The sequence below is a fragment of the Canis lupus genome, chromosome 3, assembly GCF_011100685.1.
Source record: "Canis lupus familiaris isolate Mischka breed German Shepherd chromosome 3, alternate assembly UU_Cfam_GSD_1.0, whole genome shotgun sequence".
In the NCBI taxonomy this organism is placed as follows: domain Eukaryota; kingdom Metazoa; phylum Chordata; class Mammalia; order Carnivora; family Canidae; genus Canis; species Canis lupus.
In genome coordinates, this window is record NC_049224.1 from 6,739,694 (window position 1) to 6,883,872 (window position 144,179).

The 144,179-nt window shown below is 35.1% G+C and overlaps 1 pseudogene; it reads left to right on the forward strand.

Annotated features, from left to right (window-relative positions):
* The first annotated feature begins 7,913 nt into the window (after positions 1-7,913).
* On the forward strand, positions 7,914-8,462 carry LOC100685719 (annotated as a pseudogene).
* The last annotated feature ends 135,717 nt before the right edge of the window (positions 8,463-144,179 follow it).

Genomic DNA, 144,179 nt, shown 5'->3' on the forward strand with positions numbered 1-144,179 from the left:
TCATGAAAGACACCAAATACCCCAACAATCCTGAGCAAAAAGACACCAAATAGCCCAACACCAAATAGCCCAACAATCCTGAGCAAAACTGAAGGCATCAAACTACCTGGTTTCAAAAATATGCTACAAAGCTATAACAATAAAATGGCATATTACTAACATAAAAAGAGGTACACATACCAATGGAACACAACAGAGATCCCAGAAATAAATTTATGCATTTATGGTCAACTGATCTTTGACTGACCTTCCAAGAATACATAATGGGGAAAGGACAGCATCTTCAATCCTGGGAAGACTGGACATCTATAGACTGAAATTGGACTCTTCTCACACTCTACACACAAATCAAGTAAAAATGGATTAAAGACATAACTATAAGACCAGACACCGAAAAAAAATACTAGAAAAAAAGATAGGGAAAAGTTTTTTCATATTCATATAGTCAATGAATTTTTGGATATGCCTCCAAAAGCACAGGTAACAGAAGCAAAACCAGACAAACAGGATCATGTCATTTTAAAAGGCTTCTGTACAGTAAAGGAAACAATCAACTTAGTGCAGAGACAATCCATGAAATGGGAGAAAATATTTGAAACCATACATCTGACAAGGGATTAATATCCAAAATCTACAAAAGAACTCAACCCAACAGCAAACAAACAAATAAACCAAATAAAAGCCAGGCAAAGGACCTGAATAGGCATTTCCCAAAAGAAGATATACAAACGTCCAACAGTTATATGAAAAATAGTTAACATCATAAATCATCAGGAAAATGCAAATCAAAACTACAGGGAGAAATCACCTTACATCTGTTAGAATCAAAAAGATAAGAAATAACAAGTGCTGATGAGGATGTGAAGAAACGGGAACCTTTGTGTACTGTTAGGAATGTCAATTGGTCCAGCTATTATGGACACAGTATGAAGATTGCTCAACAAATTAAAAATACAACTACTATATGATCCAATAATCTCACTTCTGGGTACATATCCTAAAGAAGGGAAATTATTTCTTCAAAGATGTATCTTCATTCCCATGTTCATCACCACATTACTCACAACAGCCAATATATGAAATCAACCTAATTGTCCATTGACAAATAAATGGATAAAGAACATATGGCATCTCTATGCAGTATGTTCAGCCATAAAAAAAGAAAAAAGAAGAAGTTCTGTCATTTGTGACAACAGCAATGAACATGGAGGACATAATGCCAAGTGGAATGAGCCAAGCACACAAAGTCAAATATTGAGTGATCTCACTGATACGTAGAATCTGAAAAAGTCAAACTCAATAGAATCAGAAATTGGAATGGGAATTGTCTGGGGTAGAGGTGGGGGAAATGAGAAGATTTTGGTCAAAGAGTTCAGACTTTGAGTTATTCAGGCTGAATAAATTTTGGAGAGGTAAAGTACATCATGGTATATACTTAATCACATTGTATTATATAACTGAAACTTGTTAAGAGAGTACATGTTAATTGTTCTCACCACACACAAAAATGAGGACCATGTGAGATGATGCATATGTTAATTAGCTTGATTGTGGTAACCAGTTTACAATATGTACATATATCACAACATCAAGTTGTGTGCTGTGAATATACGTAACTTTTATTTGTCAATTATATCTCAACAAAGATAGAAAAAGAAAAGTTAAAAAAAAAGAGAGAAACTCAGGTTTTATTACCTGACAAAGTGAGGTTGTACACATTGTTTTTGGTTTGTTATCTTTTTATTTTTTAAGAACTTTTCTAACTATTCTTTAGTTGTCTTTCCACATAAAGTTCAGAATTAGCTTATTCAGTAAAAAATAAATAAATAGCCTACTGGTATTTGGTATTTTAACTGGTACTGTATTACTTTATGAATGAACTTAAAAATAATTATACTAATTGTAATGTGTCTTCTTATTGAATATATCTTTCTTTTTTCAAGACATCTTTTGTGTTAGCAATACTGTTTAAAATCTGTTTCCTTTAAGTCTTACACATTTCACATTGTGCACATTCCTAGAAACATTTATTATGCTGATATTTTGAATTTGATAATTTCTTCCAGTATATTGTCTATGAAAATTATTCATTTACATCAATTGTTTTTGCAAATCTATGTCCTATAATATTCCTTTATATTTCTATTAGGTTTTTAGTTAATTCTCTTGGGTTTTCCAAGTATACAATTGCATCACCTGCAAATTTGATTGATTTATCTAGTTTATTTTTTCTAAGTTTTTTTTTTAAAGTGTGCTTAGTACCTAAATAAAATATTTCATAATAGCAATGAGAGTAAACCCTTGTCATTTTTTTTTACAGTAATACACATGCCTCCAAATGATTCTCTATCAAGCATAATGATGGCTTTGGGGCTGAGATTGATATATTTTATAAAGTAAAAAAAGTATCTGTAGAGCCATGGTTTGCTCATTGTTTTTATCCAAAATGTTAAATTTTAAGTTATTGTAGAAATGATCTGATTTTTTAAAAAATATTAGTGTTTTAAATTATACTAAAATTGACACATTCTTCAATTCTTGGAAAAAGTAACACCTATTTATGAAAATTACATTTTTAACAAGCTGTCAGTTTCTGTACATTAATATTACATTAGGAATTTTCACATAACCAACCATAAATAAAATTGCCCTATAATTTTCTTTTTTGATACAGTTATCATCAGGTATTTGTATCCAGATTATATTCATTTTTACAGGATTTAGAAATATTGCTTCTTTGTGAATGTTTAACTGTTTCGAGTAAGCTTTCAGTTGATACAGAAGCTCAATTTGCTACAATACTGTATTTTTTTTTTGTTTCCTAATTAATAGATGTTTACTGTAACTTAATTGGGAATTGGAATGCTTGAGCTTTTCAAAGTTCAAACCTATTTTTGAAAGCATGGAATTTATCTTTCCAAGTGGTATTATGAGAATATTCATGAGAACTCATTCCCGTTTTACACATATTGTAAGTTAATTACTAAAGAAGGGGATGGGAGAAAAATATGTATTCACTTACTAGTCATCATGATAAAGGAAGAGGGAGTTTAATGAACGATAACATAAAAGAAATTAGGTCTGAATTTCATCCCTAAAAACACTCAGTAGATAATTTTACAAGTTGTCCAATCAGTATGTTGAAAGTCAATTCATCATTAAAAATTTTTTTTGAGTTTTTTTCCTTCAAGTTCTAACCAATCAGAGCACATAATCTATGTCATGTATGTCCCCTCTAGTTCGGGAAAACAGGGAATTATTCACTTACTTCTCATGAGAAATCTATAGCATTTGTCACAGGCTGGCTAGCTCCTTTCACAGAGCTTTTGGATCAGCCTTCCCTCCATGGTTTGGCCAAAAAATGGGTATGTTTTCCAGTGACACATTTCAGAGAATTTGTATAGAATATTTTTAAGAACAGATCAAGATGAGAGAAACATCAAGCCATGCTCCATTTCTTTATCTTCAGTCTTTCTGCATATGAGGGAAATGTGTGGCTTCAATTTCAAAGATGTTCAGAGATTTGAGTAGTAACTCATTAGGTAGAAATTTTAATTTCTGGTTTGACACTCTATTTTACACAAAAATGATAAAAAAAAAAATAGGATACAGCACAAATTTTAATTCAAAAAGAGGGAAGTACTGGTTTCAATTAGCAAATTTAGAGGGTAAGTGAGTTTTATGATATTAAAAGAGACAGTGGATTATATGATTATACCCATGGATCTCAACTGTTTAATTTCCTGCTTACAATGTTTGCCATCTTCCACAATTTTGTCCATTTATTAGAAGCTGGACATTCAGGAACAAATTTTAACAAATAAACAAACAAAAACACTTTGTTTCATATATATACTATTGTTTTTTTACGTCACTGACAGGAACTTATTCTCCCATTAAATAAGACCATTGCACTCCGAACTAATGACAAGCAAACACAAACCCTTTAATATAAATATATATAAGTTTGACTTTTGGGCGTTGCAGGTAGCCCTTTTATAAGCAATTGACTAATATTTCCCTAGGCACCAATCTCAAATTGCTCAAGTGCTGGAGAATGCTATTGGATAGTGTGTCCTTACCCTGGAAATATATTAATTTCCTGAACATGATATGGCAAATACTAATTTGGGGGCTACAAGAGACTATTGGCACTCTATACAGATTTAACTCCTTCAAATATAATGTTTTTAAGAAAGCGATGAAAATAACTATATATTTTATAGGATGTAATGTTTATAAATCAGAATATACCGTACCTATTTCTGACTAAAGCATGCTTTACTAATGATGAAAGAGAACCTGTGTTCTGCGTCATTTTATGGAGCTGCTCTGGCCACACACATATCCAAGAATGAGAAAACACATGTGACTCACTGTGTCTTTTGGCAAGGAAGACAGTGACTATTTTACAGACATGGGGAATAGGATAACTCGGCCGGTAGAGCCATAATGACTGAACACTTAAGATTTTAGCAGGCAACTGATACCAATGAAAATACTATAGTCTTGCAAGAAGTTACTATGGCCGAGTTCAAAAAGGGTGTTGCCTGTGTTCTTCTCTAGGATTTTGATGGAATCTTGTCTCACATTTAGATCTTTCATCCATTTTGAGTTTATCTTTGTGTATGGTGCAAGAGAGTGGTCTAGTTTCATTCTTCTGCATGTGGATGTCCAATTTTCCCAGCACCATTTATTGAAGAGACTGTCTTTCTTCCAATGGATAGTCTTTCCTCCTTTATCGAATATTAGTTGCCCATAAAGTTCAGGGTCCACTTCTGGATTCTCTATTCTGTTCCACTGATCTATGTGTCTGTTTTTGTGCCAGTACCACACTGTCTTGATGACCACAGCTTTGTAGTACAACCTGAAATCTGGCATTGTGATGCCCCCAGATATGGTTTTCTTTTTTAAAATTCCCCTGGCTATTCGGGGTCTTTTCTGATTCCACACAAATCTTAAAATAATTTGTTCTAACTCTCTGAAGAAAGTCCATGGTATTTTGATAGGGATTGCATTAAACGTGTATATTGCCCTGGGTAACATTGACATTTTCACAATGTTAATTCTGCCAATCCATGAGCATGGAATATTTTTCCATCTCTTTGTGTCTTCCTCAATTTCTTTCAGAAGTGTTCTATAGTTTTGAGGGTATAGATCCTTTACATCTTTGGTGAGGTTTATTCCTAGGTATCTTATGCTTTTGGGTGCAATTGTAAATGGGATTGACTCCTTAATTTCTCTTTCTTCAGTCTCATTGTTAGTGTATAGAAATGCCACTGACTTCTGGGCATTGATTTCGGCCATAGTAACTTCTTGCAAGATACATCCACGAAGGCAAAAGAAACAAAAGCAAAAATGAACTATTGGGACTTCATCAAGATAAGAAGCTTTTGCACAGCAAAGGATACAGTCAACAAAACTCAAAGACAACCTACAGAATGGGAGAAGATATTTGCAAATGACATATCAGATAAAGGGCTAGTTTCCAAGATCTATAAAGAACTTATTAAACTCAACACCAAAGAAACAAACAATCCAATCATGAAATGGGCAAAAGACATGAACAGAAATCTCACAGAGGAAGACATAGACATGGCCAACATGCATATGAGAAAATGCTCTGCATCACTTGCCATCAGGGAAATACAAATCAAAACTACAATGAGATACCACCTCACACCAGTGAGATTGGGGAACATTAACAAGGCAGGAAACAACAAATGTTGGAGAGGATGCGGAGAAAAGGGAACCCTCTTACACTGTTGGTGGGAATGTGAACTGGTGCAGCCACTCTGGAAAACTGTGTGGAGGTTCCTCAAAGAGTTAAAAATATACCTGCCCTACGACCCAGCAATTGCACTGTTGGGGATTTACCCCAAAGATACAAATGCAATGAAACGCCGGGACACCTGCACCCCGATGTTTCTAGCAGCAATGGCCACTATAGCCAAACTGTGGAAGGAGCCTCGGTGTCCAACGAAAGATGAATGGATAAAGAAGATGTGGTTTATGTATACAATGGAATATTACTCAGCTATTAGAAAAGACAAATACCCACCATTTGCTTCAACGTGGATGGAACTGGAGGGTATTATGCTGAGTGAAGTAAGTCAGTCGGAGAAGGACAAACATTATATGTTCTCATTCATTTGGGGAATATAAATAATAGTGAAAGGGAATATAAGGGAAGGGAGAAGAAATGTGTGGGAAATATCAGAAAGGGAGACAGAACGTAAAGACTGCTAACTCTGGGAAACGAACTAGGGGTGGTAGAAGGGGAGGAGGGCGGGGGGTGGGAGTGAATGGGTGACGGGCACTGGGTATTATTCTGTATGTTAGTAAATTGAACACCAATAAAAAAAAAAAAAAAAAAAAAAAAAAAGAAAATACTATAGTCACAATGCACAGCAAGTACCTATATTGAAAATTTTGCGGATGACTGAGATTTAGATGGAGCTGTTCCCCAACTTATTCCATTTTTAAAAAAATCGATAGTTTTGTTGACTCTAACATGGGGGGATACAGCAGGATATATGGGATTATAGATCAGCATTTTGAATATTTCAAAACAATGAAGCAAGCAATATTCTTATACATTTTGGCATAAGGTAACCCATTCCACATATTTGTAAAGCACTCAGTATTACCAACCATCATCTCCATGGACATATTATCCAACCCAGAAAACGTCCTTAGAGTATATCGTGTAGGTGCAATTGCACATATTCATGAAAAAGTAAGCTTAAGAATATCAACACCAGCATTTTTTTTAACACCAGCATTTTTTTTTAAGAACAAAAGATTAGAAAACCCTACCTGTCATTTAGAAAAGTTGAATAAATTATGGTAATTGATAAAAGAGAATACTATCACGTAGCCAGCCCCGGGGTGGGGGTGGGGGTGGCAAGAGACAGCTCACTGGACAGCATTACAGGACACACTTTAGGATGTTTCATTAAACCAAAATAAAGAGGAGAAAACTGAGTGTAATAAAGCACCATATGTATGAAAATGACAAAATGTGATGGATATAGATAAATCCCTATATGAGTAGAGTATAGCCAGTCTGCAAGGAATCCCAAAGAGCTGTATTCAGGTCAGAGTAACTCAGAGACTGGGAAAGTAACTTGGAAGGAAGGGAGGAGGATGCAAGAAAGTGAGTAGAACACACCCTGGAGGGAACTGCCATTCTGGTGAGAATGGAGATAGTGGTCCTCTGGGTAAAGGCCCAGGGAGTCCATAGTCAAGCAATCTACTTTTTGTTTAAAAGATAGACATACATTTCATACAGCTTTAAATAAACATATGTTCAGACTGATTTCCTTCTCTTTTCAGCAAGATTGAGGTATAAATGTGAACTTTCAGCTCTCTTTTTTATTAAGAAGAAAAAAGGAAAATTATCCAGTTTTTCTTCAATGGTGTTCTTTACATCCACTGTGATGTTGTCCTTTCTCAATACCACAGAACAATACAGCGGCACCAGGTGTGGTACTTATTTACCAACAAAGTTAAGAAGAGAACTGGTTTATGGTTGACACTGACACTGGACTCATCCTGAGTGCTCAATAGGACAGAGTTAATGTCCTCTGATTATTCTTTTGTCTCTTCAAAGTTGTCTAGGTTGCTATTTAAAGAAAATTAGTTGCTCAAAGGTGATGCAACACACATCAGGATTAACAACAATAAATGCAATTTTCTAATGTTATTGAATTTGTTACTGGAGTGAGGAGGTGGTGCTCACCCCTGTGTTATGTGTGTGTAGTGAGAGAGCTAGTGAGTGAGTGAGTGAGTGAGTGAGTGTCTGTGTGTGTCGAGAGGGCTTAGTTTGTTGTCATTCTTGACTTGGCTCTCCCCTCCATCCCTCCCCTTTCCCCGCCATGCCTGCAGTGCTGCTCCCTGGACCATAAGAAATGAACGACAACAATGACATCGAGGTGGAGAGCTATGAAGTGCAACCAAGGTTTCCATCTGCCGCTGACACACATTCTCATCATAATGCACGACACAAAAATAGGGCATACACGGAAGACAGCCTTCACAGTGTGTGGGACCCCCACCCCATCACTCTGAGGACAGCAGGCACAGGCCCATATCCTAGACAGATCCACAGACTATATTCAATGTTTGCAAAGGAAAAAGCACACACACATCAGCAAGACATTGACGACCTCAAGGGGAAGAATGCTCCTCTGGAGCAGCGAGTCCATTCACTGGAAAAGGCAAGGTCAAGTGTCCAACTGCCAACCAACTACCCTTCCTTGGACAAAAGTGTCTATACCAACGCCAAGGGCAGCACCATCTCTGCCTTCGATGGAGGCTCAGACTCTAGTTTGGAGTGAAAGCCCAAAAATCCCCAAAGCAGCAAGAAGCTCCAGAGGGGATGTCAGCACAAACTCTCAGTCTCCTCCACTGTCTCATCTGACTTTCACTTCATGCTCAGAACCCTCAGAAATATTTAAGGGACTCTTTCTTTCCCCTCTTTCTCCCTTTTTATTTTTAATTTTACTTTTACATCAAGCTCTTGGCCAACAGTTCTCATTTTCCTTCCCCACATCTACCATTTTTAAAAAACGTTTGCCTTCACGGATTCCCTGTTACTGCCAGGGATTTTTAAACCCAAACACCCCAGCTTGACAGCTTTTTCTGTGGAGGACAGATGACTGGCTGGACCTCTGAGCATAGAGTGTCCTGACCACCCACCAGCTCCTCCCGCCCTGCAGGCACATGGCCACAGGAGGACTCTTGCCCCTTCCGTCTTTCCCTCCCAGGCCATCCTCACCTCTGTTTGACAGACTTTGTAAATCTGTAGACTGCTCTACTTTAAGAAGATGACTGGATTGAAGTAATCAGAATTAATCTCTTTTCTTTTTAATGATTTTTTTTTTTTTCTAAAAAGCCATTTATCACTCCTGTTGAAGGACCAGATCCTTCAAGAAGTTTGTCGTATAAAGACAGGTGGGGATAGATTTGCAGCACAGAGACTTTGGCCTGTTTCACTTGTTCTTCTCTCAGGCAGCTTTAGGAAGGGCTGCATGATATGTGTGGTATGTGTGGGGGACAGTAGGCAGTAGTAAAGTGGCAGCTTCCAGGGGTGGGGTGGTGGAGTGGGTGGGTGGGATAAGAAAGATGGATCGGGTAGGTAGAGGTTCTGTAATTGAGAGCCAGGAGTGAGGGAGGCTTTAATATATATTTCCTGCTACTGAAATTTGAATCGGAGTGATCTGTCCCTTTTTCTGATGACGTTGGTACTGCAAAGCCATGAATTCATAAAGTAATGATCATATCTTTAAAAAAATCATCACTAGTCATTGGTTCCTCTGATAAGATCGAGTGTTGGAAAGCCTCTCTTTTTCAAAAGTTGCTTCCTTGCCATGAAAAACTGATTGCATTACTGACTTAAACTTTGAAGTGGTATTTGCCTCTATTTATTTGTTTATTTTTAAAGATTTTCTTTATTTATTCATGATAGAGACACAGAGAGAGAGAGAGAGGCACAGACACAGGCAGAGGGAGAAGCAGGCTCCACGCAGGGAGCCTGACGTGGGACTCCATCCTGGGTCTCCAGGATCACACCCTGGGCCAAAGGCAGGCACCAAACAGCTGAGCCACCCGGGCTGCCCTATTTGCTTCTATTTAGAGGTGGATGGGTAGCTTGAATTCTCAGTATCTCACTCAGCAGTATTTTCTTCATTTGCTCCATGGATAGAGCATGAATCTTTTCATGGGCCACTTTTCTGTTGATCTCTACCTAATTCTTTCATCTATATCATCCATAGTTTTTTTTTTAAATCTTGGGAACAGCTAAAGGTAACACTTGTTGGATTGGCTGGACTGAATTTACCACCAGCATTCAGGGTGAGATGCTTAGGTTTGGCATACATGGCTTGACCTATTTTTGTGGATTTGGGTTCTAACAACAGCTTAGCTTTCAGATATTCCACACTATTATTTTGGTCCATGAGGTTTATGGGATGCTGCTGATGTTTCCCTATTCACTGCTGGGAGTAAGGATGGAAAAAGCATTTCTCTAGTTGTAGTCACTTGGTGTATCTTGGCGGAACACAGACGAAGACTTGGCTGGATGTTTGTTGTGGCAGGGTCAACACTCCCGCCTTTTGGAAATGGAGACTGGTTCTTGGACTACATATTGTGCTGTGATGTGATCTTTACAGGTTCCCCCGCCCTGCACTACCCCTTCCCCAGCAGCCTCTCTGGTGTCTCTAGACCAGGTAAAGACCTCTTAGGCCCAGGGCCAGTAAGGAAAGAGAATCATCATTGGTGGAACTCCAGATTAATCTCCCTTGCTGATTATATCAGGTCTAATTGGGTGCTTGAGGCACAACTCCCATTAAGTCCAGGAGAGGAATGGGCCTGCTAGGAATGCCTTCTGGTTCTGTTTTGGGTGTTGGGAAACACCTGGTCTTGGTCACCTTCTTCTTTTGATAAGAGGATGTAAGACACCTTGGTACTCTGTTCCTCTCATGCTGGGATCCCAAGCTAATTTTCTGTCTTCCTAAAAGTTTTCAGAGATCTCTTTTTGTTGTTCACTATTTCTAGGGTTTTTAGTTAGATTTAGCAGTGAGAAATGGGTATCTGTCACATTGTGCTGCACATGAGGTTTCAATAAGTGTTAAGCCACACAATAAGTTTCATGGTTTCTTTCTACGGATGATCCAGAGATTCCTCCCTTGAAATGTAATTGTATGGAGCATTAAAAATAAACTTCCAAAGATATTGGATATTATAGTGTTATTGACATTCCTTGTCTATAAAAGACCATATTCTAGGAAAGTCTGGAAATTCAAGGTTAGAGCTTGGTGAAGGTAAACAAAGATAAGTGTGGAACAGCCTGTCTGATTACTATCAAGAGAACAGCTATTGGGTTTCGTAACTCCCATAATTAAAATATACCTGTTTATCCTGAACCCCTAAGACAATTTCCTGATCAGGTGAATAGCATTGGCCTGAATATTATTTACATCACTATAAAGCCTGTATATTGTTGATCATATATAGGTGATCTTTTAACTTTTTTCTCTTAATTCTTTAAATATCATAACTTATTTCTTAATATTTAACTCAAGTTCTTAATCTCTTAATGAAAGAATAGTTCCATCTATCCATTTTTTCAAACAAGTAGACTACTCAATAAAGTAGGTAGTCAATTAATTACCAAAAGTGTTAATTTTATAATGAGCCCTGTTCACAGATCTCAAAGGAAATTATCCAGTATAAAAATAGGAGAAAGGTATGCTTTGTTTCAAAATGTTTATTTTTGAGGCAGCTGAAGACATTTTACTATTTTGCAAATGAGCCAGGGTTCTTTTTTTTTTTCATAGTCAGCTTTTCATCCTGTCATTTTTATCTACTTCAAGCAGAAGGTGCTAGTATTGTTTTACATAACACACCAGAAAGTTTAAGATAAATGTGATAGAGGAGGCTGACATAGATAGTTTCCAAAAGAAGAAACTATAAAGAGACTGGCTTCTGTGTGGAGTTACTGAAATAACAAAAGATACTAGGTGTGATAATAAAAAAATACTAAAACGTGTCTAGAAATTTTAGGATTTTTTTATATTTGAACCTAGACTATTATAAAACTGAATTGAGGAAACACCAATATTAAAAAAGAATTTTTAAAATAGCCCTACAAAATGGCCTAAATCAAATTTGACAAATTTCATCTTATTCTCTTCATAATTAAATAACTCAATGACTACAGAGTCTTATAGTCTCTATTTTCCTTTAACTTCCCTATTTTTAGACAGATTTAACCTGGCATGTTCCATCATCAGGACTAATTCTCTTCAAATGTTGAGCTCATAAGATTTCAGAAAAGGGGAAGTGAATTCATATTTAATGATCATCTACTATGTACCAAGAGATTGAACTCACCATTTTATATCTCCTACTCCTTTATTATTATTGTTCACGATTTATAGATGACGACAATGAGTTTCAGAGGTAAAACAATTACCCTTGGACCTCACAACTCAAAGTAGAGAATGAAAATCTAGTTCAATTTCCAAGACCATGCTTTTTCCATTAAACCATACTATTTTCTATTATATCTGATCCTCAGATAACATCATTTACTTTCTTGGTCCTCAACATTATTTTCTAGCCCTATTAACTGTTAAGGAATACACAGTTAAGTATTTGGGGGAATTCCCCTGTTTATAAGCATTGTATATTCATAATAGAGTCTAAGATTAGTACATAGTTGTTTTCCATTTAGTTATCCAGTTAACAGACATTTATTAAACACCTTTTAAATCATGTTGGGGATACAACAGAAAACACATATGAGCTCCAATCCTACCATATTTCATTATGTACTATCAAAGGTAAATTAATCAACAAATAATGATATTATTGAAGAAAAGCTCTAATTAAGAGATATAAGAAATGTTATTTGAGCACCAAGAAAAGAAAAAACTAATTATTAATTATCAGTATATGCATAAGATGTTATGGAGAAGATGACTCTTGGCTTGAGCTTTGAAAGATGAGTATGTACAGTATATAGGGAAAGGATGATCCAGGCAGAGGGGGAAACACAAGCAAAGTTACCAGAAACTAAATTACAGACGTATTCCAGATACAGAAAATGACTAGTTGCTCCTAGGGCTGGAAAAGCATGAGAGAATGTGAAAGGAGAGAAACTGGGAGATAAATCATGAACAGACTGTAAAAGGTTTCCTGTACCTGGTGAATTATGATGATTTTACATGAAGATTTTGAAGGATTTTAAGCAGAACAATATTATAATCATATGCACAGCTCACATATGTCTTATACATAGTAGCTCACATCCTAAGTGTGTTGATATCTGGATCATTGCAATGCAGTTGTTATACCTACAATGAGTTAGCAAATGTTTTCCTTTATGAAATAAATGAGTGAGGTGGTAAGATTATCCCTTTAAGTCTTCTTCTCTCATTCATATACTCAGATACTCTTTCTCACGTAGGAGAAAAAGAGATTAGATTTAACTAGGCGTTGCACATGACTAGCATTGTGTTTTATCAAATCAACATTATTATTTGGAATCCCAAACAATGTGTCTCCTACGCATATGACCAAAACATTATTGTGGAGAAAAAAAAAAAAAAGAAAGAAAGAAAAAGAAAGAAAGAAAGAAAGAAAGAAAGAAAGAAAGAAAGAAAGAAAGAAAGAAAGAAAGAATCAACCTAGTAAAATAGTGAAGATGTGAAATAATAAATTAAAGAAAACCAATGATTTTCATTGATAAATATGGTTCCCTATTCTGTTTATTTGTGCCCTAATTGTGAAGTCCTTCTCCCTCTCCAAGGCAACAAGTGGACCCAGTTCTTAAGAGCTCAAGCAGGAAAGAAAGTTGCCAAGCCCTTGGCAATTGCTACTGGAACAGCAAGTACCATTTGACACTAGTGTCATGGCACTACTTGTCTGTCACTCAAGGCCACAGAATAACCAGTCTCCATCTGTAGATTTACCTTGAATACCCTATATTGCCTGTATCCAGAATATGTATAAATTGTCCTTCCCGTGACTTCACTGTAAGACAATCCTCCCTACGATCAGTGGACAACCATTATGGATCTGAGACATTGCTCAGTTCCCTCATTTAACCACTTTAGATGAACACTGTGCTCCCATCGATTCTGTCTTCATTTTGGAATAAAAATAGAATCTTGGACTCATGTGAATGAACTCATGATGTGAGAAGTGTCACTTGGACCTGACTAAGGTTATGCTAGGCAAAATAAATTCAAAATCTTGTACTGAGCTCAAAGTGAAACACTGCCTCATCACCCTTCTTCCTAAACTCTACAACTATTTAAAATTACTTTTTAGGGCAATCTGGGTGGCTCAGCGGTTTAGCACCGTCTTCAGCCCAGGGTGTAATCCTGGAGACCTGGGATCAAGTCCCACGTTGGGCTCCCTGTATGGAGCCTGCTTCTCCCTCTGCCTGTGTCTCTGCCCCTCTCTCTCTCTATCTCTCTCTCTGTGTGTGTGTGTGTCTCATGAATAAATAAATAAAAATTTAAAAAAATAAATAAAATAAAATTACTTTTTATATAACTGAGAGGTCCTTTTTGCCTCTGAGCTTTCAATTCCATACCATAATGGCTCTGTCCATTATGGCCTGGATCTATTTTACAGTAGGAAGAATAAAACATGATAGTACTTGAAGGGATATTTTCCTCTATCTATAAATCTATGTATATTTTATTAGCATTTTTACAAGTAAGTAGATAGTAATTAGCAGGTAAAACTTTGGAAAGAAACCACAAGGCCCATTGGATATACTACAGAAATCAATTTTCTGATATTAGTGATTGGTGGTTATGGCACATTGATCTCTGGAAAGTTTCTCAAAAAAATGTGGAAGTTATTTACATTAGTGCTGTTTTAATGATGCTGTGAAAATAAAGGCATTCATTTTGGAGCAATGAGGTGGAATTAACTTTTAAAGGACAAACCCTTTTGTACCTTGATAAATAGGACTTCATCATGGATGATTAGCTTTGAGAGGGACCACAGTGATCATAGGTAGCAGACTTTCGGCTCATAGGAGTAGCCACTGAGGTAGAAAGGAGAGTGAAATGCCAAAGAACATGAACTATGAAACCAGACTATCAGACTATTTTGATTTTATTCCAAACTAAGTATCTGTATAGCATGAACAAGTGATTTAATCTCAATTTCTTTTCATTATAAGGGGGTTATTAATAATGGTGTGTGGTTATTAAAGCAATTTTAAAGTTGCCAGATAAACTCTAGGATACCAAATTACATTTAATTTCAGATAAATAACAAAGACTTTAAGTATCCAATATTGCATGGAGCATTTCAATTATGAAAAAAAAATTCTGAAATTCAGATATAATGGGCATCCGATATTGTTATTTCCTAAATCTGACAACCTGTGAGAATTCTGTGAAATAATGCATATAAAATCCTTAAGGAAAAGTGCTAGGAATGAAACAATAGTGAATTCAATTAATGCTATTTGTATTATTTTCCTTGTTATCTATCTGTTAAATATTAAAATGAAGAATAGGTAATAGTCTGGATTCATTGCTTTCCATAAGGCCACACTGCTATTTTACTACATTTTTTATAAATTATCTCCTACCTACAGTAAAATAGAGGACAATTTTCTATACAGCCAAGAACTTTGCTTGACTATTAGTCTATATGAACCTAGGAAGTATAAAGACATCTTCATACCAAATAGCCTGGAACAGAATAATTAGATAAAACTGATAGAAACCAACACACCCACAAAAATCAAGTCTTTGAAATCCTGGGAATGACCATTGGTTTAACTACTTTTCGAAGGTTATTTTCTGAGATTATTCATGCCATAGTATTTATTAGTGCGGGTAAATAAAACTTGATTACATGAAATGGCCTCCAGAAGTATCAGAAGCATTTATGTCCTATTTCCCCATTTTAGATTATTCTCAACTCTAATGATTCAGTCCCCCTAGCGTTATTTCATCTAGTAGATTAATTATACTGAACTACTATTGTGTTGTAATAATAGTACTTCCTGCTTGAGCTGTAAAGGGCAATTTAGCATATAATCTTACACCGCAAAAAAATAGTGAGGATAACATAAATACCTAGAATCAGAGATAGAAATACAGATTACTAGAATAAGAAACATGTGAGTAGGAAGGATGGTAAAAAAGAAATAGTTGAGAGGTGTGGATAGAGATAGAGTTTATGTGCTCTGCCCTCCACTCTCCCCAGACTTTGTAATGAAAAAATGTCGGGTGCAAGCCAAAAGGAAGAAGAATGTTCTGTTTGGTCTCATTGTGGCATGAAGTAAAGTTCTGAGAAGTCTTGTATCTGGGGAAAGACATGGGATTTTGGTTACTGTGTCAATCTCATGAAACTGACTCACATATTGTTGTGGGAGAGGAAGAAGCTGTGCGGAAAGCAAGTGGTCATTATATGTTAAGTCCCTTTCCTCTTCCTTTTATTTACATTAGGAAATGGGAACTCATGGCAAACAATGCCCTATTAAATTAAATTTTTATACCCTTTCATCTAATATTTACTAAACATGCATCATATTCTACACTCTTGGCTGTGTTTTTGTAGATATTATTTCTCATAATAGATGCTGTTTCTCTTATTTCCCAATGAGAAAATCAAGAATTGGCAATGTAACTAACCAGGGCAATATCACTCACTTGGTAAAGAACTTTTGTCAGTTCTTTTTTTTCAGGCAGATGCAAACTCAGGACTGCCCCACTTCCAAGTCCATTCTTTTCTACTTTACCACTCAGTGCTATCTTTATTTTAGCAAAGTGCTTTTAGCTTCTAAAAACTGCTTTAGCAAATTGATATGTGACTCTAACTTATTATACAGACTTAAGTAGCTAATTTACATGTTAAATAAGCAATATATAGGTACCACAAATTTCACACTAACAGTCATACTGACTCATTGTATATTTCTACATAAAATCTAGTTACAATGATCAAGATAGGAAGAAAAAAGCAAGTGTTTTTATTGGACCCCTATTTGAAGAAGTCCTGGAAATTACATGTAAAAACTGCTAGCAATTTTTCTTTGCCCTTTTTACGGGTTTAATGATTTAGAACAACTAGTAATTTTGTTATAATACAAAATATGTGGGTGTTTGTTTTAGCAACACTGATAATCTAATTGAATTTAAACTCATTGACTTAAATTTCTGCGTTAATCATTATCATTCACACAACGAATATAAAATTTTAATTAGAATTCAAAATACTTAAAAGATAACACCATCACATAAATTTAAATGTAGAGACAGATATTACATGAAACTATTTCTGGAGAAACTTCTGACATACTCTTTAGAGTTGAATAATAATACCAAATGTGGCTAGTTTTACTGATAATTTCTTTTCTATAAAATTGACTATTTTATTGTCCTCACATAATGGTCTAAGTGTTATGGTGCAGGTACAATCTTATCTCACTCAGCTCTTAAATTGCAGAGAATAAGAATAATAAGAGATTTGTTATAAACTAGGAGATACTAATGTGATTTGATTAATTTACTGATACTAATTTACTTACGTATGTAAGTCTCGTATATAAGGAGGGTGATGCCGATATAATATTTGTTTACTTTCAAATTGAAATTATTTTTAAATTATAACTTGGTTTCACCAATGAATGATAAAAGTGATCATATCTAGGTCCTTGAAAGGCTGTCCTGAATGAAACTTCCTGCAGACACCAGTTAGATGGCTAACCGTTGCAAGGGCACCTGGGCATTTCCTGTAACACCAATAAATCCAGTCCTCCCATCATTGTCACAGCTGCCTTATTCCTTCAAATTTGGGAGTAGGAAACCTGACTGTCTCTTCCTGGGGAAAGTTTTCTACTGAAAGGTACATCAGTTTAAAAGAAGTCATGGCAACAATCTTCCAAGGGGGTTATCTTTATTCTTTCAAAATCAGAAAGAGAGACTTCTCAGAGGAAATGTTAACAAGCAAAACAAAGAGGTTATAAACATGGTCACAAATCAATAACCCCTCACAATAGAAGGAACATGCTTGAAACATAAAATACAGACACAAGCTATAAAGCATTTCTATTTAAAGATGAAAGAGATACCAATCTTAATATTTTCACAAGATTTCTGTCCACTACACAGAATAGAGCACAGAGACCTTTAAATGACTGCCCCCCCCCCAACTCCAATTGAGCTGGGACATGTGGTAGGAGAGCACTTCATTAGGCCCTCTACACTATTTAATCTACCATGAGCTTTCCTGATTCATTTGCCCTGTAATTTTAAGTAATTTTAACTTAAGGGAGTTGTAGTAGGAAATGATTTCAGGGATGGCACAGAATAACTCGGTCCTTCATTTCATTGTTAATATTATATTTGGCATATGTCAATGAGAAAAAAAAAAGAGCTGAGAACCTATTTAGCCGTGAATAATTCCACTACTGAGGTATTAAAATTGTCTGACTCCTTTCCTTCTATTCTCTTCTCATCCTCTAAACCTTTGGTATTTTTTGGAAAATCTCCTTCAAGAATAAATTCATCTGAATAAGCTAGAAGGTGAGAACAACTTGGGCTGTAAAATAGTCTTTATGAACTTGATGCCATCTTATTATTTCTTCCAAAAATTAAACAACATTAATGCTATCCCCCTTTGTGGAGCAATTCAAAGATAAAATGAGATAACAGCATACAAATAGATATAAGGGAAAGCATATTATTTATATTTTTATAAAATACTTTAAAAAACTTTCATTCTGAAGCAGTGCCTGGCCGGCTCAGTCAGAGCCGTGCTTCTTCAGTCAGAGAAGCACACGACTTATTATCTGAGGGTCATGGGTTTGAGCACACATTCGGTGTAGAGATTATTTAAATAAGTTATATAAATAAATAAATGAACAAACAAATCTTTTATTCTGCTTTTAATTGTCAAACAAAAGCTAATAAGGTTTGCATGTAAAATAGCTCAAGTGATTTGGGCACATTTATTCTGTGAACTTGATGTAGCCTAATATTGCCCTGACCTATCACTAGAACTAAAGCCCTGATTTCAACATCTTTCCATGACTGTAAGAAATTATTGGAGCTCAGTGAGCATCCATACTTCCTGCATCAACAGCCTCCACTCACCTCCATTAGCACTTAAGAAATCTCTTATCTTTACCCATTTCTTTTCTAAGGTACTTCTGTGTCCTGTCACCATAGAAATAGAAAAGGAATGGGTGTTAATAGTGCTGTTTCTATAGAGACAGGGGGTACTGAATAGACTCCCTGGCTTTGTCCCTTGTCTCGTGTTGTGAATTATTGGAAAGCCAAATGGATGTGCCTTCCACTGAGTGTTCTTTTAGGTAAAATTTTACAAAATGTCCTTTTTTTTTATTTTTTTTACCCTTTATACTTTTAATTCTAAAAGCATGGCTACATTTTGTTTTTGTTTTTATTAGAAATCACCTGTCAAATTTAATGTTCACTGGTGTGTTCTGCACTAATTTCAAAAAAGATACATTTTTCTGAATGCATAGAAACATGAAAACATGGTGAACTGATAATAAAATGCATGTTAATGACAACGGTTTCCAAACCAGCAAATACCTTTGCTCAGTTGCTACTTGCAACTATTTGCTGTCCTATAACTTGTCCAAATTAACCTCACAGCTGGGTTTTGTTTTTCTAGAAGTTGTATTTTGGCTACAAGCAGCACACTTAGGGCTCTGGTCAGTGTGACTGGGTTCAAAGATCTCACTCAGGTTCAAAGCACAATTTGGTCTACATTTGGAAGGATAACATCAGGCTACAGATGTATCCATTAATAAGCAGGAAGGAAAGTTATGAAAACTACATACATATGAGTGCTGTTTATACTCAGGGTTCTATTATATCCTCCCTTCCTCCTTCCTTTCTCATTCCTTTCTTCTGTCTCTTTATGTAAACACATATCTATAATCTATATATTCATACAGTTGACCCTTGAATAAAATGGGTTTGACTTGCACAGGTTCACTTATATGTGGATTTTTTTCAATATAGTACAGTACTATAAATGCATGTTCTCTTCCTTATGATATTCTTTTCCTTAGAAATTAACACATATTTTGTATGTAATAATTGCTCATGTTACCAGTAAGGCTCCAGACATCAGTAGGCTGTTAGTAGTTAAGTTTTCAGGAAGTCAAAAAGTTATACAGACTTTTGACTGTGTGGGGGTTGGAACCTCAACCTCCATGTTGTTCAAGGGTTAACTGTATAATATAAATATATACATTTAAAATTTTTCAATCAAAAAAATAAATAAATAAAAATTTTCAATCCTATGAAGTAGAAATTCTTGACCTGATTTATACATAATTAAGGCTCAAAGGGATTGACCATATCCAACAAATGCAGTTAGTGAGTGATAGTGCTAATAGATGTTCATTTATTTATTCATTATTCAATATTTATTGAACTTTATTATGTGTCACTCTACTTCACATTTGGAATGTATCAAAACAGACAAGATGTCCTCATGGAGCAAAAATTCTCACAGATGGACACAGTAACAAGCAAAAAACATAATAAATAAGTTAGGAAGTATATTGAAGAAGACAGAAACAATGGGCAAGAGAAAGAGCAGAGTAAAAGGGGCCTGGGTCCAAGGATGCAGGACAGCAAAGAGCAGAATGAAATAGAGGGTCAAGGTAGTAGCCATAGAGAAACTAGAGATCTGAGCACACTTGAAAGAGACCTGGCTGGCTCCAGAGCCCAACTGTTTTCTTTCATTAGAGCCACTTACTTCCCTAATAGGCATTGGTTTGTTTCCAAAGTATGATATTCTCCATCTGAGGTCAAATTGATAATAAAAGATAGTAAAAGCAATTTAGAATCATAGATTGGTAGATACTTTCCTAATTAAATGTTTAAAAACCACTGGGAAATGAAAACTTACCTATGAACTTTATAGAGACGTGGCAGGTCTGTCTAACTTTTCTCAAATTCTGACATCAAAATTAAGTGTGACAACATAATCTTGAAAATCTATAGTTTCTCCTTGGGAATTTTGGGAAGAATCTATATTTCCTCAAGGCATCATGTAGCCTAGTCTCCAAAAATTCACTGCTTTTACCTTCCCACTGTTTTTCTTTTTTTTTTTAAGATTTTATTTATTTATTCGCGAGAGACACAGAAGGAAAGAGGCAGAGGGAAAAGCAGGCTCCATGCAGGGAGACTGATGTGGGATTCAATCCTGGAACTCCAGGATCATGCCCTGGGCCGAAGGCAGATGCTCAACCACTTGAGCTACCCAGGCATCTCACTTTCCCACTGTTTTGGTATTTCTTTGCACAGTGACAGTGATGGCAAACTTTCAGTTCCGCCTTAGGGATTCTCCTGAGGTTGAGTACTATTCTATGTTCCAGTAGCACTGTTTGGGTTTTACTTTTTTTCTTGACACTTAGTGTGCCATGACTGAAATTGTGTATACTTGTCTATCTTGTTCTTGTCTCAGAGTCTCAGTGACTTAAAATTAAGGTCCATGCTCAAATTATTTATGATATATAATGTATCTATGCCAGTATTTGTACACAGTAAATGCTCAATAACACTTGCTTATGAAATCATAAAATTTAAGAAGGAGTGCCTGAGAATTTATCCAAAAGGTACACTTGGCCTAGATTTTGATATTATTCACATTACTTCTTTTATCCTGATACGCCCAGCCTTATTCAGACATTTTTTTTATGTTTGGTCAATCCTAGAGTCAAGGTTTCATTTCTACTTCCCTAGTGTTGTCGTTTTATAACTCATGAGTGTACAATTGCATAATATTGATTTGTCATATCTACTGAAGGAAATAGCACTTTAGTAAAGGTTAAGATATAATTGAAATAGCATCAATGACAAAATCACTTCCATGTACTTCTGAATATATTGTGTATGAAAGTTAAGCATTCAGATTTCTGAATCACACTATAGAAGAATTAAACCAATTGCTTATAGTATTGCAGCTATGGAAGTACTATTTCTTTTTTTTTCTTTTTTTTAGCTTCTCTACTTATTAGATATACATATTGTTTTGTGTTATTGAGAAATAACAGGTCTTAAAATTTTTAAATTAAGCACAATATCCATGTTCAGAACAAAACTTCATGTAGTAATCACAGATTTAAGGTAAGTGATCCTTTTAATTTATACTTTAACAGAAGTCATCTAATTTGATGTGATTGGAACTTGTGTAGTTGCTCAGGTAATTAAAGAAGAACAAACACCAAACTACCAAAACAGTTAAAACAAGAAACATTTTTTTAAATACACAATAACTATACATTAGATAAGGAATATAAAAGAACAAGTATTAATTATTTTTTAGAAAGGATAGAAGCATAGAAGCTTACTGGAAAGTATCTACTAGAAGCCAAAATTTTAGGCAGAATAGATGTATCTGCCAATATGTTTTTTGATAAAAGAGAGATTTCTATCACATGTCAGTAAATCATAGAGCAGAGAGGAAATACTGTATTATATTAATGACTAATTACATTTAAAACTAGGTAATTTTGAATTTGTAATCATATTATTTCTGGCATGAAATGTTTCAACTTTAAAAACCTCATGTGCTATAGCTAAGAAATATGTTTACTGGTACAGCATACTGAAGACAGCCATTGTTTTGCCCAATCCATGGTGCTTTTTTGGCTCAGACTTCTTCTGAAATGTACTGATAATTATAGCAGGAAGAGGGTGAGCAGGAGGACAAAATAAAACCTTCCCGGTACTATACAACACCCAGAGATAGCAAAATTCTGTAGCAGATATTGTTGACTGTATAGGACACAGAGGATCTGTACAACTTCTGGGAAATTAAGAATAGAAACAGAAAATATAACAATAGATTTTTTTTTCACTTGAAGTGTGAACTTTTCACAACCATGAACCTATTTCTCTGCAAAGGAAAAAGCCACCTCCAGATAAAATATAGCAGGCCCATCTGAATGCAACGCAAAAAAAAAAAAAAAAAAAAAAAAAAAAAGCAAAACCTACACCAGGAGAAGAGAAATTTGGACGGAACAAGAACAAAAACAATTCTCTTAAAATAAAAACAAACAACTAGTTACGTATTTCTCTATTCCTCAGGAAAAGGAAAGTTACTTAGTGGAACAATGGAAGGTTAACAGTGGAACCCTATCACATTATATTTGTAGTTTCCCAACACACATTTTTATGTTTAAGTTTATGGCTTGTAAACTGTATGTAATTCTCATTATTTAAAATGTGCTTAGTTACTTTCAATTAATTCCCTTGCAGCCTTATAAAGCCTAAGCTACAGCAGTTTTCACTGATCACAGATGAGGTTCCCATAGCACCCCAACATCCAGAATAGTTCCCAGAGGGACCTGAAGGTTACACCAAAGGGTTTGGGAAACAAGCATTCCACAAAGCTTATCAAAATATGGGTAGAAAAAAAAACATGTTTTCTGATGACTTCTATTGTATTCTAAGATACCTCATATAGTCAAGTTTTACAAATAAATAAAGTTTAGTTTCCTTATCTATAAAATGGGTAGAATAATAGACATTCTAATATATGACTGAGGGCTTTTTTGATCAGAAAAAAATGTTCTTTTTTTCTGAACAAAAGGGCCCTAATTCAGATAATAAATTACATTGTAACTCTGCGATTATGAGGAAAAAAAGAACTTGAAAATTGATTTATTTCAAATATCCTTTCAATGGGAATTAAATACATACATACTGGTTATTTCTCTTTTCTACATTTAAATGCTGACAAGATCCAAACACAAAGAACATTTCCTTACATTTGTGTTCAGTAGTGTTTAATAGGACCTAAAGTGTGCATATGATGAACTATAACATTGCCTACCCACAAGAAGCTCTGTACCCTAATTGGTAGTTTATCATTTGTCCCTGTCACTTGTCAGGCAAGGTTTCCACAACTAGTAAGAGAAACAACACTTACACATCTGGTCTGTTCTATTCAAACTGTACTACAAACACTTTTGACTATATTCACAACGGCAATAATAGAGTTATATAGCACTTGTCTTGAGGATAAATTGGTTCAATTATTTTATTCTCAGAAACAATAAGAGTCATTCTGATGATATTAGGCAGTTGCAAAAAAACAACATCATTTTCACTCTTCAGATTATTTCACCAATCGTAGAGGACTTCTCACAATGCAATTTTACAAAGTCCTAAAGACTTCATGTTTTTCCCTTTGTAGAATATCCGGTCACTTTTATTTGCACCTCATTTATGAGATGTATATCCTATAATGAGATGTATGTCCTAGCATTTCTCCCAAAGGAAACTGTATCTGTGTATAGCAAAATTTTTTATACTAAGATTATGAGTGGATTAGTATTTTCTAACTTGTTATATACCCAAAAAATGTTTTGTGGAGGCTCGTATCTTAAATATTTTCTACAATAACACTAAACATCAATGTAGGCCACGATATATGTATTTCCATGTCTTTGTTTCATCAAAAAACAAAAGGGTAGGTTTTAAAAAGTAGATGAACGGCAAGTGTTTTCAATGGATATGGTCGGCCAGTCTGTAATGCTATATTGAACTGAAGCGCCATAACAATGCTGAATGAGTTTTATGGGGACTTTATGTTTGTAGTGTGATGTATACAATATAAACTTTTGTTCATTTTAATATCCACTCCTATGACAAGCAAAACGGACATTTTCAGGTCTCTATTGCTCACAGACATGAATAGATACTTGAAAGTAAATCAAAATGAACAAGCACATGCTTTGACCACAGATCCTTTAGCTAAGGCTGCCTACGTGATTTGCATTAATCATTTGAATTTAGCTTAGAAAGAGTTAATTTTTATTTTCTCTCCACTCATCAAGATGACATTAATGCTCCCTTTAGTTTGAACTAGACTTTATATAGGTTTCTTCCTGGCCCTAGGTCCTGACCTCCCTTTCTTTAGAGCATTTACCTTAGTAACTTAAAAATTCTTTCTCTGCCCCTTTGAAATGTAATCTGAAAAAACTTTTTAAAAGCTGCTTGCCAAACTGAGGGTCCCTGGAGGGGAGAGGGATGGGGGGGATGGGGTAACTGGGTGATGGACATTAAGGAGGGCATGTGATATAATGAGCATCAGGTATTATGTAAGACTGATGAATCACTGACCTCTACCTCTGAAACCAATAATACATGTTAATTAATTGAATTTAAATAAAAGTGAAAAAAATAAAATAAAAACTACTTGTCAGTGTTCTTTGAGTAAGTCCAGTTAGTAAACACAGGCAGCCTACCATCCCTCACTCCAGCTCTTAAAAATTGTCCAGGTTTTTATTCAGTAGAGTTGAGCTCAGAACAAGTTCTAGTCTGTCTTACTCTTGTAATATTCTTGAATAAAGTCTTCCTTGTCTTGGTTTTCTCTCTGGGTTAATGTACTTCACATAAGAATTCACATAACTAAAAATACAGATTCATATTTATCTTTTAAGGTTTCAGTAAGCTAGCCACCTCACTGTGCCTATCCTAAAGGAGACCTTCAGAAATCATGTTGAGAGAACTGCTAAGTACTTCTAGGTATGGCCAATTTTGTAATGTAATGACCAAGAAGAAGCGTGTCAAATGAATTCTTCAAGTGTGTTCAGTTGATAGCACTATTGAGGATGAGCTACTCTTTGGCCTGAACTTAAGATTTTTAATTAAATAGAAGACTGATTTTATAATAACTGTATTTATAACTTACTACAAACTAAAAAGAGTTTAATGAATTTGATTCCATGACTAAACATTTTATTCATTGAATTAAAAATAAAGTGTCTCAATTGCTTGCTGTTTTTTTCTTATGATTTCCAGTCAGTACAATGTTTATGCCTTATCTGATGTGGTATTTTCTTTCATTTAAGGACCATTATGGGGCCCTGTCCATCTCTCTTCATAAACACAGAATTTGAAAACAAATTGTTAGATTACACCATCTTGAGTAGGTTGAAAGCAAAGCACATCTGCACATGCATTCAATAGACCTCCAGCTCAGAACAAAAAAGTAGATCTCATAGCTGCTTTGTAAGAGCCTTCTATTTCAGTAATTTCTTTGTGTTCAGCTCTTTACCACAGAATGAATCCACTTGGAATACTTTGCAACGAATGGAGTCAGAAGGAAGGAAAGCGAGGGCATAGGATTCCTTTTATCCAATGAAATAAGACATCCATAATCCTCTTGAAGATAATTTTTAAAAATATGCCTATTTCCTCATAGTAGCACTGCTTTACTTACATATTTATTTGATCGTAATTTAACTAATGAATATGATCGTGATTATTTCTGGCTCTGAAGTTTCTCTGATTGGGTTGGAACAGTGTTTTACCTCATGTTGAGAAATAATTGGCTCCAAAAATGAAACAAAAAGAGAAAAAAAAAAAAACCTTTTTAAATTAATACATCCACTTGGTGAACATTTTCTGAAGGGAGATGGGAAGTCACCGAAATACTTCCAATTACCTTTTTTAAAATAGATATTTTGATGAGACCTCATATTATCATTTTTATTTACTTTAATTACATAGGCCTTTTAGCTTTCGTTTTATTATAGTATTATAATTTGATTCTTTAAAATTTGAATGAATCTCCATTTACATTGAGAGATACTGGTGTAGTAGGGACAAAATGCCATTTCAGCAAAGGCAGTATTCTCCTTTGAGAATCCTATTGTTCAGGAAACACTCTTCACTAGACACAGTGTTTATACAAGATACAAACCTATGTTCCTTCCTGAAAAGCAGATTTGAGTGAGATTGGAGAATGAATCTGCATAATATGTAAAAGCATATCAACTTCCTGGTTGAAGATGACTATGTCAAATGGTTTTCTTCCTCAGACTGGTCTTCCACACGTGTAAAAGATGTCTGTGCTACAAAAAAAAAAAAAAAAGTGGCCAATCAAGAACATTTGTGAAAAACTAGAGTAGCTGGTTCTAAAGCAATGATCCACTATTAGATATAGATATAGATATAGATATAGATATAGATATAGATAGACAGATCCACTATTATTTTTACCTTTTTTTCCTCAGGTGAAGTTTTCTTCAACACCATATTCTGGTATTTAGGGAAATAAACAAGGAACAGTTTATGATTGAGCTGAGCAGTTTAGAGGGAACAGTAACATGCTATTTGATGTTGGTATAGCTCAGAGTCAAAGGTGTGAAGCCAGATCAAGAAAGATTTTGAACAAGAAAATATTTCATGGAGATTTGTGAAATACATAGGGAGAAGACTGCATTTGCAATCTTGATGTAAGAAGAGCCCATGCACACTAGTAAGTGGGTACTAGATGGAATGGCAGCCCTGACTCAAAGCCAGAAAGGACTCTTGAAATAAAGAATGCGAAAGATCAAAGAATTTAGATAGGTGTGTTTGTGTGCAAAAAATTTAATTAAAAGTGCTTTCATTTTTCCTCAACTTATGTAAGGCAAGTGGTATCATAATCACCTGTTTGTCAACCAGAATTTATGAAAACTGAAGCACTAACAGAAAGAGGTAGATGGGGGAAAAATCACAAGTAATAGGGCTGGAGTAGGGTCTGCATGAGAACCAATAATCTAGGAGTTTAAAAAATCAAGATCTAAAATCTCCATCCCCGAAAGGAAGAAAAATTCATCAAGTCTAGACAATGCTATTAACTTGCCCTAGCCCCGAGACTGTTCATTATAATTGATCTCAACTTTTCTTCCTCAAATGATTTAGCAAGCCTTAAAAATTAACCTGTCTTTCAACCGGAAGATTTTGACTGATCTTTTGGTTGGATATTGTCTGTTGAGGATCTTGAAAAGTCCACAGATACAGAAAGTCCTTGAGACTGATCAGTACAACCTAGTGCCCACTAATTAATTATTCAAAGTTGTTTTCCAGTTAGGACTTCAGGCAAAGAGAGACAGGCATTCAATAACGCTGTAAAAGTTTTGTCAATATAAATAAAGAATGTCCCCCAAAGTGTGCTGGGATTCCAACCTAAGTCTTTGACAATTTTCCTAATTAGATTATAGTAAAGATAGTAGAAAGAAGAGCCTATATTTAATTCAACGTATTTATATTCTAATTAGCTCTCTTGATTTATTAATCTTTAAACTGTGTGATTCATGTGTTTCAACATGAGGAGTCAAGATATTTCAATATTCTAGAATTTCTTAACCAGTACTGGTTTGGCACTGGAAGATTACATATTTATTTCATCTAACGTTCCAAACTCTGCATCCATACGAATACAACCTAGAATCATACCATTGCTTTCATGTATACTGCAACAGCGTTACTTTGACTTACCCTGTAAAGAACAATTAAGTCCTCATTATTACACAAATATTTGTAAATAGAATCAATAATTTTCTGCACACCAGTGGATCCCTCTGAAGTTGTTTTTTTTTTGTTATTGTTGTTTTTGTTTATAATTTAGTTAACTGTGTTCCTTTTTATCTTTTGTAGACTATTTACATGAATAGCAGGTTTTAACTACAGGCACCTAACAAAAATATTTCTGAAAGAGGAAAGATAGACAAAAGAATAAGACATTTTAAAATTATCTATCTGGACCAGAATAATCAAATTTCTCTGTGCAACTCTAGCCTACCTATAAAAGATCATCAATGGAGCATCTATATCTTCAAAGGATAATTCATCCTAGCATCACAAACTCTTACACTTGACTATCAACACAAATGGAATTATTATAAAAATGGTGACTCTTTGATCCATAAAACATCTTTTTATTTGTTAATCAAATATTTATTGAGCTCTGTCTGCTAGGTATTATATTCCTCTAGACACTATATTTTAATAAAGAATACAGAACAACAAAAAAGTAAACAGGCATCTAGGTAAGATAAAAATGTTTGGGTGATATCACAAGAGTTAGGGGAGGGGTAAAGGGGTTTGTTTGCTTTTCTTATTCAGAATGTGTTAAAAAACAAAATTCAACTGAATGAATTTTAAAGACCTTATTGTGTTTATTTAATGATACATGAATTGGGCAGTATCCTACGGAACAGATATAAAGGAGGCTGTACAAAATGAAATACCTTTATAGACAGAAAGGAGTGGTACAAGGAAGTTATACTAGTAAAAAGTGGATTAGATGTGGCAAGGTTACTTTCCTTTAGGGGACTGCAGGGGTCTATCAAGGAGATTACCTTACTATAGCTAACCAGGTGATTCCTGATTGATTGGTTTAGATTCTATTTCTGAGAGACTAAAACTGCAATTAAGTTAGGGTCCAGTTTGGTGATATGAGGCTTAACATAAGTGACTCCATTTTGGGCCTGTTACCTTGTTTTCAACAGATGTGATGAGCTGGAAAGAACTTGAATTGAAATTGGTATCCAATCAGTTATTTGGACAACTTTTATTTGCTGCATAGTTGCTTAGTTGCATAATTGAACAGAGTATAAACATGGTATGATTTTCATTATATCATTCATGAAAGTGAATGGAGTTTTTCAGGGAAAACGTATTTCCCTTTGTCTCTTTGCATGTATCAATGTAAAATTATTAAGTGATTTAGGGCATCACCAAATCACAAAGTAATCCATATAATATTGTCTTACAAATTATGATTTATTGTTAAATTCAACAATGGAAAATTGGTCAGCCTGGTAGGATGATTTGAAGGTAGAGGTCTCGAGCTGGGGTCTCTTACTTTCTAGTTACACAGCTTGGAGCAATTCATTTCACCCCTTGTATCTCTCCTTAAAATGAAAAATGATACAAATGCCTACTTTAATGACATGATTTATTTGAAAGCACTGTATTAAGTGTAAAATGATGAAGAGATCTTAATTATGATTATTGTCAGATTTATATAATGGATATGAATTTGGTGCCTTTTCTCAAGTGAATGTGAAAATAAATATTTTGGCATTGTGTAACATTGCACGGAGAAGTATGTGGAGAGAATTTTTAAAGAAGAAATCAATGCTATGGAATTCAAAGACCTACAGAGTACTACATTATTCGTATTGGCATGCTTGTAAAGGAGATAGAAGAAACTCATTTTTAAATACTTGAGAATATTGGCAATGTATTAAAGATGTATTGGAAATAAAATCCTGCATAAAGACTTTAAGATGAAAATGCTTTCTTAGGTAGTTAAAAATCTTAGGACATGCGAAGGACAAGAATAGACTGAATTAGCATGTTAACAGTTTGTGGAGTATGAAAAAGTATTTCAAATTTATTGACTGGTGACAAATATCTGAAAATATTAGAAGGGCACAATAGGCTAAAATACTGATATTATTCAAGCTCAATACAGTTTGCAACTTTGAGACAGGTTGCACAATATACAGAAAGCAAGGAATGTAATACTGAGGTCAGGGTGAATTTTGTTTATTCTAATTTAATTCTTAACACAGTGTTTAAGTATAATTATTGTTTAAGAACAAAACCAGACATTGCAAAATATTTTAATGGACACTTGAATTTGAAGAAGTTGCTATCCTTGTGTAAGTTTTGGCTGTAGTTCTTACAGAAATGAGAAAATCTAAATGGTCTGGAAAGAACCTAGATAACTTTTTTACTTTAGGCAAAATTAGGCAGTTATCCAGAAAAATAGCTGCATAGATACACAGATGTAAGCTTCGCACTTCCATTTCTCAGCAACTAGTTCCATAAAATAATTTAGACTAGCTTAGCAGAGTTTGTAATAGGACATTATTTTTGAAAGTTGTATCATCTTTAAACACCCTAAAATTAGATTGATATGGGTAGATCCACAGAGCTCAAGGAGAGCTATGGAGTACATATATTGTGATCTGAGGGCCGATTTGGAAATCCTAAATGAGTCAGAAATGGTGCCAGGGATAAAGTAAGCAGAGGATCCAAGACTAGATAATAAATTAGATAAAAACTCATGGGACAGGCAATGAAAAAAGTATTTTTTTAAAAGCCAGGTAACAAGAATTGTTGCTTTATATTGCTTTTGATTAGTCAGTTCGTAGCTGTCTAAATGCCATCACCCCAAGAGTCAACTTGCCAGAGAAATATGGACATAAACTTCTGTCCATGTCTCCAATGCTTTGTAACAAGTGACCCTAACTTTCCTCGTCACTAGTGACTGGACCAGGAATTTGCAACTGACACAAAGTCAGCCATTTAAAGGCTTGAATTCAGCACCCACCCTATGATGAACTTAAAGATTTGCTAACTCCTAAGAGTTCATGAAAAAAGGGACATGGACTTTAAGCCATTCAAAAGTTTGGCTTAGGGGGCTGGTGTATTCTCTCAGTCAAGTCATGATTTTGACCTCCCCCGATGACATAAATGAAACACAGCAAAGAAAATAAAAAGTACCAAGTAATAAATACTCAACCACCTAAGACTGATGAGACTATGTGAATTCTATTATCAACAATGACAAGAAAAGTTTTTCACCAAAAAAAAGATAATAAAAATAAAGAAGTTTAGCTTTGATTTTTAACTCTAAAGCTTTGTGTAATGTTGCACAGTGTTTCCTTTAATATGATAATATCCTACATAATTACAAATTCAAACAGAAAATGAGGAGGCTTATAAAAAGAAAGGAAGAATAACAATTTAAGTATAATTGTTCTCTAAAGGAGATTCAAGAAAATCATCTTTAAATAAACATTTGACTATTTAACTATGCATTTCTCTAATCCTTGTTTTGTTTGGAATAAAGCATACACTTCATAAATTTCTAGTTGTTAAATATATTGAGCAAAAATCTTTGGAAAAATAGCTCATAATCTGGATTCGTTGTTTACTATAAATTCTGTACCATGAACTAAAAAATATCTAAAATTCTCATATTTGCTTTGCTACTTATATCAGGGGACCTATTGATTATTTCTAAGGTATAGTAAAAAAAAAACAATATATAAAAAGAAAGACTACTTGATTGCATCCTAAAATTGGTCAATACACAGAAACAACATGGACAAAAACACATATACAATCACATCCTGCTATCTGGTTTCCAGACGACCCAAACAAATACAACGTTTTGGTTCTCCCAGTTTTTCACATTTCCAACTTTCAGAAGCATGTCTTAAGAAATACATTTTGCTTTCAAATCTACTGCCTGAAATGTCCATCACACCCAGTGTCAGATTTGGTCTCAGACTCTCCATTTATATTTGAAAAAATTTTCTATTAATTTTAAATGTATTTACTCAAAGTCTATCATTTTTAAAATTACTCACCACACATAGTAATTTATATAGTTATAGATAAAACAGAAATAAGATAAATAAGAAATAGCTAAAAGGAATTTTTAAATCTTGTTACAGAACTTCACAAAAAAGACACACGTTACTTCTACTTTTACAGGTTTACCACACTTCTCATAGTACAAATCTATTCCAAGGGTCATTAGCAATACAGTGTCCGCCTTGGACTCTTAACAGCAAGAGTATGAAAAATCACCTATGTGAATGCTCGTAATTTTTCACTGGGCCATTTCTTATTTGAGGATCCTGGTGGTCCCTAAGCTCACACAATACACAACTACAGTTTTCATCACTTCTGTGACCAACCTTCTCTGATATGAGTCACCTCAGGTTCAATGTCTCTTCCTTTCAGTTACTTCCTGTTTACCTCTCAATCCAATTTCCCCTCCCACTCATTGTAAGACTTAACATCTTATTCATTTTTGTATTATCTATTATCCACCATTCCTCACCTCTCACTCATGTAGTTCCTTTGTATATGTGGAATATACAAATAATCCGTATTTAGTGACTATTCAATATTCGGTTAGTTAATATTACTTGCTTGTTTTGGGGCATATATAAGAGCTAATATATCACATAAAGTTTACGGGCATGACCTTAATAATTCAAAAAAAAATCTACATTTGAGATCTGTTTCGGTCACTTACCATCTGTATGATACTGGTGGAATGTGAGCTCCTGTTTCCTCTGTAAGCTTTTGTTTCTCCTGAGGCAAAAATGAGAGTGAAATATTAAATGTTTCTTAAAATCATGGTGAGAATGAAACAGATACATGTAAATACTTTAACATGTAAGTGAGACAAGATAAAAATTTCAAAGTGAAAGGAAAAAATCATTATATACAATTATAACACCCCCTTTATGGTCACGCTAAAATAGGGTTTACCTCCATAACCACTAGTTTAATATTTTAATTTTTTTAATATTTTAATTTTTGTTTTACTCAGGGTATGCTAAGGTTATCCTGCAGTAATAAATTAATAATTTCAAAAAGCTCAAAGAATTAATAACAATTAAAAATGATTAATTCTTCAGACACATTCATCTCCATTTCAGACACACTGTCAGGGCTCTGCTTTATTTCATCACGTTCTAAGTCGGGTCCTAATGCTGATACAGTGATCACTGTCAAGAATTCACAGCACTACTGCAAGAGAGAACAGAACCCATTGTATGTACCCTAGCACTTCAAACTTACTATTTAAAAGGGGATGCTTCACTTCTAACATATCATTTGGCTTTGGCGATTCACATGTAAAGGTAGCTAGGAAGTTGAGTCCTCCCATTCACCTAGGAAGAGAGCAAAGAGGAAAGAGTTGATGGATAACACTAATACCCATCACATTGACTATTTCATTTCTCCCAGTAATTGCATTAAGAAACAAGTTTCAAAAACTTATGATTCACAAGGTATTGAAAACCAGATAGAGCCCTTTTTTCTCAAGGAGGGAAACACTTTATTAGTTTTATTTTTGAAATATTCCTGAAGAAAAGCCTTCATGCTACACAGTGAGACGGATGGGATTCCCAAAGCCTTATAGAATTGGAACCTCCAGAAGGTAGCAAGAAGGTCTTGTTTCAGCTCAGTTTGATTCAAGAATCTTCTTAGTTGTGGCTGTGTGCCAGAGTCACTTGTGAAGTTGTATTTTGTTTTGTTTCATTTTGATATACATACTTGGGTAGGCTTTAGAGCAGAACTCATAAATAAGAATATCAGGAATTGCACTGGGTTGCCAAGGTAAAAAGTACTGCCTTATCCAGAGATATGAATCAATTCATTTTGTTTTATTTTTAATTCATTTTTATGAATTTCTTAGACATATGCAAATGAAACATGAATGAAAAATGAGACAATTTTCCTAAAAATCACAAGGGCATCTCATGCGTGCACATGCACATATACACAATATATACATATTTACTCTCACGTGTATATAAAATACATGTAAAGTTTAAACTCCAATATAAATGTGTGTATATTTCTTTAGATATTTATAATATACTTTATGCTAATTATAAAACTTAGACAAGAAAATATAGAAATGGGACTAAAGTATTAATTATTTTGTCATCATCTATATCACAAAAGGTATGTATGGTAGCATCGTGGAAGCATTTAGCATGTGCTTATTGATTATATTTTATGAAGTTTTTTTTCCATTGATTTTCATTAGTTTTTTCATTACCTACTTAATTTAGGTTGAATCAACCATGATCTAGGAAGATCATGCCAGCACTCATAACCTTATAGTATGGTCATAAAATAATTTTTTAAAAATTTGTTCTTTCAAGCATTGTTAATGTTTTTTAAGGTTCAAGGTGTCAGAATATTTTAACCAGATATGATATGTAGTCATCCTTATTGGATTTAGAATAAAGAAAACAACAGTGGATAAAGGTGACGATGCTAAAGCATTCAGTAGACATATTCAGGCAGATAAGAATCAGGATGAGTCTACATATTGGTGGTCAAAATCTAACTCAAAATATTAGATAGGATCTACTGATTAACAATGATAAAGTCAGAGATTGCTTTGAGCATCATGTGTGGTTTCAGTCAGGCAACTGTGTAATACCTCTAAGAGAATCAGTAAATTCCTAATACTTTATAGAAAGTCCAAAGAGAGGCAAACCTGAATAAATAAAGGTCAGCTGTAATTATTAGTAAGAAATACTAATATATTTGAAAACCCATGGTTTTCAAGAAATGGGTGATATACGACCCATAACGGGACATTTGACTTGAAAATAGAAGTAAAAGAGTGACAGGGCCATTTCTTACCCAAATTAAAATTAAAGACAATCTGAATTAATAGATATCACTGGAATTCTTCAAAAATAATCTTGCAAGGTGTGCTATTTTATCAAGTTAAAAAATGAACAAATTCAATCTCATCAGTATTACTTAACCTTTACGCAGAAAGAATACATGTCATTGCTTTCCACTTCTTCACCCCCCACTCATGAAACTACCAACTTCTACTTAGGGCGGAAGTATTATGTATTATGTTCTTGAGGCCCACAGAGATGAAATATTTTGCTCCAGATGCCAGATCTGGCAAAAATCAGATTCCAGAGCCTGTAGCCTTAAACCTGGAACACTTAGAATATTTCTTGGCATAATATAAGTACTGCATAAATATTTTATTGCTGTCCTGTTATTCCTCAACTATGCCATACAGAGGATGTTTTCTACTTCAATGAAGACATGAAAGGTAAAAATGATTTCAATTAAAAATCCGTGAAGTGAATAACTACCCAAGACAGGTCCATCTGCCCTTCCTATTGCAAAATGAGGATGAAAAGAACAAGACAGATTCCTTCCATAATTTATTGGAAAATAAATGTTGTTATTTGATAAAATGAACATATTTGTCACGAAAAAATAGGAATCTAAACTAGAGCAAAAGTACAGAGAAGCTATTATATCAGTAGGTAGTAAATAAATGAAAAAATAAAATGAGCACAAATATACGTACAGTGAAGTCATACTGAAATTTTACAGAACAATTAATTCACCTCTTGTAAAGCTCTTTAAGATTAAAAGGAGCCCAAACTACTTAGCTTACTTTGTGACATTACTGTACCTTAATTTCAAAATCAGGTGAATTAGTTTGCATAGGTTACATTTCACTTTGGTGTAACAGAAAAAACACAAAGCAATTGGTTTATACATGGCGGAGTATGCTAGATTCCATTAAAGATTAGCTGGAAATTCAATCATAAGGACAGTTTGAGACAGATGTATCAAATGAAGTATCTTACTAATACTTAGAAAAAAGGCAAAGACCATATTTGCATAAGGAAACAGATTTATCTTAAAAAGAACACAATGTCTATTCAAAAGTTGGGGCAAGAGCTAATAATAATATTGCAAATTAGCAATACAGGTAAAACAGGAATGTCCATTATTTAAGAGAAGGACAAAATAAAAAGGAACGTTAAAACTTTTAGATTACCTGTGATGGAGAAGGTAGTAAGACTACGTAGGCTAATGAAAGTATATTTTCATAGAGGTAGTTATTTGGCAACCAGCTTTAATCACTGATATATGATCATGTTTCCATGTCAACCAATATTCATGTATGACTAATTTTCAATTACTAAAAAGTATTTTATTTCAGTGAAATCATCGTATATACAGTGACACACAATTGATGAAAAATATTCCCATCCTTTTTTTATTAGAAACAATGCTACAACGTATATTATTTTAGCCATAGATTTGCATACACATTAAGGTTTATTAAAAGTTGCCTTTTAATGGTTAAAATAATAACACTAACATGATAAAGGCAAACAATAAACTTTATTTATTGGCCACAGGCTGAACCCTGGCTTGAGTTGGAATCCCTGAAATTGTATCTGACCTTCCTGGTTCATGACAGTATGGATCTAGGTTTAGCTGTGCCAGTTCTGTCACAGTGCTACCGAAGGGTGTACAATTCTTACCTGCTCACAAAGTGGTAAAACCTTGAAAGTCTGGGGATGTTTTGTCTAAGTGTACAGGATAATTTTACCGTAAAACTCCTATATTGAATAGTTTACTTCTCTATCTCCTAATTTGTGATATAACTTCCTCTCTCTCTCTCTCTCTCTTTATGATTACTTGTCTTTTAAACAAATCTGACTGTAGGCTAAATTTAAGTGACTAGTGTCTCCCAATCCTGCCCACTAACATGGTAAGCTACCCTAAAACCATTGACTTATCATCAGGTATTTCTAGCTTTTTTTAATTTATTCTTTCCCTCGTGTTGATTCAGATTTCCTACACAGCCTTCATTTTCACCCACCACCTGCTACCTGCCCCTCCCAAAGAATTACTCAATATAAAACACACTGTTTTAAAAAGCCTAAATGTGAACTTCGTAAACAAGTTCAGAATATTTGACCTAACATCGAATTGATGATGCGCCCTTTGGGCTAGAAAAAAAAATTAAACTTGGTTCTTTGCTCCGTAATTCAACATGCTCCTTTGACAACTCTCCCTCAGATACCCAGCCCGTACCTGGGCTTCGTCTTCTTGCATGGTTATTCATGTACAAACTGTTGCAAAGTTTCTAGGCTTTTTTTTTTTTTTTTTCCTGTGTGTGTGTGTGGGGGGGGCATGCTTATTTGTGCAAAGGACAAGGAAATAGGATTAAATTTAATGCATCAACAGCTTGTCTTTGGGCAATATGACAACTAAAAAAGGGAAACATGCCATAACCATTAGTTTTTAAAGATCAAACTTGCAATGTACACCATCTAAGCAAGAAATCTCTCAGTTCGATTGCCGGATCATCAATATAGAAAGTTAAAATAAAGAAAACAACAGTGGATAAAGGTGATGATGCTAAAGCATTCAGTACTTCATCGTCCAGTGTCTTAAAATGTCTCATCACTTTTTTTTTTTCATTTTATGACAGAGCACATATTATTGTAACATATTTGCTAGATGAGGAATAGTTACAACCTCTCTGTTACTATTAACTGTCACGTTACTCTTGATGTGAGACATTTTAAAGACTTTTTGAAGGACATTTAAAGCAATGCATTTTCTTTAGTCTTCTATGAGCTCTTTACATTCCCACAAATGCTTTATGTCAGCTATTGAATTTTATGTTAATGCTTGCAAATTTCATTTTATTCTCCTTTATTTAGATGAAATTGGTTTAACAATTTCATTTACTTCTATGATGCAAATATGAGATCGTCTTATTTTAGAATACATCTGGTCAATTAGCTGCTATATGGATAACTAAACCAACTTTATTTGATTTTGGATTTCTATGTAAATATATAATTGCTTGTCAGTGCCTTCAATTGACTCTCAGAAACTATTTTTGAGCTTGATATATGTGTTGTCAAGCCTCTCACTGGCCCTTCACAAGATCTACTGTAATTGAACTATTATTGAATCTCATCATAGCATACATTTTTCCCTCCAGGTACATAAGCTAATTCAAGTGTGGCTATGATCAGTTCTTTTTTTTTTTTTTTTCTGCCATTGTTGTCTTACTTACTTCTGTACATCTGCTTTATCTCTAAGGTTTTTCTCGTTTATTCTCTCCATTAACATGAAACTAAAATGACCCTGTCCCAATAACCCACATATAAAACATTTATTAAATAATCAAAATTTTAAAACAACTTCTAGAAACATGATTATTTTAAATCATGTGAACATGCATCTGTGTCTTTAGTTTATTTGAAAAACATTTGATGGCTCCTATTAATCGAATTTGTAGACTCCACTGTCATTTGGCAACACTGTTATTTGAGAGTAAGTAAATGTACTTACTCTTCTTTCTTTTTATTTCCTTCCTCATCTGACTCAAGTTCCTTCTTAGCTTTACATTTTTTTTTAAGTTTTTTTTTTTTTTTTTTTTAATTTATGATAGGCACACAGTGAGAGAGAGAGAGGCAGAGACACAGGCAGAGGGAGAAGCAGGCTCCATGCACCGGGAGCCCGACGTGGGATTCGATCCCGGGTCTCCAGGATCGCACCCTGGGCCAAAGGCAGGCGCCAAACCGCTGCGCCACCCAGGGATCCCTTAGCTTTACATTTTATATGTTTACTAATTTGAGAAATTCTCTCAACCTCAGGCTTTGCGAAAGTATCACTTTATCAAAAAAAAAAAAAAAATTGTTCCCAAAAGCCTAACTCCTCTATAATAATTTTCTTATGCTTTGGATCTCAACTCCCTCTACCATTAGGACCTTACTCAATTATTTACACTGATTCCTACATATTTAATTTCTCTGTCTCTAGTAGCTCTTCCTTGGATTATTATCACCCCCTAAAGAAGAACAGCAAAAGTTAAATAAAGTGAAATTTCCCCTTGATCTTATTAACCACTTGGACAACCACTCTTTTTGCCATCTTTTCACCCTAAAGCTCAAAATAAAAGCTGAAACTCAGGGTCTTCTTTCCATCCAATTTTATTTCACACTACAAACTTTGCTAAGGCTCCTCTCTCCAAGGATGGCACTTAGGTGTTAAATATCACTCTGTAATATCTGCACTTCCTTTAATTCACCTCAGTTGTGCCATTTACTTGCTTCAACATTATTTATAAAACAGATATAATACGGTACTAACATCATAAGATTCTTGTGAGGTTTGAAGTGGGTTAATGTATAAATAAAGCACTTAGAATAATGTTAAAGATCTGGCTGGAAATGTGAAATCATTAGCTACTATAATTACAGAAAACTTCATCTTCCTCTCTCTGTAGTAATCTCCCCTGGCCTGTTCACAGGCTTGGCTTCTTCCAACCCCAGCTCCCCTAGCACGTGCTTAGGGCTTCCCCAAATCACTCCGTGGATGTTGTTCTCACCTGCTGCCGATCCATTCTCTTTATAACACCGTGTCGTTATGCTCCTTTACAGTATTATTTTCATTATTACCTCTTATTATTCATTTTATATATATGCTAGATATTTATTATTTAATGTCCATCTTAAGAGTAATAACCCCAATAGAAACAGGATCTATGAATGCAAAGACCGTATGAGGTTAACAACTTTATTTCTACACCACACAGTCGGTTTGCCAGGCCATCTGTTGAATTTGCAAAAATTACCATTGATATTATATAAAATATAGGCTGTATTCCAATTGTCTCAACTTTCATAATGATAGAGTAAGAAGCCCTATCCATTCTCTAGGAAAACTGTATTGGTGAAAGTGAAAATAAAAAATAAATAAATAAATACCATTTAAAGTATCTGGAAATAAAAAAAAAAAAAGAGAGAGAAAGAAAAAGGCATCTGGAAGTTATCCTAAGGACAAAAAAAAAAAAAATTACTGAAATAAATCTACTAAATCTCTATAAAACAGTGAGGGGATCGTGGCACTTGAGCCTTGACCTTTCCCTCCTTGCCTCATTATCCTACTCAGTGTCGGAAGCTCTGTTCCAGACAGGTGTAGATAAATCCTTTCCTCTTAGGTTCCAGTCAAGGAATACAGTAGTTTATCAGCTGCCAGAATTTGTCCTATGACCACCCCCTCCAAGTTTTAAGTTGCAAAGGCTACAATACTAATCAGTATGGCTATGAGATCTGAGGCTCACTTCCTCCACCCTGAACCCCTAAGAGTGCAAAGAACTTACCCCAAGAGCAATAGGCCAGAAATACCCGGGACCTGGTTGCCCTTTCCCCATCTTGCTTATTGAGCCAAAGGTCCACATGAGTAGATGCAAACTGAGAAGACTGGAGGCTACCATCCCCACCCAGCCCCTTATTTGCAATAAAAAGTTGACTATTGGACCCTTACACAACCCTGGAGCAGTAGCTTAGAGATTCTGACAAAGGGATGACATAATCTGCAAAAAAAGAGCGGTCTAAAGCTTTCCTGAAAGTAAGTGACGGTATATGAAACCGTGTGAGGAGTTCAAGCCTAAGTACATATGACTAAAAACAGCAGAGATTTTGAAGGTAAGCAGTTAAGTGAAGGCCGGCAGCTCACTGAGAAGAAGTTACATGATACTAGCTAGATTAAGAGTACACCAAGGAAAAAGAAGGCTAAAAAGATCACTCTTGGGTTCAAAATAATCTCAAGGACTGGCCTCATAAACTATCCTGGCAAAGAAAGCTAATTAAAAAAAAAAATATAAAAAAAAAAAAAAAAAAAAAAAAAAAAAAAAAAAAATAAAAAAAAAAATATATATATATATATATGTTTATAAATTTATTTATTTATTTATTTATTTATTTATTTGTTTATTATATAATTTATTTGAGAGAGCAAGCAAGCCTGCCAGCGAGAGAAGCAGATACTCCAGGGTTCCACAAATAGAAGGGGAGGAGTTGAAGGGGAGAGAAAGAGAAAGGGAAAAGCAGACTCCATTGAGTTCAAAACCTAACTACCCTGAGATAATGAGCCCAGCTGAAATCAAGAGTAGGAGGCTCAAGTGACTGAGTCACCCAGAAACCCAAGAAAGCTAAATTTAACTAGATTAGACTGAAGGGTAATTTACTCCCCAGGCTATTTTGGGAAACAATAGAGCAATCAACCTCAAAATAGTGGAGACTGAGTTTTGATGATGCTGAATAAGGCAAGCAGTTTAACATAGAAATCAGAGAATAAGACAGTCCTAATAGAACCACTGTCATTCTAGAATGGCTGTGTATATAGGTATCCAAAGCTGAGCCTATTGAGAAACATCAGAGGCTTCATAGAGCAAAGGAAGTAGTCTAGACTGAAATAGTCTAGCCAAGTCATTAAGCAAACAAACAAAAACAAAAAACAAAAAATCAAAAAACAAAACAAAACAAAAGCCTGGAGGATGAGAGGGACTCAACATCCAGAGATGCTTTACATACCTAAAAAGTCTAGTTTTTACAAAAAAAAAGTTTTAAGACATGAAGAAACAGGAAAGTCTAGCCCATATACAGAGAAAAAATTAGAAGCAACACAAACTTCAAACAACAAAAATAATTAGAAGCAACACAAAAAAACAACAAAAACAACAAAAAAAACAACAAAAAAACAACAAAAAAACAACAAAAACAAAAAAAACAACAAAAAATAAACAACAAAAAAAATTAGAAGCAACACAAACTTCAAACAACAAAAATAATAAAGAAGCCATTATTAAGATGTTTGTTGTTCAAAAATACTAAAGAAACAATACACAAATAAATGTAGCTATGTTGACTCTGCTTTATCAAATAGGGAATATCAGTAAGGAAAAAAAATATAAAAATTAACAAAATGAAAGTAGTGGGATTAAAACATTCAGTAATCGAGGTTGAAAATAAATCTCTAGGGAGGATCAACAGATGTGGCTAGTCAGAAGAAAGAATCAGTAAGGTTGAAGGCAAATTGACAGGGAATGCAATTTGAAGAACAGCAAGAAAGAGAATGAAGGAAATCAACATAGGCTTAAAGAAATGTAACATTAAAGCACAGGGACATACACATGATTAGAGTACTAAGAGAGGAGGGCAGAGAACCAGAAAGTTCCAGAAAATAATGGCTGAAAACTTCACAATGTAATTTAAAAACATTGATCTACACATCCATGATGCTCAACAAATTCCAGGTATGATAAATACAGAGGTCCACACCCAGATACATCTCAGTAAGAATGAAATATGAAGAAAAAGAGAAAAATTTTAAAGCAAGAGAAAAATGACTCCTGGCTTACAAAAAATTCCTAATAAGATTAAAAGCTGACATCTTCATAGAAACAATGGTGGCTCGAAAGCAGTGAAATGACATTATAAGTGCTGTGAAAAAAAAAATCAACAAAAATCTCTTTTTTTCCAACTTTATAAAGATACAATTGAGATATAACATTATATAAGTATAAAGGGTGCAATGCGATGATTTGATATATTTATCCATTGCAAAACGTTTACCACAATAAGGTTGGTTAACCCATCCGTCACTTCACATCGTTACCCTTGTATTATACAGGTGAGGTGAGAACATTTTTAAGATTTGCTCTTGGCAATGTTCAAGCAAATGATATAGTACCATCAGCTGTAGTCACCATGCTGCATATTAGGTGCCCAGAATTTACTAATCATATACCTGGAAATTTGAAACCTTTTGACCAACCTCTCTCTATTCCTCAACTCTAAGCCTCAGTCAGTCGCTAATCTCTTTTTTTGTTAATTCAGATCATATAGAATTTGCCTTTCCCTGTCTGACTTACTTCACTTAGCATAATGCCCTAAAGATTCCCTCAAGTTGCCACAAATTGCAGGATTTTCTTCTTTTTTATGGCTGAATGATATTCCAATGTATTAGATTTTATATTAGATGTATATATCACCTTTCTTCATTTATTCATCCATCCGTTGTGGGACACTTAGGTTGTTTCCATATCTTCTCTCTTGTAAATATGCTGCAATGAGTAGGGAGGGCAGGTATCTCTTATCTCTTCCAGATACCATGACCATTGCCTTTGGATATACACCCAGAAGTGTGGTTGACAATTCTTGTGATAGTTCTATTTCTAATCCTTTTAGGAAGCTCCATACTGTTTTCCATAATGGTTATTCCAACTTACATTCCCACCAACAGTACACAAGGGTTCCCTCTTCTCCACATCTTCAGCACAAATTGTTATCTTTTGTCCTTTGGATAACAGCCATTCTAACATCCTAATGATTAGTGATCTGCAGCATCTTTTTATGTACCTGTGGAGCATTTGTGTGTCTCCTTTGACAAATGTCTATTCAAGTCCTTTACCTATTTTTAAATTGGATTAACAGTTGTTTTTTTGATATCAAGTTATAGAGTCATAGGAGTTGCTCATATATTTGAGATTTTAACCCCTTATTGGATATATGTTTTAGAAATATTTACAACTAGAGATACCTCCCATTCCATTGGCTGCCTTTTCATTTTGTTTCTTTTGCTATTCAGAGGTTATTTAATATGATGCAGTCCCACTTGTTTATATTGCTTTTGTTGCTTGTGCCTTTGGTGAAATAAGGATCATGTATACAGAAAAAATACCTTTAAAAATGAAGACAAAATTAGTTTTCTCAGCATATACAAAAATTTTAAAAAAATGGAAAAATCTATTGCTAGCAGACCAACCTATCCTACAAGAAATACAAAGAAAATTCTTCAGGCTAAAAGCAAATGACCCCAGGCAGCAATTTAAATATGTGCATGCTCACACATGTGCACCTACACAAACACACACACACATAGCATCAGGGAAGGTTTTTACATAGTAAAAGAAAGTGTAGCTTCAACATTTTTCCTTTTTCTTATCTTACTGAAAAACAATTACATAAATGTTTATGCATATATGTTTATGGATTGTTGGGCCTATAATATATACAAATGCAACATATGTGATGATAAAAACACAAAGGATGTGTGTGGAAACAAATATGTACTGGAGTAAGGATATGGCAGATGGTAACTTGAATAAAGAGAAACAAATGAAGAAAACCAAAAATGGAATAAAAAGAGATTAATACACAATCATCATAAATATATACTTACTCTCCTTTTCTCAGTCTCTTTATAAGATATCAAATTACATAAAGCAATAATTATAATAATTTATTGTTATATGTATATGTATGGGTTTTTTGTATGGGATATTGCTTTATAGAATAGAGCTAATTTGGAGAATTTACTAACATCTTATATCTCAGTAGAATAACCTAATTATGTCTCTGAAAATAACTTCTTGTAAGTGAAAATATACACTGTAAGCCCAAGAGCAATCAATAAGAAAGTAACTCAAAATATGTAGTGAAAATATCATTAAAGGGCCTAAAATTTTACTCTATATTTACTTTATGAAAAAGAAAATAAAAAGGAGGGAAAAGAAATAAAAGAGGCATGACACATATAGAAAACAAAAAGTAAAATGGCAGAAGTAAACTATATCAATATACCATGAAATGAAATCAATAAAATTAATAAATCTTTTGCTATATCGACAAAGCAAAAGAGAGGAGACCCAAATTACTAAAATGAGAAATAAAGGAGGGGCCATTTCTATTGACCTTACAGAAGTATAAGGTATTTTAAGGAAATAATATGAACAAATGAAGACCAAAAATTAGATAACTCACAGAAAGTGCACAAATTCCTAAAAGATACAAAGCATGGAAGAAGTAGACAATCTGAATACTTTTTAAGAATTGTAGATATTGAACTTTTAATCAAAAACTCCCACAAAGAAGGAATATGAACTGGTACAGCCACTCTTGAAAACTGTGTGGAGGTTCCTCAAAGAGTTAAAAATAGGGCTACCCTGTGACCCAGCAATTGAACTGCTGGGGATTTACCCGAAAGATACAGATGCAGTGAAACAGCAGGACACCTGCACCCCGATGTTTATAGCAGCAATGTCCACAATAGCCAAACTGTGGAAGAAGCCTTGGTGTCTGTCGGAAGATGAATGGATAAGAAGATGTGGTCTATATATACAATGGAATATTCCTCAGCCATTAGAAACGATGAATATCCACCAAATGCTTTGACATGGATGGAACTGGAGGGTCTGATGCTGAGTGAAGCAAGTCAGTCGGAGATGGACAATCATTATATGGTTTTACTCATATGGGGAATATAAGCAATAGTGAAAGGGATTATAGGGGAAAGGAGAGAAATGAGTGGGAATTATCAGAGACAGAGACAAACCATGAGAGGTTTCTAACTCTGGGAAACAAACAAGGGATAGTGGAAAGGGAGGTGGGCGGGAGAGAATAGGGTGACTGGGCACTGAGGGGGGCACTTGACGGGATGAGCACTGGGTGTTATACTATATGTTGGCAAACCGAACTCCATTTAAAAAAATATACATAAAAAAAAAAAAAACTCCCACAAAGAAATAAAGCCCAGGCTCATATGGCCTCCCTGGTGAATTTGACCAAACATTTAAAGAAGAATTGATACCAATTCTTCATAAAACCTTCCAAAATACAGAAGAAGAAAAGAAAGAAGAAGAAGAAGAAGAAGAAGAAGAAGAAGAAGAAGAAGAAGAAGAAGAAGAAGAAGAAGAAGAAGAAAAGAAGGAGAAAAGAAGGAGAAGGAGAAGGAGAAGGAGGAGAAGAAGAAGAAGAAAAGAAGAAGAAGAAGAAGGAGAAGAAGAAGAAAAACTTCCCAACTTGTTTAGTGAGGCCAGTACTGAACTGATATCCAAAACAAAGTCATCAAAACAAAAGAAAATTACAAAACATTATCTTGTAAAATGTAGAACCAAAAATCTTTAATAAAATACTAGTTACCTAAATCCAGCACCACACACAACCTGACAGAGGATATTTATTGAAACCTAAACTAACACTATGCTTAATGATAGAAGGATGGATTTAAACCCCAGGATCAGGAACAAGACCAAATGTCTGCTTTCACAACTTCTATTCCACACTGTATTGGAGATTCTTGCCTGGACAATTAGGTTTAAGAAGAAATAATATGTATCCAGATTGGAAAAGAAGTAAAACTACCTCTATCTGCAGATGGATCTTGTATATAGAAAATTTTAAGTATTCCATTAAAAAACTATTAGAATTAATAAATGAATTCAGGAAGGTTGCATGACACAAGGTCAATACACAAAAATCAATTATATTTCTCTGACCTTGCAGTGAACAATCTGAAAATGAAATTTATAATTCCCTTTGTAAAACCATAAACAATAAAATACTGAAGAGTAAATCTAACCAAAGAAAGGACAAAAATTATCCAATGAAATCTACAAAATGTTGCTGAAAGAAATTAAAGATAGAAATATATGCAAAGATATTCCATCTTCATGGACTGCAAGACAATTTTGTCAAGATGCCAATACTCCCAAATTGATCTTCAGATTTAACACAATCTCTATCAAAATTCTAGCTAGTTTCTTTGCAGAAACTAACAAACCCTTAAATTCATACCAAAATCTGGGGCACCAAAACATCTAAGCCATCTTTGGAAAAAAAAAAAAAAGTTGGAAGACTTACTGTCCCAATTTCAAGTCTTACTACCATGCTACAGTAATTATGTTTGGTACTGGCATAAAAATAGATACAAAGAACAATGAAATAGAAATAAGCTCTCACATTTATGGTCAGTTGACTTTCCACAAAGACATCAAAATAATTAAGTTGGGGGGCACCTGGATGGCTCAGTCAGTTAAGCAGCCAACTCTTAATTTTGGCTCAGGTCATTATCTCAGGGTCATGAGATCGAGCCCTGTGCATAGCTATAAGCTAGGCAGTGGAGTCTGCTTGATATTCTCTCTCTCTCTCTGCCCCTCTGCCCCTGCCCACACCACCCAGTTCACGCTGTCTCTAAAAATAACAATAATCATAGTAACAATAACAATAATAAAGTGGGGACATAATTGATCCTCCATCAAAAGGTGCTATGACCCTGGATATTCATATACAGAAGTTTACAGTGAATGGGTCGAAGACCTACTGTAAGTCCCAAAGCCATAAACTCCTAGAAGGGTGACCTCTTAGAGATAGACCTTTATGGCTTTAATTTGGGAGCTTATTCTTCAATGTGACACCAAAACACAAGCAACAAAAGAAAAAATTTGATAAACTATACTTCATCAACATTTAAAAATTGTGTGCTTCAAAGGACACTGACAAAATGAAAAGACAAATCACAAAATAGAAGAAAATACACATATCATAGTTCTAAGAGCCTTGTATCTAGAGTATATAAACAATACTTAACAACTCTACAGTAAAAAGACAAAGAACCTATTTAAAATGGGAAAAGTACAGAAATAATGATTTCTTCAAACCAGTTATAAAAAATGCCAATAAGGACTTTAAAGATAATATCATTCACCAAAAGAAAAATGGAAATTAAAATTACCATGAGATAACCTTCACATCCACTGAGATAATTATAATTAAAAAGACAGACAATAAAAAGTGTTGACAAGATATGTAGAAATTGAAATTCTCATACACTGCGGTGGAAATAAAAAAAATGATGATTTTTTTATTCTGGGTAGGGGGAGTGGGGAACCTTTGGAAAACTCTGCCAGTTCTTCCAAACGTTAAACATAGAGGGATCCCTGGGTGGCGCAGCGGTTTAGTGCCTGCCTTTGGCCCAGGGCGCCATCCTGGAGACCCGGGATCGAATCCCACGTCGGGCTCCCGGTGCATGGAGCCTGCTTCTCCCTCTGCCTATGTCTCTGCCTCTCTCTCTCTGTGTGACTATCATAAATAAATAAAATATAAAAACAAACAAACAAACATAGAGTTACCATATGACCCAGGAATTCTACTGAAAGGGATATACCTAGGAGAAATGAAAATATATCCACAAAAAAAGTCCTCATCTTAGTCAAAAAGTATAGAAATATTTCAAATGTACATCAACTGAAGAACAGATAAATAATTTGTAACAATGACATATTACTTGGGAATAAAAATCAGTGAAGTACTGATATGTGCTACTACTCAGAGCAACCTTGAAATAATTATGTTAAGTGAAAGAAATCATTCATAAAAGACCACATATTGAATGATTCCATCATAGGAAATGTCCAGAATGGGCACATCTAGAGTGTCAGTGAGTAGATTAATGATTACCTAGGACTAGCCTAAGGTGTTTGGGAAAATGGACAGCAACTGCTAATACATGAAGCTTCTTTTTGGGATGATAAAATGTTCTAAAATTGATTGCATGCATGGTTGCACAAATCCATAAATATATTAACAAATCATTGAATCGTATACTTTAAATGGGCAAACAGTATGTTAATTACCTCTTAACATAGCTGTCATTAAAAAAAAATAAAGGCAGCATCTCCATGTTTCTGAACCATTTAATAAGCCAGGAAAAAATTTAAAACATCCAGAAAGAAAGGGAACTTGAGAAAAAAAAAAATAAATTGCTCTAGTTCTGTGCATTTCTAAAACATCCTACTGGTTGGCTTCACTATTCTTCTCGGCTAAACTTATTTAAAAAATACAACTTCTGCTGCATTCCATCTGGTCCTCACTTCCTTCTTTCTTCTACTTCTGTCATCAACTAGGTTTGAAGCATCCATTTTGACCTTGAATCTTCCCTCCCTCTCTGTTCCTTTATTCAATCATTTACAGTGACCTACTTATTCCTTCATTTACTCCTCTTCTGGCCTTGCTGACAAAAACCTAATTGACTTACACAATGGAATGATATAAATAGTAGGAATCCTGTGAAAAATATCATTGTTTTGTAAAATGCACCATATCCAATTATGTAAATTAATTATGCTCCATCTTAGCTGTGTTTTTCTTGTACTTGAAATCCTGTAACACTCCACCAAAATAGGAACATGTTATTTCTCATATAACTATTCTTAATGTGTTTTTTTGCACGGCTGCAATTTTCATTGTTTGGAAAGTAGCTATCATGGAGGGGGAAAAAATCACACTTGGACTTTAAAATATATGTGTATCATAGGGATGCAAGTCAAGCTGACCCTACATTGGAATGTATGAAATCTATAGTTAATGATCAAAACCTAATTAAAAATTTTAAAACTATAAATGTATACTAAGGAAAATTTAGTAGCCAATCTTCTGATTCACTAATCTTTATCTTCTCAAATTATTATCTCTTCCAGAACTACTCATTGTTTCATAGCTTGAAAGATTCTTAAGGGAGACTTTTAAATGTCTTTTTCCTCTTAAAAACAGAAAGATACATCCTACAGAAATTAAGCTGAAGTATAAAATATTCAAGTGCGTTTTAAGAACTTGGATCTCCACTGTAGATTTCATTTCTCAGTCTCATAGAATTCCATAAAAGGAAACCATCTAATGCTATAATTTGCAATTCATATTTCTAGACCTCTTTTTGGGAGATATACCAGAAGGCAAACATGTTCGGGTTAGCATTGCCATGAGCACCACAGCTCAAGTTCAACAAATTAGGAAGAGTTTAGACGGTCAAAAAGTAGAAAATCAAAAAGTGTTCTTAATTAAATGTTTATGGACATGTACTTTCAAACAGATTGCTGAGATAAAAAATAATATTAGGGGAATATTTCTGACATGTTAAAAAACATGATGAGTAATAATTCACGCTTTACCTGGAGTGACTGAAAAGTGGTATGATGGATAGTTGAAGCATGACGTTAAACCGAATTTATAAGGACTTCCTAAATTTATTTTTGGCAGGAGTAAACCATATATTTTTTAGATTTATTCCTATAAACTGTATTCAGTCCCTTTTTATGTAAGCTTTCTATGACACACAATGAATAATAAGAGTTTGTCTCTTCAAACTTACTCACACGAGTGTTATTCTCTGCACAGTTATGGGTGTTTTTACCACTCTAGTATATGTATCTTTCTCTTTGTTACTAAATAGCAATGACTATAAAGCATCATTTAATTTGTTAAGCACTTATAAAAATGTCTTCCCCTAAAAAACACATTCAGTTACTAGCAATTATTCACAGACGCAAAACAAATGTAATTTCAGGATGATTTGATGTGGTGTTTAATGAAAAGGCTTTATAAAATGAAAAGTGTCAGGGAGGCCTACTCTAAGTCTTGTTTCAAACTAGCTCTGTTACTTTGACAAGTTATTTCCCATCTCGTGCCATTTCATTTTGTTATCTATAAAATGAGGTTGGACACCATCATTTCTAAGGTTCCCTTCCAGCTCTAAAATTGTGTGTGCCTTTTTTTTATGATTTGTAATTATTTATAAATTGAATGCAAGGTACTGCAGTAAACTATCAGTATAATAAATTGTGGCATATGATTTCAGAATGGCTAGACATTTGAACATTTGGAATTTATCCTATTGATGTAATACAACTCTATTCATTTGCTGCTGAAACTCAATATAAAAAATATAAATATACAAGGAATAGGTCAACTAATCACCTGGTGTGATATAATGGGCATACACTGTAAATTCATTATACGTTCAAAGGCTTCAGTTGCCAGCCTGTTAGCAAATATATGAACTATGGTAAATCGGCCTAAGGGTAAGCCTTGATCTTGTCTACCATTGTAAATTAGCTTATCAACAACACACACTAATACAGTAATGTCGGTGAAAAATAAATAACATTCTATGCCTTAGATTTTGTCAGGAAACCGAATGAGATACTTTCTAATGCTGACAGGATGCTTGATTTTTAATGACAGAGAGACCAAATAAACTGAAGGAATGTGTAATGAATGGGTGAAAATATAATGGTTCACATGTTCACATTTTGAGTTTCAGTTAGCTTTATTACTGAACATAAATCCACTTTAATCTCAAAATTTCAGATTTCAAAACTCACCTTTCATGAAGTGAGGGTCAAATAAAAAGGCAACTGAAAAGAAAGATATGAGAGAGAGAGAGCAAGAAAGCACTAGAAAGAATGGAATAAGAGAAAAAGTAAAAAGTGAGCAGTATGATGAAAAAAATGCTGGCATGTTTGTAGAGAGTGTTTCTTGATTTACATGTTTATATTAAATTAGAATAACTATAGTGCCACTATTTTGTAATTACAGCGGTTTTGGTCGGTTGTGCGGAAAAGACACCCGTACCTAGAGTTCAGAGGGAATTTATTGTGAGAGTAATATCCAGAGATCAGCAAGAGCAACTACCGGAGCTCATCTGCACTAATTGTGAGTCCCAGTGGTTCACGGAGTTGGATGCATTCATAACGCAAGCATAACCTAAGGAATATCTCAGGCATCGTTCAGAATAAAACCTGAGTTTGAGTGATTCACCATTACTGTGGCCACCTGCTATCCCCATTTCTCAAGAGAGACCAATGTGATCCTATCTACTTTCAAAAGAAACAGTAACAATGTAGCCAATACTTTTTTTATAGTGCTTACCATAGCTGACAACATATACGCTTCTAAGAACTTTGCATCAATATGTTCATTTAATCACAGTACCAGTTGTATGAGGTACGTAATGAATTATTCTTTCATACTGAAGAAGAAACTGGCTCATTAACTTTCTCAAGGTCACAGAAAGGGAGCCAGAATATAAATTCAGACATTTGGCTCCAGAGTCCATGCCCTTAATGTCTAGGCTCTATTGCCCCTTTACGTTTAGTCTATATATGCGATATCTTTTCCTACATAACACAGCATGATGGTTAGGATGGCAGGCTCTGTATTTGTACTTGATGACTTTTGTCCTCTGGTCCCCTTTTTCAATTGCTGTGTTTACATAGATGTAACATCTCTATGTGCTTCAGTTTTCTAGTCTTTAAAAATGAGAAATGATGGTAATTTACAGAGGTCGAGGAAGAATTGCATGCAATAGTGCTTACAAAGAACTTGCAGGCCCTACTCCTTCAATATTAGCCTGTGCCTGGGATATGCATCACTTTTGCTTAACCTATCTTTTATGCATGAGATAAAGCAACTTCATTAAAAAAAGAACTGTTAGTGATTGCTTTCCCCAGAAATGAACTATAAACATATCAAGTGTTTAGAGCTCCACAAGTGCCTTTTCAGGGATATATTGATAATCCAATCCAATGGGCCTAGATGACAAGTCTGGAAATTTTGAATGATTTATTTAGCTTACAGAGGCAGAACCAGGACTACCGTCTTTTGAACCTCTTCTCATCCCCATCATCTTCCCTTTGAGTTCTATTTGTAACGTAAAGGTAGGCTATTAAAACTTGAAAGGGAGAAAAAAGAAAATAGCATTTGTGGATCTTAGCAAGTATCTTCAAAAAAGCTGAGGGGTACCATTTCCAGAATTGGAAGGTGGACATTGGAGTAAGAGAGAACCAGTTTCAGGTTTGTTTCTGTTTTTGTTTTTCATCATCTCATAATGGTTATAAAACTTCAAAGCCTAGTCAACATCCTGGAGAATGGAGAATGGTTGGGAAGTACACAAGAATAGGGAGGCCTATAAGCAATCTAAGACGATCTCCAATTTCCAAGCTTATCTACAAAATAAAACCAAGCTCCTAGGTCCAATGAGTCAAACCAGACAATATTATGAGGCAAGGGGGAAGCCAAATATGTGCCTGAACCTTCAACTCATTTAAACCAAGTCAACTGTGACAAGGACGAGTCAAATATCCTGTGCTCTGGAGCATTTGCTCCCTGTCTCTGTCTAAGGAGCCTTAGAAATAAATCAAGATCTTCAGGAATCAGGATCTTCTGGTCAGGATACCCTGACCAGAACCAAGCATTTATTTGTCTATTTATTACTTATTTATTTGAATGGTGGGTTCCATTTATTCAATTACAGCATTTCTTTGTTGCAGTGATTTCCTTCTTTCAAAATATCTTTATGGCATCTAACACATGGTGTTTTCCAAAGATGGCCACAATGATGTGCCTCGTGTCTTCTACAATGTGATCTTGTCAACCTTCTTCTTTCCACCCTACAAAGAGCTGAAGAGGTCTTTGAGTCCACCCTTTTGAGTCTGGGAAAGCCCTGTGACTGCTGTGCTTGACCGAACAAGCAGAAGTGACGCTGGTGCCAGTTTCTGCTTCCTGCCTCTTGGAAACCACCTACCCTGTAAGAATTATGGTTTCCCTGAGAACACATATTGTGAGAAGACTGGAAAAGCTCTGGAATATAAGATGCTATGGAGAGAGAGAGAAAAAAAAGACAGATTGAAAGAGAACAATAGGCCAAAGAGAACTAAGGTGCCAGATATATGTGTTGGGAAATAATGTTAGTGTTTTCATAGTTCTGCTCAGGCAGGGCTTTATGAGCAAAGACTGCTGTGGGTGGGGGAGGGGAATAGCAATCTTAAGAAAAAGACCTTCAGAGAGACTTAGGGATTTATTTCCCCAGGGTCATTTCTTTACAAATGGTGATGGATTGAGAGCCGTACCTAAGACCTTCTTCTCTCCCCAGAGAGAATTTTGTTTGTCTTTCTCAATGTCTCTGTCTGCAAAGGGGAGGAGCTCTTTATATAAACTCCAATAATTCAAAATTTCAGTTTCCTCTCCTTTAGCACAATCCCCTTTACACAAAGACTACATCTTACCCTCGTGATGTCACCTGGTAGGCGATGGGGATATGGTGAGCTAGTGCTAGGATCACCCTGTGAGTGAATAGTCAATCACTCTTTTCTCCGATCTAGAAACCTCATGGCTGCCTATAAGGATCAGTAAATGAAGATGTAAAAATCTAACAATGTGAAGTCATTTTGGAAATGGATCCTCCAGCCCCCACTGCCACGACCTGGGTTAGAGAAGAACTGCCCCGCTGAGCTGTTCTCCATTTTCTGACCCATAAAATCCTGAACAAAACAAGATGGCTATTTGAAACCACTGAATTTTGGGGTAGTGTTATACACAGGAATAAATAATCAGAAAACAGGGAGTGGTCGGCCTCAATATTATCTTTTATGTATTGTCTCAGTGTCAAAATGTTCCTTTTCAACATTTACTTTAAAATATTGCATATTTTTGTATACTCATGACCAGGTTTACATGTAAGAGAAATTTTGCATTGCAATGGACTATTCCATTCCACTTCATGTATTTTATTTTTTTATTATATCCCATTTTTTCTTTCAACAGATACTTTTTGACATTTAGGTAAAGTTGCCCTTCTCCTCTCTAAATTCCACACCTTAATTTTATGTTACATATGTATGTATGAATGTTTATATGCATGAATGTATAAAAGTATATATTCATTTATTCACATATTTATTTATGAGTATATTTTTTATTTATTAATAGAGTAACACCTATGTTTTGCCATTCCCATGTGAATGCAATACATCTTGCAAAGCAGTTACTTGTGGTATTATGACATATGTTTGAGTTCAGGATGGAAATCAGGCCATCTCTGAGTAATGGAACCAGATGCATGCATATTTACACAAAATATAATTGGGCATCTGAATCTACTAATAGAACCCAGAAAATAATTAGAACAACATAAATGTCTGTTGCTATCTTTTCCACATATGACATCTATATCATCCTGGTTACCTGACCAATATGCCATTATTACAGTGCTATCCCACTACTAAATTATTTGCATAGATTAAAAATAAAAATGAAAAATTATAAGCCTCATCAGTGAGTTTAGCAATGTTGGATTCTTGTCCTGACTCTGCTTGCCCAGCCCAGAGACTTTGAGCGGACCATAAGATACTCATTTCAAAGTTTCTTCACCTAAAAACTAGGAGAAACGTTTATACAGGAATAAAGTTCTAGCATTCATGAATTTGCTTTCTGAGAGTGGATTGATAAAAAACCAGAATGAACAAGAGTCGTAAGCAGAAGTAGATTCCTGGGAAAGTGACAGGGTAGGACCAAGTGGGGAAAGACCAGGAAGGTACGATGTTTCATATCTTCATATTTCATATTTCAACCTAGATCCGACCTTGGGAAAGATTCAGTCTCAAAAATAGATAATCCTCTTGACAGAAATCCAACATTTTGCCTCAGTGACTGAAAATAGTATAAAATGCTTGATGATCACTGGGGTTTTAAAGGATAATTTTAAATAAAGAAAGATATTTTGAAAAGGGGTGGTAACACATTCAAAATGGAAATCATGTTCTAATTTGGGAAGACTTGCTTTCAGATGTTCTTAACCTTGAATTCATGAATCCGTGAACTTCAGGTTGTCCATTAATCTTCTGAAACTACATGCAAGATCTTGTGATGTGTTTTTTTTTTGTTGTTGTTGTTGTTTTGGTTTTTGTTTTTTTGTGTTTTTTTTTTTTTGAGAAGCTTTCTATATCTTTCATCAGACTCTTGAATGGCCTGGGTCAGAAATGAAGACTCTCCACAGGTGTCTTTAAAGTAATTTGAAGTTAGTGAGCATAAACATGATAAGTGTGGGGGAAGCTTTATAAACGGGCCATATCCCTTTTCCCCCCATTTCTTCATGCTAAAGATCAAAATAGGCACCTCAGAAGCGTACACATACTTTAAAATATTGATTATATAAGCACACTTTTGAACTAACCAAATGGGAGTCATTAGCCCTATCCTAATTGTATGTCCCCTTTGCCTCTCCTAGGAAGAAGTCAGAGGTTGTTTTTGTTTGTTTGTTTGTTTGTTTGTTTGTTTAAGATTTTATTTATTTCTGAGAGACACAGAGAGAGAGGCAGACACAGGCAGAGGGAGGAGCAGGCTCCATGCAGGGAGCCCTATGTGGGACTCGACCTCAGGACCCCAGGATCACGCCCCCGGGCTGAAAGCAGCTGCTCAACCCCTGAGCTACCCAGGCACCCCAGAGTCAGTTTTTAATGTAGCATCATCACCATTTGCTATACCAGTCGAAACAGCAATAGAGAAAAACTCCTATTTGGTGGTGACGGCCCCCCGATGAAAGTGTTACTTTAGCACAGACAAGATGAGATCTTAGGAAGATCTTCCTTGGTTTTTTGGCATACGGATAGGACTATTGAATTTTGTTGACAAATCCGCTGTCAGATAAGTTATTATTAAACTAATGTGAGGGGCTGCTGAACATTTTTGATGGAAAAATCAGTTTAAAATTTATTTTAAAAAAATTTAAAAATAAATAAATAAAATTTATTTTCCACCAAACATCAACACTGAACCCAGGTCGCAATGATTGGTTACACAAGTGTAGCAACGGTGAGGATGCTTTCTAAAAGGGCCAATGTCTCTGGTATAAATTAGTAAATTATTCCCAGCAAAGGATGAACAAAGTCCATTTTGAGTTACTGGTCTCTTCACAAAACATACCAAATTAGCTCTTACCAGATAACTACAAGCACGCTTTTTGCAAGGCGTCTAGGAGATAACCGTAGCATGTGTGTTCATTAAACAGTTAACACATTTCTAGTAAAGACACGGATCCTTCTAGAAGCCCAGCCAACCGATATTAAGTACAGAGAATTACTGGGATATTTTCATAAGACTATATTGGTGGGTTTAATATTTCTTGTCCGGGCTAAATGGAACAAATACCACCTGGGTACAGAGAATGTTAGACTTTTATTACTTGATTAGAATAAATAGATATTTTTGCCTCATCTGTTCTTTTTTATTGCGATCAAAATTTTGCTTGCGGGAACATTTCATTTACCTCATTTTCCTTCATAACTTCGGAACAAAACCCAAGTTGTTTTGCACGTAATGTTTTCTTGTAAAGTAATAATATTACTCCATCAGCACTCAGTGGGCAAACATATTTTTCAACATTCCTCTTTTAATTAACTTGTCTTACAAACAAAGGCTACCAGATGAACACAATTTATCCACAGCATGTATTTTCAGCTAGGAGGCAGATAATTATTGCTCACTGCAGAAATAATGTTCTCCTACTTGCTCATGTAAAACAAACTTTAAATGTCATTTTACAGCGATAAAGATTACATAGCGCAGGGCTGTCTTAAGGCGAGACAATTACCCAGAGGAACTTCTCATTAACCTGAAGGTCAGGGGTGAGAGATGATCACCAGCTCTGGCTAAAGTGAACTTAAATTGCCCTACTCCAGATATAATGTCCTCATAATCACAAAAGCGGCGACAGTAAAGACTAAACAGTTATTGTGATGCATTTCCATGCAGAATGACAGGTCGTGGAAAGGGACTTGCTACCTGCAGCCTCGTCCCCTCTGTCTGGGAACCAGAGCCCAGTGGCATCGGGTGGAATAAAGAGGCCCTGGAAGCCAATTGCCTTCTTTAATAAACTAGTGGCAGCTCAGCAACATTTAAATGTATTGTTTCAATTAATCACAACCATTGCAAAGTGATCCTTAAGCATTAAAAGAAAATTGTGCTCTCAAAGGGCCTGCCTCAAGTCTGCCAACCATGCTCAGCTGCACCCCACACGGCACTCCTGCCACCTCTAGGAGAGCAGAAAGCACTAGAGAAAACCAGGCTCGCTCCTTGTTTTAAGCTCTACATTCACTGTCTGAGCTGTGATGTTCTTGAACCTCTTTTGCAAAGCTAGATCATCTGTTTTCTGAATCTAAACCCCGAACCTTCCCCTAAAGAACACAAGTTTGCTTTTCCTTGCGTTGGGTCCTCCCCAGGTAGGTCATACAAAAAAATACTCTGCTTCTTGAATTCGAATACTCCAGAGATTGTAAGCGAAGCAATGATTTCAGGGATCCTTTTCCAGGGGAACATGAATAGAGAGAGGAATACAGTCAAACCACACACACTGATTACTGTCTCAACCAAAGAGGTGGGCCAAGCAACTGATGCGGCATGGAAGCTTGGGAGAGCCCCGACGTTGTTGTATTAAAAGCAATCGGGCCAGAGGGAAACGTAGCACAAGCATTGTTGCACTATCTGCAAGGGTGCCACACACTGATAGGAACAGGGGACGTGCAGCCCCTGCGTGGCAGGTCACACCATCTGCTGGCCAGCGGGAAGGCCTCCCAGGAGGATGGGCACTGGTCTAGTGACTTAAAACAGAAAGCAAATGTCTCTTGGTGCAATGAGCAACCTAGAAAGAGAAGATCATAAAGGATCAGCACGTCCTGGAGAAGGTTAATCTTCCTGGCTGAAGAAAGGCCGAAAAAAAAGAAGAGAGAGAGATTTTCCTGGTTAATGTAAAATTGGCAGTCACCCTGGAAAGGAAATGAGAAAAAGCCCTAGAATTGGCTTTGGGCCTTAGGATCTTTTGAATGGCAGTTCACTTTATCAGGGTGGGAGTTTTTTCATTCTTCTGCTTGAAATAACAGCTAATAGGAAAAGCATCGGAAATTAGCTTTTACAGAATATTCATTTGGTTGCATCCACACGGGGAAAGGGTTCCGTTGTGTAAGGAACACTCTGCTCAACTGCAAACCTACTTTTAAACTGTATGTACACGGATAAACAACCAGAACCTGGGAGTGGGGAGGCTTTTATCCCCACAAGACCTGAGAGTTAAAAAAAAAAAAAAATTAAAATTAAAAAAAAAAAAACAGGGCAGAAAGCAGGAACAAGCTAAAGGGGCAGCTATACTGGTTTGCACCTTAATCAATTGGTCCTGGTTTTACAATATTTTGGAGTATTAAAGGCACTAAAGATACAGGTCTCCCCATCCCCTCCTTTTTAACAACAAACCATCCATTTTTATAAGGTGGTAATTATGTCGGCTTTTTAAGCTCTAAGAAAGACTTCCTCTTTCCTTAAGCTTATAAAACTGACTGCTTAGAGGATGAAGTGAGAAAGTAAGAAGTATAATCTTCAAATGAGGGAAGAAGGACGGGCCCTACATAAATAGGATAGAGAACCTTCCTTGGAACTACAGGTTGGCTTGAAGTTATCATGGAAAGTAAAGGGACCAGATTCTTCCCTTAAAAAATTAAAAAAAAAAAAAAACAAAAAAAAAACAACTTTGTTGTTGTAGGCCTTTGCTTTTGATGATGGGTTGATTTTTTTTAAACTAGTTTGGGCAGGTAAGGTGAAAAGAAGGGACTTCTAGGAGAATCCATCTGGTTTAAGTGATGTGTGCAGGTTACCTATAAGTACCCATCAGTACTATGTGACCTGAATAACCTAATTTATGTTCATGAAAAATGGGGGGAATTCAAGTCAGGGAGGTGCTGGCAGGGCATGTGATGTCATTCTTTGGGGGCCATTGTGTGTGCATGAGCTGCAAGCATTGGACATGCTCCTTTAGCTTCATGGTCCAGAGGCCAGGGGCCCTCAGAGCACCCTGGTACATTTGGACCCTTCCCAGGAGGGAGAGGGAACATTTTACCAAAGCATTCTAGTCTCCTCTAAACATTTTAGGGGTTCCCAAATTCCACCCTCACTTAGCTGTTGCGGATGAAAAAAATGATTCCTCTTTTATACAGGGCTATATAAAACAAATATTTTTATACGGAATATATGAAGTCCTCTGTGTTTTCCTATAGCATCGAATAAAATGGGTAGCAAGTTAAATGTTTAGTAAAAAGTCTCAGTCTGTTACTTTAATTTCTCGTTGACCTGTTTTAGCCACCTTTGGAAATCATTTCAGTGCAGTGCAAAGTAACTCAACATGAGGCTAAGTCCTGTTGAAACGTCACATTTAAGTCTGAAATAAGCAACACAGAAAGTGACAGAGAAATAATTATAAAAATATTTCTATTTCTGCCTTCCTGTCTTTACACATTATGCATTAAAATACCATTATCAGTGTTAAAAATAAGGCACATAACTGGATGTGACACTAGAATGGATCCTGAAGACAATTAAATGTAATCCAAGTAGGTCTTTGAGCTGGTTTTGCTGAAGCACATCTGTGGCTATCTGACGCACATTTTTACCCCCCTTTATTTAAACTTTCCAAGACATGCTTGCATGCCATGGAATGAGCTGAATCTTTTCATTCTTAAGTTAAAATACACTGAAAGAATTTCTCATTTAAACTTCTTTCTCATACCTACAGAGGACAAAAAGGAAATTATTTAACCAAACAGTGGCTAAGAGATATAAAACATAAAACACGACCAGATAACACCATCCCGTGGTCATGCCCTGTAGCTCACACTCAGGATGGTTTGGGAAATCGTGTGCTTTTGTCTCTGATGATAAAGTCTGCTTGTTTCTGCATTTAGGGGGGGAAAAAAGGACTGAAAATCAGCCAAGGAAAAGGGCTTGTTTTTTTGCTTTTCAGTAGAGCTTTTTTTTTTTTTTTTTTTTTTTTTAGACAAAGGAATCTTACTTAACAGAATGATTTTAAAGAAAGTAAGACACCAAAAATAAATTAATTTGGTTGATAATACCTGATTAAGGTATCCCTGTTAAAAATAAATGATGTAAAAAAATTAAAAATAATAAAAAATAATAAAAAATAAAAAATAAGAATAAAAAAATAAACGATGCTTTGCTGATTATGCCAAGAATAAAATGCATTCTTCCTTCTTTTTCTCTTCTTACTCCTTCTTCCCTTCTTACATGTCCTTCCTTTTATCTTTCATTTCTTCCTCTCCTGTTCTATCTCATCTTTCTTTTGTCTTTCTTTCCTAAAATATTTCTAATATTTTTAAGAATAATCCTTAATCTGCTGAAATAATTTAAAGTTAGCACACTGAAAGGACTGTTGCCCAGTATAAACTTAGATTTAAATTAAATAGGAAAGCAGATTTGTTTGCTCATGCAGTAATGATGGCAGGTAAGATGTTTTTCCTTTCCTGATTATTTAAAGAAAACAAACTTTTCAAACATTTTATTTATTTATTCATGAGAGACACAGAGAGAGAGGCAGAGACACAGGCAGAGGGGGAAGCAAGCTCCATGCAGGTAGCCCGATGCGGGACTCGATCCCAGGACCCTGGGGTCACAACCTGAGTCGAAGGCAGATGCTCAACTGCTGAGCCCCCCCAGGCGGCCCTAAAGACCATTTTCAAATCTCAAGAACATTTGAGATATTTAAGCTCGTGTATCTGTCCATTTCACTATTGTGTTTTTGTGCACTCTTTAAGAACCAATGTTCCGGAAATGTATGTTGTGATTCTGTTTAGTATTTTGTTATTTTTGAGACTTGGAACAATAATGGAATAATAATAAAGAAATGATGAAGAAGTCATCAAATACAGTACACTGTGAATGTTCTAGCAATTTAGATTACATATTATAGCATCGAGGTTGCAAATTATCTTAGTCATTTCTGGCTGCTATAACGAAAATACCAAAGACTTGGTGCCTTAAACAACAGACATTTATTTCTCACAGTGCTGGGCACTGAGAAGTCTAAAATCATGGTGCCATGGTCTGATTGAGGCGGAAGGCCCCTTACTGGTTTTCTCATATGGTAAAAAGAGTGAGATCCATCTTATGTCATCCATCTTATGTCATCAGTATGGTCATTAATCCCACGAGGACTCCACCCTCATGATACCATCTAACCCTACTGATCTCCCAAAGGCCCCACTTCCAAATACCATCGTGTTGGTAATGAGAGTTTCAACATACAAATTTTAAGGGAACACAAACATTCAGCCCAATACAAATATTCCCACAAAATTGATTAAAAAGTTGTTCTTAATAATTCTTAAATAATTATTTTTGTTTTGCTTCAATTGTACCCATTTCCCATTCTTCCAGCAACAGTCTACCTTTCTTTTGTGTATTTTCCCCTACTAAGTCCCAGATGATGCATTCCAGGAGAGGCTTTGCCAACAGCTACAGCGGTGGTCATGTGATACAGACCCATATCAATCAACATAGCCTATATCCTTGGCTCCAGCCATAGAATCCGTGATGGGTATGCGCCAATGGAGATCTACAAGCACATATTCCTACTGGATTAGATACCAAAAGGGGTAGGAGCAGGACCTTCATGTTTTGATGATGTGATATCTAAGAGTAGAGCCTGTTCAGAGAAAGGAAACAGATGAAGATAGAGCAACTGGGCCTGATGATCTCATCAAGCTCCTGTCTCCCTCCCCAAAGCCATCCAATTTATGAGTCCCGTACAACTGCCTTTCCAGTAATATGACCTAATAAATTCTCTTTTGGCTAAAGCCATTTTGATTTTGGTTTTCAGTCATTTGTTACTAACAGAATTCTAATGGATAAATTTGATTATTTACTCAATCCAGATCATCATTTTTGGATTGACTCGCCCTGTTTCATATCAGTCAAAGATTGTTAGATATTAAACATAGCATTTCAGACCTCTACGATGTTCTTTTCTTTGAAACACTGAAAAAATATACTTTTGGGAATGCACATTGATAATATTTCAGTACTGTGTTTAGTACTTTGATTTTTAAACTTGTAAGGAGTTCAAGGGGAGATTGTTTTCTAAGGCTTTAAAGAAAAAAAGGTTTTGAGTTTTTGATATGTTTTTGCCTCTTGAAATGTGGTGACTAGCAACTACTGCTGGGCTTTTCCTTCTGTGGCCCCTTCCATGTGAATGGACTTTCAATGCATATGATCAACCACATAAGCTTTCCATAGGCAGGAATGAATCATACATTGTCCAATATTCTTTTTTATGAGGACTTTTTACCTGGGCCTTTTAAAGATTATAAAAAAAAAAAATAGCCATTCTTTCTCATCACGATCAACACAGGAAATTAAAATGAAGAAAAGTATCAATAATACTTTTATCTTCCCAAGTATAGCACCAAAATACTGCATTTACCTTCTCAATTGTTCCAGTAGGTTAAAAAAACAAAACAAAACAAAAAACAAAAACAATAAAAAAACCCCTCAAAAAACAAACTTATATGGCCAATAAGTTTTGCATTATCTAGACATAGCTATAAGTTCTCTATTTGATGTCTTTTTGGATTTTTAGAAATGTTAGAAACAAATCTTTTCAATTTTCTGTTTTATATCTCCCCTTAAGAAAAAGTGAGCTGGAACCTGCAATGATTTATAAATGAAATTCAAATGGAGGAAACTATACGTTAAAAAAATAAAAGTTTTTTCTCTACAACAATATTCTGGTTCACCTAGAATTTCTTTATTTAGTTGATAATCACATCACTGGTTAGAAGTTGTGACTATATAGGAATATTATGTTGCTATAGTCTAGGTTAATTGAGATAAGAGATTCAGAAAGTATTTCTCATTTACATTTTTATCACTGTTTCTTTAAAAGTGTTTATTTAATAACAACTTTAGAACAAATCACTAGTCTTCAGAATCATCTCTTCAGGATCGCCTCTTGTTTATACATTTCTCGTCAAACTATATTTTTGAAGTAGCCTTATTTTCATAGGCTTCTGATGCTTTTTGCTTTCTGTGAAGTCTGAGAGAACTACTTTTCTTCCTCTAGAATTGTTCTCCTTAGCTGAGGCAGGAAAATTTCAATATTTAAAAATTAGTTTTTTGTGTGGACACTTCTAAAGCTGGCAAAAAATGTATTTTTAAATAGATAATTAAAATATCAATTAATAAAAGGTAGATAGTAAAAGACAAACATAAAGATAACCAGGGTATGGTTTCCTATATTCCAAAAATCTACATTAAGAGAGCACAGGGGCCACACATCTGATTTCTCATGGAGTGAGAGCAGAAGTTGTTTTGTTTTTTCTTTTTTCTTTTCTTTTCTTTTCTTTTCTTTCTTTTCTTTTCTTTTCTTTTCTTTTCTTTTCTTTTCTTTTCTTTTCCTTTTCTTTTCTTTTCTTTTCTTTCTTTTCTTTCTTTTCTTTTTTTTTTTCTTTTTTTAAAGCAGAAGTTTTAATCAGGTCATCAGCATCCTAACCCTGAGATTTCGATTAGAATTACTTATTGGGCGTCCTCTATTTTACATAGTGGGCTTCTACCTGAGATTTTGTTTGTACTAAAGGCTCTGTGGAAAAGTAAATAAATAGAGAAAATAAAAATTCTTCATTTAAAAGTCAGGAAACTTTTAAGGCCAGTATTCTTAATTCAAAAATGACTGATTCTAAGGAATCTTGTTTCTCTTTGTTAGTAACTCAAAGCTGTACACAACATAACGATAAAGATTGGCAAATCCCACAGAAGATAATAAGACACAGACACAGGATACTCATGAGTTAGAAAATTCATGCCTCCAAAGCTCAAAAGTCAGCCCCTCTGCCAATACCAAGCCTCTTCCTTCCCATCTCTAGGAGAATTAGACAATGATTCTTTCTGACTATGGTAAATTTGAAATGCTTCTAGTAGTTGTGTACGCTGCTTCATTGCACTCATATAAGTGCTTTCTTCCCCTTAAACTGTAAAAAATTTTTAGGCCAGCCACAATCGATACCTTACTATCTTGCTATGCCATACACTTATCACAGATGCTCTATAAATGGCAGTGGAATAAATGGATACACGTTACTACTCCATTTTCCTTACATAGATGCACCTGTACTACTCATGTCCCCCAGCGAGGAATATTCCCCTTTTAGTCCTTACTTATATAAGTCTTCCTGCCCATTCTCCAGACCATGGCTCTAATGGGGTCATCTCCTCAATAGAGAGACCGCCTCTGAAATCCTGTCTCCCATACATTGTTCTTGTTTATGGAACCCTTGCTTTGCAGAATATCAAAATTTGTAAAAGATGATAGATGATAGATAGATAGATAGATAGATAGATAGATATAGATAGATATAGATAGATATAAATCTATATCTATAGATAGATAAAAGTCTATCTATCTATATATCTAGTAGTGGCTTTAATTATTTTATATCTCTGTCCCACTTATAAAGCAAGCTCTGTGCTTTACTGGAATGTAATGTGTGTATTCTTCCAGGATTTGGGCCAACCTAGAACTCATAGTTGCTCATAATATTACTTCATGTATGAAGTAAATTAATAAAACAAAGGTAAATGAGGACATCTTTGATTTAAGACATATGTGCTTTAATAGCAACCACTTCAGCACCCTTCATGAAGAAAAACCATTAAGTATAAAAGGGGGAAAGAAAAGCCTTTGTGCACATAGCAAATGCATCCTTTAGATCTTTGCAGAAATGAAGAATCAAGGTCAAAACCAGAAGAGAATGTCTAAATGCATTATTAAAGACAGTTTTGAGGCCCCTTCATAAGCTATCTTTACAAGGAACCAGCTGCCGTAGTCAAGAATGACAATATGATTTAAATAATAAAAATGATGCCTATTCTTTTAGTTACTGTCAAGGACCACTGGGATCATCATCAGTGATCTTTATAAAATCCCTTTTGTGTTTCACCCAAGACCAGGTTTGTAACAAAGACCAACATGTTGAAAGCCAATTTGTCCCATTCCCATTTTATCACCTTGGAAGAGTGTGCCCACGGGGAGCAAACAGACAAAGGAGCAAGTGTATCCTTAGAGAGGGGACCAAGTACAAAGATCTGAAGAGTGAAAGAACCATAAGAAAACAGTTAATAGAAGGACCTTCACATGCTAGGCACTTTAGAGACGGTAATTTTAGCAATGATTAAAGGCTACTTGCTTTACTTCTTCTCTTTAGAAATAGAAACTTTTTTTTTTCTCCTTCTGGGCTCACTACACCTTGGAACAAAAGACATTTTCTAGCTTGCCCTGTGACTAGGTATGTAGTTAATTTCTCTAAGTTCTGGCCACAGATATCTAAGTGGGAAGACATGGCACTTCCTCCAAAAAGAGGGGGTAAAAATTTCAGGCGCAAAGGGGCAACTTTTGTTCCAGTGCATTTACTGCTTCTTCATGCCAGCACACCAGCCCTGGACGGACAGCTTATTTCTAGGCCTCTAGAGATTTTTACGTGAGAGATAAATAAAATTCTATCTTATTTATGCATCCAAATCTAAGACTAACTCATACAATGATGGTGAGAAAGAAAAAAAAAAAAAAAAAGCAAGGCCTCTGATATCCTGGAGGTTAGAAGGCTAGTCAGGAACCATTTGTGTCTTTAAAATGTAAAATTGTGGGGCATTTCAGTGGCTGAGGGGATGCCTTTGGCTCAGGTCTTGATCCTGTGCCTGGGTCCCAGGATCTAATCCCAGATTGGACTCCCTGCAGGGAGCCTGCTTCTACCTCTGCAGATGTCTTTGCCTCTCTCTGTGTGACTTTCATGAATAAATAAATAACATTTAAAAAATAAATAAAATAAAATGTAAATTTCCGAATTTTTTGTGAAAATTAGGCCCAGTAATTAGGTAGAGTTAAAATCCATTGAGTAAAACTAAAAAATAAATACTATTCTTAGCATTCTTAAGAAATGAATAAGTAACTTGATCTTTTCCTCCATGAACTCAATATCTAATGCTCTGAGGAAAATATTCCTTATCAATTCACTCTTTGAAGACACAGATTTCATTCCTTTCCCCAACCTTCCCAGATGCTCAGTGGAAACTATGTTTCAGGTCAATGTTTGAGGAGTTATGACTGGATCAGATTTGATATGAAGTAAATCATTTTATCATGTTAACTGTTTCCTCAAAATTCCTAACACATTTAATGATACTTATTGGCCCGATCCATAATATATAAGCTATTTCCTATTAATTCTACCAAGTGTCTTCTGAACTATATACTACTTACAGAAAAGAGCCATACATCATTTGACTTTGATGTTATTACAGAATTTATTGTGTTTAGGTGTTCAGTAATATTTACAAAATGAATTAATAGAAGTTATACACTGCAGAAGAAATGATTTTTTATCCTTTTTGGTAATCAGAATATATGAGTATATGTCTCATCGATGTCTCTTTCTTTTGTTGTGCTGGATATATATTTTAACTTTGCCCTGCTTGGATTCGCATTTCCAGATGGGTTATGACATACCTTGTAAACTTCAAGAGTTTCTGAGTAAATCAAGTAAGAGAGTATGTATAAAATTCAGGTTTATGTTGTGAAAGTGTAAGGGATCTAGAATCATGCAGTCTTAGGTTTGTGTCTTGACTTAATTCTACTGGTTGAATGACTTGGAAAATTAAAGTATCTGAGCTTCGATTTCTTCTTCTTTAAAATGGTAATCTTAGCACATAGCTAACAGAGTTGTTATGATGTCTCTCTTCATCTATTAGCTTTCTTTCCTCTCTATGCTCCATTATCAACAATCTTCTGTGATATAGCAATAATGATGACCACTACATCTGCAGACTGTCAGCGATCATTTCTATGGAAAAGAAGTTCCAGTTTCTTAACTGTTTCAAGAAAACTAAATAGCATGATTCTCATTAGGCCGGCTTTATTGTGCATCTATCTCAGATCTCATCCATTTGATAAGGGTAGAAGGAATTCTGATTGGCTAGATTAGGTATAGAAATAGAGAAATAATCGGCCTCAGCCCCCAACCAAGCAATAGGAACTAATATTGGGGCAAATTCAGTTTCTCAAAGGAAAATCTAGTTCTGAAGGGCTGCACATAGAAAGTCCACTTTGGTACTTTACCAAGAGTGCTTCAAACAATTCATCATTTATTTTCAAAGTTAAAGTCCTTAAACTGAGCTTATGTCCTTTACTACCTTGCTTTAGCCTTTAACTTCTTTGAAATTTCTTTTCTGACAGATGTCAAGCAACTTTCCTTTTGAATGATTTTCTACATGCTTTATCTTTCATCCATCTAGTCCCCATTTTGTCCTTTCACTGTAAGTCCAAAATGTCAAGTTTATTTTCTGATAGCAAACATGTATTTTTAAGTGCTTAGTAATACGGCCGGGATTCTGATTGTACTGTACCAGAAAATTCAATCCATTATTAGAGTTAACTGATTATGCCGTACAACAGATAAACAGTTATTTCATTTATGCTGATTTGGTTTCATTAAGATCATTACTGCATTACTGTAATTTCAGCCTTTTTAATAGGAACTACTCATGAAAATGGTAAAACACTAGATAATGTCTTCAAACCTTCTCTTTCATCTGCTCTTTATTTTTCTAAGAACTAAAACTCTTATCCCTTTCTCAGTACTCAATTATAAGAATAACAAACTGTGTAATATGAAGGTGACTTAATGGCCATGGGAAATCATTTGCATTTTTTGAAATAGCTTCAACCATATTTCTGTGAATAAGGTGTTCACATATTACCCTCACTAAATATTTAGACAATGAGTCCCCTTTTCCATATTTGCAATTTCTAATTCCCTGGTCAGACAGATGCTTTCCTGGCTTCTCCGTACTTGATGTTATGAAGCATCTTAGTCTGATAACCATCATTTTCCTTCTGTAATTCTTCAGTGGTTTCTGTAACAATTCCCTTGGTGCTTTTCTTACTTTATCCCCTATTATATACAAATGCTATTATTTTCAAAAGAGAGAAGGAAGCAAGTACCTCAATTCACACAATATATATTATGTTATAGGATGCCTGGGTTGGCTCAGTGGTTTAGTGCCTGCCTTCAGCCCAGGGCATGATCCTAGAGTCCCGGGATCGGGTATCATGTCGGGCTCCCTGCATGGAGCCTGCTTCTCGCTCTGCCTGTGTCTCTGCCTCTCTCTCTCTTGTGTCTCTCATGAATAAATAAATAAAATCTTTAAAACATATATATAATATAATAATATATATATTATAATATATATAATATCTTTAAGACATATATATTATGTTATATATATAATCTGTTATAGATATACTAGATCTCTAGCTGGAGAGCCATATGCCTTTTTTTAATCCCAAGATTATCTATTAGTACATTCAGTAAACATTTGAGAGGAACAGGGGGCTGATACAGATTTCTGTATGCACCAAGCACATACTGGAAGAAGTAAATACAAAATCAAAAGCTATCCATATTTTTATAAATAATAAGTTTATTCACATTTTATCTTGAACAGAAAAAGCCTTTGGGGAGTCTAGCTGTAGTGGCAGTACTGGGTGTTGTAGCCTAACCACTCAGTTTCTCTTACCTAATAGAAAAAAATATATTAAGGCACCAGACTTGTCAAGTATATTAGCATACATTTGACTTGGGAGAAAATACACAAGCATTATTTGCAAAACTATTCTGAATAAATTTAGTGCTAAAAATATCAATATTCAGTTGACCCTTGAATAACATGGGTTTGAACTGTGTGTGGCCAATTACATGCAGATTTTTTTCTGATAAATACAGTATAGGACTGTAAATGAATTTGCTTTTCCTTATGATTTCCTAAATAATATTTTCTTTTCTCTAGCTTATATAATAATACAGGATATAATACACATAAACATACAAAACATGTATTAATTGACCATTTATGTTATCGGTAAGTCTTCCATTTCCTAGCAGGTTATTAATAGTTAGGTTTTGTGGGAGTCAAAGGTTATACATGGTTTTCTACTGTGTGGGGGTGGGAGTGGTACTCCTAATACCCCGGTCATTCAAAGGTCAACTGTACAATGAGTACATTCTCATTAGAATAAGAAAGGAGTTAAATACAAGTTGAATATATCAAGAAAGCCTTCAAAGAAGTACAGAATTGTGATTGAAATGGGTAGAATTTTGACCTGGAAAGAAGAGGTAAAGAATGGAAGTGAATGGTATGAAGAAAAGACAAAATCCATTAGGATTTATATTGTAGGAAATAACATAGCTGATAAGAACACAGAAGGAACATTTTAAAACACTATTGTTTTCATCTCCTACCTCCATTATGATGATCAATGTTATGGATTGTATTATTGTTCAAAATATTTTGTATCCCTTCTTGGATGTAGATTATACTTCCCAATCCCGTTGGCATTCTGATTTGCCATGTGACTTATGGTACATCTCCATTCATCTGACTTCAGAGGGTCATATTAACTACATTGGTCAATGACTTGGGAACAAAAGAGCATGAATAACTTCCAAGTTAAAGTTTAAGAGCTAGTTTGAGTTTGCCCTGTTTCTCTTATAACTCTTTTAAAAAGACTAGCAGGCTCTCAGATATAGGCTTCTTTGTCATCTAGATGACATAGTACAGAGTTGTAGTGATCAACAGTGGACATAAAATATGAAAAATAAGCCTTTATAGTCATAAGTTGGAGATTTTTTGGGTTGTATGTTAACCTCAACTGATTGTTAGAAATTTATCAAGAGATTCTTCAAAAAAGCAGCAGCTTGTGAGTGAGATCTGAGTCATAGATAAGATTTCTTCAAATAGAAATTCTAAGATAATGTTGATAGTATGAAAGAATAGGAACAGCAAACATATGGATTAATTTTTGAGTGTACTGAGTAACAGAGTTTGATGAAAACTTAGATTTGTTTTCTCAAATTTCTTTTTTTTATTTTTTTTAATTTTTTTTAATTTATTTATGATAGTCACACAGAGAGAGAGAGAGAGAGAGGCAGAGACATAGGCAGAGGGAGAAGCAGGCTCCATGCACCGGGAGCCCGACGTGGGATTCGATCCCGGGTCTCCAGGATCACGCCCTGGGCCAAAGGCAGGCGCTAAACCGCTGCGCCACCCAGGGATCTCTGTTTTCTCAAATTTCTTAAATTGTTTTTGTCTATTTATAAGTAATGTTTGAGCTAAAAATCCTACTTAAAAAGAGGGATCAGTGTTACTAAAATTCCTCCTATCCAAATTTTTGATAACCTTAGAATTTAGTAAAAAAAAAAAAAAAGTAAAGAAACCAGTTATTATCAATAATTACTCACAAGTTTATTGTTCTAAAATTTGAAAGAGATTATACAGAAGTTTGCAAGTCACTTACTAAGGATGAGTCATACATTTGAGAGCAAGAAGGTTTTTAGCCAGATGACTAGAACAGAAGATAATTATTTTAGAATGGTTGTGAGGGAAATTAGTTATACTGTGAATCAGTAAATGAAATACTCCAAGTGTTCAAAGAATATATGATCATAATCTCAGTATTGTGAAGCTTGTGGATCTTTCCAAAAACGTTTTGTTTTCTTTCAATTTTAAAAATAGTATGTTCCATGGTAAAAATTTAAAGAGGATGATAAGGCGTAGAGAAAAAAGGTAGAATTTGATCAAACTGCAGCATTCCTCCAACATGACATACACTAGCCTTTCCACTGCTCTTCCTACAATGTAAACACCGCTGTGCTGTGGCCTGTCCTGAATCAGGATGAGGCAAACATAAGAAGAAATCAGCTTTGGAGGCAAAGCTAGCCCTCAGCCTTAGGCAGGGTCATGTGCCTGAGAAGAGCCACAGAAATCATTGTTATCTGGGGCCCAGACCATGTTCCACATGAAGTTCCTTTAAGGACCCAAGTTATCAAGCAGAGGGACATTGCTGGGTGACTGCCAAAAGACTTTTTTTGGGGGGAGGGGATACAAAATTTAAGAGAGAATATATTATGTGGACTCCTATATGAGCCCAGTAGATAATATAATTGAAAACGTTTTTAATTTTCTAGTTTCACTAAACATTTGGCAAAAGCAGCATAGAGGCATTATATTATCCAGAAACATTGCTTTTTTCAATAGAATTATTTAAGATTAAAGCCAGGATGGAAAATAAACCAAAAGTAGCAGGGAAATTAAGGTTAGGTTAAAAACGTCCACTAAACCCTTCCTCTGGCAACTCCACAAAGGGGGTCTCTCTGTTTTTTGAATTTTGTCAATGTCCCACTGGTTTTAATGATACTCATAATTTCCACATAAGTTTCTGTATTCTCTAATAAAGTGTTAGAATTTGAATTTCAAACACCATATCTCCTATGTCTCTTCCTCAGAATAATTAACACTGAGATTTACCCAGAGAAAATGCCCAATAAATGTTCTTTTTTAATTTTTTAATTTTTATTTTTTATTTTTTATTTTTTTCAATAAATGTTCTTAATAATAAACTTAGGAAATAGAGGTTAAAACTAGATAAATTATATTTGAATTACAAAAGCAGTTAAATTATAAGGCAAGATATATAAACAGGAGTTGAAGTGGGATTTAAAATATGCAACATCAATGGAGACTTTGAATGGAAAAGCAATATAATTGATATTATTGAAGGAATATTTATTTGGAAAAGAGAAATAGTATAGAGAGAAACTACATGGCAGCTAATATAATAATCTAAATTTGTAGCAGTGATGATGGAAAGGAAGAGGTTGACACAGAAATTGAGTGAAAAGACACACAGGTCTGTTGAGCCTATATATTCCAATAATTTTTTTCCCCATACCAAGAGCTTCACACAGTTCTGGGACATGATAGTTAATGAATAAATATTTGCTAATTTCATGTATGAATAATGTAATTTCTGATGGAAAGGGTACATAAGAAAGACTAGAAAGAGATGGTTTCATGCTTCCTACCTTGTTACTAAGGAAATAATGTTCCACTAACAAAAATAAAGAAGTTAGAAGAGTTTCAATACAATGGTGAGAGAATCACAAAATTACTCCTGAAGTACCCTTGACACAATCCATTGGCAATGGTTAGCAGGCAGGGGAGAAGGTGGACTGGAGCTAAAGGTAAAAAGCAAATATAGGATGTATGGGGTCTGAGACCTTACTCTTAAAATTAGGATTCAACCAACTACTTGTGTCATTCAACTTCTCTGGACGTTATTTTCTTGTCCCCATAAGGTGAAAGTGTTGAGCAAAATAGAGGTTAAATTGAGCCCTACAAAGATAGTAATAAGAAGTAAGACTTGGTAATTTTTAGAGGTTAGTGGTAGGCCATAAACATTTTCCTTGGGTTGTGAGTTTTAGGGTAGGATCAACTAATACCTTTGAAATATTGAGTGCTTAACCCATAGTTAACCATTTTTCAATGAATATCATCTTTATAACTTGGAAAAATTGAACAGAATGAGAATGACCAGGGGAGTATACTAAGAGAGAAATAATTCTTAAAGTTGACCCAAAAGTTCTAGTATTTCAGAATGTGGTGAAGCAAAAAAAAAAAAAAAAAAAAAAAAAAAAAAAAAAAAAAAAAAAGAATGTGGTGAAGCTTCTAGCTGTAAACTTCATGATTTCCTGGACTATATAAATATCAGCTTAGAATTAATCATTCTGGCTTGAAAAATAGTAATATCCCCAGTTTACTGTGAGGTAAGATCCTCTTCTCTCACCTGATAGTTTTTGTTCCTCTTCTCTAAACTTCGTTTCATTTTCCAGGATACCTTTTCTTACCTATGCAAATCCAGAATACACCTGGATACAAAATACACATCCTCTCAGGAGGAAAAACAAAACAAAACATGCTGTCTAAATTTTCTCAGATACCTATCTTGATGAGGTGGCATTCACAGGGCATTATTAACCTGGCATGTGATCCTTTCCTGGCTTGTAATTGTAATTGTCATCTCTCATCACATAATATCAGAAGAATAGTGCAAATTTTTTGCTTGGCACTTTATTTTTGCATGCATTAAATTTTATCTATTTTTTCTACACCAGAATAATATAAACATTACAAACCTGTAGTTTCTTATACTAGCTTAGTCGTTTATTGCCCATAAAATATGAATGTAGCTACAAACTTACCATTATATAAGTAATCAGAGGACCATAGAGGTCCATAGAGAACCACAGAGACAGGGATGCAACATTAACTTGGGGAAGGGGGTGGGGAAGGTGGGAAACCCATCCACTAAACCACAGAACACAGGCTAATTTTACCCACTGAAATGGTGTAAAAGAAAAGCAAAAATGGTGTAAGCCATTTTCAGGAAGTTTGGCTTCATCTGACATCTTCTCGGCACCATTCCCTGATAGCCCCCTATTCCATAAATATTCTGAAAAAAGTAGAAGGACAAAATGTCTTCAAGACAAATGAAAGATTAGACTATAAGCCAAACTACGTCTTCGAGAAAGCCTCTGGTAACAGTTTTGAGTCAATCCGGTGACTTTCTAAATGTCATAAGTATGAAGGAGAGGGATATTTACCATGCTATGGCAGGAATGTCATAATCATCTACACCACCTTGTATGTGTCCTCTTTGCATTGTGACTCTAGCTCCTCTCATGACGTAGAGTTCGTTTCTCTACTGGAATCCAGACTGGCTTGTGAATTGTTCTGGCCAGTAAGAACGAGGCAAAAGTCTTATCGATCTAGTTCTGAGCCAAGGCTTCATGATGTTCATTCTCTTTAAATCCTTATGACCTACCATGTAAGCAGGCCTGGGCTCCTCTGCTGCACCAGACACATACCACCTCGGCTGAGGCCAAGCTACATCAGCCAGATAACTACTGACACCTAGGGAAACGCAGTATAGATCAGGAAAATTGTTAAGTTAAACCTACAGCACATTGCCAACCTGTATTATGGGTTTAAATAAATCCTTATTGTTTTAGATCATCAAGTTTTGGAGCGGGTGTTACATAGAAGTTAACTGATACATATAGTCATAATGCAAGCACCTGGAGTTACTATATAATCCCATTGCAACTGTCATAGAATGTTTTTTTTAACAAGGGTAAAACCACTGTCCTTGAATAATAGTTAAGTCTATAAATTGTAATTTTAAAAACACAACAGAATTTAAACTTTCAATAGTTCCTGAATTACTTAACTTGGATGTTTTCTTAGATCAAGTAATAAAATAATTGTTAAAAGACCCCTAGAATTTTAAGTTGTATAGATAAACATTGTCTCTGCAGTGAGGTATGACATTTTCTTCTTTGGGTTGTGGAGACAGTCACAGTCTGAAGTCATGTCAGTCAGATTTCCTACCCTTCTCCCTTCACTTCCTTTCTCTTTTCAATATATTTTGGATAATTCATGAGTTGTTATAGTGTTTCTCTAGTGTTTCAGTTTATAATCTTGATTTTCATGATCAGTTCCCAAATTGATCAGTCTTTTACTGTAACAACACATTTATTTCTGGAAAGTTCATTACGCTAAGGTACTCTGCATTTATAGATGACATTTGAAAGACCTGAGAATGACTGCAATAGACTTCCATGTGATAATTAAACATTATAATGCGGAAAATAACATAGACTATTCCAGTTGACAGAAAATATTAGTCAAAAAGTTTAAATACCCCACATACTTCTCAAGATCCTTATCCAGTTGGTCTGACTGGTCATTATCTGTTTGGTAAAACTTCCCAAACAACTCATTAATAATTAAAAAGCTATCCGAATTATAAACTTCAAACAGCAGAATCCAAATGTCATTTATGCATAATTCAAAAGAACTTGCGGAAAACAATCTTTGGATCACAATTGCTCTCTAATCCACCTCTTGAATTACTACATAAGAATTCAATGCCAGGGCAATTCAAATCAATTCATTCATGGTTGATGTTAAAATTTCATCTATAAGGATACTATGGCAGAAACGAAACTGAATTAACAAAGGGGGAAACTGTAGAAGGTGGCAATTGTTTTTGGTAAGCACGCTGTATGATTTTGACATTATTTTTTTTACATAGTTTGGTGGTTCCTGACATTATACGTATATTTAAATTCTTAGTAAAGTTATATCTGGGAATCTTCTTCAATGCTTTAAAATAAATTCTCTGATCAACATGGATACACTATTAAAATCTAATATGATTTTTTTTATCAGATTTGACTTGACTTCTAAGATTAGTAAGCTTCTTGAGGTGTCACTGACCCCAAAATAACTGGAAAAAGGGAAAATGGTCTAAGGTCAACATTAATATTTCTCTCTATTTCTCTACTTATGCATTGAGTGCTATTTGCTATACAAGTTTAAGGAACGTTGGTCATAGGACTGAGGTGAATGGTTTATTCATGTATAGCTAGTGTATTATCACAATAATAAATTAAACACTGGAATAAAATATATCCTTGTTATATCACTGAAATGACTTTTTTGTTTAACAATCATAGTTACCAGAGAGACAGATTATGAATATAGACAAGGCATATAGTTGTATTCTTTGGAATTATGAACTATATTCCCTATGAATCCAAAATGGAGTCATTATGATTAATCTTACCTCAATGAATACAAAATAAATGAATAATTACCCTCCACTTATTTTAAAATATTACCTTCAGCATATAATACACATAAGTTACATTCAATTCCCTGTAATGTAAAAAGCTTAGTTCAAACTGACAAAGGACAGGAAATTCAGAGTCAAAGCTGAAAGTATCTTGGAGTGTTAGTCTCATAGCACATATGGTAAAAACTATCTGTAGTATGAATTCACATATGGTAGGTCTTTGAATGGGTTTCATTTCCCTGAGGAAAGGGAGGTTTCCTTTGAGATAAAAGGAAGAAGCTCCTATATTATGCTTATTTGAAAAATGGCTATGTGTGAAATTTAAATGCATAATGCGTACCATATACTTCTAAAAACTCCTGTTAACCAATGGCATGCAAGCACGGGCAGAAGTTAACAATAATCTCTAACCTCAGCTGTCAGTTTGACAGAATGTGCTGTGAAAAGCAGAAAAGTATGGATGACTCAGCATAATCTGTCACCACAACTTCAAAAAACAATGGGGACTCATAGAGAAAGTAAGTGCATGTTATTTAATTTCCAATACTTCAACGGGCTTGGGATATTTTCTAGCCTACAGGTTTATTGTGCAGTCTAAGCTTGTTGTAAAGTTTTGAGGGAAGCTCGACATACTGTTACTTTAGGTACTTCATATTTAATAATATATATAATATGCACTTTAAAAACAAATATCAAATATTTTATGCATTATTTTCACATACCTTAGTATTTATTATTTTGATTTTGCATATGGAAGGTTTGTTATAATGTAACAAATATGAAAAGTTGAAAAAGAAATACGTAAACATGAAAAGACATATGTAAAGTTATAATACAGGTACTGGGCATAATCTGCATGTATACACACGCACCCAGACAGTATTTTAGAAGAAAGATATGTTGGTGGATAATGAGCATAGTAATTTGTAAAAGCATTATGCAATCAGAAGAATATTCATATCCCATGTAGGAAAGAACATTAGTAAGACCTGCAATGGGGTCATGAGGAGGGGCCCATTATGTACTTTCAAGCTGGGAGGGGATTAGGGACAATGTAAGTCTCTAAGGAACTTTGGAAACAGGGTTTCCAGGACATTGAGGAAGCTAGCTATTGTTGAGAAAAGGTCATTTATTACTGTCTAATAAAACCTCAGTCATGAGACCATTCAGATGGATATCGGTGGGCCATATGCTTGGGGGATGATCACCAACACATATCTTGAGGGTTTAAAGATAAAGGAAATTTCTAAAGGAATTTTTATATGTTAAAGTAGACTTACAGGATCCTTGGGTCGGGCTAAGACTGCCTCTTGCCCTTAGCAAAATATTAACATTGAGGCAGCTAAGTTCCTAGAGGAATGTCACCCTACCTGCTTCAGGAGCTTGTTAATGGGCTATAGGTAGTAAGGAGATTTAATAGCTTTTCTCCTGCCTTTGTTTCCCACATGAATATCCATTATAAAGATTAAACGAATAGAGTTAAAAAAAAAAAAACTAGTTTAAATACTAAGAAAGAAGTGGACCATGGATCAAAATATCCAAATGTAAATGAGCTAGTATAAGTTTCTATAATATAGCACAATCATACAATGGGGGAAAAGTTTTGAAATAAGAAACACCAATTATTAACTATTCATAATGTGCATCTAGCTCTATAAATTAGCATAAGCTTAAAGACCCATTACCTGGGAAAAAAATGGATTAGGTCTTAAAGGAATTGAGCTGTAGGCAATTAAAAAATGTTATTGACAATAAAACACAAAGCTCAGAACATGGGTAATTAATTTGTTAAGGTTATTAATGATATTTCTAATTAGATGCAACAAAAATAATTGTCAAAGGGTATATATAAATTAAAAGACTAGTAAAATGTTGATGAATTTTATATTCTAATTTCAGGTTTAACAAAATTAGATAATAATAGGGAATTGGCAGTCTCCTACTACAGATGATAGTTTGTGATCACAAATATACTGTGAGCTTCTGGGAATTAATAAACTATTGTCAGGAAAATTGATTTGGTAGCAAAATGAAATTCTTACATGAGATCTAACAAATTATCAAATCTTAGATCTGAAAAGATCTGAGCTATCATCTGACTCAATTTTTTCATGTGTAGGTAGAGAGAATGTGGCCCAGAGAAGTTAAGAAATGTACCCAAAGCCATAAAATAGTGAGTGTGGCGGAGCTGGATCCGGAACAGTTTCCCTCTATACCAAATGTTTTCCACTTTACCTTTATATCACCACAGCTTTCCCAACCCCATAAATTTTGGGTAAGTAAATCCAATATATCATCTGACAAACATTTACCACCCACCATGTTCCAGGCACTTGTGCTAGGTGCAGGACAGAACAATGAGCAAAACAAGTACAGCAGGTGCACATGCATTTTAATGAGTGTCACTTCATCTTGATGCCCAGACTAGCTTATATATATATATATATATATATATATATATATATATATATATATATATATATTTTTTTTTAGTGCCTCTGGAGGAGAAAGAAGATGGATGCAAGGAGGTTACCCACATTCATTGAGGAATACATGTGAGAGTAAGGATGTGTGTGTGTCTTTTGTGTTAAGAGAAGGATACCTCAGCACTACTGGAAGTTACCTATTTCTCTTTAGAGTAATGTGTTGCCTAAGGTCACTGTGGCAAGGGATCATCATCAAAGGTGTATTCAGCTTACATCTCTGTAAAGTGCTGATCCCGGCTGTGTCATTGCCCCACTCTACCAGCTGTAGCATTCCTTGCTTTTCAGAACAGAAGACCTACGTAGTAAGATTTCAGTTGTTCCTTCAGAATCGGCAAGTCCCCCCAACACTATCCATGTAACGAACTACCTGACAAACTTCCCATCTTTCTCATATCAAACAAATCAAGACAAACACATGGCCTCACTTTCTTTCTTTCAAGAATTTATGTATTTACTCATGAGAAACACACAGAGAGAGAGGTAGAGACACAGGGAGAGGGAGAAGCAGGCTCCATATAGGGAGCCCAATGTGGGACTCGATCCCAGGACCCCAGGATCACACTCTGGGCGGAAGGCAGGTGCTAAACCACTGAGCCACCCAGGTGTCCCACATGACCTCACTTTCTTAATGGAAAATACTAAACCAGGGGCTTCAGACATCCATCTTAATAGAATATTAGTTTTAAAATGATTTTTTTATAAAAAAATTTAGGGTTATTTCATAAAATTTTGGTATTGTTTTGGGCTGGTTATTTTCGTGAAATAAATGTTCAATCTCCACTTGAGTTGGTGAATAGATCTCTGCAGGAAATATTTATTTGTTATTTGTTTTATATTTATTTAATATATATATTATATATTTAAATATTTGTATTTATTTGTTATTTGTTATAACATAACAAACAAATATTTGTTATATTCTCCTTTGGATTAACTGTGGCCCACTAAAAGTATGTGTAGACAGAAAGGTAGTAAATTTGAGTTTCAATACATTCTCTTGTGGTCAGAACCATAGGTGGATATCTGGGGGTAACTGGCAGTTCTCTTAAAAATTAGTATTTCTTGCTATAGCCAAGTATGTTTGAGATTGTTTTCAATGGTTCTGGTGACCGAAATTAACTGACCTTTGTTCCTACGACAGATTGATTTGGGAAGAGTACATGTTGAGCAGAAAATGATTAGACCTGAATAAAATGTCTTGCATGTGATTAATGAAAACCAGTCTTATGTGGTCATTACACAACATATTTATCACTCCAGTCATAAAATTATGTCATATTTACACTTTGTAAAATTAATTAATTTTTTTTAAAAGGTGAAACAAAACATCCTTACAGGTTTTCATTTTTACATTGCTATAAATGTTGGAGACGTTTATTTGAATGTGCTATCAAAGAATGACATGAATCTACTCAGCGCATTTATTTGATTGATTGCACATCATGCATCCAAATAAACATGTACGACATGATCTCAGACTTAGATAAACACACCACATTTATTTAAATGTCTTCACATTCATACTAGATTGAGCATTCAATTGCCTTTAAGTCAGTCTCAGAAGTGACTCACCGATGCATTGTTAAAAGGTGAACATGACGCTTACCAATAGTTGTCTGTTAGTCTTGCAACCTGCAAATGTACCAAAGTGGTTACAAATGCGGAGGACCATGTCTGTAGTAGAGGCAAGTTTGGAAAGAGTTTGCCCTGAGATAGCTCAGTGGGACTATGTTTGAAATATGGCATAATGCAGAGCAAAATATCATTATTTCCTAAGAAACTAGAATCAATTTCATTAAAATTCCCTCAGGGAATGTGAACTAGGTACTGTATGGAATACAAGAGTCGGGTTTATGTAAAAGCATATGCTTTCTTAAGACTTACATAGCAAGCGGAGGTAACGGTACTTTGACGTTCTCCTATCTCACTAACTCGTGAGGCTCCTGACTTGATTAATAGCTCCCACTGCAACCCTCACACACATATGAAAAGAGTGTGTACGAATGGGCCACAAAATAAGACTAAAATAAAAAAAAATGTAATGACATGTTTGATTTACTATAATATCTTTGCAAATTTTCAAAAAGGTTTTAATAGCCAGATATCATTATGATAGATATTGAATGGCATATGGATTTTTGATGACATTAAACTTTCATTTGGTCTCTTAGTATATTGAGAGGAAAAACATAAAAGCTATGTACTTCTCTTATCCTCAAATATTCTCCATTAAAATACAATATTCAGTATTCTATCTCTTACGGAGACTTTTTTCTTGATTCTAATTAATGTGGTTTAGATGGACATTTTAGGACTCTGCCCACTTAGAGGGATGACTGAGGGGTTCTCTAAATGTAGTAGCTTCCAGTGGGGAAGGCCCTGCCTTCTTAGCAGGTGGCATCAAACTGCAGTTTGGTAAATGCAATTCTCATACACCTGTCCCCTCACTTCTCAGGGAAAGGTGGGATTTTCAGGTTAGGTGCTGGAGATGCCAAACATCAGCATACACGTGTATAGGATAATGGGAGGCTCTGAGATTCCTCTAGCCAAGGTTAGCAAGAAGCCCCATGTAGGTAATTTTTTTCACAGTATCCTTTTCCTCTCCAAAGTCATACCCATAGATTAGATATATCGGGAATCTCTTAAGTGATCACCCAGGGAGTGCTGTTCTTGGAAAGTAACCTTCCAGTACCGTGGCTTTCTCTGCCGCACTCTCATGGCCCAATCTCTATTCAGGGTGGTATGTTTATGATGGTGGGTGACGGCAGAGGAAACCACAGACCCTACCCTCAGGTCACCAACAGGAGACTCTTCCTTGTGCTCATTGCTTGTTGCCACTCTTGCCCTCACACTCTACCCCAAGGGATACTTTTTTTCTGATTTCCGCTGTTGGGGTCATACACATCTAGTACCATTGAAGAAAAAAAAAATTCTTCCTTCACCTAAGATAATAAACTGCAATCCCCCTCTATGAATGTGAATCAATATAGCTGTTGACTTCCAATATCTTTTCCTCCGGGGTTTGTGGATCTTGTGGAGAGGAGGAAAAAAGACTGAACCTCCCTGTAAGTGGCGTTGCCAGACTTAGTATTGATAATACAGATGCCCAGTTAAATCTGAATTTCAGATAAGACCGATTTGTTTTTAGTATGAGTATATCCCATGTAATATTTTATAAATACTTAACCCTAAAAAATGATTTGTTACTTATCTGAATTACAAAATCAAATATAACTGGGTACCCTCGATTTTTATGTGGACTTTCTGCCTTCGGTGAAAAAGAGTAAGAAAATTGCTTTTCTGATTATGTGTTGATAATTCTTCAGGACTGCAAGAGAGTAATGTTTCAACCACTCATCTTGCCACAATGATGATGAAATTGTGTAATTTGTCTCACTTTCCCCTTAGTTTTGGTGATTTCAGATGCAGTTTATGCTCAGTTACCAATGTGCTAAATGGAATATTTGCTCCCACTTTTGCTTATCTTCCCTAAAATCACAATAGCTGTAATGAGAATGTCAAAGCAATGTCCATCTGGTCTGGTGGAAACAAACAAAACAGAGCAAGTCAGGGGCTTCGAGAGTTTGGGAGATATTATAAACCACCTAAAACGATAACAACAACAACAACAACAAATGAACCAAAACAAAAAAAAAATCGTTTCTCTTTATTCATGATCAAAATTAGAGGGGAAACTCAGGTCATGATAATATCTGAGAAGACCTGAGAAAATGAAGTTTGTCGACATAAATACTTTGGTACCTTAAGATACTACTCTATCTTTCACTTCTTTTCAGCAAGAAGAAACAGTCAAGTTGACTTATATTCCTGTGATTGCACTTGAATCGTAAACAGAGTATGAGGCTGATGAGGTAAGGCCTTACCTAGTTAAATCATTTCCTTATAGAATATAGGCCCTTACTGAATGATTCCAGGGAAGAGGACAGCAGCTCTAGAAGATATTCCACTTGAAACCCAGTTTTAAAAATTTAATCCTAGAAACATGGCCATTAATTTAAATTCTAAGTGAAAGCATAGATTTTTATCATTCAGGATAAGAATATATATATTAAGGGAAATAGAATCGTCAAATTTATGCCACTGATGAGCTCTGTAGGTTTGTAATTGCTATTATGTTTGTGTGCTCTCATTAGAGGAAAATTTCATAATTTCTGGGTTTCATCAACTTGGACAAACTGCCCAAAATAAAGAGTGGGTACTGGAAATCAGATTCAAATACAGAGAGACCTTTATATATTGCATGTTTTTTTTTTTTTTCCCGTGAAATGACATTTGACAGCCCTTAGAATATATATGCATTTATCTTTTTTTTTTTTTTTTTTGAAACTCAGATTCTGGTTTTTGGAAAAATTGATTGTCTAAATAATTGACACCCATGGCAGACATGATCTGTTCTGTTACCCAACATTTCTTCCCAAACTCCTTCTTTTGCCAAGCAAAACATAGAGACTGGAAAGCTAACTGGTAAATTTCTAAAATTCCTTTGCAGCTAGAGACAGGGCTGTGACACCTCTGGCAACACTAGATAAACACACACACACACACACACAGAGGACAACAACAACAAGAGCAACGATGGTAACACTGAATGTTGTGTGCAAGTCAGGAGATTCTGAAAAATCTAAGGAGAAGCCGGATATGCTAATACTGCCCTCCTCTTTGTTTTTGCTCTGAATAAGAAAACCACTCCTGGAACTGCAAACAGGCATCCACTCACTCACATGCAGAGACAGCAGATCTTTCTCAACCACCAAGTCATGTTTTTGAAACTTCAAGGCAAAAAGAGTTCTTAATACATACAGCATTTCATCATTTTTTACATTTATAAATTATGATAATATAGTTCACAGTATCCTGGACTTTGTTCTCCTCCTGCCATCAAAGCTGATGGTGTTTTGTAATATCAAGCCACGGTTTTCTATTTTATACTCCTAATCTGATACCATTTGGTCCCTAGTACCACTAAGACCACCAGATGCCTCCACTTCCTCTCAGATTCTCAATCCCTCATGTCTCCCCTTCCTACTTAAGTCAGATCCTTTCTCTTTTGCTTCCTTTTCCTCCTCCCTGTATGCAGTCATGATCCTCCAGTCGTAGATTAATTACATGGTACACTTTCTTCATTTACAAGGACACTTTAAAACCTTAAGCCATACAGACTAGTGCTATATATATTTTAGTGTTTAATTGCCATAAGTTGATTAATTAAGAACTACTATGTAGTAGAAATCCCAGAGCAAGACCCAAAGATTTGAAAATTCGTATGTGTGCTGAGATTCTAAGTGCTGAAGATGGGAGGAAATCATTATTGTGGAGATGGCAACTGGACACTTGAGAGCAATAGCTGCTCTCTGAGTTGGGACTCCCCATCCCAAGAAACCTACATTAAACTCTCACACCATATACATGAGCAGAAGGAAACTCATTGGAAAGGATATGCATGTCAGCACCAAAGGTACAGGGAGAGGGGCACAAAAAGCAGAGTTTGATTACAAGAAAAGTCCATTATTGTTCATTTTTCACATGATTCTACTGACATTCATGATTTTGGCCCATTCTCAGAAACCTGTCAGGTTTTTAAATAGAGGAGGCTCTAATCAAAGTAAACATCAAAGAGTTTTATCACCAGAGAAGCAGTAGAAGATTAGAGCATGCATTTTTCTTTTTCTTATATATTTTATTTATTTATTCATGAGAGACACAGAGAGAGAGGGGCAGAGACATAGGCAAAGGGAGAAGCAGGCTCCATGCAAGGAGCCCGATGTGGGACTCGATCCCAGGACTCTAGGATCACACCCTGGGCCAAAGGCAGATGCTCAACCGCTGAGCCACCCAGGCATCCCTAGCACATGCATTTTTTTCTGTAGCCTGAATACAAATGCTCAGACGAAGACAGGTGAGGTTTTCATCTTACCTCATAGTAACTCTTAAACAAATGTAGATTGGGTTGGCAGGTGCTCATAAAACTGACAGGGCCATGAGAGCAGGTAAGGATGTGGAAGTACATTTAGGAATTCTATGAGGGACATTAGCAGCACCTGTTTAGAGACCTGCCCAAAGACATTTCAAGTGTTAAGCAAGGACTGTCAGTTTTCAAACATTTCAGAAAATCCCTGAACAAGAAAACAAAACAAAACAAAGCAAAACAAACAAACAAACATATTTGGAATTTGGAATTCTAACGACTGGTGCTGGTGGCAGAGAAGCAGTGATTATTACTATTGTTCAACTACTGTGGTGTGGTCTGGGGAAGAGAAATGCAATGTATCACCCTTATATTTATTGTGCTTCAATAAACAAGATAACCATCCTTTACACATTAGCTCATGAAATACTTAGAGTAGTCCACTGATAGAGGCATTATATTTACTCCCATTGTATTTTTTTTTAAGATTTTGTTTTACTCCCAATTTATAGATATGGAAGCCAAAGTCAAAAGAATTTTTGAATTTTCACATTGCACAAATTAGTTCTTTCTGTCTCTTACTCAAATCTATTTGATATACCCAAAGCATCTATTAAATTAATTTGGGGAGCATGAGAGATATGTTATATACCCCATCCTTCTCTTTTTTCAGATCTTGTGTTTTGATTCCTCTTTTTCTTTCCCCCCTCAATATTCGTCCACATAATCTTCTGAGAAGCAGGCATAAAATGCTATGTGACTTTTGTCTTTAATCCCAAAAGAATATACACTTATGTAACTCTGATATGTCTGAGAGGCTGAAATACTCATTTAAGTCTGCCTATACGTACATATTCTTATCTGTTGCATAGTAGCTCAGTTGTGGATGTAAAGAATTTTTTCTATTGAACCAGATGACTTAATGAGTTACTGTTAAGTCCTTAAATATGTTTACCATCCCCCCCATTTTCACTGACATTTTTCTCTAAGATGTTTTTGACTATCACTACAATTGTTCTTCAAGTTTTACAATTCAAACTTCAAATACCCTGCACATTCTTTTTATGCAGAAACACAGGCTACCACCCTGACTCATCCAGAATATATAACGTGAATGGAAATGAAATGCACGCACGATTGTATTAGTTACCAGGCAAAGCTGATTATGCAATAGGATTTCAAAAACTAGAACCAATTGTTCAAAACTCAGTTTCCTTCAAATATAATGTGCTAAAAATCATGGAGTACTTTGATGTTATAAGCTGATTTTTTTTCTGTTGCCAGCATGGACATGAGTATAGAAAATGATTAATGATACTTTTTTTTTTTTAGTTATTATATGTGAAGATTCCAGACCAAAAAAAAAAAAAAGCCCACTGAATTTCTGATAAGCACTGAATTACAGTATCTCCTCCATTTGCTCTGACAAGAGAAATGTGGAAAACTGAATCAAAGTTACATGTAATCCAAGCATTCTAAACATTTAGAACTAAAACTAAAGTAACTTGACTGTTTCCTATCAATGTATTTGACATGAAATTAATCTAGTTATTTATGTTCCAGGGGGTCTGCTACAGACAGACTTCTACCATTTTATCTTCTATTGTCTCCTCCTCAGCTCATTCCTACTTCCCTATCAGAAATGACCATAATAATTGTCCAGAACATAAATGATATCAGAACAGGTTTTTCTCAACAAGATCTATTTTCCAGTGTGTGTGTATGTGTGTGTGTTCCATCTGATTTTATTCTTCCTGTAAATTACCAGACTTAAAAGAAATTGGTTCAGGGTAGCTTTGGTCAAAGTGAAAATTGATAACTAAAATGTAAATTACCTATTTATTGAACTCTAACATCAAAATCGCTTAATGATGAGGATAAGATCGCTCTTAAAAACAAAGCTGGGTCACAACATATGATATAATTGCCTTTCTAAGAACTGTAGACAGAGACTGAAAAAAGCTTCCAATTGAGCACTAGCATTTACCAGAGACCAAAAGGGACTGGCATTTATTACAATTTGATGTCGTTTCATTTGCTTCCTTGTATTTATATGCTGAAACTTACACTAATTTTGAGGCTAACAAAGATGAAATTACGGAACCCTGTGCACTCTGACGATTTATCGTCTGCATTTGTGCCATAGAAAGATTTCTGCCCTTCCCTGCCTCACCTAAGACAAAGGTCTTTCATAAACTTGTGTGATGACTATAAACGCACTTCTCACTGGCCTCATGTGTAATAGTTGAGAGACTTCAACAGTGCTGAAAACATTGCTGCTTAAATTGAGGAGCTGAGCCACCTGCCTGAAAAATAAATTTGGGGAGATTCTGGAGTATATAATTTGGGGTTGCCTGGCCTGTATAATTTACAAAAAGGATGATTCAATGGCAAATATTGACGAAAAACTGACTCTTACAATTATCCAAGTAAAGGTTTCATGCAGTGAAGTTCAGATTCAGAAATTAAAGAGTAGATTCTACTTATAATATTTATGTGTTTTAGGTTGAGAGTAAATATTGTGACTGCAAAATTTAAAAGTAAGATCATTTATAAAATGCCTTTAGATCAGAAGACATGTGACATGGCTTGTATAGCTGCTGTCCTTAGCATGCGCAAATAAATAACTGTTCTGCTTTAATTTCCAGGAATACGCAATGCACATCTATTTTTAATGTCAAGAATGTGTGGTACCTATCCTGTCAGGGGAAGAAACTATCTTGAAAATATTTTGTAAAAAAGCAGTTGAGAACATAGCGTAGTAACTATTAAAATATTCCAAATGACATGACACCTGGATCTTGATAAGGCACTTTCTCTCTGCATGTATTGACTTGTTTGATCCTCAAACAACACTCTGAGGTAGGAACTCATACTATTATTTTATAGATGGGGAAACAGAGACCTTGAAAAGGTAAACGTACTCAAGCTCACCTACCCGGTAGGCAGCACAGTTGGGGTCTGAACCACATTTATAATAGTTGAGAGATTTCAGCAATGCTCAAAACATTGCTGCTTACCTTGAAATGTCACCTGTCTGAACAATAAACTTTGGTGGATTTTGGAAAGCATAATTTGGGATATGTAAATCTGTGGTTATGTAAACCAATAAATTTAGCTCTTGAGTCTTTGCTATTAACTACTAAGCCATAAGGCACACCAAAACAATAAATCCTAGCAATCTCAAGAAGACTGAGGAATAGATATTTGTATAACTTGCTGTGTTTGTACACCAGTCCTAATGAATTATCCTGAATTCAAGATGTACCAATTTTGTGGTATATAAGTAATCAGGAAAGCTACTTTATCATACAATGTTTCCTAAAGTTGTTTCTCAGAAGCATTCCTTAAAATGATGAACATTACACAATTGCATCACACTTTGTTAAAAACACAATGGTTGTTTACTGGAGGGTGTGGTATATAAGCCTCTTTGGAAGGAACTGATGACCATTTCTAACTATTGCTTTGAAGGAGTGTCTTCTAGAACACTGAATTTTCAAGAGCTTATAAACATGATCTAATGAAAAGAAAAACTAGTATAGTTAATGTTTGCATCAAAACCTTGCAACAATGAAGATGAAAACAAGGAATAGGAATTTACCTGTTGTTCTGAAAGATATTATCCAAACAAATCACTTAGACTTCTGTGGAAATAATGTGCCCACTCACATCTGATGGGCTATATTAATTTTGCCAGCAATGAAGAATTAATGAAATAAAAATCTCTGTAGAAATGCAAATATACCAATTAATATATGACCTTTAATGAAACCAGCATGTATTATGCATTATATGCTAGGCACTGTGCAGAGCACCTGTTGGAATATCTCATTTAATCTTCACTGAAATCATTTGATGTAAGTGGTATCACTATTCTAACTACAATGAAAAAAGTGAGATGAGTGGAGTAGGTTATATTTTAAGGTTAAATTAAAAGAGGTAACAAAGATTGCATTAAAAATTAAGTTTGACAAATTCTAGAGTCTATACTCTTTTTTGAAAAAGATTTTATTTATTTTAGAGAAAGAGACAGTGACAGCATGATAGGGGAGGAGTGGGAGAAGCAGTCTCTCCTCTGAGTAGGGAACCCGACTCAGGGCTTGATCCCAGGACCTTGGAATCATGACCTGAGCAGAAGGCAGGCACTTAACCCACTGAGCCATCCAGGTGCCCCTAGAGTCTATACTCTTAATTGTCCCAAAGTAAATAATGAACAAAGCACTTAAAAAATCATCTCAATATAACCATTTTTTTTTTATTCTCGCAGGATGATTTTTTTGAAAACCTAACTATTATCCTTATTATCAATAACGTATCACTGATTATGTCAGATCCAATGACCAGTCAGTGAAGACACAATGTTAAGATTTTCAACTAACAACCCTTGCCCTGGGAATTTAACAGAAGATCTAATAGAGCCAGAAAACATATCATAACTTAACTCTAATAATAGTCTAAACATAGAAAAACCTATGGGAAATTTTTAGGAAGTGGCATATAGCCTCAATACATCAGCTTTCTCTCTCTCATTCTCTCTCTCTCCCTCTCCCTCTCTCTCTCTCTCTTTCTTTTAAAAATAGGTTCCACACCTAGTAAGGATCCCAGCACAGGGCTTGAACTCACAACCCTGAGATCAAAACCTAAGCTGAGGTTAAGAGTCAGACACTTAACTGACTGAGCCACCCAGGACCCCCTATATAGGTTTCTATGAAGCAGGGAAGAACCAGGAAATAAAGCTAAGTTTGCTTTATTCAACCAAACAGACTGCAATGTGCGAGTCACTTGCCCTCGCGATACAGCAAGAGTTGATGTCTTTCTGCTCTACTGAATTGTACTAGGGTTTTGTGAAAAAGTAGCCTTTGTTTAAACAAATTTAAGTCATGTCAAAAAAAGTATGGCAGTCCTCTGAGATGTTGAGGGTGAACTTTATAGGACCCAGAAGTTATTGACAGTGATTTCTCAAAATAGCGTAAAATGCTCTAAATTCCTTTTCATGGGCATCTCTGACCATCAGAGTTCTATGCTATTTATTTGTAGAATAGAGATTGCCAGATACGAACATTCTGACAGTGGTTTTGCATTTACTTTAGTTGAGTTTGAGGAATTTGTAGACAGTAACCTTATCAAGGTTGTCATGACTACACGGTGTCACTTTAAAGCACACTAAAAGAAAAAAAAAAATAGTGCAGAGTAATAAGTATGCCCTAAAGCATATTTTTAAATAGAGAGTGGCCAAAGAGCTTTGCCAAGATTTTCATCTATCTTAAATTCTTGGAGTCAGTACTGTACTATGAGAATTGCTAATGGATTGATGTCTCAATATTGGCCCTGGCTGTATCCACTCAGATTTTTAAGGGTTTCTCCGGTACAAATGAGAAAGTGGTATTCTCAGGGCAATAGGAATAAAGTGCCATCTCCACCTTAATTAGCCTTGCAGTTGTTCCCACTAGAGTTAGGTCTGTGACAAGAGTAGAATCAATAGAAGCGTATGCTAACAATGACAACCATCTTTACCTCCTGCTCCTCTTCTTCTTCCTCTTTCTCCTTTTCCTTCTTCTTCTTACTATTGTCATCATCATCATCATCATCATCATCATCATCATCTTTGCTAAATTACGCCCCTTGAGGAAATGAGAACTAAGCATAAAAGCAGCAATAATCTCCTGTGTCCCTTGTATCCACTAAAGAGGAATCACTTGCTATTTCTCCATCATCAGTGTAATTCAGAAAGGACACTGCAAAATACACCTTCCACACTTGTCCTAGCCATAGTGAGTGCTCTCATTAGCCTGTCAGTTGGTAGAGTGCATGTTCCACGCCATGACAAGAGCTCAGACGCTGCAGCAGATACCGGCCCTCTTAAAGGAGTGACTTTCATAACACTGCAGGAGAGGAAAACCTTTACCTTCTTCCCTTCCAGGTTTTTTGGCCGGTCCTATAATTAAATTGACATAACACAGGCTAACAGGAAAAAAAAAAATTAAGCCCAAAGATATGAGGCTCCTCAACAGTCAGGCAGTTTAGGTTTATATGCCATTCCAAGCTAAGAAGGAGGGAACAGGAGTCTGGGACTTCAAAGGGGAGGAAGACAATTCACAGGATGATGGGAAGAGCAAATGTTTGGTAAACAAATGCAGAGGTAAGGAGCCTCAGTGTCCATTGAAAGATGAATGGATAAGGAAGACGTGGTCTATGTTTACAGTGGAATATTCCTCAGCCATTAGAAACGACAAATACCCACCATTTGCTTCAACATGGATGGAACTGGAGGGTATTATGCTGAGTAAAATAAGTCAATTGGAGAAGGACAAACATTATATGGTCTCACTCATTTGGGGAATATAAAAAAATAGTGAAAAGGAATAAAGGGGAAAGGAGAAAAAATGAGTGGGAAATATCAGAAAGGGAGACAGAACATGAGAGACCCCTAACTCTGGGAAATGAACAAGGGGTCGTGGAAGGGGAGGAGGGCGGGGGGTGGGGGTGACTGAGTGATGGGCACTGAGGGGGGCATTTGATGGGATGAGCACTGGGTGTTATGCTATATGTTGGCAAATTGAACTCCAATAAAAAATAAATAAATAATAAACTCTTTAAAAAAAAGTTATCTTTGGTAATAGTTGATTCTTGGTAAAAAACAATAACAATATGCAATACTGGCCGTTTAGAACCACAATAGGTCACATCCCTTCAGTTTGATTTTTGTAGAAATTAGTGAAAATGAAAAACAGCAGCAAAACATTTATATAGTAGAGAGGTATAATATTCATCCTCATATGTATATGCATGTCATACTATTTATATGGTAGACATTAGCTAAGAATTTGATTTTTGACAGGAGGAAGGACCATATTAAAGTATAGCCAATTAAAAGACAACTGCTGTAATGGGTGCCAAAAACTTTGTTTCAGTGTTTTTTTCCACAATAGGGAGGATAAGTTTTTCTTAGAAGCTCTTTTCCTAAAGAAAAGAATTAAAGTCAATAGGTGTTTAATTTCTCATGGGAAATGCTTTTAATACTACAGGGTCAGCCCAGAGGATTAGGTCAGTCAAATATAAAAGAATATAAACTCTTGGAATCAAAGTTAAAAAAGCCCTATCAATAAAATTGTTCATTAGGTTCCCTGAGTCTAAATTAGAAAGTGGCACAGGATCCTCAGAACTGAGACTAGAAGTAAATTCTTAAAAGCAAAACTCTGGTGCTTAAGAAAGGAAGATTTTAAAAGAGCATTCAGTTCTCTAATTCTTGACAAGTGTGGCTCATTTTCACTTGCTTTAGATGGATGCCTTATAGGTTACAAATGATTGTACTCCTCAGAGAATTTTCAAAATACATGTGGACCCCATTATACTATGGTCCTCCTCCCCATTCCATTAAAATAAAAGAAGAAGAAGAATAACTAAAACCTCAACAGTGATACACAGAAAGGTATGCTTAATTTTGAACCTTTTTGGTAAAGCCTATCAAAACTAGCTGGTCAGCCTCAAATGTAGGTAACTGTTCAACTGTTTGATTTTTTTTTTTTTCCCTCAGTAAGTCATCTTTGCAGGCATACCATTAACATTCAAGAACAGGCACATTATAAGCAGTCTTAAATCTCAATTTGCAAATCTCAGTCTGCGTTAGATTTCCAAAGGACACAATACAATTTCCAAGACCTGCTTAGTGCTGGGTCACTAAATCTTTTAAAATGAATATAGATATCCATATAGAGAAATATCTATATCCATTCATATATATATATATAACAGAAAAAACTATATATAGGTTATATATATATAATTTATATTTAATATATATATTAAACTAAATATATATGTATACATAGAATCAATTTTCAGAGAAAATTTTTAAAATCCTATCATTTGAATGTGAATTTAGCTTAAAAATCATTGTGATTTTAAAAGCTCAGTCTGAAAATTATTCCATATTAATAAGTAATCTTATGCCAGAAATGGATTTTCTGATCTTGTTTTGAACCTTATTTCTGTTAAGCTTTACACCTCCATAATCCCTTCTTTTCAATTCTACTTGTTTTGCCAGGACTTTAGGAGCTTACGACATCAAAATAAATAGCCCGCAGAACTGAATAAAACTGAATAAAAATTTCAGTCTGTTTAAAGGTAGGCAATACTACAGCATGGGAAGATGATTCAATACAATTTTCATGAAGAGGAATAATTTACCACCTTTGAAAATTAGTTTGAGATGTAATACGTAAAATATCTAATCAAAATTTTAAAAAAATCTTTTTTTTTAAACAAAAGACTTTAAAGTACTGTATATAAATCCTCTGTATAAAAATCCACTGTATACCAATCTGTTCTAGAGCTTGGGAAACACACCCCGACGAGCTTCCTATCCTATCTGTGGCTACACTGCTCCAGCTTCCTTTTGTCTCGCAACTTGGTACTGCACAGACTCTCCTGGCCTTCAGGTCCACTTCCTGCAGAAGGGGAACAATTTGTGGAAAAATGACATTACTCAGTAGGGTAAAAGCAACTTGACACAGGCCAGGTAGGGATAAGTATTAAGGCCTAGCTTTCCAGTAGTTTAGGAAAGGTCCAGAGTAAGGTCAAGGAATAGATGAGTCACCCTAGGATCCAACGATGCTGATGGGGTGCACTGTGGTATTGAGGGTGAGAGAGTTCACAAAGCACAGGAAAAGAAACAAAGTACCCGTGAAGGGGGAGATAGGATTCAGAGCATAATTCATCCAAGGGATGCAAAAGAAGTAGTTAAAATGGATTTTTTTTTACAATCTTGATTTGCTTTCAAGGTTTCTAAATGATTCAGACGTTTTGGGTATCTCTCGATGGAAAAATGTTAAAGTTTTTGTTAAACCTGCTGTGATTTCTTTTAGTGTGTAGACACAGTTTTCTGCATGCTCGTGTTAAAGATCTATCTTGTTTAAAACAGAAAAAAAAATGAACGAGAGGGGTAAAAAAAAAAATCAATGTGATCAATGCTGAACAAAAACTACAACAACAACAAAAATTCCTATCAGATCATTTTTCTCTAAGAAAGGAGTTATTTATTTGCATTACTTTTTAAACTAGAATAGCCATTATGATTCTCAGCCAAATATGTTGCTCTTTTTTTTTTAACCTCTTCTCACCGCTATTGTCAAAAGTGGCTGTAATCTCATGCAGATGAGATATTGATCTGTTGCCGATGTTCACTGAGCAGCCAAAGGGGAATCACATTACCAGCTACAAACTCCATCAATCATAGTCTCCTTAATAACCGCACTTAAACGATCTCTCTTGGCATTAACTTATATTGCATCCATGGCTGGCATCCAGGCTTCAAAAAGAAAAAGGTTCATTTTTGAAGGGTAGGTTTAAGGCCACTACGGATGATTTAAATAAAAGGTCTTGGGTTTTGCTCAGAACAATGGGACTTATTAAATTAATTAACTTAATTTAATCCAATTAATTTAGATCAAGTCTGGAAATAGCGCGAAATGTTCTTGTATTTGTTTATGAATACAGGACTATATCCTTAGCACACAAATTAAATGCCTATAAGTGAAGCTTCAAAGTGTGCAATGGTACATGAAGGCATGCATTTGGATGGAGTCTTGCTTATTAAACGTATCTTTTTTTTTTTTTTAATCTTCCCTCCTCCCTCCCCTTGTATGTACATATTTGAAGAGTTACCAGGATGTGAAAACAGAGCTGGGAAGTTGGCAGACAAAGGATGAGGGAGTAATAAAGTAACAACAATAACTAAAAATAAACTATCATTATTACTGTTGGGGGAACTAATGAACTGTTGTTTCAAGTCGCCTGCCTCTGTTATAGTGTCAACTCAGCTGTTCTACTTAGGATTGGCAGTCATGCAGAACAGGAAATCAGATGGAGGATGTAGCAAGCATAAAAAAGGACACTTCCTTCTCCTACACATTTTTTTCTGTGTGTGTGTGTGTGTCTCTCTCTCTCTCTCTTTTTTTTTTTTAATCTGTCTCTCTTATGGCCTAAAATGCCACCAATTTGCAAACAAGGCCAGGAGGAACAACTATTCTTTCTGTCCCATCCCAGGCATACACTCAACCTCATTTTTTTAAAGATTTATTTGAGAGAGAGAGAGAGAGAGAGAATAGGGGGAGGGGTAGAGAGAGAGAGAGAGAGAGAATCTCAAGCAGACCCATCGCTGAGCACAGAGTGCCACGTGGGGCTCCAGGAGGTCATGACCTGAGCCGAAACTACCAGTTGGCCATTTAACCACTTGAGCCACCAGGCGTCTCCTAACCCTAACCCTAACCACCCTCTCCAACCGCAGTCTAGCTTTTTTACCGAATTTGTTTCCTCCCAGAATACTTACATTCTGTTCAAGTCTCTCTTCTCAAGCTTCAGTGGATGAAAGACTTCTTTGGATAGATGATTAAAACACGGAGTCCTAGGTTTCCCTCTACTCTGACTCAGAAGGTTATTAGTGAGAATAGGACGTTTGTAACAACTTCCAGAAAATTGTGTGAGCAGTCAGGGTCAAGATCAGGATTTGAGATGTTACTATGACTTGATTTCTCTCCAGAAGCTGTTAAATCTTGATTACTTTAGCAGCAATCCGGAGGGAAATGTTATTTGATTTTCTTCCTGTAAAATCTTATGTGATAATAATTGCAATTCAGTAAAAACTAACACTACAACCAATAAAAACTATGAATCAATGAATAAAAGTGGAACAAAGTGCTGATTCCAACCTAAACCAAACCCCTTTTTATGTATTGCATGTGTGTGGTGGGTGGTGGTGGTGGTGCATGCATCTAGCCAAGACAAATGATGAACAAAGCACAAGTCTGTTTATCAGACAAACTACCCTTCTTCCAAAACATACACACACAAATATTTATATATTTTTAAAACAAGCACAACAGATAATCAAATACAAATTAAAACTGGGTGTCCCAAATTGCATTCCACAGAACATGGATCCACAAAAACTCCGTTGATTAAAGTTCCTATGTTCAAATTAGTGTGGGAAACGTTGCCTTCTACTCCCCTATGCACGTTAGCTTATTGGAGACCAATAAATATTTGTTTCATAGAAATTTCCTAACCTGATTTATCGTATATTAAATATAGCAAGAAAGTATTGCTCTGGGAAAAAAGTTAAGACCTGTGTTCCTAACTTAGGGGGCTGTTCCTTTTGAAACTTTGGTTTAAAAATTGTTTCTTTAGGACAAATCTAGACATGTTTCCATGTATATAAGAGTGTTGCACTTAAATTCAAAAATTAGTAGAGCATGTACTAATTAAATTATATAAACGGATATATCGATATCATTTCTATGATAGAAAAATATTTGTAGGATTGTTATTTATCCCTGTATGAATCTACCAAAAGGCTAATAGTAAGTGCTCAAAATATTAAATGGATTAAAAGAATAAAGAAGGCTAAAGGGTGTTTTCCCTCTCTTCTGGCTACACAGCTCATTACAGAAAATCAGAAGAGAAAAATATAACAAGGCATTTATAAATATTTGCTATATCCAGGATCTTTAGGCAACAGCCTCCAACATTAGTATAATGTGTTCTAGCATATTTGGTCACACTGTTGTGCCCAAGATTGCGAATCCGAGAAGCCACCAAGGAGCCGACACCGATGCAAACACACGAGAGTTTATTTACAAACTTGAGCTTGGGTCCAAGTACACCCGACACAGCAGAGCAGGGACTTGGACCCCGAGGTGGGTTTCAGCTTAGTTTTTATAGGCTGGACTAGGGGATCTCCAGAAACGGGGGTGGGGGGGGTGAGGGGGGGGGGGGGGGAGGAATTTCTCAAGTTCTGTTTACATTCTGATATGGGGCTTTCAAGGGCATTGGGCTCTGTTCTTATTCTAATAGGGGCTTCCTGCCCTTGGCTTGGGCTGTTTTTATTCCAATATGAGGCTTTCTAGGACGTTAAGCTGCAAGCTGTTTTCTTCCTGTAACTGAAGTAAGGTAAAGTTCAGCTCTTATTCATCCCAGGGGCCTGGGATGGCTGCACTTGTGATAACGCAGAACTCAAAGTGGAATGGCCTTAATTTTCTCGGCCTCCACACACACATGTCCCTCTGTGTAGATGACAATGAGCAATTAAAAGTGCTTTGCCAAATAAATAAATAAATAAATAAATAAATAAATAAATAAAAATAAATAAAGTGCTTTGTCTTTAGCTGGCTCTACTATATATCATTCCTTATATGTGGCCTACATGGATGCGTGAGTGTATTTGTGTTTGTGTACACACGCTCACTCTCCCACATCTGACACTGGAAGCAGCATGATGTGTAAAATTCAGATCTCTGAAAGTTGGATTCTACTTGCTGGCACTCTTTTCCATATCAAAAACCCGTCCTGCATCTCTGTTTGAATCCTAGTAATCCTTCAAAGACAATATCAATTCTATTCTATTCTGTGAAGCTTTCCTCAAGAATTCCACATTGATCCCTGACCTCCCTCCAACTCTGCGAGCCACCCTGATACTTGATTACATTGAAAGTGTTATTTTGTTTGAATGTGGGCTTACAATAAAATTGGTCATTTTTTAAGGAGATATTATTGAATACTCTCCTTATTGAATACTTCATATTTACTTTGTTGCATAAAGCGTGTTGACTATATGGCCTTCTTTTCCCTCTTAGGATTTCCCACTAAGTATTTAGTGAACGCAAATGAAATTGAAATCTGTGGAGTGTAATAGACTTCACAGACTAGTATTTGGTACACCCTAGTATTTAAGAGCATACTTTCTGAAATGAGACATTGGGGGTTCACACCTTTGTAGCTGCATGATCTCAGTCCAACTGTTTAACTTCTCTGTGCTTTAGTGTCTCATCTTGAAAATCAGATATGAATTGCATAGAGAAGGATATATGAATCAAAACAGGTAAAACACTAAGAAAAATTACTTGCACACGTGATGGCCCTAACAAATGTTAGATCTTGTTGTAGGTTAGATTTCTGGGGGAATAGAGTCTACAGGCAAAATTTGACAGTGATGCGTTCTCAACGATGGCTTCCACTACCATTTCCGCAGGGAGCTCTGAAGCTGGGAAGGCCTTCAGAGCCGGCCTGCACTGCAGCCAGGGGACTGTGCCTTTATACTCCTGCATCAACTAGTGAGGCTGCTCTGGGCAGGCGACATGTCCTTGCATTAGGCAACTCTTTCTTGCCGAGGATGGAGTGCTACAGGGTGGCCACCCAGCAGAATTCTAATCCTTCAGCCTTGAAGAGGAATCTGGCTGGGGCCCAGCGGTGTCTCACAAAGCATTCACTTCCCCTCCTATTGTTATTGTCTTTGCTGCTTAAAGAAAAATAAATCATGTTGTAACCAGCTTTCTAAATGTAAATTCTACAAAGATTTTAGAAGTGACCTTAAATAGCAAGAACACAAAAGAGTTCCAAATTCTCCCTTCCCATTTCTATACCCCTTCCATTTAGTACTAATTTGCTTTGTAGGCTCCTTTACAAATGTCATGAGAGTATGAGGAATCAGATATATTTTATTGTGGAATATAGTTTCAGCATATTTATTCAGCAGGGAGCGAGCTTATGTTTTAGGTATCATTTAGAATCACTTTTCAGTGATCACAAAAATTACAGTTTGGGAACCATTTCTGAAGAATCTGTATTTTTTTTTTTCATTCTCATTTTTCATGGCCATAATTTCTATGAGACCAAAGATAACACTGTCACTGCAAACAAGTTTACTTTTTGTGAAGTCCAAATATATTCAGTAGGCTTATTGGAAAAAATTTGCCAATTGATTATAAAAATGAAATAACTGAAAATGCTCTATCACTACCTAGCTTTTGACCTTAAGCAAGTTATGTCTACGCATTTGTATCTTCATTTGCAAAATGGCGACAATATCCAGTTACCACTCTCATAGGGTTTATAAGAGATGTAATGATGTCTGTAAAGAACGTGGCACTTTCTGCGATAGAAATTGTAAATGGCAAAGGGTAGGTGGCTTCTGTATTGTGCATGTTCACACAGACTTTAATACAACTTTAACCCATGGAGCTTTGTATACTCCCTGTGTTAGAAATGATATTGACAATCAATTATGTTGTGTAAACATTTTTCATTCTTAGAATCTGCCTTCAAGAACAGGGGATGGAAGGATAAAAATTTTGTGTGATAGGAATTGAGCTTTTATTTTACGTTTATCTTTCTCATTTAAATATTATACAGGGCTGAAATACAGAAGTATAGCCGATGAAGTCCACTGGATTATAAATACAAATATATATAAGTGTCTGTTGCACAGTCATAGGCATTACTGCCAAATGTATAATCATATAAGTATATAAATAAGTTATATAAGCAATTTTGTAAGTAAATTAAGATAAGTTTATTGTCACATTTTAAAATAGATGAGTGATATCTAATTTATGTTGTTTAAATACAAATGCATTTTGTCGGAAAGAGCATTCTATAGAATAATAGACAACTTAATCCAGCTTTCTACCTAGGTGAACTCCAAATTTATATCTCATGAAACCACAAATCCAAAAAACCTCTTATTCTATACACTCAAAACCATTTTGAACTCTGTAAAATTGAATAACTTATTCTATTTTTTTATTTTTTAATTTGCATACCTACACAATTGTCCCTTTCTTATTCAATGCATGATTTGGTATAATGAAGTTGCCCAGTCATCATTATTTACATTTTGTATTTCAAACATCTTCATGTCATATAACAGAAATAGTCAGGTATTGTTTGAGTTCACTTTTGCCCATTTCCTTTGCTGGTGAACATTTTAAGTAACATTTTCTACAACCGTTTTGCAGCAGGAAGCTTAATAGAGATGCTGTTTCCATAACAACAAATAGGATTTGAGCAAAAACACAATGCTCAGTGGTTACTGTTCCTCACAGCAGGTAAAAGCAGTTATTCAAAATTACAAGCAGCATGACATTGAAAAAAAAATAAATTAAAGCAAGAGGTGCTAAGAGTTCTGTTCCATATTTAGTAAATGTTTAAGTCATAAATGCTTGAGGGGGCAGCTGTAGGATCCCACTCTATGTAGTATTTCTCCTCACATCATGACCTAAAATGAAGATTAGGCATGGACATTCATTTTTCAGATATTAGGAGTTCCGTGAGTCAAGGAGGCACCAGCAATGAAAAGGTAAAATACTTTCTAAATTGGCTAACAGCTTATATTAGATAATGACTTATGCACAATTTCTAATTCTTATGGTTAAAAACTATTTACTCATTTCCAAAATTTATTTACCTTTGTTATCTTATTTTTTTAAACCAAGTATGTATCTAATAAGTGGAAAAATGAAATAAATGTAAGTCCCAAGATGTTGTAGAGTAAGATAAGCAATGTAATCTGACCTGAAAGACTACAAGTGTTTCCATACATTACTTCAAAAGCCCCTTCTTAACCTGTGATTCCATATCTTGGTTCTATAGTTATTCATTTTTTTTAAATGACTTTGAGTGTTTATAGATCCATTTACCTAGATAGAAAAATAGGTGTCGTCTTTTAAATTTAGAGGAGTATTAGGATAAAATAAAAATTTAATTTAAAGGTGGAGTAAAGATATTTAGAACACAATTTTTTTCACAGTATCAAATCCACAAAATGTATGGGAAAGAACTTGGTGTGCTGCAAACTGAAACACAATTCCAATATGAATCTCTTTATCATTCTTGAAGACTCAGAATTCAGGCCTATGACTAATTTTAAGAAATCAAATTTATTACTCCTCAATGTGTCTTTCCATTTACAGTCAGTTCTTTCTTTCTTTCTTTCTTTCTTTCTTTCTTTCTTTCTTTCTTTCTTTCTTTCTTTCTTTCTTTCTAGATTTTATTTATTCATGAGACACAGGCAGAAGGAGAAGCAGGCTCCCTGCAGGGAGCCCGATGTGGGACTGGATCCTGGGTCTCTGAGATCATGCCCTGAGCTGAAGACAGACGCTCAACAGCTGAGCCACCCAAGAGTCCCTACAGACAGCTTTAATTGGCAATTCTTTCTTACTCCAAGTGAAGTAGCTAACAAAGAAACCATAATCTTCCTCCTCATATTATTTATTCACTAATTTAGAATGGATAGTCCATGTTTTATCTCCTACTCTGTTTAGTGATGGAAGCTTAAAGTGGCAACTGTTCATATGCAAATGGCTGTGTAATTTATGAAGTGATCCACATATTGCTCACTTTGATATCACCTCTCTCTCCTGATGTCCACAATACTTAATTTTGAGCCTTGATTTTCTTTTGTATTAAATTTTGAAGGGTGGTTTCCACTCTCTTCATCACCAAACTAATTTCCTTCAAGGTATGGATTGGAATCTTCTCATCCTTGTATTTCTAGAGTACTCATCACATCTTGCTTATGGAAAGTATTCAAGGCTGTTAAAAGTAGTGGGTAAAAAATGATGAGGAGTAATGATCAGAAATTAAGGTGAACAGACAAATGACTCAACTCGAATCCCAGTCTGGTAGATAGAATTCTAAGATGGTCCCTGTGATTTCTCTCTCCTGGTACCCACAGCTTGGGAGAGTTTCCTTTTTTCGGATGCAGGCACAATCTGTGCCTTATGAATAGAAAATGGCAAAGGTGAAGGGATTTTGCAGATAATTAAATCTGAGCTAACCAAAAGGGAGACTCTCTTGAATCAGCTTAGTCTAATCAGGTGAATTCTTTAAAAGAGGATCCAGACATTCTTTGATGGAAGAGACTAACTAACGGTTGCAGAGATGCTCTCCTGGTGGCCTTGAAGAAACTAACAGCTATAATGTGAACTGCATGTAGAGAGAGCCCCATGGAAAAACACTGCAGGGAGCCGCTAGGAGCTAAAGGCCTCAGTCCTATAGCTGCAAGGAATCAATTCTGCCAAAAACTAGGTGAGCTTGTAGGAGGACTCTACACTTCAGAAAGGACAACTTGATTGTAGCCTTGTGAGGTCCTGAGCAAAGAACCCAGCTAATTTAAACTCTCAAACCCATACTGCCGACTATGGAAAGTGATAAAAATCTGTTGTTGTAACTGCTGAGTTTGTGGCAATTTGTTATGCAGGAATAGAAAATTAATATAGCCACTGAAGAAGTCCTCATCATGCTATAGGATTGATTTCATTATACAGTCAGAAATTTTATGCCTGCAAGTAGGTAGAGGCACATAAGTCTGAGCCCAATGTAGCTTTCCATCTACTTCTACTCTCACATACTTGGAAATTGCAAAGGTGCAAAATATAAATCTGGACTGAATTGATTAATAGATGTAAAGAACTTTGAAAAAAATAAGATTATAAAATGTAAGGAGGGAATTACTTTCTCACATTACCATCAACCCTTTTTGCCTGTTAAGAACTATATTTTTGCAAAAATAAATGTATTCCTTTCTAGCTTCATTTTTCTTCTTGCTCTCATACGTTAAAGTCAAAATATATTTGTTAAATAGGTACTATCTGTGTAAAAATGTGCTGGGTTTGTGGGTAGTTACAATGTGTTTAAAAAGAAACAACTCCTCTTTAGCATTTAGGTTAATTAAATATTATTCACCATTGTAAGGAGATATAATTATCCAAATAATGGCATCCAACCTGAAAATTCCCCCAGAATTAAGAAGACCCAGACTAAATGAATCATCACAACAGATATGGTATCCAAGACTTCATTTTAGTCAATTACACTTTTTGGAGAAATGAGAACTTTATTTTCATATCTCTAATCAGAAGACACCTTTTGTGTAGCCTGTAGCTGTGTGACCCTAAGAAATGATGCTATCAACAATAATTTTTGATAAGCTAGAGCTTTTATAGCAATCAGCTTAGTGGACTTTGGAAATGAGGCTTAAATGAAAGTTAGGTACAAATTAAAGGCAAAATTCAATCATGGTCCATTTGAATACATACTGCTAAAATCTGCTGTTTAAACAGTTATTTGAAGTGTCTATTTTTACTTTTTCTCAAGTGTGGACAAGGTTATTCACCAATTTACTCACAGATGGATTATATACGGAAAGTTGTGAGAAAGTTGGGGCACACTGCCAAAGCTGAAGTGAGTTCACAGAATCCAGACGAAGATGGAAATTCTCAAATTAGAAGCTCATCAATGAGAAAAAGTTTGATTGATCATTTCTACTATTTACTCACTTTGATAGGATACACACTTTTCCCCAATACTAGGAATAATGTGGGCTCCAATACTAGGAATAATGTGGGGTGTCTCCTGTGTGAGAGTAGAAGTAGATGGAAAGACCCCACAAGTGCAAGAAACACAAGTGCCATTATCACAAATGAATTCACTGTGCCTTGTGTAAGAAGCAAAGTACTATTGTACATTCAAACAATATAACAGTGTGCATAGCCCTGAAAACAAGCTCAGTATGGAGGTTTCATAATTGCACCCGAGCAGATAATTAGGCAATTAGAGCTATTAAAAGTTGACAAAGCACTAAGCCTGCATGAATTATACTCCTGATTTCTAGAAGAAGCAAGAGAAAATAAGGAGGCCTCCAGTGAATCTGTTCAATAGCCGCCTGAGGAAGAAAAGTTGTGTCCAGAGGGCAAAAGGGGGGAGGTTCAACTTCTCTAACTCGTCCTTGGGGTTCAAGAAGGGATCAGGAGAGAATCTGCTGGAGATACGGAAACGTCATATCATTTGCACAGATTATATTGAACACATTAATAAGGTGAAATTAACTTTGCAAAATATGTAATTGGGTAAAAACATGAGATGAAAATAAAACAATAGGACTAATGATTTAATTTCTGAAAAGCAGCTGATGCCTTGGCTCACATCAAACATGCATCTGAAGCGATCTAAGAAGCATAGCAAGGAAAACAGGTTATTAAGAAGATCTCATTTTAAATGTGTGGGAAACACAACCGATTAAATTGAATTTTGCATGTGAATAATACAAACTAGGAAGAGGGGCAAACCTAGTAGCCCTTGGCTCCTTGATTTACTTGTTAAATTCACAATGATTACATATGACTTAAAATTATTGCAGTTTCCCAAATTGACAAATGTAATTGCTGAGACTGATGAAAGAGAATATTGGGATGCTGCTTTGGATTCTGTTGGAAAGTACTTAGGAGTTGACAGATGGTGCATACATTCGGAGGTTGAGAAGGGTAAGAAGGTAATGAGACTGGGGACCAAAAACAATTACAGTGTCTTAAGCCTCAAATGCAGCATAATTGCGTCTGTAGAGTAAGCAAAACAATTGGGTTTAATGTATTCATAATGTTTGTCAGAAGTGCAAGAAACAAAACCTGGAGGTGGAGATAGAGTCTGAAAGCATAAGTCAAACAACTACAGAACACTTTCCTCGTTCAGTCACTAGGAAATTCGGGTAACAAATATATAGTGATGTGAAATGAATGAAAGTGAGTCATTGATGACTTTGTAGATGGGACGTTAACAAACAGGAGCACAGATTGAACACAAGGAAGTAGAAATCACCAACTACTGTCCTCTATTTGAAGGTGACTATGGAGATAGTGAAAGAGAATTAATAATACTAAAGGTTTGGGTGATGGGATGAAGAAAAAAATTTGACCTCGATATGGGTGGAAGAGGTTACTTTTAAAGGACTATAAAGGAAGTCTGAGAGCTATTGATAAACTGATACTGAGGGCTATCAAAAGGATACAGGAACCTCCCAGAACAATATTTAGGAGCAATATTGACAATGAGAAAATTGTAATAGGAATATAATGAAATAATCTCACTTCAACCCATTACATTTCATCCGCTGGCAAGTCACTTACAGCAAAAGAATCATTTAGGCTCCTTGAGAATGGAGAATACATCTACAGCATCTTGTACCACAAGGGCATGGCATACATCAGCCATTCAATACATATAGAACAAAATTAACTATTAAATTTTTTAAAAAAGATTTTATTTATTTATTCATGAGAGACACAGAGAGAGAGGCAGAGACACGGGCAGAGGGAGAAGCAGGCTCCACGCAGGGAGCCTGATGTGGGACCTGATCCTGAAACTCCAGGATCATGTCCTGAGCCAAAGGCAGACACTCAACCGCTAAGCCACCCAGGCATCCCTTAAATATTAAAATTAAAATTAAATAAATATAATAAAACTCAGATTACAAGAAAGGATTTTTAGAAAGTGAAAATATTCTTTAATTTTGCCAGAGCAAAACTACTTTGATCCTTTCATATATGGGCTGTTTTAGCTGTTTATTTTCTCTAGGGTCACATTTATAGCCTTTATCTTACTTAATTACATTAAGTCACAACATCTTTGAATACCAACATATAAACTTTTTCATCTTATTTTCATTGACTGCCTGTTTTAAACTGCATGTCACCTGTCACCATTTTCTGATCTACATTATTTCCCAACCCAGCAGTCAGCTAGAGTAATCCCATTAAAAAGGCCAGGTCACATTTGTCATCTGAACAAAATTCCCCATTTGTTCTTCATTTAACCCAGAGTAAAAGTCAAGATATAGTGTCACAGAAGGTCCAACATAATCTTGGTGAAGCACATTCCCTCAGAGTTGTTGCCTGGAACACTTTGCCTGGTGATCTATTCATGTTAATTTCTTCACTCCCTTCAGGTCATTTCTCAAATGCCTCCTTATTTAAGAGGCTTTACCTGACTGGCAACATTCTTCTAACCCAGTTCTACTTATTTTCATGTGTTACCTTCTCGTATGGTATAGTTGTATTATTTTTTCTTGTTCATTCTTCACAAGAATATAAGCTTGTCAAGGGCAGATCATGTGAATTTTTTGTTTATTGCCATGTCCTTGCACACTCAGGACATAAATGAAAGAATAAACAAATGAATAGGACAACAAGATGGGAACAACTCCTTAAGTACATTGGGCATCTTGGAAGGAATTTGTACAAGTAGTTACCTGCACATGTTGGAGAGTTTAGAGGATTAGATTTTTTTTTAAATAGATATCATGGCCATTCATTCATTCATTCATTTATCCATCCAACACATTTTTATTGACTCTTAATCATGTGCCAAACCATGTGACTGGCACCAGGTACATCAAAAGGAAAAAGGACTCGCATAGTCCTCATTAGGACTTACAACTTTCAGTTTCAAGAAGGAGAATTCAATTGTGGTCTTAGGAAAAGCATAAGTATATGGAGTAGAATGCATCCTGGGAAACTGAGGGACTTGATGGAGGAGTACCAGTCCAGAATATTTTGTAATTAGAGTCTGGATTAGCAACACGTACAAAGGAAAAAAAAAAAAGAATCAGAAGAGTCTTTCTTCTACTCACCACCAGTTACTAACTAACGGTACTTACTGTGAGTGAATGAGCTCATTATCCTGAATATGCTACAATGAAGAGTATAGGGAATAATATTGATTCAGGCCTCTGACACTTTAATTCAAGACTAGTTAGTTAAAATGTCAGTAGCTTGTAGATTCCCTAAACTCTAGCTGTAAATAGATTGAAACAACAGACTCATATTCTACTGGGCTTATATGTCATTGACTAAGGAAAAAGGCGGGTCATTTCTGAGTAGCTCTGAGCAGATGGTGAAGATGGGGATGCTTATTAACAGGATGCCTTGCCTAAGCCTGTGTTGACCTAGTTGTGGAACACAATAACACAAGTTTGGATTGTTCATTCCGAAGGTCAGCCTCTCCTGCGTGTATGGGTTCTTAATCTCCCCATCTGCATTTCCCCTCATACTCTGATGTTCCTGCAATATGTACCTTACAATCATCATACACAACCCTTTGTATTCCCGTCCTTCCAGATTTTAATAAAGTGAGATTCTGGCCTAAATAATCGTATTCTGTTGCTCATTTACTTATTCTTTCACATTATGGAGTACCTGAATAGGGGTTAAACTTCTTTTCTGAGTTCAATGTGTTTAATATATATTATAAGGCAGTGAGTATAGGAAACTCAGCCCTCACTTTCCTCCTTCCACACGGGACAACTGTGATGTTCACACTGATATTGGATAAGTATGTCCATGCTAATACTGAAGTTAATCATCATTAACTGTTTTAAGGTGGCTGTTTTAAGGCCTAGATCCAGGAACTAGAAAGACCAATTGGAAGAGCTGGTTCTCCTACTAAATCTATTCTTAAATATTAACTTTATCAGTAAAGATACTGTGAATTTAAAAAAAAAAGGGGGAGGGCATCTGGGTAGCTCAGTCAGTTAAGTGTCCAAATCTTGATTTTTAGCTCAGGTCATGATGTCAGGGTCCTAGGACAGAGCCCGACATCAGGCTCTATGCTCAGCAGGGAGTCTGCTGGAGATTCTCTCCCTCTCCCTCTCCCTCTGCCTCTCCATTTACTCACTCTCTAAACGGATAAATAAATCTTTAAATAAAATCTTCCTAATCCCTATATTTCACAAATGGAAAGGAACTCATGACCAACCCCCCTCCAAGAAAATCAAGAACTTATCTGCTAATGGTTTCACACTTTAACACCAGCCATCCTAATAAACAGGATGCTCTAGTCCTTCTCAACTAGGTTAGTCATCATGTAGTAAAGGATATAGAAGCAGAGATCAAGGACATCTCTCATTTCACACATACTTTTTATTCATGTCGGCTCCCATTCTTTCTCTTGCCACACAGCAGCTCCCTAATCTCTCCCTGCCTCACTATTCCTATACATACTTCACATAACGTGGGGGACTAGTGATTCATAACAAGACTGTACCATATTAGAATTTAAGTGTCTACAAGAAGGTAGTGGTAAAGTTTGTAAGGAGGGCAGCGAGTCCACACGGTTTTCATAAATGGATATTTTATTTTATTTCTTTTTAATATTTTATTTATTCATGAGAGACACACACAGAGAGAGACAGAGAGAGAGAGAGGCAGAGACACAGGCAGAGGGAGAAGCAGTTTCTATTCAGGGAGCCCGATGTGGGACTTGATCCCAGGTCCCCAGGATCAGGCCCTGGGTGGAAGCCAGGTGCTAAACTGCTGAGCCACCAGGGCTGCCCCATAAATGGGTATTTTAGCCAAATTTATCAAAGTTCCAAGGGGAATAGAAATCCCAATGATACAAAAGTTACATAATTGTTTTTGAGAAGATTGAATGCATAAAAGATATGAGACTTCCCTTCTGGCCTCAGTGGGGAATATAAGAGAAGAAGGAAGGAAAAAAAATATTAATGAGGTCCTCATCTGAGTAACGAACTGTGTTTAGCATTTCATAAAATTTAGAAAATGTAATCTATACTATGTATGTCACGGGATTTTAATCCATTAATTTATTTAATCGTCACTTCATTCCAAATGAGGTCCTAGAGTGGCTTTTTACTAATGCATGCTATAAGACAGGAACAAAATAAATACATTAAGATAAAAGGGAAGATAAAATAAATGATTTAAATAGGGAAATATTTTGGGTAAGGCTAGTGCTAAATAATGCATAAAACTATTCAGACTTTTGTGAAGTTCACCTGAAAATTCGGCTATGAGCTCCTGAACCATCAAACCAAAGTGTGGGATAAGTTTTGTTATATTACTTGGTTTTCACTTAAAAAAGGAAAAGAAAAACAAAAAAGGAAAAGTTGAAAAGAAACATCACAGCTTTTCCGGGTGCTGAAAAAAAAAAAATTTTCTCCATAAAGCCTGTTAATATGAGGAGACATTTTTTTTTAAATTCTTAGTATATAGTGGAAGAAACTGCAAGTCATATATTATAATGAATTTTGAAGGTAACAGAAAGTTGATGCTATGCTTTTATCCCACTTTGATTCTTAAAGATACACAATTTCCCACTATGTTACATATTTGGTCAAATTCACTGATCAGACAAGAAGTAAAACTAAATAAATAAGTGTATTTCACAGCTAAGTGAGCTCTTCAAGCCACTGCCTAAACCAACAGTATCAACAAATGATCCCTACTGAACACTACTCTGACTCATCCAGTCTGACTTAAAAAAAATCAGAGACAGAGACAAACCATAAGAGACTCTTAATCACAGGAAACAAACAGGGTTCCTGGAGGGACAGGGGGTAGGGGGATGGGGTAATTGAGTGATGGACATTAAGGAAGGCACATGATGTGATGAGCACTGGGTGTTACATAAGACTGATGAATCACTGACCTCTATCTCTGAAACCAATAATATATTATATGTTAATTAATTGAATTTAAATTTTAAAAAAGACCAAAATTTTTATGAGAAATAATTTATACTTCAATAAAACTATTAAAAAAATGAAAAAAATACATATGTCAACTAACAAAAGAAAGCTAAGCATATTAAAAATAAAGGCAGCCAAGAGGCATATGTTTTGTCAGGAACTGAGATATGGAAAAAAAAAAAAGAGTAAAAAAAAAAAGAAACAGCTATCATTAATAACAATAAAAGGTATCTTTATTCAAAAGTAGAGAGCAGTAAGATTATTTTTATTAAGGAAAAAGTATTTTTCCTAAATATATGACTGATAAAATTAACTGTAGAGATGTATATTCAGCTTTAATCATAACATCATCAGATAATCGAGGGAATCTGGCTCCAAAACAGAGATGACAAACGAAAACCTATCGAGGAAGAGTATAAAAGATAGAAATATGTGAAGTCCAGCAGTTCAGCAATGACTAAAAGGAATGATGAATCTCTGGAAGTTTTGGAAAGCAGTAATAAACAAAAAGGGGGAAGGGATGATTTCTCAAATCTGATGATGACACACCAAGAGGAACTTACCTGTTAAATGGCAAAAAAAAAAAAAAAAAGGTTTTTAATTTCTCTTTAACTTATTTTTGAAAGATTCTTTTGGGATAGATTTTAAATGACTAACTAGTAGAAATCTATAATAAAGCAAAGACATATTTAAAAAAACAAGTTTTTAAATTCATATTCATAATTTGTAAATCATTGTGAAAACATGGGGAAAATGTTTGCTATTGTGATTACTATTCAGAAAGGTAAATTTTAACTTTGGCAGGTAAAGATTTTAAACCAAAGAAATGGAAAATATGTTTATGGAATTATAATTAGGTGTTGATTTTCCAGGTAAATGGAGAAAAATATATATCCTTTGAGGAAAAAGTTATAGACAGGAAAATGTTATAGTATAGCAACACCAATTAATTTATTATGAGAATGTCATGGTTACAATATGGCTAAAGCATGTTCTCTTTTCTGCAACCATTAGTTTTGAAATCACTGAAATTGTTCATCGTAGCCCTTCCTGTAAACTGTGGTTCTTTCACAGTTCATTAGGCACCCCATGAAAGGGAAGAAGAAAGAAGAGGATGATCTTGCAGAAGTAATACCTATCTCTGCCTTGAGTTTTCTCTTTGACCTTAAAAATAATGTCAGTTTCAATTATTATTCCTTTGGAAAGAAGCAAGGTTCAGGCAAAGTGAGGCAATATAAAGTAGTTGTAGGCAGTCAAAATGAAAAGATGAACAAAAATGGCGACAGGAGACAAATTCCAATTGTTGCAGAAGAATAAAATGCTTGACTTTCTGGAAAGGCAGAAAAGGAAACCCTCAATTAAATTAAAACCCTTCACCTTTATAATGGTGAGAGCTTTATCCTTTTATTAAACAAATACAAGCAAGGTATTTTGTCTCCTTTCCCAGTAATGGGTTCTGGTTTCCTGATTTTCAGGGCTTTAAGTGTCAGGTTGTGGTTTTGTGATGCAAAATTACTGTAATTCCAGTTCCTTTTATTGTCTAACACTGTGAATTATAAAGTTTCTATTAAATAATTATTAACTAAGGCATTTAAAATAGATAGGCAAAGAATCAGAGGGGAAATATCTATTTTCTTTATTTCCTTATGGTTTATAAAATGGGGTCTAGATGACCTTTATTTTTAGTAATGCCCAATATAAATAATTTATATGTTATTGACATTTTACAGTTATGATTTAGTTATTTCTTATTTTCTTGGTATGTAAGCATCAGCCCAGAAGTTGGTTTATGTGACCAGCAATTCACACATAACACAACTGAAGTTCAAATGATCTTCTTAGAGTAATTGATGAACTTACGTCAAATGCTCCAAAAAATATTAAGTTTCAGGTTTTTCTTCAGATACTCCAAATAATTGCTAATAGACATATTTGATGTTCTTTATATTCTCTTGGCTTAACTTTTTAAATGTGATGTGCAAATCTTAACTATATATCTGATCTGTCCATATTTAAGCCGATTAAGGCAGATTTAAAAATTGATAATTTAAAAAATTGATAATTTTGAAAATAAAAGGAATATACTGTTATATATACTATATACTGTTATGTACACTATTATATATACTGTTATATATATATATGTTATATATTCTATTTCCTGCTCTACATATTGAATATATTTTATATATTTAAAAGAGTAAGTGATAACACCAAAGACAATCATTGCTTCTTACTTTACTATCCTCCACATTCTATTTTTTTTATAATCAGGAAAAGGGTAAATTATATTTCATATACTCTTCTCCTCGTAGTTATGATAAAGATTTGAGGAGTTTGAAAATGTCCATTAAACAGCAGCTATATCTGTGTCCGAGAAAGAAAGGCAGCAAGAAATCAAAGTATCACCATTATTACTGATAAAGTTCCATTTGGCAGACATGTCATAATGTGAGATCTAAATGGATCTGCTTAATTTCTGCAGAAAAACCCACCAAAGGAAATTTTTAGCCTGCCATGCAGAAAAATATGTCGATCATATAGCTGGTAAGTCTGGAAAGGAAAAAGACTAAAATTCCCAACTAAGGTTCCAATCATGGCATGCAGACCCATAACTACTGCCCTCCAGGTAACTCACTCTATTTGGACTGAAAGTACCAGGTTATTGGAAATGTTAGAAAAAAATACCCATTATGCAACATGTGGATATACTTTCATCCTAACATACTCTAGGTTTTTCATCTTTCTCACTGATTTTAATGATTAAGCCTATTTGCTCTCTAAAGGGTACACATTGTCTTTTTGTGGTCAAATTCACAAAATTATCCTATGAATTAGATGACCGCGCAGTTACCAACAACCCTGAATGATCACAGTCACTCCGCATCCCTGAGTCAACTGCCTCTAAACACCATGGAACAAGGATCTAGAGTCTATGCTTCATGGACATCCCATCACGAGAGAAGAGGAGAGAAGACTGATCCATATGTATCCTATATCTCCTTTATGTTTAGCTATCAGGTAATTTAGTCCCACTTCATGGGGAAGAATAAATAAAACCATCTTCATTAAAAGTTGAAGCATTATTTCCTTCAACAACATGTGACATAAACTTTTTTTTTTTTTTTTTTTTTTTTTTTTTTTTTAAGTAAACTCCACACCCAATTTGGGGCTTGAAATCATGACCCTGAGATCAAGAGAGTTGCATACTCTACTGATTGAGCCAGTCAGGTGCTCTAGTATAGATTTATTTATTTATTTATTTACTTACTTACTTACTTATTTATTTATTTATAAAGATTTTATTTATTTATTCATGAGAGACACAGAGAGAGAGAGAGAGAGAGAGAGAGAGAGAGAGAGGCAGAGACAAGAGAAGCAGGCTCCATGCAGGGAGTTCAATGTGGGACTCGATCCCTGGGACCACAGGATCATGCCCTGAGCCAAAGGCAGGTGCCCAACTGCTGAGCCACCCAGGCATCCCTAGAAATATTTTTATTTCTTTTTATTATTTATTTATTTATTTTTATTCATAGAATGATTTTTAAATGAAATAATTGGTATACGACAATTTGCTACATAAAAATTGAGATAAAGTAGAAGAAAAAGTGAACACAGAATCACAAGGCCTGGTTTGGTCCAGGTCCAGCACCAAGATGTTGGGCGTTGTGCTAGTGGTTTTGGCTTTCAGAACCAATTTCTTAGTCAGTAAAATAAGATATTTAAATTCAGAGAATTTCTGAGTATCTTTACATTATGTTTATGCATATATTCCTGAACATATGATGAACTTCTCAATGATAAGAATATTGCCGTATGTTTGCAACCTCAGACACCAGAATGCTTTCCTTTACACATTTATATTCAATGTTTATTATTTCTTCTTGATATTAAACAAGAATAAATTTGGCAAAATCCGAAAAACCAAAAATAACTAGGCAAGTTCTCATCAACCCTTCATTTCCTGATTCCGTGATGTGCTACTGAAAATAGGAGTTGTGTGATTTGCATATAGAAAGGGAAATAAGACATTAATTTGTCTCATTCTGGTTTTACCACTTGACTTGACCTCAGATGTCTTCTCTCTGGACTTTTCTAATGATAGGAATTTGGACTGAAATACCCTTTGCCTAAAAGGATTTAATTTTCATTAAAAGATGGAGATACATATCATCATCACTCTCCTGAACAACTACAATGATACACCTTCCAAAACTCTACTGGCAAATTGAACTTTCGACTAACAGCAAATATTTATATTAGTTAGTGCTTACTCTGTGTCAGACATTGATCTAAGTTATTTAACATATATTATCCTGGGGAACCTGGGTGGCTCAGTTAGTTGACCATCTGACTTCGGCTCAGGTCATGATCTTGGAGTCCTAAGATCAATCCCTATCAGGCTCCATGCTCAGCGGGGAGTTTACTTCTCCCTCTGCTCCCCGTCCCCCACTTGTGTGCAAGTGTGCGTTCTCTCTTTCTCCTAAATAAATAAATAAATCTATCTATCTTTGGGAAAATATATTACTTCATTTTTCTTTCCAAAATTCCTTAGTGGCTCTCCATAATCTTAAGGAGAATAATTATATTATTTTCCCATGGCACAATAAAACTGAGTCCATACTTATTGCTCCAAATCTATTCCATTGCCATATGGATTGTCTTTGCTTTCTCCCCCTGCTTTTTCTGCAATCTCCCACTCCAAAAGAGAGAAACCTGGTCTTCACGACCTCTATCTATCTATTTAATTATATCATTACAGTGTGCCTGTGTAGCAGTTTCAGCCTTTTAAAACATTATAGCCATTGGAAGTAACTATATCAACTAGAATCCAATATTTATGTATAATTACTTTTACCATTAGTCTTATAAACTCCAACATTTCCCAAGTTACTGAGGTTAGTGCCCTTTCCCCAGTGTCCTTTGGTTAGGATCTTAGCTATATATGTAATAAGTTTGGACTATGTGGTCACATTCTGCATTCCATGCTGGATCCTCTGGCCTCCTATGTGATTTATTTTTAATTTGCATACAATAAAATTCACTCTCTCTAATGTAAAGGAACAAGTGGGTTTTGACAAATTCATAGTTTCGTATATCGACATTATATTATCATACAGAGTAGTTCCATCAGCCTATAAAATCCTGTGCTTGATCTACCCAAACCCCCTACCCTGAATTCCTGGCAACCATTGATCCATTCATCATCTGTATATCTATCTATGCCTTTTCCCAAAGGTCATATAAATGGCCTCATACGGTATGTATACTTTAAGAATTAAAAAAAAAAACAAACTTAACAATATACACTTCAGATTCACCAAAGTCTTCCCATGGCTTAATCCCTTATTTCTCATTAACGTTGATAAGTATTCTGTTTCAGTTATAACGGAGTTGTTTATCCATCCATCTACCTACTGAGTACATCTTGATTACTTCCAGTTTATGGGGACTATGAGTAAAGATGCTACAAACATTTGTATGCAGCTTTACATTTGGACATACATTTTCAAATCAATAACTTAGGAGTATGATTGTGGGATGATATGGTTAAGAAAACATTCAGTTTTGTAAGAAAGTACCAACTTCCTTCCAAACTTCTGTTTTGCATTCCCACCAACAATAAATTAAAGTTACTGTTGCTCTGCATCATCACCAAAAGTTGGTATCGTCAGTGCTTTAGATTTTAACCATTCTAATTGGTGTGTATTTTTGATTCATTGTTTTAACTGACATTTGCCCAATGACAAATGTCACTGAGCATCTTCTGTATGCTTTTTTGCCATCTGTTTATCTTTGGTGAGGTATCTCTCCAGATATTTTGCCCATTTTAAAATTGGGTTGTTATTTTCTTATTGTTGAGATTTAATATTTCTTTATAAATATTGGCTCAAAGTACTTTATCAGATATCTGTTTTACAAATATTTTTCTCCTAGTATATGGCTTGTCTTTTATATTCTTAATGATATCTCTTATAGATGAGTGGTTTTTAATTTTAATAAAGTCCAATTTATCAATTTTTTTCTTTAATAAAAAATTATGTCATGAAATTATCACTAAATGCAAGGTCACACCATTTTTTTCTCCTGTATTTTCTTCAGAAAGCTGTATAGTTTTTCATTTTACAATTAAGTCTATGAACCATTTTATGTTGATTTTTTTGCATATAGATGTCTAGAGGTTCTGGGACTATTTCTTGAAATGCTTTACAGATTATCTGCTTGCTACTGAGTTCAAATTGAATTACTGCTATTTTGCAAGTACCAATTATTTATTGTTAAAATAGAATTTAGGAAATACTGTAACTTGTTAGAAGTAAATCTGAGCCTTTACATATCATACAGGATTATGTCACAATTAAAAAAATTCTAAGTATTCTCTCTCAATAACAGGTCCTAGTTATTTTTTCTTTATAAATATGCTTCTTGTATAATTCAACACACATTTCTTGTGTAATTCTTTGATCATTTATTCTTTTTTTTTTTTTTAGATTTTATTTATTTATTCATGAGAGAGACAGAGAAAGAGAAGCAGACACACAGGCAGAGGGAGAAGCAAGCTCCCTGCAAGGAGCCAGATGTGCGACTTAATCATGGATCCCTAGATCACACCCTGAGCCAAAGGCAGAAACTCAACCGCTGAGCCACCCAGCCGTCCCTGATCATTTATTCTCTAATGTATATTATTGCACAAGTTACTCTGAGCATCCAAGCATTCATGAAGTCAAGCATATCCTTGTTTACTTGAAACTTTACCAACTTTCTTTACTAATAAAAAAAAAAAATTTTCTTTAAAGTTCACCTCAAATCTAATTCCTAGCCTTCATGAAGCTGTGCCCCCTGCCATTTCCAAATCAGCACTGAATTCTAGCAGTTGACTAGAATTGTGATCAATAGAAGCCATATATTTTTAATGTAAAATTAATTGTTTGTGAGCTAATATTAATTGGACTTATTGGTCTCTCATTAAAAAAAAAAAAAAGAAAAGAAAGCAGCTTACAAATGATCACACTGAATTGCAGCAGAAAGAGCACCACCATTTCTTAATTGACTGAATATTAGTAAAATAACCTAAGAAAATTAGATTAGTTAAGCAGTCCCAGATGTTGTTCCTGGACACTATTCTGTTTTAAATAGAATATTGAAATTTTAAAATGTTTGAAAATAAGAAACAAATGAGAAAAGAAATTAAAAATTTTCATTCATGAGATACTCAAGACATAACTAGAAGTGACTAGAATCCGTCTTAGGACTTGACAGAGAGTGCCTGTGAATATTTATTTCCAGGGTTTATGAATATTTCTAATGCTTTTTTCGGAGGAATCAAAGGTCAAAATGTTGTTGAATAACACCCTCTTTGACCAAAGCCTCCAGTAAGAGATATCACATGGAAACAATTTCCTACAATTTTACAATAAGAAAAAAAATCTTTCTTACGAAAGGATTATCTAGAGCTGAGTAAAAATTATGTTACTAGATTGATGAAAGTAAACATGTCAAGTGCTAAGGGAAGACAGTAGAGAGTTAAGGAAGATGCTTTGGAAGATTCTTACAGATTTTCAATAGTTTACTAACACTTTATGAATTTAATAAATTACATAACCCTGCCTAAGAAACAGAAGGAAGTGAGTCTTTTGTTTAATTTTTAAGTAAAGATGAGTCTATAAACTGATTTCTACATACAGCATTTAGCATTATCGACTTATAAATGTATATAAAATATATTCAACAGGCAGTGTTGCTTTTTGTATAAAAAGTTATCCTTATGATAGGATCAGAGACACTAGTTTTCATTTATTAATTTGCTAAATTTTTCTAAAAATATTAACTATCCTCTCTTTACTACACTCTATACTTAGCCTTGGGTACATGATAGTGGGGAAAAGAAGTATCTGCTTTTTACCTCAGCTATATTGAGCTATAACTGACATATACTATTGTGTAAGTTTAAGGTGTACAACATAATGATTTAATATATATCACAGGATATCTACTTTAGTGATATAGCATCATAATGATTATACACGTATATACACATCTATTACCTCACATAGTTAAAATTTTCTTGTGGTGGGGGCTTTTAAACTCTACTCTCTTAGCTACGGTCAAATATGTAATACAATACTGTTAGCTAAGTATTTGCTTTTACAGGGTTTACAGTAATTTAAGTGAGATAAGTCTAGTGAGAAAAAAATAGTCAATTGTTGGGTGAGTACTTTATTAAATTGCAACTTTGGCTTAAAGAACTGTATCTTGAACAGTCTATGAAAATAGATTTACAAATAACACCACAGCAGGTCATTGGAATCCTATGGACAGATGAGGTGCTGACTTTCAGGGACAGGATGGTAGGTACAGAGTGAGGAGCAGTCAGGAAGAAATAACTCCTGGCACAACTCAATTAATTAATTCTTCATTATCTGTTTCATTGAGAGCTGTGCCTATCTATTATATGAATATTCAAATCTAAATGTTTTTCTCAAGAAAATGGTATGAATTGCATATTACTTTTAATTATTGAAACAGCAAGCTCATTCCTCTTGGCTCTTATTGTTGAAAAAAATTATAATTTGGGTTATTAATATAATTAAATATCCAAAATGGCTAAGTTTCAAGTTCTTAAAATCTTAATCACACTACTCTGATCAATTTGACTCAGTTAGGGATGCCTGGGTGGCCCAGGGGTTAAGCATCTACCTTTCGGCTCAGGGTGTGATCCCAGGTTCCGGGATTGAGTCCCATATTGGGCTCCCTGCATGGAGCCTGCTTCTCCCTATGCCTGTGTCTCTGCCTCTGTGTGTGTGTGTCTCTCATAAATAAATAAATACAATCTAAAAAATATAACAACCAACAACCAATTTGACTCAGTGGAAGCTCAATATAACTGGGCCAGTTTAGCTAGGTGGGATTTCGGTTAGATTCCCATAGTAAATACTTAATGAATGCAGACAAAAAAGAAGCAAGTTGTAGTTCACAGGGAGGACTAGACACGTGTGTGTGTGTGTGTGTGTGTGTGTGTGTGTGTGTGTGTGTGTGGCAGGGGGATAGCAGGGCTTAGAGAGGTTGAAGTGGTGAGGGCTGGGTAAGTACAGTGGTCCTAAACAACATTTTCGAAACTCTGGAGAATATGGAAACTGCTTAAGTCATGGAGGGAAGGAAGCAGAAAGACCCTCGTGGAATGTAAACTCTTAGAAATGAGAGGTGCTTGTAAGAAGTCTTTTTTAAAATCATGTGCCTTATAACAGAGGGAGACCATCATCCTTTATATCTAAGAGTGTGTGAAATTAAGAACATTTTGTGACAGGTGGGCAGCATGAGGACTGTCGTGTGGAGACATCCTGAGCTCCAGGAAAAGGGGGTACACTCTTTTCTTGAGTAGAATCCTGTGTGGTTTCCACATCTGCCCATTGTAAGAATTTCATGAATTAACACTAACATTCAGTGAGCAGAGTGTACAAGTAAAAGTAGGATATATATTTAGGGCATGGAAGATACAAATCAGATGATACCACAGACTTAGACTTACAAAATATCAGAATGTTCTAATATTCACAATATTCATGCAATGTCTGCAATGTGTGAGCGGCTAGGGTGAACCAACTTAGGGTACACAGGCAGGTTATAGGAGATCTTTGGATGTGCAACCTAGAGTCCAGCCAGACTGTGGAAACTGGAGGTCCCCATCTCCCTATGGTATGTTTTGTTCTTGATCTGTGATGAAGAGACAAGGACAGGACTGTAGGAGCTGCAGTTTCCTTGAGCTCAGGAAGTCCACAGGTGGTTGTAATTATAATATGGAATTTGGGAGTTCAAAACTGCTCTTTAAATGACTTCCTACCCCTGCTCCTATTTTGATTCTCTCTCACTATAGCACTCACCTAGATAATATATGCAACATCATTTCAAATATAATGGGACAATCGAACAAATTACCATTTGCCTCCACATAAATAAAGGGAAGAATGCATCTGCTTTTATCGACAGCAGAGCAGATGCTTTCATTTGTTGAAAATGCATGTAACTTAACCAAGAATTTTTTTTTTCTGCCTCTCTTGGTCACTGCCTTAGTTGATACTACATTGGGAAGCCAAACACGCCTTGTGACTGTTACCGCAAAATTATTTTAATGCACTATGTATCTATAAGATGCACACTGATTCATCACAGGTATAAAGACTGATTGGTTATACCGAATGAGTTCTCAACCTTATTTATAGTTTTCCTAGAAGTAACTATTAATTATTTCCACTAAAAATGTAAATAAAGCATTTTGAACTAGTAAAATGGTTTGAAGATACCTGAATGTATCCTTGAAAACTGTTAAGATGTTTTTAGACTTGTCATTCCTTTCAAATAACTCTCTATTGTTATTGTTATTATTATCATTATTATCACTATACTTTATTCTGGATGGCCCTGATTCTCTGAACAAAACTTTCTTTGTAAAACACAGGAGTTGATTAGCCTTCTTAAATTAGCATTTTTTGGTTTACTTTTAAAGTTGTTGGACCACATTCTTCACTTAGGAATTGACTTATGGACCGATTTAATTTTTATGAGTGCCAAGTAAAATTTTGCTTTCAAGCAGACTATAGCCAAAGTGCACGCGTCTTTTGAGTTTTATGAAGTTTGAACATTTTCCATTTTCCCCTTTAATTAAAATCTTACTTCACTGCTTTATTTTCCTTATTTTTCTCTGAGTAGTGGAAACAAGTGTAAATGGGAAATTTCAAAAGAACAAGAACACTTGGCCCTATTTCTGGCTGATCAAGAAGCAGAAAATGCAGGAAATCTAATGAGAAAGCTTATTATTATGATTTGCACAACTCAGCTTTTGCATAATCAAGCATGTCAATGCACTCACACATTTGTGAATGCTGCTTAGAACCACACATCTGAATCTTTTTAATGTTTCTCCATTACCACTGCTTTTGCTGCCCCACTCAGGAAGCCATCATCCATGACCCCAATTTTCAAAATGGGCCAGCTAAAAACAAAGACTTGATGTGTTTCCTAATCTCATCAAACCTTTTTTTTTTTTTTTGGCAGAATGGAACAGGTGGTGTTCTCCATTTTTAAAGGAGATGAATTATGAACTGTAATCTGAATATGGCTGTGATTATCCAGGTACAATTGCAAACATGAAAGTTGGTGGAATTGTAGAAGAAGCTATGTAATATTCAGGTGATCTTTGTTAGCATCTGTGGTGCTTTTGATCCCTTTATATCATGCAGCACTTCAGTTAATGTTATAGGAACATATGTTGCTATTTGTCAATATGATAGTGTAATACATATGCATGAAGGAGGGTGTCATGCCAAGGAAATAGCATCTACATCCTCCCAAAAGAATTGATGTGAGTAGTAAGTACCCCTCACTCCCCTTCTCACCTTTCCGTCATCCTTATACTTAAGACTCACATTAAAACATGATGAAATGGCGAGGCATTGTAAGAGTTTGTCACTACACTTCGGCAATATTTCAAAATCTGGGCCAGTGAATAAAGAGAACTACTACATGGCTACCTATTTTATGACTATTTATTATTATTATGGTAATTTTATTGTATTCATGGTGATTAAATGAACAGACCAATGATTCTGAACAGGAGAGAAAAGAATTTCAAAATCTTATTTTTCATGTTATTATGTATACAAGGGTGAAATAAAATTTGAGCATCAATAATTAGTGTCTCCAAAAAGACTTTTTGAATAAAAGAGAAAACAGAGTTGAGGGTAAAATTCAGTGTATTTGTAGTTGACCTGTAGAATCCCTTACAGAAGTTGTTATTTCATGGATTCCTGATGACCTGTAAAGGCTGAGGTAGTGAGGTGACACTGGAGCAGGATCTGAAATTAATGTTCAGAAGAGGACATTGAGGCCTTTTTTTTTTTTTTTAATCAAATATAGAGATGGTACATAAGCTGTGAGAGCTAACCAATATTTTAAAGAACAGAGTCAGGATACAAATGATGTCAAGAAAATGAAAAGATGAGCAACAAATAATGAGATGACATTTTAAAACATTAAATGGAAAGGATTGATCTTAGCCTGGAAAAACTTTTTTTTTTTTTTTTCAAATATAACACAGCATGAGAAAGATGAGGTATAACAAAAACACATGTTAGGGATTCTAATTGGTAGAAAGATTAATATGAAACAATGGCAGGATGAGTAAAAGCCCTCAGAACATTTAGAATGTATCACCCTTCCAGAAGAACTGTATGTATTCCAACACAGATTCTAATGTGTCTTTCCATAAGCTTATATTTCTAGGTCTAATTTTGAAACTCAATTAGTATATTAGAATATAAAATCCTTTCAATATCCTGACAGAAAGAAAAATCAAACCTTCCTAACCATTTGCCTCCTATGATATGATCAAGAACTATACTTGGGATGCCTGGGTGGCTCAGAGGTTGAGTGTCTGTTTCTGGCTCATGGCCTGATCCCGGGATCCTGGGGATCAAGTCCTGCATCAAGCTCCCCACAGGGAGCCTGTTTCTTCCTCTACCTATGTGTCTCCACTTTTCTCTGTCTCTGTCTCTCATGGATAAATAAATAAAATCTTTAAAAAAATTAAAAAAGAACTATACTTAATATATTAGGTACGATCTACTCAAAGGAGACAAGGAAAGTCATTTCAGACATTCTGGACACAAATTCATATATACAATTATTTAAAAATATTTATTAAGACTCCATTATGGGCCAAGAGTTACACAAAGCACAAATGTTAGTCTCTCTCCAAAGGAAATATCTAAAAATATTAGAAAAGCTATCTTGGTAAATACATATCTCACTGTATTATTTATCTTAGGGAAAGGAAAAAAATAATTTCAAAGGACACAAATCGAAGAAAAGCTAGGTAAATATTCTATAGCATGTCAGAATAGTATGAAAAATAGTATTTATAAAGATTTTATAACATAAATTTGTTCAAGTTAACATGTTAAAAAGGCATAAAATGAAGATATTTATAATATGATTACAATTATGTAAAGGGTTAAAAAAAAAAGCACACAAAAATGGATTAAAGCATATCTAGCAACCCTAGGATGGCTGAGTCAGTTGAGCATCGAACTCTTGGTTTCGGCTCAGGTCATGATCTCAGTACCATGATATTGAGCCTGTGTCCAGCTACATGCTCAGCGGGAAGTCAGCTTGAGATTCTCTCTTTCTCTCCCTCTCCCTCTGCTGCTCTCTCAGCTCTCTCTCCCTCTCAAATAATTAAAAATCTTTAAGGAAATAAAGCATATCTAAATGAATACTTTTAATACTGAACTAAAAATAAAAGACTGCTGACCAATATAGGCAAATAATGTGAAAAAACAATTCACAAACCTAGAAAGTTCCCTGGTAAACAAATACACAAGTACTCTAACTTGTTCACATGAATCAAGTAAACCCATGTGAAAATGTGAATGCAAGCTTATTTTCCTTAATAAGTTTTAAAATATATATATATAGTAATATATGAGATCAAAATTACAGCCACAAAAAGAATATGCATTGACAACTCTTATGGAATGTTCTGTTAGAATTAAAAGCTGTAAATTCAGATTTGACCCTATCCATCCTTAATTTTAATTCTATTACGAGACATTTTCCTATGCAAAAATAAGAGCAGGATAGAAGTTCTAATTATGCAAATGCTCCCTGAAATGTTACATGAAACTTCTGAGGGCAGCCGATGTACCCAATGATAAAGGAATGGTCAATTAGATTATGGTTGTTTTCTCAGTGGAAATAATTTATGAAGGTTTTTGAATAGCATATAGATATAGTGTCAAATGAAAGTAAGATCACAATTGTAAATTATTTATTTATTTATTTATTTATTTATTTATTTATTCATGACAGACACATAGAGAGAGAGAGGCAGAGACACAGGCAGAGGGAGAAGCAGGTCCCATGCAGGTAGCCCCATGTGGGACTCGATCCCGGGACTCCAGGATCACGCCCTGGGCTGAAGGCAGGTGCTAAACCGCTGAGCCACCCAGGGATCCCCAATACATTATTTTTTAAAGCTACATATAGGGAAGCCCGGCTGGCTTAGTCCATAGAGCAAGTGACTCTTGATCTTGGGGTGATGAGTTCAAGCTCTACCTTGGACATGGAGCCCACTTAAAAAATTATATAAATATGTTTATATATAGTTTAAAAATAAAGCTACATAAAAAGTGATACACATGTAAAAAGAACAAGTGGAACTTTTAAATATTGGCAATAAATTTGTTAGGACGGCTGAATGATGGGTGATTTCCACATTTAATTATTTTAAAATATAGCTCAAAAATATAATCAACTTAGAACCAAGAATTAAGTCTGGGACATACATGTATCACTTACGACTCTGAAGCAAATCACATATGAGTTAGCAGAGGAAGAAAAAAGAAGCCTGGGAAAATAAAGGACACACGTCTTTGAAAAATACTGATATTTCAGAAATAGGCAAAGGGTGAGGACTCCCATTATCTTGGCTAGAATGAAAAAGCAAGTTGAAAAAGATCGACTCAGCTACTTTATACCCAACAAAGTGAAAAAAATTTCAATTCTTCATGAGGGCTGGTGCTGTACCTGCTAAGGTAGCCTCCTTTCCTCCTTAGTTATCCTTGAATACAAACAACAAGCCAACGCTACTATGAAGTAACCAGTGTATATTTCTCCATGTCCAGGGACCTGTAATAACTGATGTGCTTGTTTGCAATTTAGTAGTAGCAAACCCAAGTCAAAGCTGTCGGTTTTGGACTGGCTTCAAGGAGGCTGTGGACAGGATAAAAGATTCTTTATAGAAGCTGTCTGTTCTGATCCCCTCTCTAAAAACCAGGAGAGCTACTCTAGCAGATGGGGAAACAGGCTGGGTGAAGCAACATGGCTGAGAGTAGTGCACAGTCATACTCAACCTAAGCGAAAGGGGGAGTGGAGTGTCTTCCTTTCTTTTCTTGAGCCTGTATGTGTATGTCTAGTTGCATTGCAGTTTCCCTGCTGCTCCCCCACACCCGTCATCTTCTCCAAGTAATAGTTTAATGCCAATCCCACCCCTTTCATCATTACCTCTCAGCTCAAAAATCCTACTTTTTTAGTCAAAACTAAGGACATGACAAACTCAGGCCCTCTTGTTGCATACAAGCCAGAGAATACAGCAGAAATTGAAGTTTGGGAATAGGGGATGCATTTTTACTTGACCTACAAGTAAAAATGACCCTAATATTGGATATTGCCAGCAAATCTTCAGTAAAGTACTTCACCATACTGACCTAAATTCTAGGCCAAGAGGGAGCCTTGGAACATCAATATAATGCTTATTCACTTACTCTATACTATTTTACTGAATGAACACCTACCAACCTGGCACAGGAATCAATGAGATGAATATTTTCTTTAAGGTGTTTACTATGTTACAGATGAAATTTAAAAAAAAAAGTGAAAACACTTACAATATTTTGGTATGTGTTAATGATGTACAGATGCAAAATTATACCACAAATAAGAGGGAGTCCGCACTATGTGTAAGGGGTAAAATAGATGCCAGAGACTAAGGGAAGTGTTCTTCATAGTCTAGATATGCTGGTGGAAATCCTTCTGGAAAATGACTAGATCATTCCAGGCCGAAAGAAAAGCACGAATGAAATAGAGACATTTTTAAAGAAAGTTCCAGTAGTTCTTTGTGACTAGGGCAAAGGGTATTTGGTGAAGAGTGCTAAGGAATGAGCAAAGGGGGTTTTGTACTATAAAGGGAAGAGTGGAGTTAGGATGATATTTCTTGAGGCTGTAAAAATAATAAGAGAGATGTTGAGATACTAAAAGGGGCACGGGAATGAGAGGAGGACTAAATATAGATATATTTTAGAATATGAGTGATATTTAGGCCTGGAATTTGCAGAACTTTCACTGATAAGGTGTAGCTCCCCAAAACAAAATTGTTCCTTTAGCTGATGGTTCAGGAATGTCTTCATTAAAATTGATGCACTGAGCTCTAGTTGACATATTATTTCATCCTTTCATCCCAGTTTCCCACGTAAGTAGACCCTTATATAGGAAGGAGCAGTTTACTAGGTAGGTCTTCTCAAGAAGCACTAATAGGAGACCAGGAACATGAGACACAGAAGGAAAGGAAGTTGCTATAGGTACATAAGTGAGCAAATTACCACACTGAGTTACTGAAGCTCAATCTCACTAGAAAACACTTCCAAGTTATTCCACCTAAAGTGTGATTCCCATTCATCAGCTCCATCCATCAACTGGTTGTATACTACTCATGGGGCATTAAATTGTTTTCACTCTGCCTTGACCCTTGCCCACAGACTGAGAATATTTTTACAGCCAAAGAATGCCTCCAGACAGGGAGTCACAGGTGTTGGTAGTAAGAAGCTGTCAGAACTGTGAGTGCCAAAAAGATTTGGGTGGAACTACAAAGCATCTGTTACACACACCAAACCATTATTTCCCAGCTGATATTTTATGTATAGATGTCTACAATAAATTGTAATTTGTAAATATTCTATCGTTTTACTTTAACATAGCTTACGCATACTATGAATATGGATAGTGACTTTAAAATTGCTATCTGATGGTTTCAGCGATTAAGTGACAAATCACATGAAGAGGGATCAATTTTAAAAAGCAAATAAGAAAAAAAAATCATGCTATAATATGTGAATGGAGGTTTCAGAGAAGTTCTAACAGAGAAAAGTAGAAAATTTTATTCACAAGATTCAAACTAATAGAGACACACTGTTATGAATTCAATGGTGCCCCCCCTTCCCCCCCCCCCCCCCGCCACCAATTCATATGTTGAAGTATTTCAGAATCTGACCTTATTTGGAAATAGAGTCACTGGAGATATAATTAATTAAGATAAAGTCATTAGGGTGGTCCCTAATTCACTATCACCTTATCCTTAGTAAAGGGGGAAATTTGGACAGAGACACACACATTTCACCAAGTGAAAATGAATGCAGAGATATATAACCCAAGGAATGCCAAAGAATACCAGCAAACCAGCAGAAGTTAGTGGAAAGGCATGGGGCAGGCTCTTCTTCTGAGCTCGCAGAAGGCACCAACCCTTTCAACACCCTGTTCTTGGACTTCTGGTCTCTAGAAGTATGAAATAGTAAATTTCTGTTGTTTAAGCCACCTAGTTTGTGGCTCTTTGTTATGGCAGCTTTAAAAAACTAATACATAGACCAAAGTAAAATAAAACCTGTGTCTCAGTAGGCAATACCAAATATGATCATAGTGTGACTAGAATATTTAATCATTACTCATCTTATGAAGTTACTGTTCATTCCACTTTTTAAAAATTGGTTTTGTAGTTTTATATGTATTTATTCTTGTATTTTTATTATTAAGGTATATAATAGTTATAAGTATTACAATTTATTATAATTTATCATTTGAAGTTAGTATCTTAATAAAAATAACTTAAATGGTTATAACCGAGCATATTTTCTTTTAAATGATCTTCATTTAAAAGAAACTTGGAGAAACCCTGCCTTAAATTATTGGCGTCTTTTTCTTATTGGAATGTATTGATTGACAGGATGGTTAATTTAGTGTGTCAACTTGACTGGGTTAAGGGGTGCCCTGATAGCCGGTAAATCACTTCTGGGTATGAATTTGAGAATGTCTCCAAAAGAGATCAGCATTTGAATCAATGAGTGAGTAAAGACTATTACCCTCACCAATGCAAGTGGGCATCATTCAAATTCCTTGAGGGCCTGAATAGAACAAACAGGTGGAAGAAGGGTAAATTCCCTCTCTGTTTGAACTGAGACATGAAAATCACCTTCTCCTGCTCTAGGAGCTCCTGGTTCCTTGCCTTTCAGACTTAGATAAAGACTTATACCACTGGCCTCTCAAATCTCCTCCTGTTTCTCATCTTTATTTGTTGGGGGGGGGGGCTATCCTTTTTTTTTTTTTTTTTTTTGTCTCTGAATACCTTTATCCATCTATCCATCCTATGGGTTCTATTTCCCTGAAAATTTCTGTCTACCTGTCCTGAAATAAATTACCTGAACTAAAGTGGGTTAGAAACGATTGATCTACCTTAAGTCAAATAGCCATCTTGGGTCAAACAATGGTGGGAGAGGACTGGGATATGAAGTATGGTAGTTCCCATATGATCATATGATTAAAATACAAAAAAAAAAAAAAAATTTGCCAAAGAAAGAAGTTTGGAGAGCTATATGAAGAACACCTCACACAAAAAATATGTTTCCTGAATCAGGCACAAAAAAAAGAGCATAGTTTAAAAGACATGTATAACCAAGGTTTGGGTGTGGCATAAGTTTTGTTTAATAAAAATAGAAAAGGACTTAATTTGTTCCATTTGGCTAAAAATGACTAGTTTAAATTAAATTAAACTGACAAATTTCAAAGCACATCACTGAGGAGCTTCATACATCTGCTGATTTTCCAAAAATGACATTTGTAGAGTGTCATAAAAGTGCTTCTGACCTAATTTAGTATCATTATTGAATGTAATCTATATTTTACATGTTTTACAGTTTACATAATATATTATGTGAAATATACAATTCATTTTATTTCATAATGATATTGCATTTTAACTAAAGAAAATATGTATTGAAATCCTAAAATAAAATATTGAATATACCATAGTCTATACCATAGCCATAACATTTTCTGGCTGCATAATTAAAATTTATAATGTGTAAATATAACAGATATTTACAGCCTGGTAGGATCCAAAGAATGCCCAGATATGAGAAGAAGAGTCAAATGTCTTCCTAATGATTCTATTCCGATTCATACGATTTTGTCACACAGTGGTTGGATATATGGGTTTGTGGTTAATTCTAGACAATGGTCAGATTATATCAGAAAGCAGAGGACTGTTAATTTCTATTTTATAGTCTTCCTTGCTTGTAGCACTCAATAGGAAAGCAGAAATCTTTTTCATTTCTGGTGATTTACTGTGATAAGAGGCTCTTCTTCCTTTCATTTAACCCCTAATACAAGGTGCTACTACTCTGACAGAGATTCACCAACATATTCATTTTATGAGAAATGCAATCAGTTTTTTAATTGAATTCATATTCATAGAGACCTGGTAGGAAGCTAGATGGCCTTGAAAGCCAGACAACATACATTCTGTTGCTAAATCTGCCACCCATTAATTGTCATTGAAAAAACATGTGAAACCTCTGCACATTATTTTTCTCCGCTGGATATTATAAGAAATAGAAGAAGTGTCCATCTTTCAATTAAATGAAATACATTTAACTCTACTATGAATCTCTATTTTACAAAAAAGGTCAATAATTAGGGCACTAGATGTTTTAACTCTTCACATAATACTTCTACTTTCTCAAGCACATCTCATGTCTTTTTGCTCTGTCAACAAGACTTTCTTTGGAAACTGAAACTGAGTCTTAATACATCCAATTCAAAAATCTGCAGATACTTTCGGATTTCTATGCATAATGGGATATTTTTAAGAAAAAAATGAAAACCTTAGCTCTGTGTATAATATCAAAGTTGCGGATTGAATATTTTAATGTTATATTTTTGGTCACTGAATCAAAATCTTTCTCAACTGAATACATAATCATTATAACATATCCCAGGCACTTCTTTCAAATTAGTCTTTAAGTTACTTTCAAAATAGTATGAGTATTTTTAAAACTAGCAGTGAATCCTCCCCATTCCATAAAAGGCAACCCTCAACCAACATTCAGGTTTGTACTTCACTCTTTCAAACTATTTTCACTTATCATTTTCTCTTGATTCCATCCTTTTAGATTTCCATCTTTCTGAGTATCTAGTTTACTTAGCTGATTACCAGTTCAGCTATAAAGTACTACAGAATATATTGCCTTCATATTGTTGTCGCACTCCAGTTGTTATTCCTGGTGTCTACAACAAATGATCCTTCAAGTACCACTGCTGAACAAGAGTGGTAGGTAGAAATCCACTGCTGCTGGGAACATTCAATCTCTATATTGACTGAGACACAAGGGACATACTATAATTGTTATGACAAGAGAACAAGAGTGGGCTGATTTGTTTGTTGGTTGATTTTTTAAAAATATTTATTTATTTGAGAGAGAGAGAGAGAGAGAGTGTGTGTGTGTGTGTGTGTGTGTGTGTGCATGAGGGAGGGGTAGAGGGAGAGAAGAATGGGAGAAACCTCAAGCAGACTCTTATGAGTTGACCTGAGCTAAAATCAAGAGTGAGACCCCAACTGCCTGAGCCATCTAGGTGCCCCAGTTGATTTGTTTTAAATACATTTATTCATTGGTTCTTTTATTCATTTTCCCTGATGTTATCAGCTTTTATTTTTAATTTTATCTGTGGGTGGAAGTAATTGAGAGGGAGAAGTAGGTCTCATTTTTAATAAGACGTTTTTTTAGAGCAGCCACTATGGAATGTAGGTACTCTCACAAAAACTATATGTTTTTGGAAGTTGTTTTATATAGGACCAGTGTTACTTTTTTTTTTTTTTTTAATAGATAACATGGCAATACAACTTTCACACTGCTTCCTTTTTACATTTTAAAATTCCCTTTATCAGGACCACCTGGGTGGCTCAGTCGTTAAGCATCGAATCAGGGTGTGATCCCGGGGTCCTGGGATCAAGTCCTACATCGGGCTCTCCAGGGGGGGTCTACTTCTCCCTCTGTCTTCTGCCTCTGTCTCTCTCTGTGTTTCTTATGAATAAATAAATAAAAACTTTTAAAAAAGTAAAATAAAATTCCCTTTATCAGCCTGGCTACTCTTCTATTTTGTTGTTGTTATTATTATTATTACTTATTGGATTGGTTTGTTTTATTTAGTTATCCGTTTACTTTTTGTCAAATAAAATATAATAACTATATTCAGATGGAGTAAGAATTCTTGTCTTAGAAAATTTAGGATCACCTTCATGAGGTTTAGAATGCAAGAGAAACAAAACAAAATTTAGACCTGTTCAGCTTTGAAGAAAATATTTATTTATTTATTTTTTGATTTTTATTTATTTATGATAGTCACACACAGAGAGAGAGAGAGAGAGGGGGGCAGAGACATAGGCAGAGAGAGAAGCAGGCTCCATGCACCGGGAGCCCGACATGGGATTCGATCCCGGGTCTCCAGGATCGCGCCCTGGGCCAAAGGCAGGCGCCAAACCGCTGCGCCACCCAGGGTTCCCTGAACAAAATATTTAATATATTTTCAGGGTATAGTGAGTTGGATGCTCTGGAAACATATCATGAAATGTAGTTCGGGTTATAGGATCATTATCTGAATCAACATCATGAAAAAATAAGGTGGGATCAGAATTAAGCAGAATAATTCAATTATGATATTGGTCCAACAAAACAATGGGAAACTCTGAAGGGAATACTGCCCTTCAGAGTGTTTTGCATCTGGTTGATATGCTCATACCTAATAATTCACCTCACTCATCAACCAGATCTGGGCTACTCCAAGGAGGACATGACCTTGGGCGAGGCAGCTCTCTGAAGCTCAGGCAATCCCTGAAGGAGCTGATTCCTAGAGGCTTTCTGGTGACAGTACTTGCATAGATGGAAATAAATCCTTCCTTAACAAGGACCTGGGTGGAGTCTTACTGTTTCTACAATATGAGTGGAATAATTTGGAATATATCATATACAGATGTTATAGTGATGTACTCTCTGGCTCAGTCTCAGCATATTGTTCCAAGTTTCTTGATGAAGGAAGCTGTGAAATAAGGTGAAAATTAATTCTGAGGACCTAAAATAAATTAAAATGTCTACAAGGTCAGCATATCTAAGTAAACTCAAATATTTCTAGTAAAAAAATGAAACTAATTTTAGTAGAAACAGAACATTAAAAATAGTAACACACTGGTAAGAAAGATACTCATTCATTCAACAAGAATTTAGTGATAGAAGCATAGTAAGTTTCAATCTCAGAAAATAACTGTCCCTAAATTAGCTAGCAATAGTTTACCACCATAATAATCAAAATTTTAGAAGTTTTCACCATAAAAGCTATTTTTAATCCAAATTAGTATAGAGGAGTAGGCTATGCTTTTTTAATTCATCCAGGAACCCACATTTCTTCTACTATATTGTGCAAGTTCATTACATTAAGCCAATAGCTAGGGAAAGAGAAAGAATGATTAGTGAGGTGTTTCTAAAGACCAGATCTACAAGTGGTGCTGATCAGTTTACTCACATTCATTGATCATAACTCAGTCATCCACACTAAACTGCAATGGAGACTATAAAATAAAGTCTGGCAGGACTCCAAGAAAAATAGAACAAGTTGGGCACTGGTGAACACCCATGACCTTTGCAATAGCTCCTGAGATGAGTCAGAACAGAGAAGAACTGAGCAGAACTGCTGGTAAGGTAATTATATTGACATAGAGTTCAAAGCAAGTAGAAGTGTGATTGTCATTCATACCACCTGAGGAAGTCTGCAGAAGGAAAAACTACAAAATAAGAATAATGGGTTTTACTTTTGCTCTATTAAGCAATTATCCTAGAATAATTTGAAAGGCAAATAAGAGAAAATCTCAAGAATTCTACGTTTTTTTTTTTTTTCATTTGAAGTACATAATGTACAAAGATCTATTGTTAAGAACTTGGAATATTGCTACTTATTAAATTATAAACTTCTTTTACTTAGAGACAATTAATGTGCATATGATACAATCAATGCAGATTCAACAATTATTGAAGTGTGTAATGATGGATTACAATAATTATTTTATTTGAAGCTAAAATAATTACTTTCAAACTATTGTTAATGTCAAGAAAAGTAATAAAATGTGTTGATAGGTTGTTGTAGTTCAGTGGCATTTAAATTTTTAATGAGGTCAAAAGGGGGAAGGAGGAAAGCATCCAAATTATCTATACAATTTTAGTATCTAATCACTTGAGAAAATGTGAACTTAAGAATATAGTAAATGACGAAGATGGTAGTCTATAAAAATCAAGCTCCCCAAATTTAGTTCCTAAAAGGTAAGAAATGACTTCTCAGCTATGAAAATTCTATGAAAAACCATACTATTAGCATTACTTGACAATAGAAAAAGCTAACAACACTGAAAACAGTATTTGTGACTGAAAAAAGAAAAATCCTAGTCTAGCTTCTTTTCTTTTTTCCTAGTCTAGCTTCTTTTCTTTTTTCCTAGTCTAGCTTCTACATGCTTCCACCACACCCCTACTGTACAACAATGCTACAAAGCATGAACAAAGTCACACCAGGAAAAATATACGTGGAAAACAGAGAGTGGATACCAGACCAAAGGACTAAAGGAGACTTGTAGAAATATCACAAAGATTAAACCCATCACAAATCTGGAAGTACGTAAAAAAGTAACTGAGTACATAAGGGTATGGACTAAGGGCAGGGGTTTAAAATTAAGGATAATGTAATGGGTGAAGCTATATATAAAATGCCAGAAAGACTATTTAAAGGTATAGACTTGCTTTACATGAGCAAGCCTGATTTACATCGACTCGCTTCCCAAGACGTAGCCTTTGATGGAGACAAAGGCAAAATTAAAGTAATAAGCACATTTTGGCAACTGAGTGGTAAAGAAGAAAAGAACACAAAGTAGAAATTTTAGGATCCTGAAGCACAAGCTCACAACTCACAAGACTCATGACCACTCTGCTACCAGTAAAACACAGAAGGAAAAACTCTTGTTATATACTTAGATTTCCATAAACAAGCAGAAAAAGATGCCATTAAATAGAAATCTGGAAAATACTCTAATATCATAAAAGTAAACAAAGGAAAAGTCAATAGACAACTATTACAATAAATCAGTAAACAAATTTTCACAAAAGTCAACTTGGGCACATTTCCCCTGAAAAAAATAAGCAGGAGTACAATAGAATTAAATGTACTCAACCAAGTATTTGAAGATATATCAATTATTCTGTGAATCAGAATTTCAAAAACTGTGAACAGAAATATAGAAGAAAGTTGGAAGAAATGAAAACAGTTTATTGAACACTAAAGAATAATGGAAGAAGACAAAATTAAACCAGAAATAAAAGAAAAATTATAAGATGTACAGGGGGGAATAGATGCAAATGAAAATTTACTAAGGAACTTGGAAGAATCGTGAGAAAACAACCAAAAAAATGGCAATGGCATGAAGAAAGAATAAATATGGCAAGAGTAAGTAATGGAAATGGAAGATGGACAAAATGGAATAATATTTGTATTATTAGACTCCCTAAAGTAGAAAAACAAAGACAATGGAAGATAATATCTAAAACTGTAATCCAAGAAAATACTCCAGAAATAGAAAAAATTCTGAATCTACATCAAAGGAGTTTTTAGTGAATACCTGAGAAAATTTACCTGGAATGATCAATAATAAAATATACCTTGGAAAAAATAGATTTCAAAGATAAAAATTAAATCCTCAAGGACATCAAGCAAAAATTCAAATGACTTACAAACTCAGAAAAATTTCTAGCATCTGATATTTCAAAATCAATTTAAAGGTCAGGCAACAAATAATAATGGGAAAAATGTGGAACATGGATTTCATATCTAGCTATGGCAGCCTTTCAAATATCAAGGCAGTAGAAAAAGAGACCATTTCACCATACTAGAAGTTAAAAAATTCTGTACTAATTAGTTCTTCTTAAAGAATATACTAAGGGATACATTTCATCTAACTAGTACTAGGAAAACTACAGCAAATGACTGATAGCAAATTCTTCTTTAACTTTGGTGTAGAGAAAGACTTGTTAACTTGACTCAAAATCTAGAGGTAATAAAAGAAAATATTGCTAAATTTTGTTACTTAAAAAATTCTATGGTGAAACTCACTATAAAAGAAAAAAAAATCAAGACAACTTTAAGACCAGCAGAAAATATTCACCACATATAGCACATAATAAAGAACTATATCCCTAATATAAATATTTCTTGTAACAATTAAGAGGCCAAGTACCCAGAATCTGATGCGAAAATGGGAAAAATACAGACAATTCAAAGATAAAAAACAAGAGTAGCCCTTACATATATAATAAAAATCAGGCTTTACATATATAAATAAAAATATGAATTTATAACAACAAGATAATACTTTTTACTTATCAGACTGGCAATATCTATCTGTCTGTCTATCTATCTACCTACCTATCTATTTTCATCAGTGCATTTTGGAGGCAATCTCTTGGGAAATAAGTACCCTCATACATGGCTGGTGATAATGCAAAGTAGCGCAACACTTTTATGCAGTTATTTGATTATACTTAACAAAAGCACTTATATACTTCCTTTTTTTTAAGATTTTATTTTTTTTATATTATTTATTTATGATAGTCACACACAGAGAGAGAGAGAGAGGCAGAGACACAGGAGGAGGTAGAAGCAGGCTCCATGCACTGGGAGCCCGACGTGGGATTCAATCCCAGGTCTCCAGGATCATGCCCTGGGCCAAAGGCAGGCGCCAAACCGCTGCGCCACCCAGGGATCCCAACAAAAGTACTTATATACTTCCTTGTTTACTTTTATCCAATTACAGGTCAGAAACTATCTTGAAGATGCAACTCCAGTTATCTGAAAATAAATATCCACAAGATTACTCAAACATAGTATTGCTTGCAATTCTAAAATATTATAGACAACTCAAGTACTTATACATAGGAAAATGGTTGGAAAAACTATGGTGCACCTACACAATGGAACACTATGCAACTGTAAAAAAAAAATAATGAAGACATTTCCTAGCCAACAATGGAATGGTTTATAGAAAACACTGTTAAGAAAAATAAAGTCCAGAAGAGTACCATACTATGTTACCCTTCAAATGAATCATAGGGGACATATGGATATAGACGCCTATGTGCTCACTGGTTACCTGCAGGGAACATGTGGCTAGGTACTGATAAGAAGGGAAGAGTAGGGAAGGGGCAGTAGGGATGAAGAGGAAATAAAGCTTCTGGGAGTATAATTATTTTATACTCTGACTCTTAGAACATGATAATGTTTTACATATCCTTCACTTCCCCCGGAAAAAAAAAAATTAAAACTAAGAAGGATGTGGAGGAAAGCCAAATGGAATTCATACACTAACAAATGAATTAAACAATATTAAACATAACAACCTATTTACTCAGAAGAAAACATGAGACAAACCCAAACTAAAGGAAATTCTACAGAACAGTAGATAAGTGGTCTTCAAGGGTACCAAGATTTTGAAAGACAGGAGAAGATTAAGGAAGTATTACAGACTAGAGGAGCCCAAGTAGAAATAAAAACTAAATGAAATATGGTTTCCTGGATAGACTCCTGGAAGTCTAAAATTTGAACAAGAGCTGTGACTACAAAACCAATGTTAATCTTCTGGTTTTGATAATTATAGTATGGTTATATAAAGAATAATATCAGATAAAGCTCAGCAAAGGGTATATGGGAATCTCAGTACGATTTTTGCAATTTTTTGTAAGTCTAAATTAAGTTTAAAACAAATCGCTAAAACAAAAAAGAGATGAATATGTCTTTGTTGTGGAAATTGAACTTCATTGTCTCAGGAATAAAGGTAGAATAACGTGTAGGTTTTGAAAGGCTCTAATTAAGTAGATTTGTAAAAATTTTATAAACAACTGATTAATAATTTTTATCTTATGTAAAGGAGAATAGCATGAATAAAGGGCCAGGTGCATAGAGTTGGTAAATGCTCAGTAAAGCAAAGAAGATATCCTATTAATCGTCCAATTATTTGTACACTACCCATCAAATAAGAGTAAAAGAAATGGAATGGGTAGTACGATTCCTGTGAATTACTATTCACCATATAACTTACTACATGGCTTATCAGAGAAATAATTTTTTTTCAAAAACTGATAGAGGGGATCCCTGGGTGGCGCAGCGGTTTAGCGCCTGCCTTTGGCCCAGGGCAGGATCCTGGAGACCCGGGATCGAATCCCACGTCGGGCTCCCGGTGCATGGAGCCTGCTTCTCCCTCCTCCTGTGTCTCTGCCTCTCTCTCTCTCTCTCTCTGTGTGTGACTATCATAAATAAATAAAAATTAAAAAAAAACTGATAGAACATTGGTTTAAAAATTAGTCCCAATTTATACAACGGGAATGAAACAAATACATATAATCAGAGAAACATATTTGAATGGCTATGTTTGTAATAACAAGAAAAATCCAAGAATTAAAAAAAAAGTTTTATTTAAATTCCAGTCAGCTAGCATACAGTGTAATTAGTTTTGGCGTACAATACAGTGATTTAATACTTCCCTACAATGCTCAGTGCCCACCACAAGAGCACTCCTTAATCCCTATCATGTATGGAATCCATCCTTCCACCCACCTCCCCCTGGGGTAACCATCAATTTGTTCTCTATAGTTAAGAAATTGCTATGGCCAATGTCAAAGAAGTCACTGTGTTCTTCTCTAGAATTTTTATGATTTCAGGTCTCAGGTTTAGATCTTTCATCCATTTTGAATTTATTTTTGTGTGTGGTGTAAAAAAGTGGTCCAGTTTCGTTCTTTTGCATGTTGCTCCACTTTTCCCAACACCATTTGTTGAAGAGACTGTCTTTTCTCATTTGTATTTTTTCCTGCTTTGTCAAGGATTAATTGACTATAGAATTGTGGGTTCATTTCTGGGTTTTCTATTCTGATGTATGTGTCTATTTTGGGCCAGTGTCATACTATCTTAATACAGTTTTGTAATACAAACTGAAGACCAGAATTGTGATGCCTCTAGCTTTGTTTTTCTTTTTCAAGTTTGCTTTGGCTGTTTGGAGTCTGTTTGTGGTTCCAAACAAATTTTAGGATCATTTGTTGTAGTTCTGTGAAAAATGCTGGTGCTATTTTGATCAGGATTGCATGAAATGTGTAGACTGCTTTGGGTAGCATTGATCTTTTAACAATAAATATTGTTATTCTTTGAATATTCTTTGAATCCTTGAGCATGGAATGTCTTTCCATTTCCTTGTATCACTTTTGGTTTTTTTTTTCATCAATCTTTTATAGTTTTCAGAATACAGATCTTTTACCTCTTTGGTTAGGTTTATTCTAGGTGTTTTTTGTTTTATTTTGTTTTGTTTTTCTGGTGCAAAAGTCTCTTATTTCTTTTTCTTGTCTGGTTGCAATGGCTAGGACTTCCAATACTTTGTTGTATAAAAGTGGTGAAAGTGGGCATTCTTGTCTTGTTCTGATCTTAGAGGAAAAGCTCTCAGTTTCACCATAATGCAAGTGAGTCTTTAATTTCACTTTCTGCTGCTTCATTACTGGTATACAGAAATGCAACAGGTGTCTGTACTTCTGTATTAATTGTATATCCTGGGACTTTACTGATTTTGTATATCAGTTCTTATAATTTTTTTTGGTGGAGTCTTTGGGATTATCCACATTGAGTATCATGTCATCTGCAAATAATGAAAGTTTGATTTCTTCCTTGCTGATTTGGATGCCTTTTATTTCTCTTTGTTTCCTGGTTACTGGGGCCAGGACTTCTCGTACTATGTTAAATAACAGTGATGAGAGAAAAATCCAAAAATTTTAATTTTAATAGTGTAATGGATCAGGTTCAGTCAAAATAAGATGACTTTATAAGGTAACAGTGTTCTATAAATCATTTAAGTGTCCTAAACACAAGATAGTTTTGTCTAATTTACTTAAAAAATTGCATTTTCCATTTCTTGAACCCACATTCACAGGGACTGTTTCAGTATGAACTAAGGATTAGCCAAGTCATTCAGTACTGCAGTGGAATGGATGTTTGTGTTCCCCTAGAATATCATATCACAAAATCCTAATCCTGATGTGATAGTATTTAGAGGTGGGGATTTGGGGAAGTTATCAGGTCATGAAGTTGCAGCCTACATGAATGGGATTAATACCTTTATATGAAAAGTCCAGAGAGCTAGTTAGCTCTCCTTCTCTCTGTGTGTGTCTCTCTGTCTCTCTGTCTGTCTCTCTCTCTTTTTTTTCCCCCAGAAAAACACCCTCTGTGAACCAGGAAGAAGGCACTTAACCAAGAACCCACCATTCTGGTACCTTGATTTCCAGCCTTCAGAATGTGAAAAATAAATATTTATTGTTTAAGTCACCCAGACTATGGTAATTTATTATAGCAGCCAGAGCTGAGACAAGTGTTTATTTTATGTGGAGCATTTCAAACCATCCTCACTTAAGAAAACAAAATGTACATTTGGATGGAGATGAAGCAAGGGAAATTCTAACTAGCAAAAAGCAGCATGGATGTTTCAGTATTTTAAGTCATTTCACACCTTAATTTTACTGAAATATAACCCAAAGTATAGAGTTGTAGTTCTAAAATATATTGCTTTTTTACAATTTAAGCTTCCATTAGTTCAAAAACAAACAAGTTATAAACCGATATATACAAATAGAGATTTATATATTTTTACTCTTTCCAAAATCAAGTATTTATAGGGAGAAAACAAAAGTGGGTTTTTGACTGCAACCTTGAATATGTATTAGCAAAATGAAAATGTGATTTTCTTTCTTTCATGCATGCCCAAAAGCTAATAATGAACTGTGGGTAGTAACAGCAAATAAGGCCACATGCTATTGATTCAAAAAATATAATCATTAGAGTGAAAAGGAAGTTATTTTTTGTTAAGATTTTTTTATTTGAGAAAGAGTGAGAAAGAGAGAGCACAGAGGGAAAGGGAGAGGGAAAAGCAGACCCTGCTGAGCAGAGAGCCCATCTCAGGGCTCAAATCCAGGACCCTGAGATCATGACCTGAGCCAAGGGCAGAAGTTAACTGACTGAGCCACTCAGGTGCCCCAGAAGTTCTTCTTCTTTTTAAAAAAGAAGTAACTTCTACATCCAATGTGAGGCTCAAACACAACCCCGAGATCGAGTCTCATGGTCTACCAACTGAGCCAGAGAGTCATCCCAGAGAGGAAATTCTATACCTCATGCATGTTCATCTTAAGGATAAGTCCACGGCCAGAATTTTTGGAGGACGTACTCACTTTATTCAAATCCTCAAGTATATTACTTAGCATCACCCTTTTAGCATTGATTCTAACTTCTTTATTGTAGTTAGTCTGTGATTTGATGATAACAGCACATCTCATCTGAGAGCTGCTTTACATTGTGTTCTACGTGGTTTGGAAGATTCCACTTCCTAAAAATCAAATATCTCTCTTTCAAAAAAAAATAAAATAAAATAAAATAAAAATAAAAAAAAAAAACAAATATCTCTCTTTCTGCATGAAGGTTTTAATTTCTGCAGCTAAAATTCCACCCACCCTCAATGTGTCACTGAGGTGATTACATCTCTTAGAAATCTCTTATTTAATCTGTGTACATAACATCTCCCTTTCTCCACCACATGCCCTTGCTTCTGCTTAACTTCCTTCTTCAAGTGCTCTTCACTTCTGAAAAGAATACTCTGCAGTCAAAGGCAGCCGTGCAGAGGGAAAGGTTGCTTGGAGCTCTAAGAACATCATCCCTCCTTCCTTTCATTATCATCTCTCCCTCCTTTCAGAACTGATTTTTTCTGAAACAGGTTTTATAGCATCATATTCACTCAACCTAAAACATACGCATGTAATCTAGCATGATGCACTTAAGATGTTACTGTATAAAAGACTAAGTTTTTAATCACTGATTCCACTTTAAATTTTAGGTTATTATTTTTTTAATCTTTCAAGTAATATGAGGTGGAAACTGGAATGGCTATTGAAGTACTAAAATTCCAAACACTTATAACTAAAAGTAATATAGGTTTCTATTGTTTCTCATAATGTTGGACAACATATTATCTTAATGCATCTGCAAACCACAAGTGTATAAAGTAACTTAAAAATGCAAGATAGAACATTATAATTCCTTTGTGCCGTAAACCACCTGAAGATCTGTAGCAAGTCAGATTTAGTCTGATCCTCTAATTAGAGTAAGATGTTAAATATCCAATAGTTTAAACAGGACACTTGAATTACATTTTTTATCTGAACGATATCATTGCTGGTTGTGAAGATAACAGTCATTTGTCCTTCCACACAAAACTGAAGGCCAAATTTTAGATGAAAAGAATCAAATAAAACAGACCAAAAGACCCATGAACTGAAATACATTTCCATGAACTGAAATACATTTACTGGATTAAATACTGAGCTTCTTTGCTTTAAGTAATCTATTTCATATTTGTTAATCCTCCAGCTTAATTCTCAATAAGTAAATTTGTCAGGCAATTATATAAAGTTGGTTTAATTTTCTGCTTACCAAAAGAATTTATTATTAAGTTTCTCCCACATCTAAATTTCTAGGACTAACCCCTTTCTTATCTTTCTTTTTTTTGGTAACACAGTAAAGTGGTTTATGATTGCCTATAAATAACTATTTCCAAATAGTTAACAAATATATACCTCTAGTGTTCTAAATAAGATAATAATTGCCTTTATTTTTTATTTTATTTACTTAAATAAAACTTAGGAAATATGTATGACTATAAAAGGATAAGAAGGCATACTTTCTATGTAAAAAAATAGTTCTGGGTTAGAAAACATAACTCAGAGTATTCATTATTCTAATTTGAGACATTCAATAAGTCCTACCATCTACACTTACACTGCCCATAAGTCTGCATAATAACTTACATAATTTCACATGAAGAAGTTGGGTAAAACTCTGCAGAGCTGACTATAGAGATCTCCAAGTTTCTTTCTTCTCTTTCCTTTGTTTCTCCTTCTGCTCTTCCTGACATGTCATGATTGATGTGTTTTTCATTCTCGTTTACAAAATGAACTCTTTGCTTGGCTGGACAGGTATGTTTTCAGGTGATTGAATCAGAATTCATTTTTGGTACAATCATTGTACCTTTACACATAAAAATGTAAGTATTTTGGAGTGTAGAATAAATTGTTAAAGTTAATATATTCTGGTAGAAGCAAAACTCTAGTATTCCAAAAGCACCCCAGAGGAGTGCTGTAAGTTTCCATAGATCTACTTGAGGGTCAATGCTTTTGGTGATTCTTGATAATTGCTAATTAGAAGCAAAAACTAAAACCCAAAGTACATTTTCCTTCAAAAGAAAAAATAAAAAAAAGCTCTTTTTCCAATAAGATGCTGCTAACTTAAAAGAGATGTCATCATAATTTCTTTGTATAAAAAACTGATTTTCTGTAAATTGATAGTAAAGGTAATAGTAGGGAATAGAAAAAAGTAAAATGGAAAAAGCCTTGACAGAAAGGCTTTAAAGTGCTATGACCCTGTATTTCTAAAACTCTTTCAATGATTTTGTCCTTAGGAAAAGAAATAAAATGGAAATAATATGATTGGAAATGCAGCTAGCAAATAACTATTAAATAAAACATGGTAGATAAATATAATGAAGTATTATTCCAACATCAAAACCATGTTGTAGAAAATTACCTAAGTATACAGAAAAAATGATAATATAAATAAGGTGAAAAACCTGACCAAATAGATCTACAGTATGATCTCAGTGATTTTTAAAAGGACTATGCATGTAGAAAAATATTAAGTATACTATAACATAATGTTAACATGATTTTTGTCACTGATAGAATTATGAGAAATTTTTATATTTTCTTATTTTCATCTTTCTAATTTTTAAAATAAGCTACTGTGGGGTAACACTATTTTGGAATCAGAAAAATGCAATTAAACAGGTATCATAAGGTTATTATTTCCAGACTTTCTTTTCTACATTTTCTATGGAAAACATTTCCATGCATCAATCATTCAGGCCAGTGCAAGTCCCCTAGAGTTGCCATTGCACGCTCTTTCCCCCAAAATGAATTTACTTCTTTCAACTGCATAAGAAATCTAAACGTGGGACTTCTAACCTAGTACTAATATTCTTTTATTTTTGTTTTGTTTTGTTTTGTTTTAATTTTTTTTTTAGTCCTAGCATTCTAAGTGAAGAACAATCCTCAAGTCTGTATCACTGAAAGGAACACACTTTGCTCCTAAGCTTACTTTCTCTCTGCTTCGTCACACTTTCACAATGGCTGTCCTACTGAAAGATATTTAGCCTGAGGTTTCGTTGATTTGTTTTCATCCCTATATGCTCTGTATTTACTTTTTGTAAAATTAACACTTAACAAAGTGAGGACAACTGTGTTTTCATTGTAATATACTTGCCAGATGTCAAATTCCATAATGTGAAGACCTGAGGGGTCTGTCCTGGGGTTTGGCACAGTACCTAGTGTATCACTAATACTCAATAAACATGTGTTGAATAAAGTCACTACTTTGTGGTATAATCTCCTGGTTTATAAAATGAGAATGCCAGAGATGCTTGGGTGGCTTAGCGGTTAAGCACCTGCCTTTGGCTCAGGGCGTGGTCCTGGAGTCCAGGATCCAATCTTGCATCAGGTTCCCTGTATGGAGCCTGCTTCTCTCTCTGCCTATGTCTCTGCCTCTCTCTCTCTTTCTCTCTCTCTCGCTCTCTCATGAATAAATAAATAAAATCTTAAAAAAACAAAACAAAACATCGAGAATGCCATGGTCTCTCAGAAATTTTTGTCTTCCTGTAATTCATACAGTGAAACTCCTAAAGGTGATGGTATTATTCAGCAGGATCTTTGGGAGGTGAATTAGTTATGAGGGTGAAGCCCTCATAAATGGGATTAGTGCCCTTCTAAAAGAAATACCATAATACCCCAAATGGATTAGGACAGAAAATATAGAAGATAATTTTTAAGAATGCTTTCTAATTCTAAAAACTTCTATAATTCTAACAGAAGTTATACTACCATGGAAGAAACTATTTCCCAAACAGTGGGTCAAATCCTAATGGGGGAGGGGAAACAACTTTTGTGTTGTGAAAATAATTCTTCTACATTAAGGATGGCTTTCTTAACATAATAAAGTATATGAACCAAAAGTAGAGGGGATAAATTTATCTAATATAGAAACTTTATTCAGAAGTTTAAAATTTACAGGAGATCAATGTTAATTTATATGTGATATATCAAGTAGTTTTATAACTCAATATATAGATTGATAGAATAGTTGATAGCTTTTGTATAGAAATCAATAAACCCCTTTCTTTTGACAATAAATTGACTTCTTTTCTACATGCTAATTTCCCAAGAGTTCAGTCTGCTTGTTGGAAGACAAATTTCTTTCATTTCAGCATACGGGGTGAAGAGTGGGATTTCCAGTAATCTTAGGACCCATTCTGCTGATGACCAGTAGTAGTAATTCCCACAAGAATCCATGCAGCAGAATCTGATTTGTGATGGTAGAAGAAAAGCTTACCAAGTCCAGCCTATTATCTAATGGTGTGCTCTTTGTCTTAACAGAACATCCAGTTTATAAATGTGAGATTTCATTTGAAGCTACTAACTAAAGTATTTCCTGTTCATCAATAACACTTCTTTATTTTAATACATAAAATTTATGGTAGTAAATTTGCTTTATATTAAGAATATTACAGAGGAGAGGAAGAGAGCTATAAAGTAGTCAAGTTTTGGCTTTTCGATTTTAAAACTCATACCAGAAAAAAAAAAAAAAAAGAAGTTTGATAGAAAGAAAGGTAAAATCTGTAGATATCATCGGGGCACTTCAGTGGCTCAGTGGTTGAGCATCTGCCTTCGGTTAAGGTCATGATTCTGGGGTCCTGGGATCGAATCCCACATCAGGCCCCCTGCTGGGAGTCTGCTTCTTCCTCTGCCTATGTATCTGCCTCTCTCTCTGGGTCTCTCATGAATACATAAATAAAATCTCTAAAAAAATGTGTAGATACTGTCAAAGATACAATGACATCCCAGATATGTTAAGGGATTCAAAAACATGGAAAACTCGTGCCCTATTTCCCACTTAATGCATAGAGAATGAATTCAAACTCACAGCACCTTCTTGAATCCGATATAACCTTAGCATCCCAGAGCTCCTACTCATTCTGACATGGTACTGAGAAAAGTGGAGTGTCTTGAGGAATAGAATGTTTTTGACTTTTTTGAACTATCACTAAAGTGCAAAGTGCCTTACAGACACCCACACCAAGCTTTTCATACCACAAAGGAGTACTGAAAGGGGTTCAAAAGTAGCGGGATCCCTGGGTGGCGCTGCGGTTTGGTGCCTGCCTTTGGCCCGGGGCGCCGATCCTGGGGACCCGGGATTGAGTCCCACGTCGGGCTCCCGGTGCATGGAGCCTGCTTCTTCCTCTGCCTGTGTCTCTGCCTCTCTCTCTCTCTCTCTCTCTCTGTGTGACTATCATAAATAAATAAAAAAATTAAAAAAAAAAAGTAGCAGAGAAAACCAGATTTAAATCTGCCCTGAAGTCAACACAAATATCAAAATTCTCTGGATAGACTGACAACAAAGGGCAAGATCAGAGGACATCCATCCAGAGAATGTTAGTTCTGATATATGAGGACAATGATTATGTATACACCACAATTCAAAAAAGCTATGTCTTTATACCACTCCAAAGGATATTAAGCCCATCTGCCCAGAAATGAAGTTAGAATCAAATTAACTGAGACTTAATTTTTTCATAATATAATGGTATCTCCAAAGAGATGTTAGTTTAATTACTGCAAAAGATAAGAGTTAGATGGGTTGCCTGGGTGCTCAGTTAGGTGAGAACCCACCTCTTGAGTTTGGCTCAGGTAATAATCTCAGGGTCATGAGATTGAGATCCCAGAGTGGGGCTCTACATCAGGCGTGGAGCCTGCTTGGGATTCTCTTTGCCTCTCCCACCCTCAAATAAATAAATAAACCTTTTTTTGTTTTGTTTTGTTTTTAAAAAGGAGTTATATTTCTTGTATACCTGAGATTGTACCCTGTTTTTTTTACAAGTTACAATGTTATAAAAGCATTTTAAAATCTTAGTCAAACCGGCTACAAATAAAACTCATCATTTTGTATCATATCCCTTAGACACAAACTGATTTAACACAACTTCAGTAAAAGTGTGTCTGAAATCAGTGTGCAGATATATGTTTTCCTTTAGATTACAGATGCCAGAAAACTAAATCAGGTTATAGTGCCAGAAGGTAATATTCATTAACTCTAGTCCCTTTATTAATGATGGAGGTGGAAATGTCGTATTTCAAAACCACCTGGGAAGATTTTTAAATGTCACCTACTCTGGTTATTGGAGAGCAAGTACAGTGTGAAAAAGAACTCTACTCATGCTTTAACACGCACATCAACTTGGGAGCCAGTGCTTTTTTTCTCCTGACAGAAATATGAAGAGATATTAAACTATAAGCTGACCCACATCTTCTTGGAATAAGTAAGAAATATATTATCAAATGCAAATTAGCACCAGGAGAAATTAAATACTCTCCCTTGTACATAAGCTCCTTCAGGTTTTCTTTTCTGCTCTTCTCTCTAAAAAAACTGTCTTTGTTCATTTCAGCCTGATTTAGTTTGTCTAAACATGTCTTAAGAAAAAATATGAGCACATGCTAAGCTTCAAGAAAGACCTCCATCAGCTTATTACAGGATTTTTTTTTTTTTTTTTAACTCGAAAC